This window comes from Raphanus sativus, unplaced genomic scaffold (genome assembly GCF_000801105.2).
Source record: "Raphanus sativus cultivar WK10039 unplaced genomic scaffold, ASM80110v3 Scaffold0002, whole genome shotgun sequence".
Taxonomy (NCBI): domain Eukaryota; kingdom Viridiplantae; phylum Streptophyta; class Magnoliopsida; order Brassicales; family Brassicaceae; genus Raphanus; species Raphanus sativus.
The window spans coordinates 10,482-154,660 of record NW_026615330.1 but is presented as its reverse complement, the minus strand read 5'-3'; the positions used below and the strand labels follow the sequence as shown (position 1 = coordinate 154,660).

Here is a 144,179-nt window from a genome sequence, read left to right as displayed (position 1 = left end):
GAACACACAATTGATTTTCAAGGACTATTAAATGTGATAATAAGCAATGCTAGTTCTCAATCATGCAATGCTAGTTTCTTCTATGTATGTTTGTATTATAAGTATTACTAGATTTTGACCCGCGCTTTTAAAGCGCGGGTTTATTTTTGGTAAAAAGAATTTAGTATGATAAGAATTTGTATTTTAAATTTTTAATATACATATCTCTGTAAAAAATGCATCACTATATTTGTGTGCATTGTTTAATTTCCATTATTTTATAAAGGTTACGTTTTCGGAATTGAGAAGAACTAAGATATAATCAAAATATTGTGGATTAATTTATTGGTCAAACTTATGGGTTTCGTAAGGGTTATTTAAAGGTTAAATATGTGGGTTTTGCAATTGAAATTCTTAAAAATTATAAAATCAGAGATATAATATGTTGATTAAGCTTGAGTTGATAAGTTTCATTTTCTTATTATGTTGTGTTTATCTATAAGAAATAAGAAATATGATTTGTGTGATTCCTAATAGGTTTAGGATAGTGTGAAGATATATATATGGAGATGCATTATGTTTTTGCAGAACATATATTCTGGCGTGTGTGATTACTTGTGTTTTGAGTTTTTGATATTGAATAAAAACAAGAGAAGGACTTCTTGTTATACAAGGTGTGATTCTATATTTGGTATGAGAGCTTCCATTAAAGACAAAGTGTGATCATAACCACGGGAGCAAGATCATACAGTCACCATGGGAGATTCGAAGGAGATAATAACCAATACCAAACCGGGAGCTAAAGACATCGGATCGTCTACGATAAAACTTCCTATGCTAAACTCTTCTAACTACACTGTCTGGTCTATGAGAATGTCTATTGTTCTTAAGGTGAATGACGTCTGGGAAACAATTGAACCAGGAAGCAAACATGAAAAAAAAGAACTATGTCGCCATAGCTCTAATGTGGCAATCTATTCCGGAAGCATTGACCCTGCAGATTGGAAATCTCACTACAGCTAAAGCAGTTTGGGATGCGATAAAGGCAAGACACGTGGGAGCTGAGAGAGTACGAGAAGCACGAGTGCAAACTTTGATGTCAGACTTTGACAAACTCAAGATGAAGGAAGATGATAAAATAGATGACTTCGTCGGCAAGTTAACTGAAATTTCTTCAAAGTGTTCATCACTTGGAGAGACTATTGAGGAACCAAAACTAGTGAAAAAATTCCTAAAAAGTTTACCAAGGAAAAAGTTTATTCAGATAGTTGTGACCATTGAACAGATGTTGAATCTCAATACTACGAGCTTTGAAGACATAGTGGGGAGATTGAAGGCTTATGAAGATCGGATTTCTGAAGAGGAAGAAGAAACTCATGATGACTCGAGCAAGCTTTTATATAATGAGAGCTCTGGATATAACTCAAATCGAGGACGAGGAGGACGATCAAGTTTGAGAAGCAGAGGTCGTGGTCGCGGAACATTTTCTCAACAACGAGAAGCATATAGGCAAGGGCGTGGTGGAGACATATCTCATATTACTTGCTTCAAGTGTGACAAACGTGGATATTACGCATCTGACTGCCCCGACAAAGAATTGAAACTCCAGGAAGTAGTTGAGAAGAAAGAAGATGACACACATGAGGCTGATACACTAATGATGAATGAGATAGTATACTTAAACGAACGGAAGGTGAATCCCACGGCTTTCGAAGCAGAGTCGGATGCAGTCAACGTTTGGTACCTTGATAACGGTGCTAGTAACCACATGAGTGGTAATCAAGGTTTCTTTCATGATCTAGATAAATCCATCACTGGAATGGTACGGTTTGGAGATGATTCAAAAGTTGAAATAATGGGTAAAGGTCAGTTCGTTTCATCATCAAAGGAGGTGAGAAGAAAACTCTGAAAAACGTCTACTATATACCTACCTTACGGAGCAACATAATCAGCCTTGGACAGGCCACTGAAGTAGGTTGTGAAGTACGCATAAGAGAAGACACTTTGAGTTTGCATGATCGTGAGGGACGACTGATAATCAAGACGACGAGATCAAAGAATAGATTGTACAAAGTGACACTGCAGGTTGATACACAGGTTCGATGTCTCCAAGCAAAGACAAGCGACATTGGAAGTTTGTGGCATGATCGCTTAGGACATATCAATAGCGAAACCATAAGGAGAATGGTCGACAAAGAGCTTGTAGAGGGCTTACCTACTGTTAAGCAAGCTAAGGAGACTTGTGTCTCTTGCCTTCGTGGAAAACAGTCCAGAAAGTCTTTTCCTCAAGCAACGAATTACCGAGCAAGTTCATCACTTGAGCTTGTACATGCCGATCTCTGTGGACCCATTACCCCTGCGACCTCAGGACATAAGCGTTATATCTTTGTGTTAATTGACGACTGCACACGTTATATGTGGACAGTCCTATTGAAAGAAAAGGGAGAAGCGTTTGAAAAATTCAAGACATTCAAAGGTCTTGTTGAACAAGAAACAAAGACTAAACTGGAGTGTCTCAGAACTGATAGAGGAGGTGAGTTCACCTCGCATGAGTTTGAAGTCTATTGTCAGAAGCATGGAGTGAAATGACATCTACCGCACCTTACTCACCGCAGCAGAATGGCGTAGTTGAACGACGTAATCGAACCCTTCTAGAGATGACAAGGAGTATCCTAAAACATATGGACCTACCAAACTACCTTTGGGGAGAAGCAATACGACATGCTACCTACTTGATAAACAGAGTTGCAATTAGGTCACTGGAGGGGATGACTCCATACGAAGCCTACAAAGGTAGGAAACCAAACTTATCTCACCTAAGGGTATTTGGTTGTGTATGTCATGCGAGAACATAGTCAGCAGGTAGAAAAAAGCTTGATGATAGGTCTAGGACTCTGGTTCATCTAGGAACAGAGCCGGGATCCAAAGCTTACCGACTATTTGACCCTCTAAGTAAACGTATCACTGTGAGTAGAGGTGTTGTTTTTGAAGAAGAAACGAAGTGGAAGTGGAACGAAAAGCGAGCCGGTAAAGAGATTGATAATGAACTCGACTTTAATATAAGAAAGTTGGTGGATAGTACTCTTAGTGATGAGAACAGAGTAACTGAAGTGGACAAAGAAGATGAAAGTCGAGATGAGCACGACTTTGACGAAGAGGCAGAGGAAAGTAGTGATGATGAAACCAACGAGAGCACTCAGCCACGGCGTTCAAAGCGAACATCTAACAAACCTGCGTATCTCGAAGATTATGTTCTACTTGCAGAAGTCGAAAGTGAGCTGCTGTTGATGATAATAAACGACGAACCTTGGACTTTTGAAGAAGCCAAGAAGATGAAAGTGTGGGTTGATGCGTGCAAGGATGAGATATTCTCGATAGAAAAAAATAATACTTGGGATTTGATTGAGCTTCCTGCAGGTGTTAAACCCATTGGGTTAAAATGGGTGTTTAAGATCAAACGGACTGCAGATGGAACTATCAGTAAATACAAAGCTCGGTTAGTGGCAAAAGGATATGTGCAGAGACATGGCATAGACTATGATGAAGTATTCGCTCCCGTGGCTCGTATTGAGACAATCAGGATGATCATCGCTTTGGCTGAGTCACATGGCTGGGAGATACATCATCTTGATGTCAAGACAGCGTTTCTTCACGGAGATTTGAAAGAAGACGTATACGTCACTCAACCAGAAGGCTTTGTGGTTGTTGGGCAAGAACATAAGGTTTATAAGCTAAAAAAAGCATTGTATGGCTTGCGACAAGCACCGAGAGCATGGAATATAAAGCTTAACAAGATACTTCGCGGCTTGATGTTTCAACGATGCTCGAAGGAACCATCACTCTACGTGAGACAAGGAAGAGGAGAGGTTCTTATTGTGGCAGTTTACGTTGACGATTTACTAGTTACTGGGTCATCTCTTAAGGCGATTCTTGAGTTCAAACGAGAGATGTCTAGTAAGTTTGAGATGAGTGATCTTGGGTTGTTAACTTATTACTTGGAATAGAAGTTATACAACATAGTGGTGGTATTGTTCTTAAGCAAGATGGTTATGCAAAGAAGATACTTGAAGATGCAGGAATGAGTTCGTGTAATCCAACTCATGTGCCTTTAGAGATCAATGCTCTGTTTTCTAAAGCTCCGAATGAAGATAAGATCGATGAAAGAGCTTACCGTCGCAGCATTGGATGTTTGAGATACTTGCTGCACACACGAACTGATTTGTCCTTTAGTGTTGGGGTTTTGAGTAGGTATATGCAGGAGCCAAAGACCTCACACGGAGCAGCTTTGAAGCAGGTACTTAGGTACTTGCGAGGAACGTGTTCACTCGGGCTCCATTACACACGCAGATGCGGGACTAAGCTATTAGGCTATAGCGATAGCTCCCACAACGTAGATACTGACGACGGTAAAAGCACCTCTGGACATATCTTTTACCTTGGAGAAAGCCCCATTACCTGGAGTTCAACGAAGCAAGAACTAGTGGCTTTATCATCCTGTGAAGCAGAGTTTATGGCTGCAACGGAGGCTGAAAAGCAGGCTATTTGGCTACAAGAACTCTTGAGTGAAGTTGTCGGAACGCAGAGTGAGAGGGTGGTGATCAAGGTTGATAACAAATCTGTCATTGCGCTTACAAAGAATCCTGTGTTTCATGGTAGGAGCAAACACATTCATAGAAGGTTTCACTTTATCCGAGAATGTGTTGAAAACGAACAGGTTGAAGTTGAACATATCCCTGGAGTTGATCAAAAGGCTGATATCCTTACAAAGTCACTTGGAAAGATCAAGTTCAAGGAAATGAGGAGATTGATTGGAGTGCAAGACGTGAATGAAGAGAGCTTCAAGCTTAAGGAGGAGATTGTTGATTAAGCTTGAGTTGATAAGTTTCCTTTTCTTATTAATGTTGTGTTTATCTATAAGAAATAGGAAATATGATTTGTGTGATTCCTAATAGGTTTAGGATAGTATGAAGATATATATATATATATGGAGATGCATTATGTTGTTGCAGAATATATATTCTGGCGTGTGTGATTACTTGTGTTTTGAGCTTTTGATATTGAATAAACAAGAGAAGGACTTCTTGTTATACAAGGTGTGATTCTATATAATATGTTAATTCGAATAACTAATACATTTAATAATTTAGGTTCTGCATATTTTTATTCAGCCACAAGAGCAACACTATCGTTTTCTTGCAAAACAACAATATATCCACAATCTACTTTTCTACATTTAGATATTAAGAAAGTTATATATTCCAATATATGCAAAATCTATCATTAAATATGTTCAAAAGTATGAAAGTTGTATATTTCAATATAAAGGAAGCTTTATGTTTTGATATATATATATTTATATATATATATATATATATATATACAGTATTCCAATTTTAAATCACAAACTTTTCAAAATGAAAAAAAAATTTCAAAAAAATTCCTTCAAAATAAAATTTACGTATTATAAATTGATATCTTGAATTGAGATTATATTTTAATTTGTTACAATTTAGTTAGTATGATTATTTAAAATATATTTAGTATAAAAGAAAATCTCGAAAACAAATAACAAAATCTATTTATTAAACTGATTGAGAGATGTGCACAAAAAAAAGATATTAAGTGAAAATACTGTTACCATCAAATATTTCAAGCACAAAATCTTTTGAAAATTGAAAATATTTTTAATTCAAGATAAAAATCATGTGTGATAACTAAATATATATTTCAGTTTTCTTTTTTTACAATTTAGTTAGGATGCTTATTTTAAAATATGGTTAGTATAAAAAATCTCGTAAACAAATATTTAAGACTATTATGTTAAAGATTTTATGTGAAAATACTGTAACCATCTACTATTCCTTCGAATACTGTAACCTTGCTAAATATGTGTATAACTTTTAAATAATATTTACTATATATAGATATTTAGAGGTTTTTGAGGATCTATAATATTAAATGCAGGGTTTAGAGATATGTTTTAGGGAACTTTATGATTCGAGATATGATTTTAGGTGTGCACCTTGTATTTAAATGTAAATTAAGAAAATTGACAAACATTTTTTTGTAACAATTATTGAGAAACATTAAATGGAGTAACATTATATACACGTTTTCTTATAAGAAAAATAAATATATAGTAGATGACAAAACTTTTTTGAATATTTGTAAAATATAATCTCAATGTTTCCATAGAACGTATGTAACATGTATTAAAATAAATTATTTGCTGAATGAAGGGCTAGTAAGGAGGATAAACATTTTATAGTGTAGATTAGATATGCTAGTGCTTACGCTATAGTATCTCTGCCTATAGATATATATCTAATAATATATAGATAAAAGATGACGCTTAAGAAAAAAAAGTGTAAAGATTTAATCTAATAAGATATAGATTAAAAATGTGAGGCGTGAGAGAGATAAATACGAAGTTTTCGTGGGTTTGTATAGCTAGGATTTTTTGGGTTTCAACTTTCAAGTCAACAAAATCCTTGATAATTGTAATTTTGGAGATCGATGGGTCTTATAATTGGTGGAGAAAGATAACAATGGGATTGGTTTTAAAATAGTTGATTCTTATTAGTTAACTATATAATTAGCAAAATAACTAAAAATGTTTAAAAAAGATAATGGCACTCTCTTGTAAATAATTTGAAAACTAATGGCAGAATCCTAATAGAGATTCTGCTTTAATAGTATAGACTATAAAGAACTGAAAACATCAGAAATCTTGAGAGCATGGCTCAAAAACCTCCATTGATGAAGATGGTTGCATCTTCAGTAGCACACCTCCATGGCTGCAGGCTGCAGCACCATGTCTAGGCATATTACTTAATAATAGGCCTCATACTGTGCTTTTGGGTTTTCTTATATTTTTCTGTCCGAAGATAATAAAATTTATGGACACTATCTTGTGTACAATAAATATATTCATCTAAAAAACCTATACTTAGTAGCTTATTATTCATATAATAAATTTCACTGATTTTTTTTCTTATATAATTTTGAGTGTTCTTTTCTTTTTGATATAACTGGATCAAATGCATAAATGATTGTTAATAGAAATCACTAATTTGTCAAATATCTACATATAAAAATAAAGAACTGAAAATTGTCAAAATTATTAAAATTCATATATTGTTTAAATACAGTATTACTATGTATATTAATGACATGTCAGACATGAAGAACTAATATTGAGCTAATGTTGAGAACTGAGAAACCAGAATTAATTACATGATAAGATGGAGTGAAAATCAAGAATTATCATCAATTTTTTTTAATCCTTTTCTATAGATAATAACCCATTTTATTTCGGATAATGGGAATATAAAATACTCTTTACTAACTTCCTCGTAATAATAATATAAAAATGCTAACTTGACGTGAAAAAAATAATACAAAAAGAAACAAACGTGGACGAAGCAATGAGCTCAATATGATAGAGGAGTAACTTAGGCCACCCATCATCAACCACTTCTCATCTGAATCATTTCCCAAACACAATCTACAACCCTATTTCTCTATATAAACTCCCAATAATATTCGACTTTTGAAATTCCCAAAAACAGACCCTACTTAAAGTGTAAGAAAAGTTATATACACCCACACACACGAGAATCAAGAACCCGCATGAATATAAAGACACAACATCTGTCTGCTCACCATCAAACCCTATTTTCTCCTGAGAGAGCCACAAGAAACTCATGCAATATTCTTCACCCACTAGCTAAACTCACCACCTCCATTGTTATTATTAATCTCTCTCCATTCCTCCCTCTCTCTCCATTATTCATCTCTTTTTCGCAATGAGTACCAATTCTTCTTACCATCTCACCTTCAGTGACGCTAATGACCCTCTTGTTTCACAGAGGCTGTTTCTCCTCAGAAACGTTCAAATTCTCGAGCTTCTTCTTGCCCTTTTAGCCTTTATCGCCATACATTCCTTGCGTCAGAAGAAACACTACGGTCTTCCCGTATGGCCCTTTCTAGGGATGCTTCCTTCTCTAGCTTCCGGCCTCAGAGGAAACATATACGAGTGACTAAGCGATGTTCTCCGTCGTCAAAACGGGACTTTCCGTTTCAGAGGCCCTTGGTTAAGCAGCCTCAACAGTACCATTACTTGCGACCCAAGAAACGTTGAGCATCTCCTCAAGAACCGTTTCTCTGTCTACCCTAAAGGTTCTTACTTTCGAGACAACCTCAGAGACCTTCTAGGAGAGGGTATATTCAACGCGGATGACGAGACTTGGCAGAGGCAGAGGAAGACCGCAAGCATCGAGTTTCATTCAGCGAAGTTCAGACAGCTTACAACTCACTCCTTGTATGAGCTTGTGCACAAGAGGCTCTTACCAGTTCTTGAAGCTTCGGTTAAAAGCTCTCCTCCTATTGATCTACAAGACGTGTTGTTGAGGCTAACGTTTGATAACGTATGCATGATTGCTTTTGGAGTCGATCCAGGATGTCTCGGTCCAGACCAACCCGTGATACCCTTTGCTAAAGCCTTTGAGGACGCGACCGAAGCTGCAGTTTGTAGATTCGTCATGCCTACTTGCGTATGGAAGCTCATGAAGTATCTTGATTTAGGAACAGAGAAGATGCTAAAGGAATCAATAAAAGGTGTGGATGATTTTGCTGATGAAGTTATCAGGACGAGGAAGAAAGAACTGTCTCTTGAGGGTGAATCCACAAAGAGATCTGATCTCTTGACGGTGTTTATGGGTCTGAGAGATGAGAAGGGAGGTAGCTTTTCAGACAAGTTTCTTCGTGATATCTGTGTGAACTTCATACTTGCTGGGAGAGATACTTCTTCTGTTGCTCTCAGCTGGTTCTTCTGGTTGCTAGAGAAGAATCCAGAAGTGGAAGAGAAGATCATGGTGGAGATATGTAAGATTTTTGAGGCAGAGGGATGATAATGGTAAGGGAGGGAAGATAGATTATGAGCCTGTGTTCGGACCAGAAGAGATCAAGAAGATGGATTATCTACAAGCTGCTTTGTCTGAAGCTCTTAGGTTATACCCTTCAGTTCCCGTTGATCATAAAGAGGTACCAATTTCTAACTAAATCTGTTATTTTTCCTTACTAATCTCTATTAAGTGCTTACCAAGAAAGCCAATTGTTTAAAATTGCAAACATATACTTTTCGTATTTGAAAGATTAATATTTTAAAGATGTTCACACATATTAACAAAAAAATATGTAGTCTTATCTATTAGTAATTTTAGTTTTGTTTAATTTAAGTTTATTTGCTTTCAAATAAAGCTTAACATTCAGGTTTTTAGGCTTTAATTTAATTTTAGTTTTGAAAAAAATGAATTAATTAAAAAATTTGCTTTTGAAATAAAGCTTATCATTCATGTTTTTAGAATGTAATTTAATTTTAGTTTTGAAAAAAATGAATAGATTAAAATTTTGAAATATCAATCTCTCAGATACAAAAACAAAATTCAAAAAATCGTTTTTAAATGTGGATGGACTACGGAATTGGGAAGAAAATACTAAGTACTTGATTAGTTACTGTTAATATTTTATAGTCATTGGACCACCAAAAAGCTTAAATATGCTATTATGTTTGGTTTCTTATTGGTTAGCTAATCGGTAACAAGAAATAGTATTTATGAAAATTACTGGGAAGACAACTAATTAATATGCAGGTATCTTAAAATCATTTCTTTTATGAAGAAGTGAATTACTACCTGTTTGACTTCTTGGTTACACACAAGAATGTTATGTTCTGCTGTTTCCCCATGAAACCTAACAACCAACTCATTCATATTAAATTTCTATGATGTTAAACCTATCACCTCGCGCGTGAGGTAACTATAGAGTTGCTGAAGTTTATTTATTTGTTACAATTATTATTCAGGTACAAGAAGATGATGTATTTCCTGATGGAACAATACTGAAAAAAGGAGAAAAGGTTATATATGCTATTTACGCAATGGGTCGTATGGAAGCCATTTGGGGAGAAGACTGTCGCGAGTTTAGGCCAGAGAGGTGGCTAAGAGATGGACAGTTTATGAGTGAGTCGGCATATAAATTCACGGCCTTCAATGGCGGTCCACGCCTTTGTCTAGGCAAAGATTTTGCCTATTATCAGATGAAATCTACCGCGGCTGCTATAGTTTATCGCTACAAGGTGAAGGTGGTGGAAGGTCATAAAGTGGAACCGAAGCTAGCTCTTACAATGTACATGAAACATGGCTTGATGGTCAATTTGATCAACAGGAGTTTCTCCGAGATAGATCAATACTATGCCAAGACTATTGAAGATGGTAGTAGTGTTTAATGTTTAAGATTTGTTAATTAGTTAAGATGGAGATCGTAAGAAGACTGTTTACTTATTTTTGGATCATTTGAATTTTAAAATAATGCTTATTTTTTCAATTGGTCATACGATGATGTGTTTGGTCTAAAATCCAAAAGGGTTTTTAGTGTTTGTGGAAATTAGGACGAAGGTTGTTATGGTTAGTTATATGTAGGCCATTTCATTGTTCGAATATTAGGAATACTAGTTGGTCATGGGGCTTGTAATATCATATAATAAATTTATCTTAGAATTTATCTATTTTTCTAAGTACGAATTTTATTAGGTATAGTATCATATTATAATCAAACTTTTATAACAAACTGTTCTTCTACTAACAACAAAATCGTAAAGAAACTAAACGGTTTGGTGAAAACTATCCTAACTTTATCCTGAAAAATAAAGTGATGGATGGGTATAACTTTTACATATTAGTAGACCTAGACACATATCAGTGAACGTTCATACAAAGTCAAAATATGTATCCAAATCACTTTGAAACATAACTTCGCAACAATTTTTGCATGTATCTTTATCAACGGCTATACAAGTTTCAAATTTTAAGCATAAAAAGATTGCATAAAGGTTACATTGTTTTTCTCACAACAATTTGGAATACAATTTCAACTTATAAGGTTGTTTTCTTAAACTACACGATGAATAAAATCATCTACCAACATAACCTAACTTCTTATCGCGTGCCAGAAAAATTACAACCTAAGTTTATCTCATCCTGGAATAAAAATGCATGGGTTTAGCCTTCAGGGTCCAAGATTAAAAAAAAAAGAAAATTAAATGTTACCGAAACGCTGATTTTATGTAAATTTGGTTGAATCACTGCTAAGCTGTCTTAGAAATTTACTACTAGTATCAAAGAAAACTCAATATGAGACATGGAGTCATAATAAAAGAAAGAAAGATAAGAAGACAGCATGAGAAACTCTGGCGATGTAGAAACGTGGACACAACCATAACTAATCTGTAATGCTATCAGATCGAACTTAATCTAAAACGTCGTCAAACTTTGGGATTTATTTTCAATTTCTTAACTTCAGTTGTAATTAGTTTTTTGGGATATAGTGTCTGAGATTATCAGGATATATATCAATCATATATTGGTAGACTAGTAACTAAACTTTAATTTTACATTCGAATTATAAAACTTCTATGTTTTTGTGAAGCAAAATAATAAGTTATATTACTGCCTTACAAAGAAAATTCCTATAAGGCACGATCTTGATACTTGGAAACATGTTAAGAAAATTTATATACTTACATCGCATTATCGAAAGCGTGCGAACACAAACTGTTCTAATAAATAACTAAAACAAATCAAATGAGATTAAATCCCAACTGTTCAGAATCATCAATCCTTACATAATATTTCATTTCTCGTTCGACTCAAACTTCAATGGGCAAACCGGAGAGGAAAGCCAGAGAGAAGACGTTCTCTTCTTCGTCGTCTTATCTTCTTGGCTGCTTCGGTATCTCCCGGAAGATACACTCACACAAACAAACGCTAGACGACGGCGCCGGCGGTCAAGAGAATAAGAAGAAGAAAACAAGGAGTCGTTGGTTTTCTCGAGCGACAGCATTCCGTGTGAAAAACAACTGCGAGATCACAACGACGACGATTTGTGAGACGAAGAAACATAACTCGACTATTGAAGATGATAAGCAAAACCTGTTTCGGGTGTTACGTCAAGTTACTGACCCGAAGAACATAACTGCGGTTGGACAACATGAAACTAAAGAGGTATTTATTCACTACTATTTATTCATTCCTTTTTTATTTTCTTTCCCAAAACAAAATAATTTGTTTTATTATTATTCTATATTCCTTTTTAAATACTACAATAATTTGTTTTATTATTATATTCCTGATTGTAAATAAAACTTTAAGCCACAATTAAAAAAAAAAACATCTTCTCAGTCTAAAAAAACAATTTGTCAATTTTTTTTTAAAAGAACATTGATGTTATGTTCTGTCCCAAAGAAGCTTTTTTTTTTGTTCAACGTCCCAAAGAAGCTAAAAAGTTTTCTTTTCAGCAAAGAGACACAAACCCGGAACCGTTGACTTTATCAGGATACGACATGTGTTACGGAAAGGTGTCAACTACTACAGTTGGTGTCGGGAAACTCGAACCGACTACAACCGTCGGGTCCGGATCCAAACGGGAGAAGTCTTCACGGGTCAGGAAAGCGTCGCGGGTTGACTCGGTGATTGGGATATCAATCATAATGCTAACGCTAATGATCATGTTGATGTGGGGGCGTCTGTGTGCTATTATTTGTACATGTACTTGGTGTTACTTTCTCCCTCGTCTCAAACGCACACGCACTGGTGGCGGTAAAGCTGAAGGCAAAGATGATTTGGATTTGAACTCTGCGGCTTATAAGAAAAAAATCGTTTTGGATGGGTTTTTGGTACGGCAGCAACGCCGCGTTTTGATGTGACCACCTTTTGATATCATTTATATTTTTTTGTTAATTGATTATTATTATTGATTTCCCTTAGTTGTAATCTCATTTGAATATCCATTGTGATTTACAGTAATGTCTATATGTTGTATTGTTAACAGCTTTTGAAAGTAAAACCTTTGGTTCAACTTTTACCAATCCTATGCAATAGAACAAGGACTAATCTTTTGGTTACAAGATCAGTTGATGAATACTGTTAACTACATAGCCTAATTGAGTAAAACAACATTTTCTAGCATAATATACCAACATTTTAGTTTCAGTGACCTGACTTTAAATTACTTTCTGTCCCAAAAGATCCTGAGGTAATAATGATCATCAGTGACGAAAAAGCTTTACCTCCGAACTTGAGAAACTCTATTGATGAGAGGAGATAGCAATCTTCTAAAGCCTAGTAGTGTTCCCACCAAGACCTGCAACTCTCAGCTCCCCCAACCAATCTCAGAATCTCTAATAAACCTGAACCAAGAAGACAATTCCCCCATCTTACATATTCACATTGTTTATGTTTTACGAGAGACAAAACTCACTTATGTGTGTTCTTTCTAGTTCACTGTACACAAAAAAGAAGACAGAGAGTACAAGAACAAGAGAAGTTTCTTACATCAAACTTTTGGCATTATCAGATCATGAGACAGCCTTGTATAATGCGCACAGATTTCCCCAGCACGATGATTGCCATCGCTCACGGTGATTTAACTTTGTATCAAAAGCTTGTCGTCAGACACAAATCACCTTCAAGAAGATATGTTCTCGCAACTCAAGTCTCAACACAACACACACAAGTATATAGAAAACTATCCCCCAGGGCATTTAATTCCACAACACAAACAACAGGCGACTTGAAAGCATATACCAGGAATCTAACTGTACATGGCAGCTTTGATCTGACGAAAACCCACACACAAAAATAAGTAAACTCGACCAACTACTGAATGCCCTCAAAATAGCCAACTCTTGTCAAGAACAAATGATTAAAACACAAACTGTTATGTTCTGGAGCACTATTCTACCTGGTTCTCAATCTAGTACTTGTTCCCCAACAATAATGTACTTAACAGAAAAAAGCAAGAAGTAGTTTGACAAATTAATTTAGGGAGAGGGTAGAGAGACCTCAAACTTTGAATAAATAACACTGAATCATAAATTTTAGACCGTCACTGGAGAAAGATAAGTGTTTCCACTTTTCGGATCAAAGCAAAACAAACACATACACATTTGTCAAATAACACATAGTTGAAAAACGCTACACAACTTTGAAGATATATGCACGACAAAAGCTTTCTCAAAAACCAAAGATTATAAAGCTATTGAGCAAAAGCCTAAAAGATCGCACGCATGTTCACATGTCATATACCCCCATGGCCATGACCACATAAAGACTTAAAGAGGCAATTATGCAAACCACTCTTAGACATGACACACAGCTGCATTAACATGCTTAGAAAAACAAGTTAAGAAGGCTGTTGTTTTGAACACACTGACATAAGATTAGCTGGCTGTCTCAAGCCTAGCCCCAGAAGAGAAAGATATGAGAACAAAAATTCAGTACAAAAAATAAATAAAAATATGAAGAGAACCCCGTGGTAGAGAGAGTAGTTATAGGGACGTCTACAACCATGGACCTAAAGGGACTGTACTCATTCAAACAACAATATATAGACTAAGCAGTAAGCCTCTGGTCTGAGAACTAACAAAGACCCACTACTAAAGCTTAGGAAAAGAATCATAAAAACACTATTTGACTATGAAGTATTGAACCAGTAAAAGCTTTGTGCACATTGTGATAATTACAGGACTGAGGAACGGAACTCCTAACCAATTTAAAAAAAAAACACTAATCTGTCCAGATACAATTGTCAGGAAAAAGAATACAATTTACAGAATCCTGACAAAAGTTGTTTGCCTTTTGAAGTGAAAAAGTTCTCATAGAAGAGAAAGTTGTATAACTGTTAACTGTTTGATGACAGTACTGACTTAATTTTAGAATTTAGAAACTCAAACCTAGAGGATTAATCTTGTTAATGAGGCACTAGCAGCTCCTTTTTCCATTGATATTGACAGGAGCAGACCAACGAAATTCTACCTTAACCTCAAGCTGGCCTCCAACAATTTGCGGTAGGTATGTCTGACCGAGATGGTAGCATCTGGGAAGCAGCATGACCTAAAATAGGTAATTTAAAATGGTAAGAATAAAGTATTTGAAAGTGCCGTTAGGAGTCTGTAATCAGATGCAGGTGAGATAATCTCACCTGGAGTTGTAGGCACAGCTTGCAAGTTACTGGCAGAAGAAGGCTGATAGCTCATTGCCACTGAAGGTGGCCGAAAAAAATCTGGTGAATTGCACATAAGACAATCAATAACAAGGATAACCATGACACAAACATACAAGCTGGAAAATTATATCATAGTTAACAGATGCATCTCAAAGTTCACAAGCAATCATGTAAATTAATACGGCTCAACATTAAGAGAGTATATAAGGTATCAAGTATCTACATACTGTCTGTGACTCTGGGAAAGCCTGGATGTGAATTTCTCCCCTGTATCCAAGCACCACTCTGGTTTTCTGCACTACGACCACTTGAAGACATCCGCCATGGTTCCTCATTTCTAAATCGCCGTCCATCATCACGTTGAGGTGGGAAAGAATAAGGATGAGTGTAGGAACGCTGGGATTGTGACTGAACATGGCTTGGATACGGAAAATGACTGGACGGTGCTGAAGGCAGGTTCCTAAGCATAGGTCTTTGGGATAGAGGGATGTTCAGTTGAAACCGTTGGTTCTGTGACGAAGCTTCAGGATTAAAACGTGCATCGCTGTTCCCAAATTCTAGTTGTCTGGAGGAAGTAAATGCTGAAGGCTCCCTGGAGCTACACACTCCTGCTGGAGAAAAATTAGATGATTGCTGCACGAAAAATTCAGTTTTTCCAGCCCTCTCAACATGACTTCCAGGCCCTTGGACAATTTGATCACCCTGCACATGGTGCACAGGAGTTTAACCATAAATGATAAAATAGGAAAATATACATTAGGAATTTGTGTAACATCAAACATAATAAATCAACGAACGTACAGTGAAAATGCTACCGCGATCTTGCTGCACAGATCCTGGATATGTTTGATGCGATAATGGATATGCTAGAGGAAATCCAAGTTGAAGCGGTAACTGTTGATGGCTAGCAATGGATTGTTGAATGGTTAACGATGGTGGTAAAGCTATAGATTGTGCAGGCGGTGGAGGTGGAGGTGGCGGTGAAGGTGGAGGTGAAAGGGGAGGTGGTGGTGGTGGCATCAATGGGGGCGGAGATGAAGGCGGAGGAGGTGGGGATGGAGGTGGTGGAGAAGGAGGTAGAGGAGGGGGAGATGGAGGTGATTCGTCAGGCAGGGGAGGAGAATCCTCTGGAAGAGGAGGCACCCCAGTTGACTTTTCTGCAACTGGTTCCCTAGCATCCAGTGACTGACCCTTTGTCTCATTCCCACAGAAAGCGGAAGGTGCTACATCTTTCGGCTGATCACATACATCTTCCATTTTAAGTTCACGATCTACATCCTCTAAAACTCTATGGGCTGTATCACTCAAAGTATCACGTGCTTCCAAGTCGTCTAAAGCATTGAAAGGTTCCCCAGATGATGTATTTTTCGCATCTTGTGGTATTGGAAGATTTGGAAGATCGTCATCTTCTTCATCATCTTGAAAGGTATGAGGAGAGAAAAACCCTGGCAGCTGAATAGTTGCATTGCTGCAGAAAAAATGGTAAATAAGTTCATTAACACTCGAACAACTGATCCCAAACTCATTGATAAATAGATTGACTTTGCCTGTTCTTTTGTAATCAGCAATATCTATGAGATCCAGAGAGTAAACTACTAAGAAAGACAAGCGTTTAGCATACCTGCCATACTCATCAACAAGCATCCCTTCCATTTCTCTGATAGGATCATTTACAGCACGCTCAGATCTGGAAGGACGTCGAAACCCAACAGTTGCATCATCAGCAGAAGCTCCAATATCATCTATATAGTGACGCAGAAGAGATTCAGGAAAGATTTTCCTATCAAGCCACAACTTCAAAACCTAAAAAAAAGGACGTCACTGACTCCAGCCTACGAAAAATGAAAAGATAACTTCAAAACGAGCAAATAGTAAAAGCACCTTCAGACATTTACGACGGTTATCACAAGCATCGGTCCCTGAAGGAGCCGCAGCCCCTAAAAGACGTGGCAAAGCAGCTTGCACAGTAGGAACATATGAAGCACCAGCAATACCTACACAAAATTCATAATCTCAGTAATTACTTATCTTTCTAGGTACAAATAGATTCTAATAGCAAACTTTACTAGATGTACTCTTCGAAATGCAGTCAAAAATAAATAAACAATAAAATCCAAATACTATTAGCAATTCAGTGAACTGAAGATCCGAGAACAGGTAGGCAAGAGAAAAGTTCACCTTTTTGGTTGTGCGAACACTGGGTGATAGAGTCAACAAGAAAGAACAAGTCCACTTTTCGATGCAAGTGAGGCTCACTTTCCAACTTTCTTATGAGAAGTTCCACCACCTAGGTAAGAACACAAATAAATTTCCCAGCTAAAGCAGTTTACGTAGCAAGCTAAACATCCAATAAGCTAAGCGGAGAAAAATGCAACTTAAAAGTAGCTTTCTCTGTGCAGCCTAACACTAAGTTTGTGGACAGCCTTAAGACAGAACATAAATATAAACCAACCGACCATCTTACCTCACTAGCAATCCCATACTTGGCACAATCAATTGCTAGGCGTGTTGCACGTCCGATACTTTCCTTAGTTCTCGATAAGGTCTCTATCATGCCCTCAAAAGCATCCCGAGAAACAGCAGCCTCAGTGCCACCACTAAGTGACCCTCCAACTGACTCATGCCCTGAACTACGTCTTCTCTCTTCATTATCATCAGTCTCATTTTGATTTCCTGATGAGGACTGATGCTCATGATTTGACGGAAATGAGTCTTGTTGATGTTCTTGAACTGGGACAGGCATTACGATGGCAGCTGAAGCATGCTGAACCATAATTGGGCAATGGCTCCTCATCTGAGTATCATTGATGCCTAAAAAACTAGGGTCCAATTTTCCAAAAATTGAATTTTGCGAATGTGCTAGTTTTCTTTTGGCCTGTGCAGCTGCAATTAGATCCTTCATAGATGCAGCCGAATCTGGGGTCCTCGCTCTGGTGAATGGAGCACTCTCATTTTCTCGATTTTTATCAAGCCTGCATTATAAAAACTAATTATAAGCGACAGAACAACAAAACCACACAAAAACTACGGATAGAACGTGACATACATAACAGCAGAGAAATCCTCAGAAGTGTCTCTTAAAACCCCAGCATCATTCAGACGTAACCCAGCTTTTGAAACCACTGTTGGCATATCTCCAACTGAAGCTGGTTTATGTCTCTGATTTGTAGGCTGAGATCGGGTAGAGCTTACTTTATCAGATCCTACGACTGCTTCCTTACCAGAATCACTATGAGGCTTCTTTGCCATCAAAGCACCAGAAACTTTGACAGATGGTTTGACAGGTTTATGCTGTCCAGCAACCTGCTTGTTAGGTGACACCAGCTGAGGAGACTTCATAGGAGATTGCAAGATTTGCTTTACATCCTTTGCCGGCAACTGGCTGATGGGTTTTACCATGGGTAAGATGTTTGTAGAATTCTCCACATTATCTGATAATACACGTGAAGTATCCTCACAATGTTTACGCAGAGGTACTTTCCTTAGTCCCATACTCTCTGTAGATCTAGCAGATATTTTGGCTTTGGTAGAAGTATCACGACCTACGTTAGCATTTTTAGGACCATCAGTCAATACTGGTGTTGCTTTTGGAACAACGGCTTGACTTCCATGTAATGGGGTTTTCGGATCTTCATCATCATCTTCGTCATATACACAAACAGCCCTCCTTTTTTTCAGCGACTGTGAAGCTGGAACCTTGACATTACTAACAGAAGATGCACGGTCTTTCTGTTCCAGTTGACCTTTCTCGGATTTAACACGAGACCCAGAAAAAGGAGGCGAGGTATCATGCTCCACTGTTTGTCTCCGGCGCTTTGTTGCAACTATTTTATCATATTGTAAATCACCTCCACGAGCACTTAGTCCTACAACAAGTTCACGCTTAATATCTGATACAGTGCCAGTAGAATCATTTTCACACCTGTCTTTGTCATTTTTACCTTCACACCGCGGCTTTTTAGCCGCACGTGAGCTCTCATCTACTCTTTGTGCAGGCTTCCCTGATTCACTTTCAAGCCTCCTTTTCTTGCCGGAAACCCCATCCTTAACGCCAGGTGGAATTTCTTGCTTAACTCCAGACACTTTGGACCTAGATTTCTCTGACAACAGACCTTTTGACTTTCTGAATTCTGGTTTACCACTAGTATCTCGACCATCAGGGGCATGTGAGTTATTGCTTTTGTCTCTGCGAACTGTATCTTTACCTTCTCTGTCCGAGCCACCTGCTTCCTTCTTTATTCTCTTACCGTTGGGCAGATCCTTTTGACCATTACCAAATTTCTTAGTGCAACCATCAGGTCCTTTATCAAAATCTTCTTCTTTTATTTCAGGGTCCACCTGCTCTAGTAACTCGCTACCCGAAGATGTGGCTGTGGATTCCCGAAATGGAGACGAACCCTGCTTCTTTGTTTCAACTTTTTTCTTTTCTACTTTCGGGAAGTAAGGTCCCACCTCAGAATCTAAGTTATCAGTTCCATCAGAATCAGTGACGATGTGATCTGATCCATCAACTGTCTCATCCTTTACCAAACCAGGATCCGCAGCATCCATCGGATCCTCATTACCCAAAACATCAGACTTGTGATTTTGCAACCCCTCAAATTCTGTGCTTATTTCCTTCACAGCCTGTGCAAAGTACTTAACAGTTTTACCTTGACATCTAGCCAACAGTTTGGCCTTTGACTCACTAGTGAAGGCTTGGATATCAGGTGGTGCAACAAAAGCTCTGCAATAAAGTAACGTAACTTGCTCAACGCACAACGCAAATAAAAAAAATCAACTCTAAAGACATAGTAAGCAACAAAAAAACACACAACCAAACATCAAGTAAAGGTGAAAACTTTTAATTAAGGTAAGAGAACACCTGATAACCGAGACCTAGTGCCTAATTAGCAAGAATGATATACTAACTAAAGTTGATAAATGAGAAAGGTCCAAGAGAGTTGCCTTACATTTCCTGTGTACCAAAGAACTGAACAAAGTACTTCCTGGGATCTGGAGCACGATCCCACTCTTCAGGCCGGCTGATCTGAAACTCAAAAGAACCAAATTTTTATTCATTCAAAATAATTTCACGCTCACTGTTTATCAAGATGAAACCTTTATCAACATATGTGATTCATAACTGTAGAATCTGACAACATAATCAAAAACAGTAGAATCTGACCGATTAACTAAAGAGATAGATAGTCTACCACTCTCAGTATACATAGAGATTCATGAAACCTTTTATCAACAATGAGTTTCTCACAAATTCAACAGTAAACAGATTAATTAAAGAGAACAGTAGAGCTCATCAACGAAATAGGAAACTATACAAAGCTAATAATGTCTATGGAGCTTTAGGCACTATAGAGCTCATCAATCAACAACCAAACCTTAGCAGGCCAAGCGGGGAAGCCTTTGACTTTGGCGAGGACGAGATCACCGAGAATCAGCTTCCCGTTGTCCTTGCCCTTGCTGCCCGCTCCTCTTTTACGCCCCGGAGCCATAGGAGGCGACTATTGTTGTATAAAACCCTAATTTTTTCAACACAATTGAGCAATTCAATCCCGTAAAGATACACCAATAAGAAACTCTGATTCCAATTCGCTGGTTGAGTCGTCAACAGATACAGCTATGGGTCAACAGAGAGAGATTGAGGCAGTCGCGAGACGATGAGGCTCAGGGCTGAGAGAGGTAATGTGAATGAGGGAGAAACTTGGGGATGAATTCTTTCCTTTTCTTTTTAACATAAGGAGAGATCCAATTCTCTCTTTTTTTTTTTTTTACTTTTCATTTTTCTTTATTATCTTAACTTCTTAAGCTATTATTGGTCATAGTCATACAGTACAGATCAGTATTTCATTTTTAAAATTGTAAACACTATTACTGATTTGAACAGATTTCCTTTCTACTATTGTGAACATTTATTATTGATTTAAACAAAAAAGCAAACAAAAATAATTAATAGAATTTCCATTTCTTTTTTTCTGTTGAAATTTAATATGTTTTAATCAACAAAGAAAAAAAAAGATGGTTACAATACAATATGATCCAGATGATCAACTGTAAGGACTTTCCATTTATCTTTTATAATCTTAAGCGATTGGTTATAGTCTTATAGATACATAAATTTATTTCCTTTGTAAAATTGTGAACATTATTATTGATTTCTTTTCCATTGGAGAACCAAAACTAGACAAAAAAACAATTAAATACTGTATCATATCTCGAATTTTTTAAAAACCTTTTTATAATAGTTAGATTGTCCAAGTGCGTTTTCGGTCACTTGTGTAATAACACAAGAGCTGAAAGTTTTTGGAACAGGTTCCAACGAGAGGGAAGCTGCATCGTAAATCTTGTACACCTTTGAGAGATCATTTACTTATGCCTTATTGTCGCAAAAGGTTGCAAGCCGTTCTGCAATTAAGCTTCCACCTAATATTGCTTTACAGCAGATTACAAAAGCTTTTTTGAATGCCTCGTGGAAGGGGGATACTGAAAATAGTCCCTGACATATTCCACGTATTTATCGTGTAGACTAGCTATCTCTCTGACAAGCACCTTGTCGTTCACGCGACGACGGCCACTGCTAAGTGCGTCTTGACTTGTTCTATAAGGGCATCCAATTTTGCAGTAATATGAAGCTTGAAGATATCAGCAAAAGCCTTCAATCTTTTGAAGACCGCCAAAAAACTTGGCGAGATATGAAACCATCTTCTTATGATTGTTCCACATATGGCAAAGCTCATGAAGCATTTCTTCCCCTTGCTTGTTCTTTACACATGGTAACACCTACACACACATATTAGAGAGAGAAGTTGTGTATTAGAAAGATTCAACTATCAAACATAAAAATGATATGACCTGTGAGATATTACAAAATGATATGAAGTTTTTAGTTCACCAAACACGCTATCATCCATCTTCATTTATGTAAACCTATGTGAGAATGAGGTAACTTCAAATCAGACCATAAAAAATCTTACATAAGTAAATTACTTTTGTCATCATTTATCTATAATAATATTTTGTACAATTATTGTAAGAATGAATTGGTTCAGTCAAACAAGGACCAAAATAACCCATTATTTTTTTTTGAAAAGAACTTTTGTAACTAAGTATAAACTTAGACTATTTTTAAGGCCGATACCTATGTAACTAAGAAAATTTAAATACTAAATTTCAGTTTACATATTTATTTATTTGATTATTTTAACTATTTTGATTTTAACTATCTATTTTATTTTGATGTATATGCCATTTGTATGTGTTGGCGTAGTTTATGACAATTTTATCAATATTTTTATGTTAATTTTTGAAAGACTTAGCATATATCTCAAGTTATTTTTGTAGTTTCTTTTTTTAGTTTATCTTAATTGGTATTTTAAGTTATTATAATAAATTTTCTCTTCAGATTTCTAAACATAGTAAACTATGATTTTGATTTGGCATGTTTTTCTTAGTTTTAAATTATATCTATAATATTTTAATAACATATAGCCCTTCTCATAAAAATACACAATTTTCTTTTTTCTGTTAATATTTTTATTTTTTTAAGATTACCTTTTTATATTAATTTAGGTTTTATGTTGAAATAAACAATTTTGGTAACATTGACATTTATTAGAAATAAAAAATTTAACAAAATGATTTGGCATATATTGGTGACTTTTATAGTTATAACTGTTTGAAATTCTTGCATATTTTTTTTCCGAAAAATTACCATATATTCAATTATCTTATTTATTTTTTTTACTTTTGTTTGCTTTCCTTATTTGATATTGATTTCTGTTCTATTTTGAAATAAACAAATTTTTGGAATATTGACATTTTTGCAGATATAAAACTAAAATAATGATTTGTTATATTATGATTAGTTGTATTAGATCCTATGTGTTCTTTTTTTTTTTTTTGATCCTATGTGTTTTAAATCATATTATTGAATATTTTCAATAGCATATAACGTAAAATTTAAATATCTTGCATTTATAAGTTAATTATTATATTTGTAAGATATTTCATGTTAATTTCGGAAATCTATTATATATTTCAGTTAACTTATATATTATTAATTTCATTTTTTAAGTTTATCATATTTAAATTGATTTACATTTGATTTTGAAATAAACAACTTTTTGGTAATATTGATATTTTAAAAAATAGCAAACTAAAATGCTGATTCTCATAATATGATTGATTGGTGGTTTTAAATCCTATGATTTGTGATATCTTTTTCACTTCTTATAGCTTCAATTAAAAGATTTTGTATTACATTTTTAAAATGTTATTTTTCAATGTAAAAATTATACATTTATATATATATATATATTATATTAAAAAAATATTTTGTTTATATTATTTATATGTAATTTAAATTATTATGGTTTAATTTGAATTTTAAAAAATATATAAACTGATTTGTTTGAATTATTTTTATTGGAAACCGTATTTGTATTGGATTTATATTTTATTTTGGAAATTAATAATTGGAAATTTTGATTTTTTTAAAATTGTAAACTAAAATAATGATTTAACATATTATAATTGGTGGTTTTAAATCATATTTATATGTCTTATAGTCTCAACATATTATAAGAAGAAATATTTTTTTGTTAATATTACTATTTTACTTTTCATTTTCTGTTTTACTATAACAAATACTATTTCAAGCAAGTTGTCAAATTTTAATATTTATTTTATTAGTTTAAGTTATATATATAATTTAATTTCGTTTTTTAGATATGAAATATTTTAAAAATAAATCTGTTTTTTCTATTTGAATACTTTAAATCTGTTTTTCTGTTTGTATGTTCAATTACTGTTTCTTAAGAGCTTTAGTTTCTGATATGCAGCTCGAATCCAAGTAAGCCACTGTCACCGTCACGGAACGTTTCAAGGAGCTTCAGAGCCCCTAGGTGCGCCTCTGATGGTATCATCTTCTCTTTCTTTTGCTCAGTTCGTGAACCATCTTCAAATTTAGTCACTTTCGATTAGGAGAAGGTCCAAACTTATCCAAAGCTTCGATCTTTAAGAAACAGTTTCCGTCAAGGGTTCGTGGTGAGAGTCTGAGAGTTAGAAAGATCACTGTCTTAGTAACATTCTCTTTCTAAAGTTTTGAGCTTTTTCGTTGTTTGCTCATGTCTGATTAATGGGAAAGTAATGTAATGTCTTTGTGTAGTTAGTTTCGACTTGGATAAGGTTCAAAGTTTCAACCTTTTTTCGTCTTTGGCTCGTGTCTGAATGGGAAGTGATGACTTTGTGTAGGCAATGTTCCAACGTTCCCTCGGACTAGAGTGTGGGACCCGTACAAGCGTGCGTTTAGGGATCAGCCATTACGCTTCAGAGGAAGAGATATGGGCCTCAAGTAACTTTTTCTTAGAGCAGTACGCTGAGCAAGTGAGCATGAGATAAGCCGAGAGTCTGTAGAAGGAGCCTTTGAGAAGCTACTCATGTCTAGTTTTATCAGGAGGAAGAAGACTATAAATCAATCTCAAAACAAGGTTGAAGAAGAAAGTTGAGGATAAATGGAAAAAAAAAAAAAAGTTGAGGAGTCTCCTTTGTGGCTCAAATCTCTTCTTGATTTCGTCGAGATGCCTCCGATGGAGACTCTTTCTGTTTGCGCTTATGGGTGGTTGGAGTATTAAGTAAAGCTTCTTTTGGTCCTGTCATCATGTTATTTTTCCGAATAGAACATTCCAGTTTCAGCAATACTGGTGAAGTTTATTTAAGTGTTTTTGAATAGTTCTACAGTTACTTTTTTTTTTGTAAAATATACTTTTCTATGAAAACCTCTTTTGTAAAATGTACTTTTCTTTAGATCATCAGAGCATAGAACATGCTTTCCGAGAGCATATATAGAACATGCCATTGGAAATATCTAAAAGAGGTTTTCATAATCAAAATATTCGAAAGAAATTGAGAAGGGAATTTCAGATGAGATATTCTGAGAGATTCATGAAAACTACTTTTTTTTGTTTACTGGTTTATTTTTCAAAAACAAAATTTAAAAATTTAACAAAGTTATTTAAAAATATTAATATTTCTTTTTTGTTTGAGAAATGATGCTCTCATAGTTGTTTCCATCAATGCATTCACACGTTAATATAACCAAACCCGTACTCATGTTCAAGAAGTATCAAACACCAAGTAATAATTTCAAGAAAATAATGAAGGATATATTAATTAATTTGAGAAAGAAAAACAAAATGAAGGATGACTTTTCAGAGGAACCGGCGTTTCCATGGAACACGATTGTTTTTCCTCACACAGCAGCCACATGAGTAAAGCAAGACGACGAGAAGGATAAGAAGAAGATTAAAGACGAGAAGAATCCTCCATCTTTTTCTTATCCCTTTGTAAACTCCAACCTTGCACGTCTCGCACGAGTAACACAACTGGCTCTGCGTGTTACTCCACGTTTTGCAGTCTCCAGTGATCGCTGCAGTCGACGTGGCCGGAACTGTCCAAAACGTAGCATTCTTTGCCTCGAAGCCACACTCTACTGGAGGTCGACAACATCCAAACTGAATACAAGAAAAAAAATACATATAAAATATATATACAAAGCATTAATTAACTAATTCCGGTTCAAATTTTCGATAAAAATTAACCAACCTACATAAATTAACTACAGATTATTCAAAATAACCAAAAAATCTGGTATTAATTTACAAAAATCTCCAAAAATACTCTATAATATGTAAATTACTTTTTGTTAAAAAATGTAAATTACTTTTAAGTTATATAAATAATTAACAATACTTCAGATATTTTGGATTACTAGGTCGGATTTTGCTTCGGTTTGGATTATAATTTATATATCCAGAGAGTATTAAAAACAGATTTGGATCGGAAGTTCGGATATTTGTTTCAGTTAAAAACTCTCATGCCAACTGAAAGATATGAACACATACCTTTACGTGTGTGAGGTGTTTGGCGTCAAAGTCAACGTCACGTGGACGAAACTTACAAACGGAAGAATCGGCCATGCATCGTTTAATCCCTTCCCAGTTCTTACCTTGAAGGAAATGGTCTCCGATCCAGTTTTGAAGATCACCGGTCTTGACATTCCCTATTCCCTTGTCTGAAAACGCTTTGCCGGCGGAAGCATTAGTTACAAGGAAGATGAAGATGGAGAAGATTAGGGTGAGAAGGATGGAGAGGAAGAGGAAGAAGAGGTAGAGAGTTATGATGATGTAGTTGTCGTAGAGAGCCGCGATGAGGCCTAAGGAAGAGATGAAGAAGAGGAGAGTCGCTGTCACGATGAGAGGGTTTTGAATGAAGCGTTGACATTCTGATGGGCCTGCGATGAAGAGGTATACAGAGAAACATAAGGTGGCGAGGCCGATCAATACGAGGATTGCGTTCGTTGTTATCACGGCGGCGTTGCTTAGCCGTGGCATTGTTTAATCGCCGGTTGTTTTTGGCCGAGAGAAAAGTTTTGTTTGTGGACAAAACGAATGTCTCAAACTCAAAAGTGTTATATATTAATATATATACATATCCATGTGTCTTATATACGAGGAATATTGAACTTGTTTACCAAATTATTTTAGAAAATGTGAACATTAAACTTGTCATAATCCGATAACTTATTATATATATTCCAACTTATGACCATTTAGTTATTGTTAATTTATAATATTGGTAGGGAGGGTAAAATATTCACATTTCAAAAGTACCCATAGAGTCAAAGATGTGATTGTTATTCTTAACTAGTTAAAGAGGCCCTTGAACAGAGACTCAGTTTAACATGATGAATGATATATTCAAGGTCAGTTTTGAGATTTAAAACAATATAAACATTTTAAGATGAATCTTCATTAATTTCTTTTCTAAAGATAAGACATGAATAATAGTTTTTGTAAATTTATGTCAAAAAAATATTTTAAAAGTTTAAGAGGGAATAACTGCCGTAATTAAAAGTTTAAACGGTTAATTGTGACGTGTGAATGGTTTGGTTACTAATAAAACGATCGGCACTATTAATTGGGACGTGGTTTCCACTAACTAAACATCTGAAGCTTTGGACGGTGTAGACTTAAGTTCTTTGACTTTGCCTCAATTACTTCATGACCATAACTACGCGCTTTTGTTCGAAACGGGATGATCTTGGTTTATATTTTATTAACCTTGTATGCATTTATTATATGTGTTTATATATTCATACAAATGTTATTACGTGTCTCAAATTAAAACCAAATCAGTTCATATTTGATTTGCTTATGTCATCTCCAGTTCGGTACGTGGGTAACAATTGAAACCTTTACATCCAGGAGTCTTTGGTTTGACATATCTCACAAGTTCTCCGTATTCTTGCGGCATGTTGATCCCCACCGTGTCCGCGAAGGCCAGGGTGGTTGCACCCGCTTTGATCGCTTCTTCGAAAACCTTGCATATATAATTCTTATCGAACCTGCTAAATTTAAATCACAAATTAATATTTTATAATTATATATGATATAGTAAAAAGCCCTATATATAAAATTCATCACATAGTCATTTAAATTGTTTTTATTTAAAATAGACAGCACCGTAAACGGAATGTACACGCAGTAAGGGTTTTAAGTTGGAAATTAAAACGTTGAAAATTTAATTAAGAAATTATATTTCAATTCAAAAGTAGTTAATAATTTCTATTACTAAAAATTCATTTAATATTGCAGTGGGAAATCTAATATTTTATTTTACGCAACCAGTCTTTTCTTTATAGAAAATAGTACTAAGATTTTATGTTCTTTCGATCCTGAGAACAAAATAATGGAAATGTATAGGTTTTAATATATGAACCTGCCGCCATCTTCGCAACCAAGTTCGATGTCATTGAAGCCTAAACTTTTAGCAAACCTAATGCTACTTTTTGTTATCCAGACGACCTCTTCTCTAGTCTGTTTCAGCTTATATTTCAGGTGAATGTCACTAGTAGAAGTGAATACTGAGTATCCTCGGCCTCTTTGCTACTTCGCTGACTCCAAACCGCCTTATTTCTTTGTATCATGCAATTATAATCAGTTCATTTATTGTTTTTAAAAATATTTTATCACATATTTTATATTTTGTCTCATTTTCCAAACTACTACATTAATTATATTACCATAATAATTTCACGTGTATAAATGAAATTTCTCTATTGGTGACAAGGATTAAAACCGATTAACAAAATTATTTTATTTGTTTACTAATCAGTTAGACATGACATTCAAATATACGTTACAGATCGATTGTTACGAGTATCAGATTTTTGTATTTTAAAATTAAACTATGTACGAGTATTAAAAATTTCCTAACAGTGTTTGAATTGAATTCTTTCTGATCTGGATAAATTGGTATCAACCTAAAAAATATCTAAATAATATATGTTTAAAAATATCACTAAACATTTTATAAAAATGTCAAAACCAAACTCGTACGGATGTGTAGGACAACGTCTAGTTTTTCTTAAAAGACTTAAAATCATGATTTGTAAAAGTAGCGTAAATTAAGATCTTAAGTTTTTAATTTGTAATAACACCACTGAAAAATAAATTTTTTACACAAGATCCATAAACTAATTGGGCCGGGCCTGATACAAATGGTAACACGTGTATGAGTATATCAAATAAAAACCAAATCAGTCTCATATCGGAAAATGGCCAATTAATTCCCCAAGTATTTAAAATTAACAATTTTATTCCCCAACTATTGGGTACGCAGAATAATTCCTCAACTCCTAATTGAATTAACAAAATTAAACTCATTATTAGTCCACGTTTAATAATTAACAGAGAACGTTAATCAATTGTTTTGCCCTCTTTTAAGTCATCTTCCCCAAGTCTCTTTCAAATCAAATTGTTTTGCTATCGTTTATCAAATTGTTTTACTCTATTTTAATCAAATTGAATTTAGATTTAGAGTTTCTTGTATTTTTTTCCCATCACAGAAACAAACAGGAGAGTAAGAGACGACGGGGAACAGAGAAGGGAGTGAGAGAGAGAGAGAGCAGAAATGAAGAGAAATATAGAGATGAAGAGAGACTGCAGGAGAGAGAGAGAGGGAAGAGAGAAACGAAGAAGATGAAAGAGAAAGAGAGAAGAGAGTGAGAGAGAGGGAGACAGAAACAGAAACGAAGAGGGAGAGAGACTAAGAGAGACTGCAGGAGAGAGAGAGACTGTTGGAATTGAAGAAGTGTTCAATGAGTCACGTAGAAAAAGAATGAAGAAGAAGAAGCTTGGAGCGCAAGAAACGGAGGAAAAAGAAGAAGAGTGTTTTCTTTGTATAAATATGTGTATCCTTCAGATCAATATAAAAATGTAGCATCAAAGTGTTCTCTCTTCTCTACAATAAGAAAACAAATGTGAGAGTAAAGAGAGACTGAGTGTGCTTGTGTGTTATGATAATATACACAAGTAGAAACATAGAGAGTGATTGTGAGTACAAAACAGAGACTGAACAAAAATCGTTTACAGGTTCTTTGATGGTTGCTTGATACTTATGAGGCTTTCGGAATGAAATTTTTTGTTGATTCATCAAGATTCACAAAATAACTCTCTCTAATTGTTTTCTGAATGAAATTTAGGGTTCATGTTGAAAGAGATTTGGGGAAGAAGATGACTTAAAAGAGGACAAAACAATTGATTAACGTTCTCTGTTAATTATTAAACGTAGACTAATAATGAGTTTAATTTTGTTAAGTCAATTAGTAATTGAGGAATTATTTTGCGTACCTAATAGTTGGGGAATAAAATTGTTAATTTTAAATACTTGGGGAATTAATTGGTCATTTTCCCTCTATACTATTAAAGCAGATGACTGTTTATGAATCTACCCCTAAAATTTCTACAATTAGAGAACAGCCCACTTTCTTTCCTTTTTTAATGAAAATCGTCTATTAAAAGCCCAACAGTTTCTTGGTACCAAATTTACTTCATGTTCAACGAAAATTCACAGTCCAATAAATTTTACATATTTTTACAAGGGAAAAACACCATTTAAATCCTTTTATCAAAATAAGCCAGAAAAAGCCACAACTTTTAAGCAAGGCAAACTAATCTCAAACTTTCGAAAAAATTCCAAAATAATCTCAAACTTCTGTTGACTCGGCTCTTTTAAGTATTACAAAGTCAACTGTTAATTTCTCTTAAACGTCTGTTAACTAATGAAATGATGTGTTTTACTCTGTCTTTAAAAATATTAAATTGGTTGAGTCTTGATCGTGAATCCCAAAATCGTTCATTTAAATCCCTAAATTGATCCATTGATCGCACATAAGAAGAAGGTGAAACTCTTGATGATTTGAAGAAAGTATATGGGGAGGCCGAATAAGGTTTTGCTTGAGTGAAAGAACTGAAGAGGGACACGAAGAAGGTCAAGGTGCAGGAGAAGATCGTGTGGTTGATCAATACAAATGAATATACCATTGATGGTATTTGATGATTACGACAGATGTTGCAATACAAATGCATATATAATTGATGGTTTTTTATGATCACGACAGATGTTGCAGTAAAAATGCATATATCATTGATGGGGAGATTGGTCACTGCAGAAAAGTGGATCTCATTAATCTCCATAACACGGCTTTACAAACTTGTGACCAATTATGATCATATATTTTGTTATCTAACATCCTCAATCTAGACTTTGACATCTTCATTACATGTCTTTGAATGACTTTATCCTCTTGATTAGAGAAACTTTGCTCCATCTCTCTTGCTCACACATTTAAAAAATGGCCGAGACAGATTCTCTTGCTTCCTACGTGTACATCTTCACAAGTTCACCACATACACACTCCACGAGCCTCTGAAGTTGATCCCATGGTGAAGAAGAGGATTTTTTTGGGAATTAGGGATTTGCAGTCGACGGAGAAGAAGAGAAGACCATTTTTTTATTTTTTAGAAAGAGAGCAAAATACATAGTTTTACCAATTAACAGACGTTTAAGAAAAATTAACGGTTGACTTTGTGATGTTTAAAAGAGCTGAGTTGATATAAGTTTGAGATTATTTTGGAAAATATTTGGAAGTTTGAGTTTTTTATGGCTTACTTACGAGTTGAGGTTTTATTTGGCTTATTATGATAAGTTGAGGATTTTAATGGCGTTTTTCCCATTTTTACAACGAAATGGGCTTCAAATTTCGAGTCTGTTTACATAAATTATGTTAAGAAATGTTGTCGGTAAACAAAAACGTTATATTTTCCCAAATTGAACCATTGTTAACCCATTAGACTCATTCTGTTTAAAATATATTTAGTGAAAATCATTAAAAATATTGTTTTATTTTTTTATACCGGGTTTTTCATTTAAGAAATAAACAAATTTATAAACCCATTATGCCAAATTTTCTGTAAAATATCTATACTTAAAATCATAAAAAGCCTGTTTTATTTTTTAAGTTGAGATTATACATTTAAGAACTCAACAAATTAATATATGTGATATATTTAAGAATTAAACAAACAACGGATTTGCAGCCGGGTGGGCGTTCGGGTACCCATTCGGGTTTCGATTCAGGTCTGTTCGGGTTTCGAATTTTCGGGTTCAAAGATTTCAGCTCCATTCGGGTATTTCTAAATTCTGGTTCAGATTTGGTTCAGATCTTTACGGGTTCGGGCGGGTTCGGATAATTTATTTAAATCATTTTAAAAATTTATATTCTTTAAATTTCTCAAAATGTATAAACAAAATAGTACATTACATATAAATTTGAATAGCATGTGTCAAAATACCTAAAATTAACATATAAATTAGTTTAGTTTAATTATTTGGATTGAGAATCAATCGATATTTAAAGTATTTTTGGTGTTTTGAGTATGTTATATATTTTGAATGTTTTAATATATATTAAATCTAAAGATAATTAATATGCATAGGTATATAAATCTATTTCAGATATATCTGTGTATCCGAAATACTTCGGTTCGGGTTGGATTCGGTTTCGGTTCTCTAAATACCAAAATTTTGAATCCATTCGGTTCTTTAATCAATTTCGGTTCGGATTCGATATTATTTTTTTGGATCGGATTTGGTTCGGTGCTTTACTTCGGGTTTTTTGCCGAGTCCTACCTATATGTGCAAACACAATTTTACTAATAACAAATAAATTACATTATAATTTATAAAAATAATACCATATTAGATAATAAACTATTGAAAGACATACTCACACTAATTAGAATAACAATTTATAAAAATAAAACCATATTAGATAATAAACTATTGAAACACTGAAGTACATCCTCATCTAATTAGAAATAATATTAAAATTGAAGAAATGATATTCTAATAGGTAAATACCCGATCTTTTAAAACGCGGGTCAAAATCTAGTTTTTTAATTAAAAACACTCATATTTGAGTTGCTGTTGTCATATCCTGTTCGGTAGATGGGTGACAATTGAAACCTTTTGCACCTCCCGGGCAATTGATTAATGTTTAAGCTTTTTATCTTCATATTGTTTTATTCATTACAAGTTTCAACAATACATGTATATATCAAAAGAAACTTGATATTACAGTGATACACAAACATAAAAGACATGTTCTTTTTCTTTGAAACACTAAAAGACGTGTTCACATATTCATACCGCAGACGCAGAGGAAATAGGAGGAGCCGGTACATAGCCGTTATTGTTGATTTGGTTGTCGTGAGTACCGTTTAATTTCTCTGAGGAGAAGATTTCATCACCACACGTTACTAATGCCTTCAGATCATCATCTGTGATTCTCTGAAATTATTAACATAATTGAAACCAATAATTAAGTGTGAGATCTCATAGCAAATCGTATTTAAAATTCTTATATCAAATGAAGATATATTTATATATATATATATGTAGAAAATCAAAAGAAAAACCTTTTTCTGCTTGGTTAAATCTCTGAACCGTGAGAAAACCTGGTTCAGTTTCTCATCACTGATTTCATATCCCAACTGAGAGCAGAAGTAAACACCCAAATATATTAATTAACAAATATAAACTGATCTCTTATATGATAGTGTATGATCATTGTATAACCAAAGGTACAAAATATTTAAAAAAAAGGACTAAAGATAATAAATCACAAGAAATTCACCTCTTTCAGACGACCTTTAACCGCATGACGTCCACTACATAGTTCCATAGTTTTTCAAATGAGTTAAAATGGTACTTCCCTTAGTTTAACTTGAGTAAAACCAAAAAAAATATTACTTTAAATTGAATAATTACCTAAGCTTTCCAAGAACAATGCCTGAATCTTGAGATTTTACAACTCCAACGTCTTCTGGTGATAAGATCTCATATGTACTCCGATTTTTCAATATCCCATCCTTCAAAATGGGTAAAGAATAATAAACAAATCAATATAAGTAGGTATATAATTGTTTTTTTTGTATACATATAAGTAGGTATGTATGTATATAGCCCCGAACCTGGTGAATGCCGCTTTCATGAACAAAACAATTGGCTCCAACTATAGGCTTGTGGGGCTGAACATACAAGCCGGTGTATTCTTGAACCTGCTCATGAATTCCCAACTATTAGTTAATTATTTTAAAGGCTAACTAAGGAAAGAAAACACTAGCTCCTCGACATGTCAAAGTTACCATCTTGCTAGTAGCCATAATTTGGCGTGTGTCTATTCTTGTGTAAACACCACCCATCAGGTATTCTCCTCGACATTTCAAAGCCATTACGACCTATATATACATACCAAAAAATTATTCATGTTGATGATGAATTTAATGATGATAGACCATTACGATCTTGTTGAGTTTCATGACTATTTTCAAAACCAACCTATAATAAGTAGATTAAGAGATGGATTTTTTTGTGTTAAAAAAAATGTTCCAAAGAAAATAGATTTATTCTTATCGGTTATATTATCATATGTTTTGTCTCACTTTGAAATGTGTAGTTTCTAGCATATCATACCTCTTCAAGCGGTGCATTTCCACTTCTTTCACCTATTCCATTGATTGTTACGTCCACTTGTCGTGCTCCCGCACATATACCCTATTAATATGTCCATATAGTGTGTAATTGTATATGTATTTTGATTGGTATTTGTAAATAAAATGCAGAGGGAAAATTGGAAAAGGTACGGCGATTGTGTTGGCGGTAGCAACACCAAGGTCATTGTGACAATGAGTGCTGAGGATAACATCATCAATTCCAGGAGTGTTTGCTTTGACGTATCTCAGAAGTTCTCCGTATTCTTGGGGCATGTTGATCCCCACCGTGTCCGGGCAGGCCAGGGTGGTTGCACCCGCTTTGATCGCTTCTTCAAAAACCTTGCATATATAACCCTTCTCCGACCTGTTTAATTTTAATCACATATTACTATTTTATAAATATGTATGAGATGGTTAAAAAAAATTATATAAAAGTTTATTACATAGTCAGGCAAAATCTTTAACTTTATCTTGCAACAGCTAATAACGCTTTAAAATTAGTTATGCAATGATTGTTTGAAATATTCATGTATTCCAGTAGGGCTGATCCAATATTTTTCTTAAACGTTGATGTCTAGGCCGAGTCTCAATAATTTTCTAAGGGATCAAAAACGATGATTAACCTAACTTCGGTTTTCTAAGTCAGATCTAAGATATGATTTCATTTTGCATGCCAAGCAAACCAACTTATTTCGTGGCAGGATGCAGACACATATGACCGACGAATTTACATCTTGTCACAAGTTCTCTTCTTACCATCAGGCTATCACTTGGTTCAGATAATTTTAATTTGCTGCATGCAACTAAGATTTTCTTATAAAAACATAGTACTAAAATTTTATGTTCTTTGGAACCTTTGAAAAAGATAATGGAAATGTATAGGTTTTAAGATATGAACCTGCCGCCATCTTCACAACCAAATTCGATGTCTTTGAAGCCTAAACTTTTAGCAAACTTAATACTGCGTACGACCATCTCGAGGACTTCTTCCCTAGTCATTTTCAACTTATATTTCAAGTGAATGTCACTAGTAGAAGTGAATATGAGTATCCTCGGCCTCTTTGCGTACTTCACTGACTCCCAAGCCGCTTTAATATCTCTTTCTTTGCTTCTTGCGATGACGCATATCACTGGGATATAACCTGTTTCCTCATCCACCTAGCAACATACAAGACAATCTTTTAGTGCTGAACATTTGACAATTTCTTCATCTGTGCATGCATGCTTATGAATGACAAGAATAAGGTTTCTGGTTCGTATGCCTATACATCCCTAGGGTGAAATCTAAACCATTTAAATCCACTCTCATTTGGAGAGAAAACCTCTTCCATCGGAACTTGAACCTATGATCTTTTGACACTTACTAAATAATCTAAGAGTTGTATTGTATCCCTATGTCAATTCCTCATTAGTAGAAACAACAAGGATAACTATATAGTTTTTTGAACTTTAAGTTAACTATATAGTTTGGCACCAAAACAACTATTGTGCGAGGTTCAGATAGCTTCTCTCTGACTTTCAACGTTATAACTATCTTTAATTTGAACTATGTTATTAAAACCCCTTTTTATTAAATAAAGCGATATAGTTTTCTTTTTATGAAAGAAAAAACGATATAGTTTGAAGAAGGAAATAAAGACACAACCTCATTTCCCACGGTCTTGGCGATGGTTTTGATGGTTTCAAACTCTTCCTCTGAAGACGCAGGGAAACCAACTTCCATGATGTCTACTCGGAGCTTAGCGAGCTGCCAGGCAATCTCTATCTTATGTGGTGGAGTAAGTGCTGCACCGGGAGATTGTTCTCCGTCACGGAGCGTTGTGTCGAATACACGCACGTAGTTCTTGTCGGGGAGCTTGTTCGGAATATACTCTTGCCACCGTTCCACAACGGTTTTGAGGTCAGTACCACTAGTCTCAGCCTTCTTGGACACAGAGGAGCAACATGAGATGAGCAAGGACGACTTGTTGTACGGACGGGTCAGGCGGACAGATCCAAAGGGTAAGAATGATCGGATAACCATGGTGGAACCGGTGGTAGGGATCATTCCGGAAGATGTCAGAAGTGCCGATGCCATAACTATGAAGTACGTACGTAGGAAAGAAAGAAATATTTTGATTGATTTGGAGGATAAAGATAGTGAGCAAATTGTTTTGCAATGAGATGGAGAACATGTACAATAAAATTCTTCTATATTTATAGATGGGTAGAAAATCCTTTTTAATGGATTTCTAATATATGGTTAGTGGGATTTATACAAATGATAAGTGCAGCAACTAGGCTTGTTCAATCCGGACTTTGGAATGGTTTTGGTTCGTTTTTTTCGGTTTGTGAAAATTAGCTACAATATTAAAACAATATTTGTATATCATTTTAATGAATTGTTCTTTTCAGTTTATTCAATTTATATACTAAACTATATTTATATACTATAATTTTTTAAAAAATAACATCCATTCGTTTTATTACCAGATCTAAACCACTTTCTCTATTTCAGTTCGATTTTAATTGGTTGGTTTTATCGAATTCAACATCCCTATAAAAGTATAACTCATGTAAATTCTAAAAAACGTAAGTTTAATGACATATTTCATATATAAATACAAGAACAACAATGTGATCTTCAGTTAAACAAAAAAAACAACAATGTAATCTTAATATTTTAAATAAGGGGGAGTTAGAAAGATAATACTGCTTAAAAGTGGGAGTTGAAACCCCTTTCTTGAAAAAAAAATGTAAAAGTTAGAACATGGTATTTTATTAAATCAAATATCGTACTAATTTATTAGTAACGATCACGTGGTATGCATTCCCAAGTAGGTAGCCACATGTGCTAATTTCTGCGAAAAGGCTTTTTAAGAGTAAACCAGACTTTGGGATATTTATGTAATTTGACCAGTAAATAGGTTTTCTAGTAACTAGCAAGTAAATATTAAAAAACAATATAAAATTATTATTTTTATTATTTTTAATATTAGCCGCGGATTCCATAGATGACCCGCTTAATTGCGTGGAGCGGGTGCGGATCTTATTTTTTTTACTCGCGGGTCATGTGAATCAAATTTTTGAACCCGAAAAAATAAGTCGATCCGCGGGTCGCAGAGCGAATCGGGGCGGGTTGACCCGCAAACCCAGACCTAAACCACACTCTATTGCTGAGACACATCCTGTTGTTTGTTATTTCTTACGAAATAACGCAAATATAAGTTGACACGTTTTTTTTTTGTAACTGATAAGTTGACATGTTGCTGCTGTATCTCATGTCAGTATATGTAGAACAAAAAGGTACAATCCTTATCTCTATCCAAGTATCCATCATTGGACCAATAAATTATTACTTTTTGTTGTTTTTGCATCACAATCAACTCCTACTACAAGGAGACTACCAGAGGGTTAAATTTAAGAGTACTATGTGAGTATTTGAATTAAATATGAAGGGAAGTTTTTTTAATGAGACTAATATAAAGGGAAGTTAAAAATATATGTTTTTAATATGAAGGGAAGTGAAAAACTTAATAGTGTGACAAATATAATGGATAACTTGGTTCATAGCCAATATACAAGATGCTTATATTTTGCTTAATTACTTTGGGTGGATCGTGAAGTAGTAGTCTTTTGTATGTGTTGTATCTGTGTATTTTAAATCTTTGTGCATCAGCAAAAGCTCAGCACTCATTGGTTAGATATGCTTTTTCGGTTTAGAAAATTACATTTTCCATACAAATATGCATTTTTGTAGGAAAAAAGAATTATGAGTTTGAAGCTGCTATAAATACGAGTGTAAAGATTTGTAAGATTATTTATTTCATACAATAATAAAAAATCCTAAATGGGTATTTGCTTCAATTCGTTTTGCTCTTTTGCTTTCTTCTAAGTTAATTCGCGTGTTCACAGCAATATGTGATGTGAATTGAGTTCAGTCTTGAAATGATCCAATAAAAGACAATGCACTCATACTTAAAAGAACAAACAAAAGCAAATATATATATATCATTAAAGAAATAAAATAGATATATATTAGATACATATTGTGTTGAAGTCACTGTGATCATAGACATTGTTGTGAACAACGAGAATCAATTTTGATGAACAAAAAAACAAAACGTTTTGAGACAAACACCCCACATTGTTTTATTATTATGTGAATGAATAATTTTGTAACCTTTACACCCGTATATATAGGAATTTCAAAAACACCTGATTTCTTTTTTTCTATAAAAATATATATTTATCTACAAAATATAAAATTTTCTAAATTAAAATGATATACCGTACCGCGAAAACATGTGGCCCCTGCATCCCCAATCTCTGAATGCCAACTTTGATAATAAGTTTATCTTCCTTACGCCTATGATACTCGTATTCGACTCTACGAATACTAACCTTTTACTGGTGTATAGAGATTCAAGACACATTCAGATGCAACAAACATAATCAAGATTTTTGATCTAATAGATGCCTTATGGAAAAAAAAACATGCTTTCTATAACAATAGAAGGTTCAAATACTATGAGAAGTCGAACCCTCGTAACTGATATAGCTGACCAATGTAGTCGTATGGGAAGAATCCACCAAGTTGGCGTCATGGTCAGTATAAGTGTCTGTTATGGTCAGTATAAAGCCACTGAGTTTGCATTGGCTTTGTCATGACCCGTCTTACGTGCATGGCCAATGTGATTGTTTAGGAGTTCAATTTTATTGTTTATTGCACAAAAGCAAATTTAAATTTCTCTTTCCTTAAGCCTTCTTCCGAATGACTCAGAACACTAAGATATACACAAAACTCCCGTAAGAAATGCAAGTTACAAAAAAAAATTGCAAAAGACATAACGAGCAAATAGCAAAAGGAAGAAGTTTTCTAAGATTGACAATAACATATATCCAAAAGATATCTTCTCTAGATTCATATGACCACCACTGTTCATGTTAAATTATTGTTTGAAAACAAAACAAATTTAGAAAAACAAAGAGCACGTGGAAATTTGAAACTCCAATTGGGCAGGTAGGTGAAACTTGAATCTTTGTACCTCCAGGTAGGTGACTAATTGTGCTTAATATTTCCTTGTGCATAATTCTGTTCTCCTTTGACAACCATTGTTTTCTAAAATGTTACTTTGATTAAAATGAAAAGTTTTTTTAAAAGTCTGATTAGAATGAAAAGTTATTTGATTAGAATGCATTACATCGATGAGAAACATTCAAAAATTATATAGACGATTAACACCTGGCAATTATACCCCATATGAGAATACACGTCTGAATGAGATCAATATCATTTTCTGGGGTTTAGAGATTTGAACCCCAAATTTTTTTGATGTAGAAACATTAATGAATCCTTAATTAAACCACTTGAATAAGGGGGTTTTCAAAAATGAAACGTTTTTAACTTGCACATAAAGATGTTTGTTGAAAAGTTACAAGAAAAAGTTGTTGGATACATAATTAAATATCACCTTGAACAAACAAATGGAACTTGATAATATAGTGCTATCAAAACAGAGAAGAAATATACAGAACGTTACTCCTCTCAGACAAATGGAACTTGATAATACAGTCTCTCTCCAGTGTCCTCTTCTCCGGTTAGTTTCAAAGCTATTTTAGAGTTTCTCCTCTCAGACATGAGAGAGAAAGGTGGTGTTGAGGCTCACCACTGAGGATCTCTGTTGCTTAGCTCATCTAACAACTGCAATGGCGTGCTACGGTGAATGCTTGTGTCTCTCCTTTTCGCTTGTTGATGCTGTTGCCTAGGGTTTTGAGGACAGCCCGCTGTGATGGTGTTGCGCTCCGAAAGGTGGAGCTCTCGCCTTCCTTTGTTCCGCCGTTGGTGTGGAGTCTTAATTATACTCCCTTTGTGTGTTTACTTTCCTGTTTGCATTCCTCCGAAGGAAGCTTCAGCGTTTACCCTTGATATCTTCGTTGTAAGGGAAACTTAATGTTGTCTTTTGTCCTTGTTTCGTATTAACTTCAATATTTGACTCTAACAGGTCAGCTTTGAAATTAATTTTAGTTTCTTAGGGATATTTAAAAAACTTTTTTGCAGTCCTTATATAAGAGAATGGTTTCATAGCAGATTCTGGTTCAATCATCTTGTAACCAAAACTTCATTCTAGTAATGCCATTTACATTCTTAACATGACTTTTAAAGAGTTGAGTTTAATGTGAATCCCCGTTAAGGTTGTGACCTAATTGTAGTGAATAGTGAGTGACAGATTGATAAATGATAATTGGAAATGTTATTTGGCACTAAATTAGGAAACCAGTATAAAGTTATCTTCCAAAAATGGTTCCGCGATAAATGAAAAGAATTTTAAACATCATTAATTTGGATATGAAACAAATTATATAATATATGAATGAAATCACATATAACCATTTTGCGTGATCCATCTTCAGGCCAATGTTACAAAATGGATGAAAAGAAGAATTGTCCTAGTGTTACTCTGTTTCTCCATTATATATTGATGTGGTCTTTTTGAGTTTCTTTTGTTTCCGCGTCTGCTTGATGTTACTGTTTTCGTTGTGGTTTTCATCTCCACTTGGAGATCGAGTCCAAACCTTTCGATGAACTTCTTCATCCTGAGTAAAAGAGAAAAAATTATAAGAATATCAAAATTCATCTATATCATCATATCTTTGGTTTTGCTTTTGAAACATTTATTTTAATTAAGAAAATTAAAACAGTAATAAAATAATTGATAAATATTGGTATACCATATTCCAATTATAGAAACTTCTTCTAAACAATTATAGAAACTAAAAATTAGAAGGAATGGGAGCATACCTCTTGAGGTTGTCTAGAGAGCTTGATTTGCACAGAGATCCTTGATCTGGACAAGTCCACTCCTGATGTTTGGAGTGTTTCTGACAATGTTTTTAACAACCTATATTCCAAGTATTAATTAGATCTTGATTCGAATATCCGTGCGAGTTATATTATAACATTTTAGTTTATATAACAAAATTTATCACTAAAGTTTTTTGATATACATTGATTTGAATAAGATTATTTTATTTGAAACATAAATGGATACTTCTTTCTAACAAAATCTTTTAAAGATCTTTATAAAATATATTTTTGAAAATTAATCAATTTAAATTGTTATAATCATTTATTTTCGTTCAAAAATCAAAAATAAATTTTATTTGAAATTGTAATTATATTTTATGACAATCTATATTATTAAAATAAAAATACATGTATAAAATAACCCTAAGACTTACTACTTATTTACAAGTCTCCGCCATTGAAGTATTTAATAACCCTACATTTAAGCAATTCACGTATTTTCCTATTTTATCAAATCATTTCCTAAAACCAAGCTTAGCTAAATTTTTATGTTCAACATATTTCCTAAAATGATTTAGCTAAAGTTTAAAAAATTCAAGTTTAAAAACTATTTTTAATGATATTATGTACTATTTCCCAAGTATAAAAAATCTCCACACATTTAGCTTGTAATGCCTAATTAAATATTACAAAATATATGTTTAAGCATTACTGTTATCATTATTTATTTTCAACAATAAAATCTGTCTATGCTATGGTTTAAATATTTTTGAATTGCTTGTAGAATAATATTGGTTTTTTTATAACCGAATGTTTATTTTCAATCTTTCTAAATCTTGCCTATATATATTTCAAAAATTTATAAAATATAGTTTAACCATTTTAGTTACTATTAATTATTTTCAACAAATAAATCGATCTATATTAAGACTTAAATATCATTGAATTACTTGTAGAATAATATTTAATGTTTATAATTTAATATTCCTTCTGATATATATAAATCTCGCCGTATGACCTATATCTAACCAAAATATTTTAAATATTATTACATTTTGGAAACGGTTTCGTGTTAAAAGAAATATTACTCAAACATATCAATGATTCAATATTTTTTAAAGGTTTAGTATGACATAAGGGACAATATTTTTTATAACATGTGAACTATTTAAATATTGTGTTTATAACCATTTTAATATGATAAATATTTTAAAATATTAACCAATAAACATTTAAATAATATTTATGTATATAAAAGTGAAAATAAATATCCGCACGGACGTGCAGGTCAAGTTCCAATTAAATTTTTAATTAAATAATTTTTGGAAGTAAATTTTAAAATGATCTTGAAATTTTTTTTAGAATTTTCTTAAAAATATTTATTTATATTTAAATAAAAGATAAATATATTAAAAGATATAATGATTAAGTTATGTAAAATTTTATAATTTTTCTAGAGGATTGTCCATTTAAAATATCACACACTAAAGAAAATTATGAATTCTATTTTAATAGTATACTAGATTTTGACCCGCGGTTTGAAACCACGGGATAATTTTTCGAAAACATTCTAAATTTATTTAGTTAATATTTGATAAATATATTGCATGTGTTTGAATAACCCGTAAAAACTATGTTCGTAAAAATATCAATAATAACATGTTTCATCGTATACTAAATATTAATAGTATCAAACTATTACTATTTTTATCACACACATATATATATATATATATATATATATATATATATATATGTATATCTAATTTTAATACTCTAAATATATGAATTATATTTTTATATATTTAGTGAGGGTTTTGAAGAAATTGTTTTTTTGCATTTGGATTAATATATAGCTGTATATATACAAATTAATAGATATATATCATTATTTATCACATTAATAATTAAAATATAATTATTTTATTATTAAATTTTCGTATTAATTAAATTATATTCGTTAGTTTAAAAAAAAATTAGTTAGTTAGCTCCTTAGTTTTAGGCATGATGTATATTTAATATTAATTAAGTTAAATATAACTAATTCAAAATTACAAATAATTATTTTCAAAAATAAAAAGATCAAATGATCACGTGGATTATAAATATATTAACAAAATTAGTTGATGTGATTTAACATTATTTTATTTTGTTATAATTTATTACAATTTATATATTACTTTTGGTTTATTTTGAATAGATTTTATCTTTAGTATTCACATTATACATTTAAATACACATATATTTTAAGTCTTGATATGTTTTTATTTTATATATTAACTCTTAACTTGTTTAAAATTGTTTTAAAAACTTTTTTTTAAATATATTCTGTATGTGGAATGATAATAAAAACAAAACACAAAGTTAAGTATTTTTTCAAATGTTTTTAAAACAAAAAATATTTCTTATATAAATATTTAATCAAACCGATTTTCTTTTGCACGTATGTAGGAATCGGTTGCATATCGAATAATATCTCATTATTAATAGATACTTGTTAGATTAAAAAATATTATGTGATAATAATTAATGTATTTATTTTAGTTGGACTGTTATAAATTTTTTTGTAGTCCAAAACATAGTCGATAAATATGCTCATGTTTTAATAGTATTGATTTTATAATGTTGTAAATATATATAGTGTGTTATAGAACTGAACGCATGCTTTCGACCTATGAGTTCACGATATAATTTTATGTGCATGATAACATTATAAAACTATGTTTTATATCGTTAGTTAAATTATAGAGGATGAGTAACAAATTATTAAGTGGTCTTTAGTTTTTTTCTTTTTTTGCCAAGTGGTCTTTAGTTATGCATAACAAACAGAATATTCATTTTCATTTAAAACATTAATAACTATTGATATTAAATGTTTTAAGTAGGTTCATGTGGGAGTTTCAAAAAAAAAAAAAAACTATTGATATTAAATAGTAGTGGCAGTCCTGTAAATATTTTTAAGGATTACGGGTATCTTAAAAATCAGTCTGCTGTTTTAATTGTATTGATATTCTCTTTAGTCATGTAACTTCGATTAGGGTTGAAATAAAACTCACCCTTGAGAATAAACACTTGATATACTGATAGTACCCTTATGAATAGAAAGCTCCTCTACCTCCTTCTCTTCTCTCAGATTTTCACAGTCCATTGCAGCAACATCGGGTGATGAAATTGGACAAAGCTGTGGCGATTCTGGAGAGAAGAAACTGTTCCTTTGACCCAACACAGGAAAGGAATTAGTCGTATCCATTGCCCTTTTTAGACACTGTTGATGCTCCATGTCGACCGCTTGAGCCTCTGCGAGGACTGGAACAGCTCCCTCCGGTGGCTGTTGATGGTTTCTCTTTCAGATTAGTATTAAAAAGTTTATAGATAAATTAGAAGAAAGCTTCAAGCTAAGAGTTACCTCGTGTTTGTCTACTTTCTCTTGTAAGAAGTGAATGTACTCGATAACCTGTATATGTATAAAGTAAATTTAAGATCCAAAGAACACATTCACTAATACTTATAATGCAAGAAACATTTCTGAAGACATTATTGATACCTCCAGTAAGAATGATGCCTTGTCCCGCTTTTGGTCGCTGTTAGGGATCAATTGTCTCAACGTCTGAAACCTGTTTCATATGTAACAAAGATAAATTCCCACTCTCTTTGCAATCTACAAACTAAAAGTACATATCGTATATATAAACTCACCTATCATTGATCTTGCTCCTCCTCCGTTGCTCTGTTGCAGAATGTTTTGACCTAGGTGTGTTCGGCATTTGTTTGTTACAGTGACCTTTCCCATCTACTCTGACTCTCAAATCCACTGTAAAAAAATAAAAATGTGACAACATCTTGTCAATTATATCGTTTAAGAAATTTAATTTAATCAATGTTCAATAAATCTTTAGGGGGTAATTATACATTTTATAAAAGATTAGTGTCGGACGCATAGGCACTCCGCCTAAACTAATTTATTTAAAAATTTTGTAAATTTTTTTTTGTTTATATCATATAATTTTTGCTCTTAATTAGGCACTGCTTAACCCGATTTTTAGAATGTTTAATCTAGTAAAGATTCATAGTGAATGACAAACCTCTCTGGCACTGGCTGGTGGATGTGTTGTTCCCTTTATTTGTAACAAACTCTTCATCGTCATCATCCAAATCATCCTCCTGCGAACTTCCTTTGGCAGACTTTATCATGTCCATGAAGCTTTGGCTCTGCTGCCTCTTCCTTGTATGCCCTTTCTTCTCTACAGATTCATTCCACAGAGTGAATCCATTGTTTGCAGCGTAAGAGCTGCAATTAGAAACCGAATTATCCTCCACTGCATTCCTCTCGTTACAGCTAGCTTGGGACACCTTGAACATCTGAGAGACCTTTGGTTTAGGAACTCGCTGAAGATGGTTATGATACAAGTAAGGCATATGACTGATCGTGTAAGTCCCTATGCCACCGGGAAGCACGTGCTGGTTATGAACATACGGCGACTTCAGCTGCGACGATGTCTCTGCAGTGTCCACACTGCCTCTGGTCCCTTCCTCCTTTGCACTAGCTCTTGTTCCAACACGTTCTAACGGTTGTAGAAAATCATGAGTTTTCGGATATCCACCTGCTTATTATATATACATCATCGAAGGTTAGGACGAACGTTGTCATAAAAGTATATCTTTTAAATGAAACAGAAAACATGATTAGTATGAAATAACTGAAAATAATACGTAAATGCTAAATACATACGGAAGCTCTTATGTTTTCTTTTTTTGGTGGCGTTTTACTTGTACAACTAACACACATACGACAACATTGTAGATGCAGACATAAACGATCTTTTTTTTTAGATGCAGACATAAACAATCTAATTGTGCTTTGAACAAAAAAAAAACAATCTAATTGTGCATACATGTGCTGCATGAGATTAAAACACATGAGATTTATCTACATATATAAAGCTCATGTCGTCGTATTGTACTTGCATGTCCGTACATTAGTCTCATTAAGAACAGACGCTGACAAACTTCTTTAATATATTTTAGTTGTTTATATGCTTAATTCTTTAATCAATAAAATTAAAATTGGATCCGCAATTAGTAAAAAGGTCCAAACTAATCACATGGCATACACCCCACCTTTGATAACTAACATTTCAGACACAATTACTTCAGATCTGGTCTCTAATTTATACTCCCTCCATTTTATAAAGAATGTCATTTAGACACATCTCATATAAATTAAAAAATGTCAAAATATACTAATACTCCTTATTTATTATACAATTAACCAAAAAATAATTTAACTAAATATTTATTGGTTATTTAAAAGGATAAGAAATATATTTAATATAAAAATTTGCATTGGAAATGTAGAATTAAATTTATTTTTAAAAAAAAACTAAAATGATATTTTTATGAAACAAAGGAGTATGTATCACGTGACTCAGCATTATCTAGATGTTTTTTCAGAGCTATATTTTTACATGAAAATGGTGCTTATGTAGTTATATGTACTTTTTAACAGACCATAATAATGTGTTTTTCAGACCAGATCTTCCGACACTAAACAAAAAATATAAACAAAATCAAACAAAAGTGGTTTTCAGATCTCATGTAACAAAATTGGATCTGACGGGTCATCGTCATCATCAACGTAGAGATATTTATGACGACTGATATAAAAATGGACACTTCTTTTCTATTTTAATTTCATATGTTTAATAATTAGTAGTATTTCCATTACATCTTTATTATTTACCTCTAGTAAGAAATTCAAAATTAGTAATAAAATACCTTGAGATGAAGGCATTGGATCTGGATGGACGTGTAAATTACTGCAGGATGATAAAAAATCATGCATTGGTTTTTTTCTCCCTGCAGAGAGAAGTCTTCTTAATAATCAAAAATTAAAATGAAAAAGACAATTCTCTTTTATTATTATTATTATATTTTTCTTGTGTAACTTGTGAAATAAAAACAAGAGAATCCAGAACGTAAAAGAAAAGAAGAAGAATCTGAAACATGTAGCGCCTGTAATTATTACCTTGTGCTTCGATGACACGAGACTGTGGAAGCTCCATCAACCACAGCTTTTAACTTATAATGTTAGATTAGGTGGTGGTCGAAATTCGAGAGATACTCCCTTAGATCTGTGACTTATAGCTGCAGATTTAAGATAGGACTATGCTGAAAATTTGAGCTTGAAACTATCTGAATTATGAGAGAAAATCTATCAAACTCTCAGATTGCAACGATCGATTTGCCTCTAAACTGCAAAAAATACAATCATAAGTAAAACATAATTCAGAAAAAATATGAATTTCTAACCAAGAGAATGTTAGTAAAAGACTAAGTGAAACCATGAAGTAATTAAGAGATTCAGATACGTAAGAATGTTAGTACCTTGTAGATGATCGATGAATACCATGCACAATTGTCACCTCGGAGATGAGGGACAGAGCTTTGTCACTTTCTTGGCCGATTATCTCTGTCTCTCTCTCTCTCTCTCTCTCTCTCTCTCTCTCTCTCTCTCTCTCTTTGTTTAGGAGATGAGGAGTTAGAGTTCTTTTATACAATCGTTATTACACAGTTTAAGAAGGCTAACGGTGTTATGTTACGTAAGCTAACGGCGTCATGGGAGGTTTTGTCTACTTGCGTCGTCGAAAGGGGTTTATCCATTTAGCGGCGCTAAAAGAAAAAAGAAAGTAACTCAAAATACTCGCACACTATTTTTTATTTTCTTTAAGACGAAGTTCAATTTAACGTCTGGATTAATTAGAATCCCAACTTTTCTGTTATTTGATGTTTCTACACTGATTTATTTGAACAAAATTTAGGTTCACCCATCAATACGATTTAGTTATTTGTAATTTGATATATCTTAACAAAAACTAAATAATAAAGATTTAATGAAACAAAATTATATTTTAAATAAAAAGAAATAGTAGTAATTATAAAAAATATCAAAATAGTACTCTCTCCGTTCCTGAAAATAAGATTTTCTAGATTTTATTTTTGTTCCATAAAAATTGATTTTCTATATTTTTAAGATACTTTTGTAAATTTTGAGGATCATTAATTGTGAATATTTGAACTGATTAAATTTTATTGGTAAATAGTTATTGAGAATTGTATAAAAAGATAAAATATTAAACTAAACTGCAAATATTTATTATAGTCTTAATAAACGTGAAAATTCTAAAAAATCTTATTTTCAGAAATATCAGAAAAAGACCTTTTTAATATTGATATATAGTTCAGGCTCACAAGAACGAATAAAACTTGACTTTGTTTTATTATTTGATATATAGTTCAGGCTAACAAGAACGAATAAAAAACAAAGTCTAGTTTAGACTTGTCAAAAAAAAGTATTCACCATTTTTCCCCAAAAAATTATTTACCAGTCCAAAGACTCCAAACTAGACTTTGTTTTATTATTTCAAATGTTTTATTTATATTTATTTTTGGTGATCCCGATTTAGATCCTTTAATGTTATTGCTCAGTAAGTAAAATATAAATATATTTGAATTGCTGGCAGCAGTGGTCAGTGGATGACCTCCGTGTCCTTCTAAGCCTGTAAAAGTACATTCTCACATTATCTTTTAGTCTGTACTCTGCACTCTCAGATAGGCCTGGGCACGGATCGGATATTCGGGTTTTTGAAGGTATTTGTGATTTGCTTCGAATGTTACGGATATCTGATTTTTCGATTTGCTTTGCTTCGGAAAAATACGGATATTCGGAAAAACGGATATCCGGAAAATAAATAGATATTTGCGGATATTCGCGGATACTTACGGATCTCTCATTTGTTTTGATTAATACAAATAATCTTAAAAATTTGATACAAATTTGTTTTGTAAAATATATTTTTTGCATGATATAAAAGATAAAAATTAAAAAAAGCAATGAATCTTCATATTTTGTAAATTTTTAAACTTAGTTAAAATTATAATAACACAAAACTTAAAAAAAAATTATAATTATCGTAAATATTTTCTCTTCCTTTTATGTAATACTTTTATATAAGTAATAATATGAATAGAATCTATCAAATAATATATTAGAATAATAATTATATAATTTTATACATTTAAAACTTTAAATATAATCAAAATATACATGTATTTATATATTGACGGATCGGATCGGATATTCGCTTCCCAAAATTTTAATATTTGTGATTTGCTTCGATTTTGACGGATATTGAATTTTAGTATTTGCTTTGCTTCGAAAGCTTACGGATATTCGGAATTTTCGAATCGAATAGCAACGGATAACGAATCGAATCAAATTTAACGGATAAAATGCCCAGCCCTACTCTCAGACTCTTTTTAAATTATGGATAAAATCTAAAGTACCATTCTAAATTTCTAATAATAATTGGGAGGTCACATATATACTTGAATGGGTTAATAGATAAGTAATATCATACTTCTTCTTTTATGAGAAAAAATAATATTTTACTTTCCCTTGGATAAATGGATAGGTATACAGTATACATTAAGTAGGAAAACTGGTATTTTGATAACAAAAAAAAATTCGGAGAGAGAAAGCGAAAAATCATGGTGACCATGCGCCGTCTTTATCTAAGTTACACATCGGATCCAAATTTGGATCTTTTAGAGATCCATAGAACATTTTGTGCTATCCAACCATACACTCGTGGTTATTTTTTCTTTTTGAAAACAAGCAACAAAGAAAGAAAAGATATCAAGCTATTTTATCAACCACTTGCGTGACCAATGAAACAGTATATACCTTTTTAGTTAAAATAGTGACTAATTTAGCTAGTGTGAAAAAAATCAATTAAACTGGTGACGAGTTTAGCTAGCGAAATGATAATCATATGCATAGACTTATTTTTCAATAATTTAATAAACATAACAATATATTCGCATACTTTGTGTAATGCGTATGCACATCTTTTATATATTTATATTTATATTATTGTTTAAACGCGTGGTGGCAAAGGTTGCCACAATCATGATTGTAACGAGATAGCCATACGATCTTACATTAGCTATAGTTTTAAAACACAAATAAACACGGTCCGGCGGTGGCATATATAATATACTTTCTCTCCTTCTTAATACGTCTAAATACATTTATGTTGTTTCACATAATAATATATTAGATAGACTACTAAAATAATCTGAAAAGGGAGAAAATATAAGAGCTAAATTTATGTGCATTGAGTACTTTTGGTTAGAAGTCCAGATGGATCACATGTTGATAACTTTCGAGAAATCATATGGGGAAAACTAGGTATATAATATGAAAATACACGACAATTATAAACTCTCATATACATATGAGATGTAACAGTATATGTATGTGGTTCTTTCTTTTCTCTTTTTATGCATAAGTAAATAGACTTAATAAATAAAGAAGGGGTATGGCTTTATAAGATAATTCAATAAATAATAAGTGTTGGGTCACAAGAAGAATAGTACTCTCTCTGTTTTTTAAAGATGTATGTTTTGATGTTTTCACACATATTAAGAAAACACATTAATTATATATCATTTTTAGAAATTATCAAATTCCAATGCATTTAACCAATAGTCTTTTAATAAATTCAATCAATTTTATTGAAATTTGCAATTTTTATAGAAAACATAAAAAATACATCTTTGTGAAACAATTTATTTTTCTAAAACATCTACCTTTAAAAAACAGAGGAGTATATAGAATATAGGGAAATAGGAGAAGAACACTCTCACATGCTCTCCACTTTGTCTCGTGAGTTGTTAGGTTATCTCTAAACACGCTTTCTCCATCCCTAACCTATATTAGGCCCAAATTTTTATTTAATAAATACTGACTAAAATGTATTAAATAACCACTAGCTCAATGTGCAGATTCTCTAGAATGAACTTTAAAAAAAAAACTTAAAACAAAGTTTATTAATACTCCCCCTGTTTTTAATTATAAGTAGTTTTAGAAAAAAACTTTTGTTTCAAAATATAAGTTGTTTTCACATTTCAATGCACCTTTTGTATTTATTGAATATTCTGTACCCAATAAAATAATGCATACATTTTTATGATTGGTTGGATTTGTACAATAAATACTACTTTTTAAAAATTAATAAGTTTCTTAATATTAATGCTTTTATGTAAAACACCTTACATTTAAAAACAGAAGAAGTATTGTTTAGTATGTTTGTTATGGGCCTAATGGCTATGACTGTTGTTCGCCGTGTCCGGTTAGTGTCAGATCAATATGTAGTGATATCCTTAACAGTTTATGTCCATTATGTTTTAGGCTAAGAATGATAATACACTTATGCAGACCACACTTTCATGGCAAATAAAAAGAATAAAAGATGACCGAATCAATACACGTGACTAAGGGGGATTAGTATTAGCAGTGGGCCTTCGAGTAACTCGTTACAAGAAGGCAGTGGACTTTCGAGAAGTCCATTAAGAGAAATAAACTTAAAGTCTCAGCCCACTTCAGCTGTTCAGACAAATATCTTGTCGTCTTCCTCGCAACAGAAAGCAGTCAAGACTCAACGGTCTTGTGCTCGCACGGTCAAGCCAGCTCACGTCCTCGCAGTATCAAACAAATTTGGATGCCTTGGATCGTGCGCTGTGGCTTGACCACGTCATTGTGTTGATAAGATTTGCAACTCTCTATATAAACGATGTAATAGCTTTGTAACCTTTCAAGCAAGAAATAATAAAAGTAAAGTTTTCTTCTTCGCGAAAATGCTCTGTTTCTTTCGATCTTTATGGTATCAGAGCCATGGAGGCTACTGATCATGTGTCTACGCCATCACTGAGCATAGCTCAGTGTGTAACGTTGAAGCTCTCGTCTTCTAACTACTTACTATGGAAAACGCAGTTCGAATCCTTTCTTTCAAGTCAATCTCTGCTCGGTTTCGTTACTGGTGGAACTGTTCGGCCAGCGCCGACTGTCACTGTCTGTCAAGGTGAAGAGGACATTGAGCAAGCAAACCCGGAGTTCACGAAATGGATCCGCAAGGATCAACTCATTATGGCGTGGCTCTTTGGTTCTCTATCTGAAGACGCTCTCAGATCTGTGTACGGCCTCAGCTCTGCGCAGGAAGTTTGGTTCAGCCTCGGCAAAAAGTACAATCGAGTCTCTGCTACAAGGAAGCTGGATCTCCAACGCAAACTCCAAGATATGCAAAAGAACCAAATATCTATGACGGAGTACCTAGGAGAAGTTAAAAGCGTTTGTGATCAGCTAGACTCAATAGGTTGTCCTGTGTCTGAGAATGAAATGATCTATGGAGCTTTAAACGGTTTAAGCAAGGAGTATGAGTCTATCTGCACATTTATTGAGCACTCCATGGATCTAGTTCCAGAGATGACGTTTGAAGATGCTGTTTTTAAGCTTGTAAACTTTGAGGACAAGCTTAAAGTGTACAACCAAGCCACTGAAGTTAATCCTCACATGGCTTTCAACGTTGGAAGAGGCTACTCTAACAACAGAGGTCGTGGAGGTTACTATCAGAGAGGCGGTTATCGAGGTCGTGGTAATAACTCTTACTCAACTAGAGGACGAGGGTTTCACCAACAGTTCTCTGGGAACAACTCAGGATCAGCGCCTGGAAACAACTCAGGAAGGACAACGTGTCAGATCTGCGGCAAGTTTGGCCACACTGCTATTCGCTGTTACAGTCGCTTTGATCAGGCCTTTGCTCCTCCAGACAATGTGCACAACGCTCTCACTACGATGAAGCTCTCTGATCAAGAACAGGCTGCAGGTCATGACTGGTATCCAGACTCTGCTGAATCGGCTCACATCACCAACAGCAATGCGCAGATTAGTTCATCTGAACCGTATCTTGGGAATGATCAGGTTATCGTTGGAAACGGAGACTAATTACCTATCACTCACATTGGATCGATTGCCTTACACACGCCACAAGGTATCCTTCCTCTTGATGATGTGTTAGTATGTCCCGGAATAACAAAATCTTTGTTGTCGGTTTCCAAGCTCACAGCAGATTATCCTTGTGAGATTACGTTTGACAATGAATCTATTTTTGTTAAGGACATGCAAACAAAACATGTGATCACTCAAGGCAAAAGGCATAAAGATTTGTATCGGCTGAGGGATGCAAGGTTTAAAGCTTTCTACTCAACGAGGTAGAGAGCTACAAGTGTGGAGATTTGGCATAAGAGGCTGGGCCATCCCCACAAGGACATTCTTCAGTCATTAGCCAAGAATAAGTCAATAAGTCTGAATGCAGGCAGTAGTTTGAGTATGTGTGATGCGTGTCAGTTAGGCAAGAGTTGCAGACTTCCCTTTCTTCCTTCTGAACACTTTTCTAGTAAACAGTTGGAGGGGATTCATTGTGATTTGTGGGGTCCTAGCCCAGTTGTTTCTGCTCAAGGATTTAAATACTATGTTACCTTTGTTGACAATTTCTCAAGATTTACATGGTTTTACCCTTTGAAGTTAAAATCTGATTTCTTCTCTGTATTTGTTCGGTTTCAAAAGTTGGTTGAGACACAATTGCAACACAAGATCTTACAATTTCAGTGTGATGGAGGCGGTGAGTTCATCAGCTCACAGTTTCTGTCACATCTTGCAAATCACGGCATCAAGCAACTTGTGTCTTGCCCCCATACCCCTAAACAGAACGGACTCTCAGAGAGGAAGCACCGTCATATAACCGAGCTAGGAATCACAATGATATACTGCAGTAAGGTTCCCCAAACCTTATGGGTTGAAGCTTTCTTTACAGCCACGTTTCTCAGTAACCTTCTGCCTTTATCAGTCTTGCGCAATGGTCTGAGCTCCTATGAGACACTCTTTGGTTCTGCCCCGGATTATACTTCTCTCCGGGCCTTTGGCTGCAAATGCTACCCCTACCTTAGGCCGTATATGAACAACAAGCTCGATCCTAAGTCTCTCGTCTGTGTATTTCTTGGCTACAACGAGAAATATAAAGGTTATCGATGCTATTATCCTCCAACAGGGAAAGTCTTTATCAGTCGTCATGTCCTCTTCGATGTATCACACTTCCCTTATGCTGATGTCTATAGCTCTTATCATAAAACATCTGCCTCTGCTCTGCTTCAAGCTTGGCGTATGTTCAATATTTCACCTCAGGCTACGATATTGCCTCTATCTAGTCCTGCTGACGAAGACCTCCCACCGGTTAGGTTGCAAGCAAATCCTCCCGCTGCAGCTCCCTCACCAATACAGAATGACGTTGTTTATCAGTCTCCACCTGCGTCGTCTTCCTCTGCCTCCAGTAGTGATCATTCTGATTATGACGAAGCTCCAGTTCCGGTTGAGCAACCTCAGCACAACACTCCATGACTACTTGAGCTTGTGCTGGAATTGTAAAACCGAACCCAAAATATGCTCTCTTTACGGTGAAAGACAGTTATCCACTTCCCCGAAGTCTTAAGGATGCTTTAAGTGATGAGGGTTGGAACAACACCATGGGAGAAGAAATCACACACATGGTTGAAACCGAAACCTTTGAGTTAGTCCCTCCCTCACCAGAGCAGAAGCCTTTGAGTAATGGATGGGTCTACAAAGAAAAGCTTCACGCAGATGGCACTCATCACAAGCTTCAGCTCGCTTAGTTGCTCGTGGCAATGAGCAAGAGGAAGGCATTGATTTCATTGAAACATTTAGTCCAGTGGTGCGTACTGCTACCATTAGGACAATGCTTCATGTTGATGTCACTAAGAAGTGGAAGATTCGACAACTCGATGTTCAGAACGCCTTTCTACATGGTGATCTCAAGGAGACTGTTTACATGACTCAGCCACGTGGTTTTGAGGACCCTGAGAAACCTGATCACGTTTGGAAACTGAAGAAAGCGATTTATGGCCTTCATCAAGCTCCTCGGGCGTGGTTCGATAAGTTCAACAATTTTCTTATTGCTTTTGGCTTTCAGTGCAGCTTTCCTGACCCGTCTCTGTTCGTGTATCATCATGGGTCTAGTGTCATCTATCTTCTTCTTTATGTTGATGATATGATTCTCACCGGCAATGATGAAACGGTTGTAGAAAAGCTGCTTGATGCTCTGAACAGTGAGTTTCGGATGAAGGATATGGGAGCTATGCACTATTTTTTGGGGATTCAGGTTCATCATCATGAAGGGGGCTTGTTCATGAATCAAACCAAGTATGCAACAGACTTATTGGTGTCTGCAGGAATGAAAGACTGTGCTCCGATGCCCACTCCGTTGCCTATGAAACTCGATAATCTACCAGGTCAAGATGAGTTGTTTGCAGAACCTTCCTACTTCCGCAGTCTGGCTAGTAAGCTTCAATACCTGACACTTACTAGACCAGATTTGCAGTTTGCCGTCAACTACATTTGTCAAAAGATGCATCAGCCGAGTGTTTCCTACTTCAACCTTCTCAAACGCATCCTGCGTTATGTGAAAGGAACTCTGGAGAATGGAATTGACATAAAAGCTCAGACTCATTCAACGTTTGTCTGCTACAGCGACATCGACTGGGCCGGCTGCAAGGACACTCAGAGATCTACTGGTGGCTTCTGCACGTTCTTAGGCTCAAACTTGATTTCTTGGTCTGCAAAACGACACGACACTGTCTCCAAGTCTTCTACAGAGGTGGAATACATAACAATGTCTCTTGCAGCGTCCGAGGTGGCTTGGATACAAAATCTTCTTCGTATCATGGGGTTGGAGCAGAAGATCATTCCGTTGCTGTTATGTGATAACCTCTCTGCAGTTTGTCTCAGTGCTAATCCAATGTTTCACAAACGGACGAAGCATTTTGAGATCGACTATCACTATGTCCGTGAGAGAGTTGCTATGAAGAAACTTGAGGTGAAGCATATCTCTGCTTAGCTACAGATTGCTGATGTGTTCACAAAATCTCTGGCTCAGGATCCGTTCTTCAAGCTGCGCGCCAAACTCAGTGTTTCGCTTCCTCCTACTCTGAGTTTGAGGGGGAGTATTAGCAGTGGGCCTTCGAGTAACTCGTTACAAGAAAGCAGTGGGCTTTCGAGAAGTCCATTACGAGAAATAGACTTAAAGTCTCAGTTCACTTCAGCTGTTCAGCCAAACATCTTGTCGTCTTCCTCGCAACAGAAAGCAGTCAAGACTCAACGGTCTTGTGCTCGCACGGTCAAGCCAGCTCACGTCCTCGCAGTATCAAACAAATTTGGATGCCTTGGATCGTGCGCTGTGCCTTAACCACGTCATTGTGTTGATAAGATTTGCAACTCTCTATATAAACGATGTAATAGCTTTGTAACCTTTCAAGCAAGAAATAATAAAAGTAAAGTTTTCTTCTTCACGAAAGTGCTCTGTTTCTTTCGATCTTTAATTAGGTGCGACGTTGGTTTCATGGTAGAGATGGAGCCAGGTGAGCCGGTGGGTCGATTCACGTGCCAGAAACTATTACAACATCAAGAGTCGGCGGAAGTGAGGATAATCGCAAGGGCACTTTGATTATAAGCATCACTCTTAGGTCCGTTTCAAGATAGACACAAACTAATAAGTTCCAAGTTATGTTTTGTGCGTATGCTAGTGTCAAACGTAACGGCCAATGCAGCCTCTTTTTTAATACGAGATATCCGTTAAAGTTCATGTTGCCCTTTGAGGCAGCTAATAAGAATAGCTCGAGATCAACAAACGAGCAAGGATATTAGTGCCAACGTGAAATAAACTGGCCAATCCTGGGTATCTTTGGTCACAATCCGTCTGAAACACGATGTTTTTTTGAACTCATTACAGAATGCTAGGCATCGTATTGCCCAAAATTCGAGCTAGAAATTATGAATGTACAGGCGATGAAAATCTTGTAGATTCTCTAAGAGCCATCAACATAAGATTCAAGCTTTTAGTTTTGAAAAATAATATTACACAACAAAAAGTTAGACCCAAATACTATTTTAAATAACAAACTACTTAAGGAATAATGTTGATATTAATTGGTACAAGACGGCGATCCATCTTAATCCATCTATTTCTAAATACTGGTCTTTGTAAATAATGATCACAATTAACAGAAGGGAGAATTGGAAAAATGGGACACTTTGAACTTTTATTTGTCACAATAAGACTTTTCATATTTTTGGCAATTTTGGACATATTTTACCCTTGTTTTATGAGAAAAATAGTAAATAGAGTTTTAAAAATATAAAAAAATATGAAAACTATAGAAAACATAAATATGACAATATATAAGTTTGAATTTTTTTTTAAAAAAATTCGAATCATATTTTATTTTATCTTCTGGCTACAGTTAGAATACTCATTCTGGCAGTCTACTTAGTCTATAGTTCGAAATCTAAATTTAAAACACTGATATATCTAGGCTATATATGGTAGTATAACATTTCTTCTATACCGTGGCAAAGATATAATCAGCTACGCTATAATCAAGAAAGATGGCTTTGGTGTACCTTCAGCTAGAAAACGAGATATAACCACAACTCAATCACAGAGCTCGGTTACATTACGTGTCATAATCTGTTATACCTTTTACCTTATATGACGCCTGAAGGTAGAATACAGTTCTCACCTATAATACGGTGTTCTGGGTAGGTAGTATACGTATTCTAGGCAAATCGTGAAAAATATGGAAACTTCCATTTTCGGTTACAGAAGTTTCCTAAATCTAAACTAAATCTACCCTAAATCTTTCAAAAAATATTTTCTCCTAAATCACGTTCTTCTTCTCCTCCCACGATCTTTCTTTCTCATAGTTTGCTTTCTCTCTTCTTCATCCACAAAATCATCTCTTCTCTCCATCAATACATCATACATCATGGTTCTAATCTATGTTAAATCCGGGGAATGGGTGTCTGATTTCAGTGAAGAGTGGAGTTTCGTGGTAGAGAAAGCAAGGGGTGGTCGAATGGTAACATTAGAAACTACTACTCCATTGGTGGTGGTCAAGAGGATCGTGTGTGAGGATTATGGGTTGGACCATATTGCTGTTAATGCCGAGTTCAGTTACTCGATAGTGAATCAAAGAGGAAATCCTCCAATTTTTATCACCAATGATCGCCAATCATCTAATTTTGTGGCTTATGCGAAGAGGGATTCATCTACTACCTTGTGCGTCACGTTCTCTGGTTCTGGCGTAAATAAAAACGAACGGATCAATATTGATTTGAATAAGGAGCCGTGTGATTCAAGTAATGTTGAGGATGAAGAAGTTCTGGAGATAAATGGAGCCGCGTTTGTGAAGCCGTCAAAGGAGTCTTGTGGTAGAAAGAAGGATCATGTCGCCGCTGATGGTTGTCGTGATGCTGGTTTAAGGAGTCAAAAAATTGGAGATTCTCAAAATAATGGAGATACTGAAAAGTCTGGTCGAGAGTGGAGAGGAGATTTTGTGAAGAAGAATCAACTTTTCAAGAGTAAAGAGGTTCTGAAGGCAACAATGGAAATTTTGGCGATGAAGAATAATTTCGATTACACTGTTATCAAATCCACGAGAAAATGGTGGTATTGCCGATGTAAGGATGCATTATGCAATTGGAGTGTGCGTGCAGAAGGTTTGGACGGGTCTGCATATTTCATGATCAACCGGTGTGAGGAACGACATTCATGTGCACCTTCAAAGAAAAGCAATTTCGGAAAAACAGCATCGGCAAGAACAATTGGGAGACTAATACAACATCGATACGGTGATGCCAACGATGGCCCAAAACCAAATGACATCATTGACTTTATGAGATTGGACCATAGTTGTGAGATTACTTATGGGCACGCTTGGGAAGCTCGGGAGTTTGCTATTGCAGCTGCTAGAGGTATACCAGATCGCAGTTATGCTAAAATACCATCGTATTTGCATATGCTTAAAGAAGCTAATCCTGGTACGCATACTCACTATGAAATTAATGACAAGGGGAGATTCATGTATCTATTTATGGCATTTGGGCAATCAGTTAGAGGATACTACAATGCAATGCGAAGGGTGATTGTTGTTGATGGAACTTTTCTGAAAAATAAATACAGAGGAGTTCTACTTGTTGCTACTGCTGTAGATGGTAACTCTAACTTGTATCCGATTGCATTTGGAGTTGTTGATTCAGAGAATGATGATTCATGGGGTTGGTTCTTCAGGCAGTTGAAAGTGGTTATAAAAGACTGTCAAGACTTGGCTTTTGTCTCAGATAGAAATTCATCTATTGCTAAAGCGATTGGGACTGTCTACCCGCGATCAGCACATGGAATATGCATTCATCACTTGTTGACCAATGTGGTTGCATTTTTCAAGACAAAAGGGTTCACTGCCTTGGTTGAAAAGGCTTCACGGGCATATAGGTTCACTGAATTTAAGGAACATATGACCCAAATTTTTGATATGAGTCCTGAGCTTGGAAGATATCTACAGGAGGCTGATGTGCGCAAATGGGCTCGTTCTCTGTTCCCTGGATCCAGGTACGACATTAGGACCACAAACCCTGCAGAGTCAATAAATTCAGTTTTGAGAGTACCTAGAGAATATCCGGTTATTCCTTTGCTAGATAGTATAAGAGAACTGTTGACTCGATGGTTCTATGAGCGTCGCCTGGTAAGCTCTAAGCATCTTGATCCTTTAACCGCTGAGGTAGAGAAAAAGATAGATAGGAGAATTGTGAAGGCAAAGGGGTTTAAGGTTTACAAGACTGACAACGTCAAATCGGTGGTGAAAGGAGACATATATGATTGTCATGTTGATTTGGAAAGAAGAACATGCACATGTGGGAAGTACGATATAGGAAAAATTCCTTGCCGACACGCCATTCCAGCAATTTATTCACGAGGTATGGAAGTATAAACACATTAACTTGGGACCTATTTATCTGTATATAGACTCCAATAATTCACATTTTTGTTCACACAGGTTTGGAAGTACACAGATTTACCGACGCCTTCTACAGCACTACAGCATGGAGAACCGCATATGAGGAAAGCATTAACCCAATAGCAGTTCCACAGTCTGAATGGAAGGTCCCAGCTGAGGTTAAACTTGCCAAGATTTTACCACCAGAGACAAGAAAGAGTGCTGGTCGACCAGTAAAGAGAAGGCATGAATCAGTAGAAGACAAGATAAAATCTTCTCAAGGATCAAGAAAGAATAAAAAGCACAAGTGCAGCCGTTGTGGTAACAAAGGACACAAGAGTTGTTGTCAGCCACTCCTCCAACTTTCTTCACTTCTCTCAACTCATTTGGCAGCCACTCCTCCAACTTTCTGATAATGAAGTCGATCCTGCAGTTGTTGTTGATCTGAGTCACTTGGGTTTCCTCGCCCTCCTTAAAAATCCTCTTTGGTAACTCTCGAGACATATCTATAAAACATGAAAAATTTGTGAGTTCAAAAGTATAAATATAATCACACAACTAATGAGAGCAACAACAATCATGTCTACAATGAACACATACACAATCGGATAGCAAATGTTATAAGAGATGTCCAATTTCAAAATCAATATACATTACAATCGGACAACATATATTACAATCAGAAAACATCTACTCTACTGAATTCTAATATTTCTCAGACAAATATACATTACAATCGGACAACATCTACTCTACATGAACAGGAGTTCAATCGGGCAGCAAATGGTATAAGTTATCAAGACTCGATTTTCCTCTTTTCCACTGAATTCAAAGATTTCTAAGAACAAGATACATTACAATCGGACAAGAACTAGTCTAAGATGTCAAAACCCGAATTATCCCCCTTTCCAAAACCCTAAATCGTTTTGATACAAATACAATCAAATACATATACAATCGGACAACAACTAGTCTAAGATGATTAATCAAGCAAAAAATGCCAATTTCAGTTTAAGAAAGATGAGAAATCAGGTTTACAAAAATTTAGGGTTAAATGAATCAGTAGACGAAATCGAATACCTTGTGTGAAGCAGCGTGAGATTTTGATGAATTGGAGGGAAGAACACTTCGATTTCGTTGCTTAGTGTGTGAGAACGAAGAAGAGGATGACGATAACGAGGATAGAGTGATAATGAGCCGACGAACCCGATGAATCGAAGGGTTTACTCCACACACGAGTGCATCGCCATTGATGGAGAGGAGAGCTTCGGCGGAGAAGACGAGAGTGAAAAGGTAAGCGAATACCCTAGTTATTTTTAACTTTTTTATGTGTTCTTTCGTTTTTAATGAATTAGTTTTTAATCAAATATCGATTGATAAAATGTATTATAAAAAAATCATATTAATCTATTTTTAAGGGTATTCTGGTATTTACGAAAATTAAAATCCTAGTTTCCAAAAAAATACACTAGAAATCTTAGTGTGACAAATCCTAGTTCAAAGTGTCCTAAAAATCTAATTTTCCCTTAACAGAACTATATCCTTTTCTTTTACATTTTGGATAAATTAATAAATCTAACTGTCAAGGCTTTAAATGGGTTTAGCTTTCCTTAACGTAGCTGCCCTATAAAATCCTAAATTGTACTTAGCTTACTTTATTTTATTATTAATTAGTTCTAGATAAACTAATCGAAGATTCCATCACATCCCAGCAGGTTCATGTACACACAAACAGTTGATCTAAATTATCGGAATATTAATATATTTTAAACAAGGGGAAATATTACTAGGATCTTTAACAAATTCATCCCCTCCAATTTTGGAATATAATAAAAATAAGATCTAAAACTGAAAATAATTGGAGGTGCAAGAAAGTCGATGATATTTTGAAGAACCAAAGTCAATCTCATATAAGGTTTTGATTTTATAAAAGACAATAGAATAGTGGTACTAAGCTAATACATATGTCTAACATTGTAAAAAAAAGTCCATTCGGTGTTTTCATAATTTTAAAATATGTCATAAATCTAATTAACTAAAGTATTATGCTTTTCCAGATTATAATGTATTGCAAATTTATAAATTGGTTATAGTTAAAAAACTATATACAAAATAGTGTATTTCACTGAGATGGGAGCATCGCATATGTGCTATCTGTCTTCTTTCTCTTTTTTTTTTCTACTTTTTTTGTGAAGGCAATTAGTTGTCGTAATCATTATCTGTTTTATCTTCTTCCTTACTCGTACAATTTAAGTAGTTTAATGGTCGACATGGTGTAAGCAAATTTCCTTACAACATGGACATTCTTTTCCTCACAAATCATCTTAGGATCAGTTAACAAATATATCATATGGAGTATTTTCTATTTTATTCTTCTTGCGTGTCTTGTGATGAGATATCATTTAGTGACTGATACGTCTCCAATTAATAACTACGTAAACTTAAGTTAAAAAAAAAGAAGTTAAACTCGGATTAAAGTATAACAGGAAAATAGGACTGAGACGTGGCAGTTTATTGACGTGTCTATAGACTTTTTTTTTTTTGTCAGCAACTAAACAGACTACTGTTATTGCGGATCCCACCAAATGTTTTAAAATATCTTTTTTTTTTCTTTTCAACTAAACGTATTGACTAGATAACTTTTTTTTGATATCACATAATAACATGATTCAAATATTATTCACGTTAACTAATTTTACATTTTTAAAATTTATAATAACTTTTTATAAGAAAATCTATAGAAAACTTTTGATTGATTAATATTAGATTAATTTACATTATATTAATTATATTAACATATGTATTTCATAATTATGAAAAAGTAAAAGTTAAAAATAAAAATTATTACCATATATCAGTTGAGATATATATATATATATATATATTTATGTAAAATTTAGAAACAATAAATTTGAAAAGATTATATTATATTACTTGGATATAATATAAATTTATTTTGAGATTCTTTAACAAATATTAAATTTTATCTTCAAAATATTAAGTATTAGACACTGTTTGGTTGTTTACACATTAATAAACAATATAAAATAAATTTCAAGGTACTATGAAAATAATACAAGAGATCCGGTAAACATTCATATTTTGAAAAATATGAAAATCAAAATCATGTAAACTGTAATCAAATATAATATTATTTTATTAGAATAAACTAAATTATATATGATTCGCATAACCGTGTGGGTGATTATTTTATTTTTACACACATAGTTTTATGTTTTAAATGATTAATTGTAATATTTACCATATTACTAATTGTTTAATATAACATTTTAAGACACAACAATTTTGTAGTTCACATGCAATAATTTAATTTATTTGTTTTAAATCTTCTGTGATAGCATATTTTAAATTATGTGATACAAAATTTTAAATTGAAAATTTTTATTGGTTAAGGATCAAGAACTTATGGAAAATTATTATATTAAATTTATATCACAAATAAACACGAAATTAATTAAATATTTAAAAACAATTAAGTAAAAATGAAATATACATTTATTTTAAATAATTATGAAATTACTTAATTATTTAAAAGGTTTATTTTATGAAAAAATGAAATATATATTTATATTATAAATAAAAATATATGAAATTTTTTTATTCAGATATAATTTCAGAGTAAATAAAGGAACACCTATTTGATTTATTTGTTTTAGAATAACTGAAAAATTTTAAATATTTATATAAAAATTAAATGAAACAACTTTCTAAAAGGTGATCCAAATTAAAAAACCACACTTGAACTTAATCATAACTTCTGTTTTAATAAATAGGTCGGGATACACGTGATAAACCATATAACTAACTGCTTAGACAAGTCCAATAATGGCATTTAAAGTCAATATGTCTTATTAAAAAATAGTTCTCTACAAAAAGAGTTTCAGATACTGGATTTTACAGATGTCATATTCTTATTGGTGTTAATATATTAGAAAGACTCAAATACCATTTTTTATAAAAATATTACTTTTTGTTGAAATATTATTTTTTGTTTTTACCTTAGAAACTTTGGCAGTTTCTACTAATATGGTTTGCCTTTAGAACACATGTTTAGAATTTTACATTACAAATTTTTATATATTTTGTAAATTTTCTATATTATTTATATATTTTCTAGAACACATATTTATAAATTTTCTATATAATATTTTTATTATTTACATTACAAATTTTATTATTCTGTTAATCTAAAGATTATCAACAAAATATATACTATTATTTGAGAATTGAATTTGTTTACTCGCCATATTTTTCATGATTTTAAGATGAATTATTAGTTTAACTAATACTATTTAAAATTATATATATACCATGATATTTAAGATAGTTTATAATAATAACCTATTTCTATCGATATATATATACTATTTATCTTCAAAAAATATTTATTTAGTACAAATATTTATCATGATATTTAAGATAATTGATAAATATTAACATATTCTATCGACAGATATACTATTTTTTAAATATATATTTTAAAATATACATTAACATATTCTACCGATGTATATATATACTATTACATTTAAGAATATATATATTTTAATATATATACTTATCATGATATTTAGGATATTTGATTAATAAATAGATATTAACAGTATATACCGTCAATATCATAATTACGTACGTTTATCTCATATTTATTTTATGATTTTATGACAAATATTATATCCAGTTTCTCTGATTCTTATTAGAAATATTGATCCAAATATATATTATTACAATATTAAAGTTAAAATTAAAGGTAAAGCATCACTGATAATGTGTCGTAAAATATAAATTATACACTTATGTTAAATATTTTATTTTTATTTTATTTTAAATAATCATATTTCTAACCTAAATTAATTTGATTTGTATTTTTACATGACGCACATCAAAATCACAAATAAATTTATGCTAATAATGATTTATCCGTAAAATCAAAAATGTTATCAAAAATAATATATTTAAAACCAAAATTGTAAATATTGTATAAACTAAAAATGAAAATTGACTAAAAGTATTAAAATATGTAAACATGAAAAACTAAGGTTAAAACACTAAATAATACTAATAATTTGAAAAATAATAAACATATAAATATAATCTAAGAGAATACAGTGACAATGTTTTATAATTTATTATTTTATGTTTTGTTTCACTGTTTTTAAAATCTAAAATATAGAGAATATATAATGTATATTGGTTATTGTTATTTTGTTGATGTTTTATGGGTTGTAATTTTTCATAATTATTTCAGTGCAACTTAATTTCTTTTCAGTCACAAATAAAATAATTTGATTACTATTATAGAAAATACTTTGATTCAAAATCCACATCCCATATATAGAACACAATTTAAACATTAATCACCAATATGAATATTGAAGTTTATAATTTAAATTATTAAATTATATTTGGTATCTGAGTTAATAACTTTGTTTAATAAAAATAAACATTAGAATTAAAAATTATTGTGTATATATATCTTAGTCCGGACAAGCGTTAACTAATTTATAATAACGTATATACTGATACTTAGAGGCGGACCCACTAAGACAAATGGAATGTCACATGACACACCTTAAAAATGATAAATACTAAAATGGAGGTAAAAAAAAGAAGATTCTCCAGCATTTTTGGTTTATATTGTACTTTGACACCCCTTAAAACTTGGGTTTAACTCTTGCTGACACCAAACATTTTTTTTTACATTTTTTCCATTAGATGTTTGACCCAGGTAATAATGAATCCTGGGTCCGCCACTGCTGATACTGATACAGATACTTTAAAAATTTGGAATGCCTATAACAATAGTTTATCCGGTTGTGCTTAGGACCAACCTTGAACATTACATTAAGTCATTACCGAAGTTATTGACTTGCATATATACGTATATAAAATTAACTTAGGGAACCTAGAAACCGGTAAACACAAAAGTCAGGGCACGTGAGGATAGAAGCGCCGGTCATGTGTGCCCATTCTTTGCCGTTAATTAATGTGCCACAATGACTGTCGTCTAGCATGCGCTGGACTCCAACCGAGTTTGCTGTTTACAGTTCATATGGAGAATGGTCGCTCTCTAATTCTATTGTAATCTTTTTTTTTTGCTAAACTGTAATTCTATTGTAATTTCAAGGTGGAAACCAAAATTAAAACCTGAACTATGATGTATAGTGGTCCACTCTTAGTCCCACGAGACGACTTGACTGTTTGTTAAGAACCACTGCACCTCTGCTTCTCTATTTGGTAAGGCATCTCCATCCTAACTACATAATTTACTGCAAAATGAAGTGGAAAATAGAGCTAAAAAAAAACAAAAAAATTTATAGAGTAAACATTTTTTTTGTTTTTTCATTACTCTATTTTGCAGTAAATTATGGAATGAAATTGGAGATGCTCTTAGAGAGAAAAATACATTTTTGATTCGTTCAACTCTTTGTTTTTTTTTGTTTTGCCAAGCTTTGATTTTCTCTGCTTCATTTTTATATGATGTGAGACATTTCTCCAGTCTCGTTTATCCTTCTCTAGTTTCTCTCCTTTTTTTGAATCTTTTATCTCTCTGATTATAGAAATGATATTCAATGAGTAGTTCAAAATAATAATAATAATAATATTCAATATCTACAACCAAATTTATTCCAATTTTTTTTGTTCAACTCAAACACCAAATATAATTCACTTAGAGCATTATTATAGGGAGGTTTTTAGCAAAGCTCTTAAGGAGGAAAACGCAGAGACCGAAAAGAAAGAAAATGGAAAAACCTTTATTTAAGGGCTAGTTCTTACTTTTTACCGAACAAAAAAACAAAAAACCTTTAGTTAAAGGAGAGAGAGATGACTCCAATAATGATGGTCTTAAATGGAAGTGTTTGCACACAAAGTTACAAGAATAACTTTGCAAGTGATTCTCTCCTTCACCGTGTGTTTCCCGAAGCCTGAACGTCTGGGTTATATGGCCGCATTCCCACTATGGCCAGATATCTTCAGGAAGCCCATTTCATATAGCCCGGTCATTCTTTAATCCTTTCTCATATAACTATATATTATCTTACTCTCTTTTTTTGAAACACTTTATTTAGGTCTCTTATATGCGTCGTCAACTCCCTATATGTAATACCTTCATTTTCATAAATGATTCGGCACTAATCTAAATTCAAGATAGATTGTCCGCTTTCTCTGCTCTTTATTAGTCCACGTACTTATTTTATATGTATATACAGTATATCCCATTTTGTTTGGTTAAACAGGTCTCTTCAGCTAAATCTAACTACCCGAGTTTAATATTTTAAGCCATTTTATGAAAAACAATAGTATGTAAACTGCTCTATGTGAAAATGTTAATTAAAACTGCCAGACTTCAAGAGATAATTTACATCAACAAAATTTTCAATTATTATTATTCTTTTTTTTGAAACTTGAAAATTTTCAATTATTAATAAGATTTTCTCTCCTAGTTTAAGAATTGACGGCGAGAGAGGACTGAAATTTCCACTTTAATTTTTCAGCTAACCACTTGAAAAGATTACGAATTCCAGTAAGAACTCCTTAGATAATTATAAATTTTTTTTTCTTAACAACCAATAATTAAACATGTGTATAGTGACATTAATAACCAAAAACGTCTCTTCTGAATACATACAAAAACTAACAAAAGTACCACCTGAGAAAAGCTTGTGTCGGCGTGCCGCCTACCATGATCAGTAGTAGATACATGTAAAACTTTAAAGAAAACAAAAAAAATTATCAAAGCCCGAGTAGTGATGCACCAAAATTGAAGCCTCATTGGGAAATAGAGGCTCATGTTTCATGTTAAAACACAAACACACACAAGTAGTTCTTTTAGTTATGCCTAGGAGGATGATGACCAGGGTCGCTGTAATCGGCCGTTAAACTCACCGTTTTGGTGAGCCTCTTCTTGCTCTTTCTTTTCCTTACCGTTTCTTTACTCTCTATCGCCAAACTGTTAATTTCATTTGCCTCGCCCTTCATATTTCCATACTTCAACGCCTTTCGGTTTCCGATTACATTTTCAATAGCCTAATAACAATAAATCATTCAAATTGATATATTATAACCAATATGTTAAACGGTCGATGTTCAATATATATTTCTTCATAAAACACACCTTGCTGGCAGTCTGAGTACTAGTGCTTGCTCCAAGCCCACCATTCTTCGCCGCTTGTGGAACTGTAGAGAAAATTTGATGAGCGTAATTGTAAAATTCAATAGAATAATTAAACAATGAACATTTCATAACACATGGTGAAACATACATAGCTGTTATTGTATATATATATATATATACACGCATACCTTGTCTACCAAAGTTTGCATGGGAGACTTCAGCATGTAATTGCAAGATGAAAAATACTAGAAGATAGCAAAGGGCCCTCATGGACACCATTTCGTGTTTCTTTTCCTTCTTTCCGTTGGCTTAATGTATGTTTGTTTGTGTGTGAACAATATTAAAGAGGAGACTTGTGTTGTTGAGGGGGAAGAGAGGAGAGGTTTTATAACAGAGCGACAAAAAGTCCAAGAAGAAGAAAAAGAGCTCAAGGTCAAAGCTAGTATTCCAATAACCATCATTCACTTTCTCTCTTTTTCGTTTAAATATTGAAATATGATAGTTTATAAATAGTAATCCTAATAAACAAAACAAGAAGGCAAATGCGGTTAACCGTTTTGAATCTTGATTTTGCTTGGGGATTGTCCAAATAAAAAAAATGAAAGTGCCCAGCCCAATGTTGTTCAAAGCTTTGGGTTTTGGGAATTCATGTGCTTGAAATTATATTTACTCTCCTAAAATTTCCACTGTGCCTGTAACATTCTTTTTGCCAACACTTTTTTTATAACTGTGATAGTAACACATATATTTACTTATATTATTTTCTAAGAAAAAATGTTCAAATTTTATTTATATTATTTAAACAGTTGATTATATATAACGGTAAAACAATAATGACATGATAATATATTTTATATGTGTTACAACATATTTAAAATCTAAATGTTTAAGATACCAAGTAGGTCGTATAATTTCATACAAACAGCTTGTGTATTAGTTTGAGTTTGTGACTGCACATGAATAGAAATCTTGACTAATCGAATAATATAAAACGAATAATAGATGATTAAAAAACTATACATAGGTTATAGGTAATTAATAACGATGATTAGGTTTTAAAGTTTTGTACGCATATAGTTCTAACAGACTGTAAAGTTAGTAGTATATACTAGATATACCACCTATATGCATTACTACATATATCACACATGCATACACGAACACACAATCTTAGTTTAACAAAGGTCTGTCACGAAATCCTAGAAAGTGGTATTTGCGACGTGGTATTAGTCAAAGACTCGGAAGTAGTTTTCAACTTGGAACCAGACAAAATTGGTTTTTGTACCAAACCGAAGACGTCAGAGAGAATTTGGTTTGGATCTTACAAACCAAGTTCAGAGCATTATATGTTGTAAACGACTATTGGGAAATAGGTTAAGGTCGTCAGACATATAAAGATACTGGAATACATATTATATAACTTTACTTTATTATGCAATAGCAGTAAGAAATTTTGGACAGAGTTGTAGACTTGCAGATGTACCGGAAAAGAGAATTTAAACCAGCACCGGCCAACAAATGTGTAAAATCGACCAGAGGCTCTTGGTTTTTACGCTGTCGTTTTTGGGATACTAAAAACCTCATGTGGATGTGAAGAATGAGACTTTTTATAACATATATATATTTTTAATTTTATAACATGTAAAATTCAAAATTGGGCTTTACTTTCCAAGGATCTTCACGTGATGCTTCTCGTACTTTTAATTTTTGCACTCTAAAAACATATCTTTGGAATTGAGAATAAATTTCAACTTTTTATCCCACTTTTTTTTTTCGTTACAAAATCCCACTTTCAAATTTTTTTTTGGCCAAAAAAATCCCACTTTCAATTATAATACCATCGAAAATAAAATATTTATATACATGAAAAACTCAAATCAACTTAGCGATTAAAAGTGGCCTGTTAAGTACGGCCCATTATCAACGGTCCTGAATGCTACATGAGCTTGGTTAATAGAGCTTCAATGGGTTCAAATTGGTTTAGACGAAACTTGCTACAGAGAAGCTTAGTTATTGATTAATAGAGGCTTGAACATGATTATTGCATAGATCCTTAACAAAAGTCCTTAATACACATATATGTATATATATGTATATGTATATATTATACATATATACATATATGTGTATTAAGGACTTTTAGTAAGAATCTATGCAATAATCATGCTTATTTTCTGGAAACAAGACATTGCCTCTCCGTAAGGCTACTTACATTTTGATCCATACTTTGAAAGCTGTTAAGCATCATTATCTCGTTTTTTTTTGGCGTCGCATCATTATCTCGTTTTAATGCGGTTGGTTTCTGCTTTATTTAGCATTAATTACTGTCTTTGACTTTATAGTAGTTTGTGTTTATTATCGGCATTCTTTTTTTGTTTCGCAATCTTACAATGAGTTACAAAAACGGAAAAAAAAATTAACTTTACAATATTCGCATTATTTTTGTCAAGTAGGTAGGCCACTTTGAATAATTTTTACGCAGATGGTACATCAACTTGAATCATTTTTTGCATTTTCTTTTGGTATACTTATAAAGAAATCATACCAGTCATAGGATTTTCCAAATTTACGAATAGGTGTGAGAGGTGAAATTATGTGTGGTGATAGCTAAAAACGTGTAAGTTAGCATCCACCGACCCATTTCACCGTTAAGTCCCAATGGTAATGTCATGACGCAAACATTGTAGTATACACGCATCACATATGTTGGATCCGCACATGATGATGACTTCTAAGAGCATCTCCATCAATGAACCCCTCTTGGGGTTCATATTTTTGATTTTTGATTATTAAATTGTTTTTTTTTCTTTTTGAAAAAAAAAAAAAAAAAATTGGACCAGTCGCGGACCGCCACGTGTCGTGGGGCCCGCGCTACAGTGAAGAGACGGGTTCACTGCAGTGAACTTCCAAGAAACAGGTTCAGATCTTTATATAATTTTAATATTTTTCTTTTTTCGAAAAGCGTGTGAACCTCTCCATTGAACCCTCAATGAAGATGCTCTAAGAAGTTTATAGGATCTCAAATGTTTGTAAGGAAAAGAAAAACGAAACAAAGCAAATAAAGTTAATTGACACAAAGAACATTCACGACAAATATTCAAAATAATAATCAGATTGTATATTTCAGCTGTTTTATAAGTTTATAACTATTACAATGATTTTTTCTGTATGTTATTTATTTGAAATTTTGTCTTCTTGGAAATGTTTTACAAATTCATTGTTTTACAGTATATATATATATATAAGATCGCATGGGTGAGAAAACGATTCATCATAAACGTACCAAAGGCATTCTGAAAACTAGGCATGTTTATTTATGGTAAACTCAGGGCAAATAAAGATTAAAGACTTTTAAACTCAGGGCAAATAAAGATTAAAGACATTAAAATTAAAGTCTTAAGAAACAAGAACCCAGAAAAGATATTAAAGCATGACAAAAAGATGTTGAAAACTTTAAAAAAGTGAGATTTTGTCAAAAAGTATCACTAAAGTTTTAAGTTAGTGGAGAGTTTCAAATGGTAAACACAGTTGTCTTCATGCAAGTTAATTTGTATTATCATTAAATAGCATCCAACATCTTAAGTTCAAACACTGATCTTCATATCTCTCCTATCTTTTTTTCTCTCTCTCTCTCTCTTTTGGCGATTGTTCTTATTGCATTAAAGAGAAACCATCTTCATTGTTAGACATCTAAAACCTTAAAATGGAGTTTAGTGTCCATCGCTCTCATCGCTGTTTCGATATTCTTGAAGGAAAGTCACCACAAGACGATCATGTCAACTCAACATTCCTACCAAACGCTAGCTTCCATGTCCCGTTGCAGTCCTTATCGAAACGCAACAACAACAATGGCTCTCACTTAGACCCAAACATTTACCACAACGAGTGTCTCGAAAGAAGGGCAAGAAGAATGGTCTCTAACCGAGAATCTGCAAGAAGGTCACGTATACGGACAAAGAAGCACATAGAAGAGCTGCAGCAGCAGGTCGAACAGCTGATGATACTGAATCATAACTTGTCCGAGAGAGTCATCCATTTGTTGGAAAGCAACCACCAGATGCTACAAGAGAACTCAATGCTTAGGGAGAAAGTCTCTTCCTTTCAATTGCTTATGGTGGAAATGCAAATACCCATGAGAAATGTGGATGGCAGCATCAGTTACCGGGTTGTGAATCATCTCAGAGGAGAGACGTCAAACCGGACCAACACTTTCTTTGGTAGGTAAAAAAAGAAAAGTTTCATGTTCTTGGTGTGCTAAAGCCAGTAGTAGTAGTACTATGATAGTATGATTGGCTCATATATGCAATGTGACTACTACACTAGTAATTGCTTGCATGTCTGTATATAATAGATTACAACAATGCAGTAAGTATGTATCGCATTAGTGCTGTCTCAAATTATTTCTACTCTGTTCACAAAAATATTAACGTTTTATATATATGTTTAACGTTTTTTTAAATTATAAACTCTAAATTTAACAATATATCTATGAAAATTTAAAATTTAGACTTATTTATTTAATATGTTTTTTAAAGAATTTTTTTTTATTTTAGACTCCTTTCCTATTTGATCGTTCCAAATGACTAATAACGTTAGACGGCCTTGTCTATGAAGCAAATCAACTTAACATTGTTAAGTAATGTTCCTTGCTTACATCAACAACTCTTCTCCGTCACAATATCTACATTCGAAGTTATCTCTGCAGTAGCCGAATCTTTACTCTCTTCTTCTTCATCTACTTGATCAAGGCACGAGTCTGCATAGAAACACGTGCAAGGCCACCTGAAAGTTATAGCCAATTAAACCAACAAAAACAATAGCATTGTTCCATATCTACAACACAGTCTAAAGCTTACTTGCTTGACATAATGGTTTCACCATATATTATTGTTCTCTCCTCATATACATTCACTGAGAAAGAACAAAACAACTAAACGCGTCAAAACTTTACATGAAACTCGAGCAAAACAGAACAATGAAGCAAACTAAAACTAACGGAAATACTTAGCCACAAGAAACTGCTTGAACTCAGATTCGTACCTTCTGTACTTATCATCACAATTTTTACTATCAAGATACCAAAAGAACGAAAACGATTAGGGTTTCAAGAACATTCAGCTAAAGACAGAGATCAAATCATGAATTCAGCAAAAATTACTTATAGGAGGGAGTTACAGCGAATTGAAATCGTAGTTCATCGTATTCAGCAGCCCTGAGTAACTGAGTTATGCTCATGCCGTCATGCGGAGGCGGAATCGCCGGAGACGTCGCTTGTCTTGTCGCTCGTCATGGTGTCTTGTCTAGCAATCATGAATCATCATAAAATAAAGCGATAGTTTTTGAGTAATTTAAAACTGGGCCTTATGAGGCTTTTGAGTAAAATTTATCGTATACAAGGGGCTTGTGAGGCGTATGATTAAGGCCCAGTGTACTACTCCATTTTTTTATTTCAAAATTGTAAAACATCAAAATGGAAATAGTTTTTACTCCAATATATTATTCTATTTTCTATTCCAGAAAATATATTTTTATTCCATTTTATTTACTTAATAATTGTTACTAATACTTTTTAATTTTAATTTATGTTTATAGAACTTCTATAAAATATATTTTATTAAAATTAAATATATATATATACTAAAAAGTAAAATTAATTATTAAAATTATCTTGGTTCAATAGTGAGCATTAAATATGTTTTCCCAAAAATAACAAATAAATAAATAATGAACTTATTTATCCTTGATATTTTTAAATCAAACAAGAAAATTTTGAAATAGGATATTTTTCATCTTCTGCAATTTCAATATTTGCAGGTGGAGTTTCTCTTCCAACATCAATTGGTACATCGAGTTCATGTTCATCTTCAATTATCATGTTTTATAAAATTATACATGCAGTTATGATGTCATGTAACATTTTTTTTCCAAAATCGAAAAGGTCTATATTGTGTGGGCAATGCTTCACCAGTCTTATCAGTTTTGTGATTTACCGAATTATTAAAATTACTTATTTTATATTTCTTTTATTTACATTATTTATGTTTGTTTTAGTTTTTTTTTAAATTAATTTATGCATCTTTTCTGTAAACTTATTAAATAATATCTCGTAGACTATCATATTTTTATGTTGTTGTATTAGTTTTAAATATTATTTAAGTATGGAATAAAAATATATATAAACTAAAGAAAGTTTAACTACAAAATAGAGCAGTATGTAAGACTATTCTATAAATAAGTAACACTAACCATTATTCTATTTTGGAGTTAAAAATAAAATGAAATTGGAATAGATTTTACTATAAAATCATGTTTAAAGTAAGAAATAGAATACGGTAAGAAATACCCTAAAAATATATAGAAAAAATTATAGAGTACCATTGGAGATGCCTTAAGTCATAATCATCGTCGTCACGTTACAGGGAGTAGATTACTCTACAAAACAGTAAAATACTGTAATTATCCAATATAATTCATGATGGTTAGTGGGTATGATTGGTTGCAACTGTAGATTTATATTTTTGTTGTAGAATTTATAATGTAGGATTTTGTGCTACAGTTGTAAGATTTTTAGCTGTGATTTTTTAAAGAAAGCATGATTTGTTAACATTATACATTCATATTAGAGTTACAATTTATTATATTAGTATTTTCATTAACATTAAAATAATAATATTTTTAAATTAAAATAAAATTTATAAGTTAATTAGTAATTTTAAAATTTACAATTGATATATGTATTTTTATTTATATATGTATGTGAAACTTTTTTATTATATACCATATATATGCATACATATTTTTAATAGTAGTAACATTTTTGTGGAATATATATGTAAGAAATATATTATTATATTAATGTTAGTGAAGTATATTACAATAAGCGTACATGTTTTATAGAAAAGAGAAAAGATTTCAAAAGCAGTCAAAGAGTACTCTAGAAAATAAGCTCTCCACAGCCACAAATTAAAACAAAAAGTAGACTATCTTGATTGCTTTTAGTTTAAAAAATTAGCTGTGAGATTAAAAAATTAACCAAAGCTTGATTGCTTTTAGTTTAGTGTTGAGGAGAGAATTAGAGCTATCTACAACACTCATAGCTTTCTTCAATCACCCCAAATGTTTCTAATTCTTGCATAATTAGATTTAGACATATCTTCATAACAGGTTCTGACAAAACCTAATTAATTATTTGTCATCCCTTCTAATTTTCAAGGAATTAATATACATAGATTTGCAGTTCTTAAATTATAAAATAATGTTCGCAATAAAGATTTAGTTTAAAATGTTTATATCACTAACTCAAGGAATAGCTTTAGATACGAGGTGGAAGTTTTAGAATTCTTCGTTAAAAAATTTTGATATTAAAAATAAATTATCTTTTGAAGTAAAAGGGATCTAATAAATCGGAATAAAAGGAACCTGTCCGATTACTTGTAGCTGTATGGTAAAACTATTACCATTGTCTTAATAAGTTACTAAAGGGTGAGCATGCGCGGGATTTTAAATATATATATTTAAATAGTTGATTATGTATTGGTGAGAATAGTTACTTGTATGTGATTTTTTGAGAGATGAATTTAGTTGGTTATGTATTGGTGAGAATAATTATTTGTATGTGATTTTTGATTACATAGGTAATTACGATATTGAGAAATGAATTCTTTGAAGTTGACTAAATTGTATAATATCTATGATAATATTTATTTTATTTAGGCAGTATATTTACTTTATTTTCTTTGATTTTTTTGTTATTTAATATCATGTATGTTCTTTTGCATTCTTTGTGCCTTTGCGGGATTGTTTGTGTTAGGACGTATGCCTAGACTTGGTAGCTATTTACTTTAGTTTCAGAATCCAAAATAGGATGTTGTGGTGTCCTTTTAACTTTCTTTAAGAGTATATGGATGCTTTAACGATGGTAATGTGTATGTTATTTTTATTTTTTAGATCTTATTATTTTTAAAAATATATTTTGATTATGTATTAATTATTGATTGTGTTTTTCATCATTTAAAATTTAACTTCTCCAATGTTGAATGTGATAACCATAAAATAAAAAGTTATATGTGAGATTTTCTCTTTTATTTTGTTAGTTTGTCGGGGTTTGATGAAACATGAAAATGTAATATCGTAAATAGAATTTTAAATGACTTTTTTATTTATTTTAAAATATTAGTTTTGTAGATTAAATTATGTATTTTTTCAAAAAATATATTATTTGTTAACTAAGTTTTGCACCAAACTCATGTTATATTATGTATTTTACTACGCTATTTATAATTTTATTTTGTTATATAATTTTACCTTATTCTCCAAATTATATTTTAAATATTGTTTTAATTAGTTATTAATATTTGGTGGTGGTTTATATTTTTTATGTTGTTAATGTTTTTTAAATTTGGGTTTAGTACCAAAAAAAAATGCAAATCGGATGATATTCACTTTTTGGCTTTGAACTGATGAAACATAATAGAAAATGCTGTAAATGGATTTTTCTTCTATTCGTTCTTAAGATTCTCTATTTATTCTTGAAATTTTTTATTTTGAAATTATATTATATAATTGTTACTAAATTATTATTTACTAAATTTTTCACTAAGCTGAATTGTTTTATATATTCTCACTAAGTTTTTGTTATTCTATTTAATATCAAATTAGTTTAAGTTTTTCTCAAACTTATTTTTTGAAATCCTTATTTTGATTATTTATAATTCAGTTATCTTTTTAATCATTTTTGGTCTAATCTTGAATTAGGTGATCAAACAAAACTCTTGAGATTCGCTTTTTATGTTATGTTTGTTTTTCTAAGTAGAAAAACAAATGTGACATGATGACGTGACAGCAGGAGAAGAGAATATATATATTCTTCGATATATATATAACGAATTTTAGCCATAATGTTTTCATCGAATTATAAATGATTATAAGAACTTAACTTTAAAAACTAATAAAAAGTGTGATTACACATATTTCACATGGATTTAAAAATGACAAAATAAAATAATATATATTTATTTTTATACAGTTACTAAATTTTAATGATTTAACTAAATATCTATTGTTATTTAAAAGATTAAAAAATATTTAATAAGAAATATTACAATAAAAATGTAGAATAACATATTTTCAAACATAATAAAAAAACTAAAATGATATTATTTTTGAAACAGCGAGAGAGAATATTTCTATAAATCAATACAAATTAAACATATCACAATCTACTATCGAGCCAATACATGGATACACATACGCACACACAAAGCTACACTCAGAGCCGGTCATGAGCCATGCATAGTGAAACATTTGCAACAAACTCCCAAAATTTTTGAAAAAAATTACATAGACATAAACCCCTAAATTTTTTTTTAAGCCCTCGAAATTTTTTTTTTCATAGATATTGCAATAGACCCCCAAAATCTGAGGGCCGGCCCTCGCTACACTACTGCCTACTGGCAGTGTATGTATGTATATGTGTGAGTGGATGTCAGTCTCATCTGTGTGGTATGTATAATTAGTGGAAGTACGAAAAAATGAGAGCTGTGAGATGTTGACGGGAAATGGCTGTGTGGGGGCAACGAATTACGTGACAGATGTGTTGAACGAGTTGGGACCCATAGGCTTGTAGAAGGGTTTCAATCTCAACCGACGACTGGACCTTGAGAATTGAGATCTCGACAGTGACCTTCCCACTCAATTTCAGTGATCAACAAACACGTATTGGAGTCATGGAGTGTATGTCTCAAAAATAGTATTCTATTGATATTTCCATTTTTACACATTTAAAAGATTTTCTTAGAGCTTTCATGCTTAACAAAGTACCCATAAATGTTCTATACGCTAGACCGCTAGTATCAAATTTAGGAATTTATTGAATTAAATGAAAAAAATAACTCAGTATGTACGTGGGTCTGGGTATTTTATCCAATACCCTAGCTCATATCCAAATCCGATTCAAAAAATTCAAATAAAAATAAAAAAATATCCGAACGAATATTGATTTAAGAAGATTAATAGTTCTTTTCATTTAGTAGTGAAGATTGTGAAATTACTGGCTAGTAGCAAAGAACACCTGTGTGCCAATAGCAGTATTTTTTCTTTTCAAATATATTTGTTTGGACCTAAAAATGTGGTTGTTTTCAAATAGTTCTATATCAGTTTTATTGAGGTTTAATTTTATTGTTTTTGGTACAATCTAAGTTAATTTTCTACTTCTCATATGTCATTTGTATGATTTAAGATCAAAATAACCTATAAACTTATATAAAAGATTCATTTGAATGATTGTCAGATTTAATTCATATTAGATTTTTTTGGTCAAATCGATTCAGATTTTTTGATTTAGTTTCTGTCTTGAAAGACTCATCGACATCTAGAAAGTGAAATAGAGTTATGAAAAAGTACTTTTCATGAGATATAGAGTTTTCTTAAAGAGAGAAAAATATCAAATTTTGAAATTAGTATAAATAGGTTTTTAAGATTGTATATTTTTCACATAATAAATACACAAATTCTAAACATATATTTGTTTTAACATGTTTATCCCTTTAAAATTTTTGTTTTCTTCTAAATTTATTCACGTGATTCACTAGAGTTATCATCATCGTGAAAATAACGATAAATTAGAAAGAATAGGGTTGTAATATATTATATGAATTAGTTATTACCTATATTTTTGCTGTTATTTATAAATTATAACTCATAAGTCACAACAAAACAGACAATTTAACACACGTAGTTCATTGTTATGTATTTAATAATAACAAAATAAACACTATAAATCGAAGGATCATTGCTATATTTTGCTCATATATGCGTTTTGCATCGTCAACGCCAGTAATAACAAAACTAACAGCATATGAACGATGACCAATCGATTACATGTCACTTTAGATGTACGTGCTTGCAGTTCTTGTTCTGCACCCGACATCTGCCCAACCACTTAAGTGGTCCTATTTGATCTTTCCATTAGAGTGGCGGTCAATTTCATTTCTGAAAATATTCGTACATCGTCCAAATGTTCACTGTATAAAACCATGAGATATTTCAACCTAATGTATGTTTCATATCGCATTCATAGATTCTTAATGTGAACGATGAATATGGATCTCAAATTCTCATTTTCCCAGAAGTATATCTGATAGGAATAAGTTAAAGTTTGGATTAAATAACGAGTAGTTAATATAAAATTTCGATACTATGAGATTTTCAAATTATTGATTTGTATTAACGTCTGAATTTATTTTGAAAATCTAAAACTAAAACTTTGATAATTTTTTTTGTTCTTTACAAACAACAGTTACTTAGGCTTAGCTCTAATACCTAAAAGAATAGGCAGGGTAGATGTATAAAAGATAGAATAAACAAAAATAGTTGTGACTGCCGATTGCAAGTACCAGATTTGTACACATACTCTACATTCTCATGCCAAATAGTTTAGTAATTGTAGAAGAATTCGGTGATGTGGCTGAATATGAACCACTGGACTCTTGAATCAGCAGATAAAGCGGGGTGCCGACAAGTCGACATTAATCCAATTTATGTGGAGTTATTCTTGGGTTCACCTCCTAGGTGAACCTTTAGATTCACCCACCAATAGAAACTTGTCATTTTAGATTCACTATCTTTTAATTAAAAAAATAAATAATTTGTCAAATTATATTATTTTTTCAAAATAAAAATTAAAAATAAATAAAAACAGTATATAAAAACGAATTAAAAAAAAATTAATGTTGTCAACAAAACACTAAACCCTAAACTCTAATACTAAACCCTAAATTCTAATACTAAACCCTAAACTCTAATCATACACCCTAAACCCTTGGGTAAACCATAAACCCTTGGAAAAAACACTAAACATGTTGTCAACAAAACACTAAACCCTAAACTCTAATCCTAAACCCTAAACCCTTGGGTAAACCCTAAACCCTTGGGTAAACCCTAACCCTTAGAAAAACACTAAACATTTGGATAAATTCTAAACTATAAATCTTAAACACTAAACTCCAAATCTTATAAATAAATATTTTTTAAAATAATCTTTATTGAGAACTATTGTTATTTTTATTTATTTAATCTTTTTATTTATTTTAAAAGTATAATATAATTTGGCAAGTTATTTTTTTGTTTCCTTAATTAAAAGATACTAGATTTAAAATAACAACTTTCTATTGGTTGGTGAACCCAAGAAAAATTCATTTATGTGGACATCAACTCTTCAATTTCTCAACCCTTCCGCGTGTCTTCTTATCCTCATCAAACGCCAAGATCATTCCCAATACGAAAAAAATCTTGGCCCACTATTATTAGTGTAGATTTGTTATGCAACCAACCAAAAAATATCATATATCTATTTTTTACCAGGTTACGCTAACATTATTCCACTCAAGATGAAAAGTTACTCTGGTTTAGAGTAAAACTTCAGTCTACAAATATAAATAGACGAAAACATTTACTCTAAACCATAGTAACTATTTTCATTTTGAATGGGCTAATGTTAGCATAACTGAGTGAAAACTACTTTTTACTTTACCTAAATTATTTTAAAAGTGACTTTCAGTTAGAACCTCAATTTTTACGCAAAGTAAATTACATATTTAATCATCAAATTCCAAGTTTAAACCTCACGTGGGATTGTGTATATACACGTAAGAAATGATTTATCGCATGAGTGCGATCTATATCGTACGTGGAATATGTCTCAGACGCACTACAAATTAAAATCAATTTGTCACTAGTCAACCCATTGCATTTCATGTTTACCCTACTAACATATTATACGATATCACTACGAGATTTAAGAATAAATAGAAACATTGCACCTAAGATTACACATTACTATATAGATAAATTTAATTATATATTGGTTTTTAAGATTTCTGGAAAAGTCATTGATCCTTGATTATAATCGTTTGTTTAAATACAGTATCTCATTGGTCGTTATAAGATATTAACCTCTCACAGGTCATATGTTCTCCATATATAACAAAAGAAGTCTGGAAACAATGCAGTTTGTATAATACAAAAACATAATAAAATATTCAACCTACTATGTCATAGTTGAAAAGATAATTTGTACCACTTGTTTACCAAGAGAAAGTATTACAAAAGATAGTAAAAAAAATTATCACTTGACATTTCAAGAATATATGCATATATCCCAAAAATTGCATTACAATTCTATTGAAAATTTGAGATTTGATGTGAAAATATTAGATGTACAACCACTAATTTATTAATCATTGGACCTTTGATGCGACTCTTTGTATAAAAAAAAAACAAAACCGAAATATAACCAGTCATTTCGATGCAAGAGATATTAATATATACATGCAATTTGATGGGGCCATGGTTTTGGACTCGGAGCTAACTTCTGAATACAAACAGGAAGAGATTGTAAAATACAAAATATCCGAGGGGCAAAAATCGAAAGTTGAACAGAAACTGCCTGTTCAGACATATGAAAGATATGGTGTCAGAGTTTCAGAAGCCTTTCCCATGCTTACTACTTCGCCTCTCTCTCTCTCTCTCTACACAAAAATAAGTAGGCCAAAAAATACTGATTATAGAAAATTTCTTATCCCCTCCCTTGAAAATGCAAGATATTCATGACTACTCGATGACCGGAGGAGGAAGTACAGGGAGGTTTTACGGTGGCGGAGGAGGCGGAGATCGGAGGATGAGAGCGCATCAGAACAATATACTTAACCATCACCAATCTCTCAAGTGTCCTCGTTGCAACTCTCTTAACACAAAGTTCTGTTACTACAACAACTACAATCTCTCTCAGCCTCGACACTTCTGCAAGAACTGCCGTCGTTACTGGACCAAAGGCGGCGTCCTCCGTAACGTCCCCGTCGGAGGCGGTTGCCGGAAAGCCAAACGTTCAAAGTCTAAGCAGGAGCAGCCTCCGTCCTCCTCCGCCGACAAAACAACGACTCAAGACGTCGAGGAGAAATCCACTAGCAGCGAGAGCTCTTCTCTTACCGCCTCTAACACCACTGTCCCCACCGCCGTCACCACAACCACCACCGCTACCGCCGCCGCCGTGAAGGTTGCACCTTCGGGGTTTGTAGACACCGACAAGCCTAATCTTAAACTGTACGGAAACGGGACAGAATGGTCGGGGTTGCTCGGGCAAGGTTCATCAGACGGTGGAGCTTCCTCGGAGGTAGGCGGTTTTGCGGTGGCGGCGATAGGACCGACGTCGTTTGGATACGGGGGTAGTTCAGTAAATCAACTGTGTATAGCTGATCATCTGAAGTTGGAAGGTAATACTGTACATCAGCAGTTTGGAGATCCAACGGCTCAGATTAATCCGGATATGGGATATGAACCGCTGGATTGGGGAAGTGGGGGAGGAGATCAAACACTATTTGATCTAACGAGTACCGTTGATCATGCATACTGGAGTCGAAGTCAATGGAGGTCTTCTAACCACCAAGATGATCGGAATGGTCTCTACCTTCCTTAAAACATCTCATAGCTTCTTTTTAACCCAAAATATACAGATATAAGGTAAAGTTTGATCAGATTTTTTTTTATATCTTTATGGGTTTAAAATTGGGATTTATTATATAATATATGACTGCTTGTGAATTATTTAGTAAGTATAAATTTTACCTCTTGTTTCTATGTTTTGGGAATATCCCCCGAGTGCAATTTTAGGTGGCATGTTTTTAATCTGGCTTACTCATCTTTGTATTTTTTATAAGATTATAATTTTCTGGCTTTTTTCAGTTGATATGTCTGATAAATTTATATATTGGTTGGTCATACGAAACCTTATGTTCTGCTTCTTTGATTATTACAGACTAGAATGAGTCGTTTAAGAGTGTGGTCACTGATCAGCTTCAGAGAGTAGATATTTTAGATCTTCGTTAAGATGTGATAGCTCTTGACTAAACAATATGCAAACTCGATGTCTTATTAGATGTTTTTCTTTTGTCAACAGTGGAACTGGGTCGATAGTCCTTAAACCCCATATAGGGAAACGCCTCATTCTTGGAGGCATGATGACGCCAAGGCACGGCCACTACCATGATCTTCTCGGCATGTCTTATTATATTATCCAGTTTTAATTAGAGTCGAATAAAAACAACTATATATTCCACATCACTACGCGACTTACCTTCATAGTATTAAATATTAATTCATTTATACTAAATAATTAATTAAAAAATTGCTCGAACTATCAATCTTAGGTTTGGATAATTTTTTCTTCAGTGGCGAACAGAAAGATTTGGGGAATTGTAAGGAAGAAGAACGAGAGAGCCGTGCCGTCGCGTGGTTAAAGCCACTAAACTACGAGTGACTGCGCATGGGACCTACGTGTTAGTGTCTAATCTCATGCGCTACTTGCACTCCACGTGGCTAAAATCAGGTCCCACTTCACGTGTCTTAATGTTGATGGCTGTGACATACTTTAGTCAGTGGTCGGTTTGTCGTTTTCTGACTTTTCTCCAACACCCAATCGTTGCTCGTAGAAGAAAGACTTCAAAGATCTAGAGAACGGATCTTCTGTGTTTAAGTTAAGAACACATTAAAGTGTGTATACGCCGTGTGATCTGAATAGTGTCAGCGCAAATCAATGGTGATGTTGATGAGGGGTCCATATTAGGTATGTAGGGAAACACTTGAGAGAGAGTAGGTCCAGTATAAGGCATGTGCATAAGCTGATAGAATCTCGTATAAATCAGTAAATCACAGGGAAGGTTTGGTTGGGTGGTTAGCAGAGTTTGAGATCGTCTGTGTTAGGTCTGGGCGTATTTACCCCAATCCGAACCCGAAATACCTATCTAAAATAGAACTGACAAAGTCGAAACTGGATCCGAACCACTATATAAAAATATCTGAATAGAACTTATGAGCTTAGTATTTTAGAGTATAGGTATAACTCAAACCGAACCGAAATCCAAACTAGGAACCCAAGTTATCCGAAATTAGTTAAGTATGTTAATGTTTTTATATATATTAAGATAATTTAGACATTATAATATTCTAAAGATTTTTGTAATTTATTTTGTTTGTTATTTTGAATATCTTTTAGTTAGTTTAGATAGTTTAACTCATTTTTAACTATATTTGTGAATTATTTTATATAATTTTGAAAATTTTTTTTGTCAAATTTTCAAGTTACAAAAATATATTTTTGGACAATTTCATATATTGGTTACAATCCGATTCGAACCGAATCTAGAAGAAACCAAACCGAAAATTAGTAAAAACCAAACAGATATTATGAGAACAATACTGAAAGTTCAAAAATCCGAATCAATCGAACCGAAACCGACCGGCCGAACGCCATGCCTAGTCTGTGTGTTGGCTCCGTCATGTTCACTGATCATTTCGTTAAGTTTCATGATGTCTATTGTAATTTTTCATCGATCAACTTGTTTGACTAAGTTAAAGGATCTTTGTACTCCTAATGTTTTTTTTTATTTTGGCATTTTAGTATACTAAATTTATTTTTTTATCACTCTGGAAAGGTTTCAACCCAAGTTACCCAACACAACTCTTCATAACACAGAAGATTTGACCCATCATACCACGCAATTTTCACACTCTTCCCCGATGTGGAACGAGACAATCTTCATACTTACCATGATCTTTTGTCTGAGGAGATTACGAATATACACCCGATGAGTTTTAGTCTAACTTCAGAGAAAAAAGTTATACCCACATCTATCAAAAATAAACAATGCCGATTGGTTCAGTTTTTCTATGTTATGGGATTGTAACATCAAGATTACAAGGTTTTAGCGGTAAAACAATGTGGAGCTTATGTTTTGGAGGTGAAACCGGATACTACAAATGACATCTAAGTTGCATAGTCAATTTGGAAGCATAGGACAGGAAAAAAAAAGTGTTGATGGTGTGAATTCGGTTTAACCGGAGGATGGGCATGTTACACATACATTGTAATTTAAATGTTAGTATTATACTAACATTTAGTTATTGAAAAATACAGTTTTTATAATCGCGGGGATCCCAAACACTTTCTAGGTCCAAAAACTAATCCCACGAGGTCAATAGAAATTTAGGTTTTTTTGCTACTTAAACATCCATGAGTGGTCAATACTACTCGAACCCATAACGGAAACTCCAGCAGAAGTTCTTTACTATTAGGTCAAGGTGACTTGGTTATAAAATGCAGTGTAATACTAAATTTTTTTTCTTTACCGAACCACCGTTTTTGGTGGGTTTAAGGCATTGCAATATTGCATTTGGTTATTGAAGCAAGGGCGTTTTGGAGTAAGATGGGCACTATAGCTCGTTTGAACTACACTAAGACGCCTTTCAAGGACTTCATGACAAGAGCTAGTGGGATGTCTTACTTCTTGTCCTTGTGTTTAAATTTTTGTTATTTTCCATCTCCTATGACGTTTAGCATAGGATTGATTGATACATGGTGACATAAGATTCAAGACTTTAGTTAGATTTCTAAATCGGGTTAAAATGTTGTTTTGATAATAAGTGTCTGATTTTGGACGGTTTGGTTGTATTTATTTGACAGGGCTTCGAATCCTGGATTGATAAGTTCTCATTATTTTCCCTAGTGGTCCAATCAACCTTAAGAAGACTTTAGACCGAGATGAGAGAAAACAGTAGAAAACAGTATAGATGAAAACGATGGCGTGTCCCTGGTGGGCTGAGACTAAGTTTCCTATCTGACCTCTTTTTCTTACTCTTCATCTTGCTCTTTGTCCTCTTGAACAATGGACACACACACACACACACATATATATATATATGCGATGTGTTGTTTGTTGTGTTTTCGTTGTTACTAACACCATCTTCATCTACATATGATATACACACACATATAGTCAAACATCTATAAATTAATAATGTTGAGACTACACCAAAAGCTATATTTTTTATTAATTTAAAGAGAAAGTAATTTATCGAAATACTAAATTGAACCAAAAATACAATTTAAGACTATAAAATTATATTATTTTATAGAATTTTTTAGTGTATATTAATTTATAGATTATTAATTTAAAGAGGTTATACTATATATATATATAACTAGTAAAACAATGTAGACAACAGTAATAAAATGAAATTAGCAATCGCCCATCATAGAACAGAGGAAGACCTAGAGGAATCTTGGAAGCCCAGAAGCATGAAGTCCAATCTTTAACTCTCCAAGTGACAAGTTTTGGTATTGTCCATTGGGAAACCATGCCAAGTTTTTCTTTTATTTTTTTGTTGTGTGTTTTGGCTTTTTCAAGAACAAAAATTCATAAGGGAAAAAAATAAAGAGAGGTTTATTATGAGGGAGAAGAATGATTTAAAATTTGAAAAAATATTGGGAGAGAATAAATAATTGCGGGAGGGGGTTTAACACTTTACTACATCTTATATATTAGAACAGAAGTCACAAATTGATTCATGTATGATTTTTTAAATTAGACATATTCCTAAAAAGTCATGTTACATTTATTTTCTAATCTTATCATTATTGATTTACTATAACATTTCATATATTCATAAAAAAAATCTGTTGAAAAAATCTAACAAGATCTTACCAAAAAGTTTAAATATTTTTTTTATAAAATAATACATTAACTAATTTTGTGATTAGCAATATTATATTATTATAAATTAATGTTAATTAAAATAAAATGTATGCCATATTATATAAAACTTATTATATTCTATAGTTTATTAAATTAGATATGCTATATAAACAAATATAACAAACTATATATATTAGTAAAGCAACCTAATTTCTTTTTCCAAAGTTTCTTTCACTTAAATAAATAAAAAATATCTAACAAGATCTTCCAAAAAGTTTAAATATTATTTTATAAAATAATACATTAACTAATTTCGTGATTAGCAATGTAATATAAATTTAAATTAATGTTAATTAAAATAAAATTGTATGCTATATTTTATAAAGCTTATTATAGTCTATTGTTTTATTAATTAGATATGCTATATAAAAATATAGTGAATTATATATATTAGTAAAGTAACTAATTTCTTTTTTTCAATTTTATTTCACTTAAATAAATAAATAGATATCACCCGCTGTTAAAACGATTTAAAATTTGTAAATCATGTAATATTTTTAAAAAAAGAAAAAAAATTCTTAACATAAATTATATATTATTATTTATTGTTTTTGAAACTCTCAGCAATATATTTCAAAATATAAATATATACACAATATAAATTAATAACTAACCTTTAATTTATGTGCTATTTAAAATTATGCTTTTAGAAAACTTTGAAAATTTTAATATTCATTAAAAATATTAATAACAACTCAATTTAATAAATATAGTTTTTTATTTTTATTATAACAATTTTTTTTTTAAATATGAAAAAATACCGAAAATTTCAAATACTGTTTTGATAAAATAATGCATCAATTTAGTAACAAAGATTCAAAAGTCATACAATTTTCCAAACTCAAAAATAGTTATGTAATTTTCTTAATCTCTTGACTAAATATACAATTTTAAAATAAATATTTTAAACACATAATTATAATATTCCAAATTTTACAAATGATAAAATGATGGGCTATAAAGTATAACTTTTTTAAATGCAACATGAAAAACAAAATATTTTAAAAATTAAAAATAGTATAATATTTTGAAATTTTAATTTAATAAAAAAATTGTTATATATCACTAATCATTTAAACCAAATAGTCACATGTATAAAAATGAAAATAACCACCTGCACGGTTGTGCGGTCGAGATCTAGTTCACATTATTATTGGAATAAAATGAAATAAGTTTCTTCGATTTGAAATAATTGGGAAATAAATGCTATTATAGTTAATGAACACTACTGAAAGAAATTCATTTTCTTCTTTGTTTTCATTTTAAAACTGTAAATAAGTAAATTTATGAATTCAACTTCCGTGTGTCAAAAAAGACTGCATAGCCCATGGAATGGTGGCTAAAGATATGGCTTCCATTTATGGTGGAAAATGAGTTCTCACTTCTCATTCAGTATACCTGAAAATTATGACCTATAAGGATTCTTGGAACATTCATGGGCCTGTAATGTATCATGTATGTGAACCCCATTTGTCTGATTAAGAAGTTGGGAATCGTGACGGCCAAATCCAAGCCATAATAATCTAAACTTCTAAAGTACAGCATCTTGTTTCTCTCTATCCTTTCATAAGGAGCTGTAGTCTGTACTATTTCTTTTTGTTAGTCAACATGTAGTCTTTACTTTAGATTACCCCTTTTGTACGTACTCCTATAAGTGTTACATAAGTATGCATGTAATAAATAAAAATATAGTTACATGGACAAAATAAAACAAAAAATCGTGAGACAGTTAAAAGGGACCGTCTTATTGGAGATGTGAAGTTTGACCTACAATTGATGGGTTAGAACAGTTTGGATAGTTAACGGGGTTCACCATAAAATTTTGAAGTTTCACCGGAAGTTAACTTGGACGAGCCTGGTCTAGCAGACCTGTATGGACCAGCAATTTGGTGGACTTTTTAAATATGTTATATATATATATATATATATATATATATATATATAAGCTCAAGGATTTGGAATATGACCTGCTGGTGCAATGACACAGAGAGAATGTGGTTTATTAAGTGTAATTGAAAAGTCTACAGCAGGTGAAACCAATAAGAACACAAGAAATTCGAGATTAATTATCTTTTATTAAAATTACTTAAACAATATCTTACAAAAACTTGTCTAATCCGAATTACTCAACACCACACACGGCTTGATACATATCAATTCTTAATCTACTTTTGAGTGAACCAACCCATGTTGATCACCTCTACAAATCATTTACTTCCTGAAACCCCAAAATCCCTGTTTGTGTTTCTATGAGAATACAATGTTAAAAGTTTTACGTAAACCTAGATCTAAACTTTCCTTTTATATCGCCACCAATTCTTTTCAATTGTCCAATATATCTTTTTTAAAAAAACAGCATCACTAAATCTTCCAATTTGTGATTTGAAAATCTTCTAGTTTGTTAATCACGTCCAAACAAGATCAATCAATGAAAACTCTCTACGTCATCACGTTTTAGTTCCTTCTGTCTACGTCGATGTGTTATATATTATCTCCCATGTGGAACACAATAGCAACACGCCAGCCTTCAACATTCCTGAAATATACTAGCCATACTCTAAAAAAACATGTCAAACCACACTCTCTATGTGTCATTGCACCAGCACGTCATGCTCCAAATCCTTATGCTTACATACATTGCATAACCTACTTGCAGTGTAAATGAAAAGAATTTTTCTTAGGACCCCAAATATTATGAATCTTTTATGTCCCCGTATAATAGTAAATCACTCATGGCACAATGGTTTTAGCGTAAGTCAGAGCCGTGCATACACTAGAAAATTTGAAACATTGACTTATGTTAAAATTTTATAACTACACTTTGTGTAGTACCACAATTCAACAATACCATCAATAGAAAGATATTTTTACAAATACACTTTTTATTAATATGTAAAAGACAAAATTAACCCTTGTAAGATATCACCGATTCTCTCCATGACCTTCTTCTCTCTGTATACATCGTCTCTCTCCTCCGGATCCATCGTCGTGGTCGAAAGTCATGGTCGAGTTCTGACATCTCTGTCTCACGGTGAAACCATCATTCCTGATAGATCCAGAGGCTCACGGTGAAAGCGAAATCGATTGGATTAGAAATCATGATGAAGACGATAAAGAATTTCTACAAGTCCATCCTAATTCTTCATCTTCTACTCGGAGGTTGCGTCGTTTAAGCGAACGTCGGTGTCGTCGAGCGTTGGGGCCGAGTCGAGCATATAGCCAAGCCTGGATGCCACTTCTTCAACCCTCTTGCATGTCAGTGGCTCGCCAGAGTCCTGTCCACCAGGATCAACTCTCTCGAGGTCAAAATCGAGGTCAGAATCGAGACGCTGAGTTCTTTTATGGATGCAACAATGCTACCACCAAGTCTGCAAGTGCGTAACCCTTTTATTAGTATTCAATTGTTGTGTCACTGATCTTATCAAAGTAGGAAACTTTAGATTAGGCTACTGAATCAGGCATTGACTATTAGTGTTATTTATCTGCAGATTCGAAAGCAGTGACGAGAAATGATCGATACTTGGCAATTGCCACCTGTGGTGGTTTGAACCAACAGTGAAATGGAGTGAGAGTTCTATTCACCTTTCTCTGGTTTTGTACTTTAAATCTCTGTGGATTATCTATCACATTAGAGCTCTACACGAAATCTTCGTTTTTTGCAATTTTTCTAGAGTTTTCTTGTGGAATCTACAAGTGGGAACACAGGGATTGGTCTTGCTTTCATTGCTGCTTCGAAAGGATATAAATGCCTGCCTCCATGAGTCTGGAAAGAAGGCTTCTTTTGAGGGCGTTTGGAGCCGAGCTTGTGTTAACTGAACCTGCAAAAGGCATGACTGGAGCTATTCAGAAGGCTGAAGAGATCTTTAAGAACACTCCCAACTCCTACATGCTCCAACAGTTTGACAACCCACCCAATCCCAAGGTCCGTGATGACTTTTTCCCACATTTTTTTCTCTCTAGCTGTAACATATTTTAGTGAGTGTCAACCTTTGAGTACTGCATATTTTTTTCTGTAATTAGAGTCATGTTATTGGAACCGTACATGGAGAGTTTGAGTGAGAGAATAGGAGTTATAAGTGTATTGCTCAGAAAAATATTTGGTCTCCGTCCAGTGGCCGTAAGGAAGAAGGTCGTGGCTCGATGGTGGTTCAAGCGCTGAGTGCAGCCACAGCAAGTGGTTGCTCAGCTTTGATAACTATGCCGGTAGACACAATCAAGACGAGGCTGCAGGTTTTAGACACGGAGGAGAACGGGAGGAGACGAGCAATGACAGTGATGCCGACGGTGAAGAGCTTGATGACGGAAGGAGGTGGGTTCGGGGCTTGTTACAGAGGGCTAGGACCAAGGTGGGTCTCAATGTCAATGTCTGCAACAACCATGATCACAACCTATGAGTTCTTGAAGCGTCGTTCCACAAAGAAGCAGAGATGATATAAAGTTATATAAACCATTTATAGTCTTAAGTTTCTCTGTTTCTTGTGTTGAAATGAAGAAACATAATGGCAAAAAAACATTTTTTACTCTCTAATAAACAAACATAAAATAGAGCCAAGGAACAAGGAGGCTAACTAGCGCCTAAGATAACAACCAGATCACATGAAGTCTCAACTTAATCTATATTATCTTGCATGTTAGAAACCTCTTATAAGGGTTTATAAAACCATTTATAAGAACTTATAAATCATTTATAAAATTTTATAAATATATTTATAAAAGTTTTAATCTGTATATAAGGGTTTATAAAAATATTATAAGAGTTTAATATTCTTCATAGCACAATTAATAAGACTTTATAAGAGTTTATAAAATCAGTCTATAAGGCTTTCTAAATAAATTATTAAAGTATAATTCATTTATAAAAGTATATAAAATCAGTCTATAAGGCTTTGTAAGGATTACAAATAATTTACAAATGTTTATAAATCATTTTTAAAGATTTAGAAATCATTTATAAACCTTTATCAATATTTAATATATATTTCTATAAATGATTTATAAACCCTTATATATTTATAATGGTTTATAAAACAATTAATAAGACTTTATAAGAGTTTATAAAAAGTTTATATAAGATTTTTAAGGGTTTCTAAGAGGTTTTAATGGGTTTTGAAGAGTTTATATATGGTTTATAAAAAAATTATAAAGGTTTCTAAAACCGTATAAATATTTATATAACTATTTATAAATGTTTATAAAACCATTTATGAACCATTTATAATTTTATAAGAGCTTATAAAACCTTGTATCAAATTATTTAAAAGGGTTTATAAAACTATTTACAAGAACTTATCAGTTATTTATAAGAGTTTATACATTTATTTATAAGTGTTTATAAACTAATTTATAAATATATTTATAAGCTTCTCATGTAACTCAGAGTTCTGAAACCACTCAGTAGTGAGATGAACACCAAGGCAGTAAAGACTCTTGGGCACTTCCTCAGAAGCAATCTGAGCATACTTAGCACTCTTCTCAGTAACAGAACTCATATGCCCTTCAAAAAGAGCAAGACTATGAATTAAGAGGACTATACACGACTCTCATCAAAATATTAGAGATAATTCCTTGTTCTCAACTAAAAGTTGTTATTACTAACATAATCTGAGAACATCAATGCTTCTCCATATTTCACTCTTCTATAAAAGAAACGATTGAACCAAACTACTCTCACCTTCTTCTTTCTTTATGCCACCTGTTTACATCATCATCAAATTAGCAAAAAAACATTCTTCCTCACAATCCACTCTGTTTCATTGAAAACAAAATGCTTAATGAAAGGAGTCGTTGTAGGATGTTTGCGTGGTGCGACGATCTCCTTGCCACTCGGCTTGTACATGTTGACGTTGAAGGGCATTAGTACAGTGTGAGTAAAGGTAACGACCTCGTTTTCACCCAAAGCATTGTCGCGCACAAACTGGCTCCGTAAGCATTGTCGCTCATAAACTGGTTCTTAAACATAACCTTCCTGCCCCATGTTTCTTCTCCACATCCATCGTAACTCGACCTTCTCCTCTCTCTCTCTCTCCAATCTGGTTATCTTCGAGTATCACTATGATCCTGAGCCACATTAATAACCCAATCCAAACTTTCCAGGCACCATTTCTAACAAATCGTTGACTCCTCTGTCGATACACCAAGTAAATCCAAACAGATCTCCCATTGAATAGAAGAAAAATCATACCTTTATTATCCAAGCCATCATCACTTGAAGACCCAAGATCACATGTATCTGTGTAGATCGTAGATCGTAATATCTCCCAGCCCCTATCAATCCCGATCTTTTTCATATTCCCCTGCAATCCAATCAGTTCTGATTAACCCCTCGGATCATCAGAGTTGGCTTCTCAGACGAACACGTTTGCTGAACCAACCAAACCTTCCACGAAGATGAAACAGATTGCAAAAGAGATGCAAAAACGAAGCCAAAAAGCTATGGAGGTGGTTATAATGATCGGCGGTGACGGAGGCGTTAACCTGGTGGAGACAACGACGACTTCTCCATCTCCTTTGATTAAGTTAGGGTATATTAGTCTTTTACCTATTGATATTTTAAGGGTAAAGTTGGTTAGTTACTTTTGAAAAATGGTATCATAAAAGTGGTATAATTGACAATTTCTCAATAATTTTTGTAAAATATTTATAGGCATATGGATTTTTGTAGAAAAATTATAAGGCAAATTTATATATAATATATCCATAAACAAAACGTTATGACTAAGTTTTAACTCGATTATGTATAGACTAATTAAATCACTAGAAATATATTCACCACTTATTTTCATAATTATAACTTAGATGTTCATTTCATTTTGTTTAACCATAATAATTTTTTTAATTCATTTTTATATTTTTCTAGTATTATATTTTCTCTGTTTCATAATAAGTGTCATTCTAACTTTTTTTTCTTATTACACAAAAAATATCACTTTACAATTCCAATGCAAACTTACTTTCAATTGAAAATTAATTTCAAACTGCATTAATTTTATAAATAATTTTATTTATCTCAAATACTATTGGTCAGAAGTGTATAATTAATAACAACTTACATATATTTCCGTTACTTTCTTAATATGTGTAAAAAATGTCAAAGCAACATTTATTTAGAAACAGAAAAAGTATATTTATTTGTTTATATATGTTGTGTATTTCAACTAAAAACATATATCTAAAGTTAAAAAGAAACATTTTTGTATTTTTCAATGGCATATTTAGCCTCGCTTTCAGTTTTTTTTTCTTGAGAAATCGCAACCGTTGAAAAAGAATCTCCAATTGTATCTATCACCACCATGTTACGTATATCCTTCTATTTAGTTTACTGTAGATCTGAATATCTGATTCTTAAAAAAAGAAATTGTAAACAACAAAACGACGATAGCTTATGGAGAATCAATATTCAAAAAACATTTGTTAAATGCTTGCACATCAAACCCACGATCTCCAAAATGAAAACTTGAAACGATGCCAAATATTCTATGATATTGCTGAAAGTTATAGATGCTTCTGATAGGAATAAGTAAAAGAAAACCACTACCTAAATAATATAACGTTAGTTATCAGGGTTTTGATTTGCCTTGCTTAAAATTGGATGTGTTTTAGTTTGTTTTGGATTTAATTACACCTCAGATTTTTTTTTTGAAAGCAATTACACCTCCGATTTTATATGGTTATTTCAAATAAACTGAAATAAACTGGGGTTTATTGAAATCTTGTTAGTTGTAAAGTGTGTTTGGTATATTCGAATATTTATAAAACGTTTTGCTTCATCTTGTTGTTGGGACTTTCATGCCAGCAGGAGATCATGATCTTCCCCCACTTGGATTTTGATTTTTGTCTGATAAATTAACTTTTGAAAAAAGTGGGAAACTAAATGAAATTTGTGGAGTAGCTGCACCGCATGCATATTCATTGGACCACCAAACACTATAGATGAAAGATGAGAGATGTATTTATCATCCATGGAATTCATTAAGGGCCCCTCTTTCATGAAACCACAATTCAGTTTTAGGAAGTAAAGAAATCATATTGATTATCCAAAGTTTATAGCGATATCCATTTTTCCAAATGTATATATTTAAGAACTGTTATGCACCACTATGTGATTCATCCTATGAACCGAATTCAATGCCTTCCTTTCTTGGCATATAGGGTTTTAACTCACTCTACCATCTTTTTTTTATAAGAAGTTTTTTTTGTATGCTGCCCAATTTATTCTATTATATTGTTTTTACGAATGAGATAGATTGAGAATTTATGAACTATTCGAAATGTACTTGAAGTTTGTCTGAAAATTGGTCTAGAAGGAAGAACTACGACTCAGTCTGAATTGATGGATGGGTAGTCTTTCATAGTATTTCTATAAGAGTCTTGAATGGATGCATGAAAAGCGAGATTGTCTGGAGTCTTCCTCATGGATTGGGTTCCATTGTTCCTCTTTTCTTTTTGATCCTCTACTGATCCAATGTAGTTTTTTTTCAATCTATATAGAGAGGGAGGAGGAGTTTGTTGCGACTTAAGACACGAAGAAAAAATAAAACATAGAAGAAAGATTTGAGAGGTTATTTTTATTCTTTTTTTTTTATCAACTGGTTATTTTTATTCAATGTTGACATTCTCGTGTTCTTTAATTTTGCAACTCTGTGATTCCAGTGATTTTTTAATGCTATTCAACATCCATAAATAAGGATCTCACATGGACACTTTAAAGTAGATTAACTTTTGTGTTAATCTTCTTCTTCTTCTTCTTCCTCATCTTTCCCCTCATATAATCATTTTACAAATTTATGTTTTACTTAAGTAAATTGATTGAATGTAATTGTGGGAGTTGATTTGTTAGAACCGAGTCAGTTTTTTTTTTTTTTTGAAACTAGCCGAGTCAGATTTTTGGTGCAAGTGATTGATTGCATTTATACTTGTAATGATCGGAATAAAGTTTAAGCATAACATATATTGTAAATGGTCAATTCAAATTAACAGATCACTAGTTTTAAATTTCCTATACTTGAGGGTGGTATTGAATCGTGTATTTATGAAGAATCAATACTATTAAAACATAAGGCTTTTTTGTGAGGTAACCTTCTGTTTTAACAATATTTACGGATCTTTGCCACCGGTTTTATTTTAAACCAATGTTTTTATTTATCTTATATTCAACGCTATTCTTTTTAATGCAACACCTATTTCTTTTTTTCTTTTAAAAAGTGTTTCCCTTTTGCTGTAAGTCTGTAACTAAACGCGTGTATGCAATCTAGAACATTGATTAAACATTGTGTATGCAATCAACATCGGGACAATTTCTTGAATGTGCTATTTTTTTATGAAACTTATATCATCATGTTCCATCAACACTCATGTTTCAACATTTAAGCTTTTTAGGTATAATCGATGTTGCGTTTTTTCATTCGTCAAGCTTCGAGACTTGAACTATACATTCTTTAACTGTGAACTATACATTCAATTCATTTTTATTAAAGTATCATTTAGTTAAAATCGATTGAAAGTTTATCAACACACATGCAGCTTTATTCAAAATTATACATAATGTGACACAAAAAAAGTTCAGTCATTTTATACATGTCGAAGCTATTAAATTTAATATGTGTGGAGACGAACACTCTGAACCCCCAAATACAAATATGTTTGAAATATTCATGAATAATTAATTTTTTAAAATTTACAAAGCAGACTAATTATATGGATAATCACTAAACAAAAAATATCGGGCAACTGTCCAATATATTCGGCCAGCGTATACAATTTGCAGATCTTTTGCAAATTTCAAACCAAAAATATTTATTATAAAATAAAAGGCTAATATTTAGGCAACTATTCTATATTTTCTAAAGTCCCGTAAATTTAGTATAAGAAACGTAAATTTTACTATTTTAATACTTAACAATAACGAATAATCTAAATCATAAATACCCAGCCAATCATATATTCCCATATCTTCAACGGAACAATAACATAAAATCAAAACAAGAAAGCGTGAATTTGGTAACTGAAATATCGATAATAATATACCAGAAAATCTAATGTTCAATAACTTGAATAAACTTGATTGTCAAGATAATAGATTTTCCTAAACTCATGGACTCTATTTTATAACTAAACTGAATGAGAATATTCTAAATCTGATGCCTTTACTTTTCTTATATATATTGACGATCTACACTAAAACCAGACACGCCATCGAGACTCAAAGCTTCATTTCTCATATAATGTCTTCTAAAAAAAAGATGGTGCACCTCTATGAGATTAGACCATAGAAAACAACTTAGTTTATTGAAGCCAAAGTCATATCCACCCGAAAACCATAAAATGTCGGTTTTGGTGAAACTTTAGATATCATATTTGCAAACCAAAAAGGTAAATAAGTACTGCGACATTTTTAAGTTTTCGGTTTAAGATTTTTTTTACTGAGATCATAATTTATATGTTATTCTACTGTAATTTGTTACAGGGGATCAAAATTAATTCTACTATTGAAAAGTTCTAAGTTAGTGAATCTGGAAAACATTTCCGACCAACAAAACTCAGAAACAAGATGAGTTTTGGTTTTATATGCAGGAGTTCGAATCTATTCCAACTGACAAAATTTTGGTTAATGGAAGTGGCTGGTGATTTGGAAAATAATGATGGAAGGACTAAGATTCAGGACACAAGAAGGCATAAAAAAAAATAAAAATAGGTCCCATGAGGAATGGTTTGTGATTTTTGTTGGATTAAAAATACATCTTTTGCTTTTAAATACGGGACCCCAAACTGGTGTACTCTGGTATATATCCTTCGAGTGTCTCGGGGATATCTGGTAAAATATGCAGAATGCAGGTTCATAATGGATCAGAAGACTATTGGAGGACACAAGCATCAAGATGCTTTAGCTGGATTACTGGATATCTATAAGGGTATCTCCTATTTAGTTTGGACGAGGTTCAATAGCGTACGTTATTTTGTATGCAGTTTCCATTATGTGAAGGACAAGATGTATGGTATTTTGAATATAATTTATCTATACTATTAAAGCAGAAGCATGTTTATGAATCTGACCCTAAAATTTCTAAGTAACTACAAAAATTACCTGTATTTTTTTCAGCATTATTTGCAACAAATCAAAAGTCATTATTTTGCAATTACATTAAAGAGTATTTAATATAATTCAATTCGTAGCCTTTTTGAAAATTTTGTTTCCTAAATGTTTACACCATATCTTACCAAAAAATATTTCACATTATTAATTATTTGAAAGCATTTATTAAATAAAATCTCAAAAATAAAATCAAGTTGAAATAACAAATGATTAAATCAACAAAATCATAAATAAATTATCTTAACTCCTTAAAAAATAGTTTCATTTAAAATAAAAACTAAGTCACATAACTAAATTTAATAAAATTATATAAAATGTTTTGAAGATATAAAAATATTTTATTTAAATAAAAAAAATCAGTGTAAAATAGGGTTACTTCGGTTTAAATAAATAAAATCATATCACGGGTTAGAATTATTTAGAGTCTTCTAAAATTTAGTCATATTTAAAATAACAAAATAATTCATATAAGTAAATTTAAGATAAATTTCATAAAAAGTTAAAATATATAATTAATCAAAAATCATAATTTTTATTACGTAAAATAATTTTCCAACAAAAAAATATACCCGCCCTTTTTAAGGGCGGGTCAAAATCTAGTTATAATTTATAATGAGTTAACACACTAATTTTTTTTTAGTTTGAAACGAAAATATTCACTTGGCCACATCCAAATGTGTAAACGACACAAAATGTTAAAGACTAATACAATAATCCTTGACATCCAAATTGGAAAAAGTAGTCTATGCCCGTATCTATTAAACGATCGAAGGCATTATGTTTTTTTCTAAAATTTATTTATTGTATGAATACTCAAGTTGTTCAACTTTTAAAAAACATTGTTCAACTTTGTGATGATCTTCATGTCATAGATCATATACAGTGCCGTCCCGGAAAATTCGGTGGCCTGAAGCAATACAAAAAATGTGGCCTTTAATTTTTTTTTAGTTTTGAATTTTGTTTTATAATTACTATATTCTTTTAATATGAATATATTTTGTTTTATACATGAATATGTTTGTTTCATATAGGGAAATGTATCTTACTAAAACTAAATTTTTTATTATCATTAAAAGACAAATATAATAGCTCAGTTGTGAAGCTGTTGCTGTAATATTAACCTAAATTTATAAAAAATATTTCACTAGTGTATAAAGAACCAATGAAATCATAAAAGTATTAGAAAAAAGCATTACTAATGTTTTTGAAGTATAAAGATGACTTCAATTAACTATAATAAGTTTTTTTGAACATTTTTTTTAAAAAAGTTAACTATAATAAGTTAGATAACAATTGATATCTAAAATGTAAAATGCATGGTTATAAGTTATAAACTGGTACAGATAAATTAAAATTATTCTACAAAAAAACACTAAGAAAGGATGATGATAAAGAGAAAATGATGACTAGATAGTTATCTTATACTAACCGAGTTTATGCATACAATTTAAAATTTTGTGGCCTTAAAATTGTTAAATATAAATGTGGCCTAAAGTTAAAGTTTTATGTGCCTTATGGCCGGGACGGGCCTGATCATATAAATAAATTTTAGATTATTGTGCTGTTCAATATGTTCTTAACACTATTTTTATTAAAACTTAAACATTTGGACAACAAAGATAGTTAATCTTACCATTGTAAGTATAAGAACATAAGACATACAAGATAATAGTATAGAAACCTTTTAAACAGAAAGACATCTTATTTATAGTAAAGCTTGAACGCGTCGAAAAACAAAGTTTACAGTAAAGCTGAAAAATTGAAACATTAATCATTTATTGGAGAAAGTTGAGTTATTTGGGTTAGTCACATTTGATCGTGTTTGATATCCAATCTGTATTTCGGAATACCATTGAAACGAAACTGTTGTATGTTTATTCATCTAATCATCTTACTGCATCGTGCATGAGATTTTAAAACTCATAATTCCATAACCAACAATTAGACGTGTTCGAATTAAATATTTCCATAATTATTACTTGTGCTTAAGCATACGGTTTGGAAATAAATAAGTTTCATTTATTAGAAAAGCCTACCGAAAAACATGGGATAGGACATATAAAGTACTTCTTTATTAATCATATAATATTTGCAAGAATCTATCGTCTGCAGAAGCCGCTAACAATTTATATAGTTCACTTTTTCCTACTTTAAATAAATGTTGATATTTTAGGTTTAGAAAAAAATTAAATTCCCTTCCGTAAGATATTAAATTTTATGTTTATCTACTAAAGTTAATTCGAATTCAGAATGTCCAGAAGATGGTCTATCCGTGGGTAGCCTAATAGCGCTTGAGGGATTTAAAAAAATCCAATAAGGCGAATTCGGGTTCAAATCCCACCGATCACACGGATATGAGCTATTGCTTTCAGCTCATTTGAATGCCCAGGAAAAGGTCTATCCGTAGGCTGTACCTCCACCCGAGGATTAGGCTTGTGTCATCATTGATCCGGGTTTAATCCTTTTCTTTTTCAAAAAAAAATTCAGAATGCCCATTGGCGTTGTCCAAAGGAGACATTATGTATCCAACACAGCCATATATATGCAGACCTCTTCTCAGAGAAAGATTTGGACTTGACAAAAAAGGAAATAAAGATATTATTAGAATTTGGCAAGAAATGTGGGTTAATAAGAAAACTTGTCGTATGTTTCATGTGGTCTTGTTTTCTTTTTCCTTTTGAGAAAATTCATATGGCCTTGTTTTTCCATAGACACCGTTCTCTTTCTTTTCAAAATCTCATCCCATATATCAATAATATCCCGACAAGACTTTAGTATCAAAAAAAAAAAAAAAAAAAAAAGACTTTAGTATCACTATGTAATATCGAAAAAGTTACATTCCTTTTTAAGTTTTCTTTTATAAACAGTGTGTGCTATTAGGATAGTTTTCCTTAGGGGTATTAGTCGGAATCAGATTTTTAATGATTTTTAGAATTTATAGAATCTAGTGTTATTGGTATATGAATTTTTACATTTTACCAAAATAGAAATCTATTGTTATTGGTATAATGATTTTGTAATTCTAGACAAACTCATGTGTTATTCAAAAAAATTTTGATTTTTTGATGATTCTATATATCCATTAAAGTTAGTATTATTGAGAGTTGTATTTACAACTTTTTAATTCATGAAACAAGATTTGAAGAATATTACATATATCTTTTAGATTTTGAAATCATTATATTAACTTATTTTCATAGATTTTCATAAAATACAAAACGTTTTACAACATTTCCAAATTTAACAAATCTATCAACTATTAGAATCAACAAACTCTATAGAAATCTAACTCCCACTAAAACTATCCCAACAAACTTGAAACCTATCAACTATTAGAATCAACAAACTCTATAGAAATCCCAACAAACTCTATTAGAATCAACAAACTCTATAGAAATCTCACTAAATAAACTTGTAACTAAGTAAGATCATCCTAACTAAATTTAACATATGATTTCTACGGGATTTAATCACAATTCTTCCTAACAAATAAAATAAAGTAGGTCTTATATATTTTTATTGTTCATTCCTCTTCTGGGGCTTTTTTCTTTTTTTTTCTATAAAATGAATTATATTTTTCCATTTTTTTAAGAGAACATGTATTTATTCAGTATCTTTATTATTTAATCTATCTTTTGAGATATGTCAAGTTATATCTCTGATGGTGGTATAGTCGTGATGTATACTATGACGTCAACAACGTGATCGATTCAAGCTTCAACCATGGAGTTTACATTTTCTCGCATCTCCGTACTCTGTTTTTTCTTCAAAACCGCATGCGAACCTCAACCAAACTCGATCTCCATGCTGCCATGCTATCTTCCTCATGGTGTCACACTATGATTGAATCCGGTCCATCACATTTTCCCTTTGGCTCAATCCTATGTGTTGTGTCTCAGTTCCTCTTTTCTCTTTGTGCTCTGACTTTCGTTCCTCTTTATTGCGTCCTCCAACTGGCACAAAAAAACTTAAGAGAAACAATGACTAATTTTGGTGTTTTTGCACTTTCAACCCTTCAATTTTTTTGTCTCATTTCAGTTTTGACCCCAATATTATTTAAACGTGCAAATTTCTCCTTAATTTCACTTCCAAAATTCTAAATCTGCATTTTCCCCCTATGATATGCAAATAAATATACAAATGATTTTTAAACGAATAAACAGAGAACTGAAAAAACAGAGTACATATGATTTTTAAAGCCAATAACATATAATACAATACATGTTGGTTTACAATCTATTTTCTAAAAAAGTGATTCGGCCTTATACTATTATATGTTATCTTAATGCTTCAATCACTTTGGTTAATATTTTCAAACTTCGTTTTGTAATGTGTCAATATAAAATTGAATAGTTTCGTCATTTTATACATACTATAACCACGAATGAACACAATATACACACTATACATTATGCAATTTCAAATTATAAATCTTCGCTCTGCGCACGGTGCAAATTATCACCTAATACATTAGGAAAGATCGAAATTTCGTGATAGGTTTCGTTTGGATTGGAAAATTCATTCTAAAATGAACGATCGCACTTAATTATACAAACTGCGCATATGCTATGACTAAAACGTACAAAAGCATATTATTGTTTAATAGTAGTAAAATTACATTAATGTTTTTAGAGTGAGTATAAAAAATTAATATATAGTACAGTTACACACATTTCTTGACCATTGTATCTCCTAAAAATCAGTTTCTGAAGAAACAATCTAATACGGACAGTAGAATCAGAACACTGTCATCAGTTTGAAATCCCGTGTGACCATGAGATTTTAGATGCTAAATACTAAATTGTATTTAGCATCATATGTACTTATAGACTGAATACTAAATTTGGCATTGGCTGCAATGTATTGTATTATAGGTTATTGGCTTTAAAAATCATATGTACCCTGTTCTTTTTTCAGTTCACTGTTTATTCACTTTGCAGAAAGTTGCACATATGACCTTTGAAGAACCAATGTTAGAAAGAGACACTACTACTAAAGATAATAATTTATTTCCTTTAATGGCAGTTAAAAGTTGTAATCATAAATAGTAGTAGTGTCTTTTATCTTTTTTTTTTGGATCAAAATAGTGTCTCTTTATCTCTCTTCTTATTCTATTAATTAAAAGTAAATGAAGTAGTGAATAGAAAATAGGGAAAATTGGATTTTTGGGACACTTTGAATTTTTTTTTGTCTCCTTAAGACTTTAATGAGATTCTTTAGTGAAATAGGATTTCTACTCTTGTTAATACTATTATGCCCTCAAAATTAAGTTTCATTATAAATTTATAAAATGATTTTCGAAATATAAATAGTATTTCAAAATAGTAAAAATAAAAAAATAAAATTAACATGAAAAAAGATAATTATCGGTTTAAAGTAAATAAACCGTAAACCCTTCTTACCTCGTCTTCTCCGCTTCTTCTTACCTCGTCTTCTCCGCCTCCTCTCTCCCTCTCCAATGGCGATTTTGTGTTCTTAGTTTCCCCTTCTCTTCTCCGACGAGAGTTCATCTTCCGGTAGAGTTGTCTCGTTATCTTCATCTTCCTCTTCATCTTCCTCTTCTATCTCACCGGAGAAAAACGAACTTGAAGATTTCTTCCATCAAAATCTCCGATCTCTTCAAACAGTGGGTAATCGAGTTCTCTTTTTCTTTTCTTCATCCCTAGGTTTTTAAATCCGTAATTGATTTGGAAGTGTTTGTTAAGAAGTGTTTCTCGAAAAAAAAATTGATTAGCAAGTTGATAACAGGACCTTTCAGGTCCCTATCAAATGTTGTAGTGTAAAAGATTGTCGAACCAATCCTAAGTGATTCTAAAGCAAAGGGAATGCAAGACCATGCTTAATCTAAGTGCAATCAGGTTTTCAATGATGATATGAACTAGAACTATGCTAAAGTGCAATAAAGAAACAAGCTTTCAATCAATCTTGGACAATAGGACTCATGGGGCTAGGCATTTGACTTTAAGTGATTAAGATCCAATCTAAGGATGGCAAACTTTCAATCAATAACTTCCTTAAGTCTAGAACACTGAAATAAGCAAGCTCTATGGTCAAGAAGAATGCTCATTTGCTTTAATCAACTAGACATCAAAGGTCTTTGAGCCTAAAAGATCTAAGCAATCATTAAGGATGAGTCTACTAACTATCTAAACTCCCTTAACACAATGGTCTTTGTGTAAGGTAAGTTTAGAGCAAGCTCTACTTGGTTCAGACATTTCATCAAACACCTTGTGGGTGGGAAATGTCTAGAGCTCTAGAATAAAGAGGCCAACATTAATCTAGCATTAAGAGAAGTAGACAAGCAAGGAAACAAGAGATCTAACACTAAGCACCCTTAGATCTTCACTTAATCACTCTAATCACCCTAACCCATGAATCCAAAAGGTAACTACTCACTAATAGACATGAATAACCCAAAACCCATGGATGATTGAAGGTTAATCATGCTTAGTGGTCAAGATTGATTAATAATCACAAGAGATAGAGATGAAAAGAAGCTCAAGATTAAGTCCTTCACCAAAATAGCTAATGTGATTACAATCTAAACAAGATATCCCTCAAAATTAGGTCTAAAGGGTATTTATAGAAGCCTAAAAACGAGTTGGGTCAACCCAACAATCCTGGATCAACCCAATAAAAAAAGCAGTTTTTTCGCCCGTAGCGACCTTGCTTCCCGCTACAGGTAGGTCGCTACAGAACTCTTCAACTCTTCAGGATCTGTAGCGACTTTGCAAGTCGCTATGGTGGTCGCTACGCTCACTCGGGTGGCCTCCTAGCGACGTGATCATGTCGCTACGCAGAGGTCGCTACGGACACTTAGTCATTTCTTGGGTTCTGGCTTCTCCCATCATAGTGACTTGGTAAGTCGCTACGCATGTCGCTATGATGGCTCGGGTTGCGTCTTAGCGACCAGGCGAGGTCGCTACGCTGATGTCGCTACAGGGTTGATATGCCTCCAGTAGATTGATCATAACTCCTTCAATACAGATCCAAATGACTTGAAACCACCTCCATTAGAAAGCTAACTCAATTTACTTTGTCTTCCCAAAATTTGAGCTTCAAAAGATAGTTTAAGGCCTTCATCCATGTTCATCTTTCACTCTTTTGACTCAAAACCCCTCAAATGTCTCCAAAGTCACCAACAAGCATCTCCAATATCTGATAGAGACAAATGTAATGCAATGCGACCTAAATGCACTATAAATGCATGCAAAGGAACAATATAAGGACTAGAATGAAGCTTAAAAACATGTAAATACACAAGATATCAACTCCCCCACACTAGTCCTTTACTTGTCCACAAGTAAACTTTCAAAAAACTAATGTAGAGAGGTTTGAAGGTGGGAGCACATAAGCAAAAGAAACACTTAGAGCACTCAACTTGACATCCTAAAGAAACATAGCAAATAGCATGAGCAAACTCTCTTATTATACTCTAGCTTCTCTAGGCCTATCAATACTCTTATACCTTTACACAAGATGCAATACTCATCAACCAACAAGTCTTCTTAACCAGCCCTCACATTGATTCACACACACACACACACAAGGTGAATTCTCACAAATGGGCACATGATCTCAATCATTTGGCTAGGTGATCAGATGGTCTAATATGGATGAAAAGGAGGGTTCAATGCATCATTTTAAGGTGGCAATCACTCAAGAATCAAGGAGCTTGATCATTATGCAAAATTTATCTAAGACTAGGAGCAATTCATGCATACATGGATTCATCCTCATCATTCTACCCATTCCTAAGTAATTACAAATTCTACACCCCTTTCATTCATCCCATACCCCAAAATAACAAACACTCACATCACTCACCCAATAAACAACTCTCTTTTCTTATGATTTAATCACTAAGGACCTCTTATTCACTTTTCTAAGCTCTAAAATCTTTTTATTTTCCATTCCCCGCTATCTTTTTGAATCTTTTTTTCTTTTCTTTTCTTTTTTCTTCTTTTTTTTTTTTTTTTTTCTTTTTCTAATATAGGGGGAATGTCTCAAACAATACAAACAAGAGCTTTCTTTTCTTTCTATTCTAGGTCCTTAGGGCTTTTCTTTCTCATAACACCCTATTGCTCATCTTTCTCACACTCCAAACCCAAGACATTAAACCTTTAAGAAACATACACCCACTCACCATCCTAGAAGCTAGCTCAAATGATGACCCTATGCTAGCAAGAGATGAGAACAAATCCATGTCGCTCCCAATACTCTCAAGATTTTGCACATGACAAACTATCAAAAGAGGCCTCACTCATGCAAATCAATGTAGGCTTCAAAGAATGGTAAGGGCTTTAGGGTAAGGGAGTGCCATTTGGGTTAACAAAGAGTGGTTCAATGGAAAAGATAACCCAAATGTGTATGAGATCCATGATCAAGTATGCAAATGCCCATATGCAAGAAAGATTAAGTTCATTTAACTCAAGATTCAGGTTGGAGCTGGTTTCAAGAACAATGCCAATATCAAGCAAGCAAACATGTTTCAAGAAGAGTTTTCAAGGCACGAAGCATGCAAGGCTTTCAAGAGATGCACAAGCTACTTGATATGCTTAACTAGGGTGTCAAATTCAGTGCAAACAAGTGTTCTTTACAAGGCATTATCAACAGCTGCTCCATATGCAAGTGAATGCAATCTATATGATCTAGACTCAATCCTAAGAATGCAAGTGATGCAATTACATGATTCTTTATGCATTTTTCAAAATTTTAATTTTTATGGCTTTTTTATGCATATATGAATGCACAATGCAATGCATGAGACGCACAATCAACAAAGCAAACATGATCAAATACTTGGTACCTCCCCCACACTTAAATCACACAGTCTCTGTGTGAATAAGAGAGAAGAAGATACCGAAAATATGATAAAAGCAATGGTATGTACAAAGAAGGGTTGGAGTGATACCTCAAGTGGAGAGTGAGGTGCGGTAATGGGTGTCTAGAGCTGGAACTTGGACCTGGCCTGAAACTTCTACCACACTTATTGAAAACATAAAGAAATGAAAATTGCAAATTTATATACAAGGATAACCATGGGAATTCCTCCCAAGTGAGCTTGTTTTGAGTCACTAGCTTGACTACCTTTTCTCTTGTACTAGTGAGAAGGAGGATCCTTCCCACCTTCCAGAGTGATGGTGAGGACTTGAGAGAGAAGCTCTTGAAGCTTGAGTGGATCATCTTGGAACTGTGGAGTGATGATGGCCCTTGCACTTGAGAATGGCTTAGACCTTCCCTTGTACTTGATCTTATACTCAATAGCTCCATCCTTGAGCTTCATTGGATGAAGAGTGAGGGTGTGAGGAGTCTTCTCAAGAGGTGGAGGGTGAGATTCCTTCACAATCTTCTTCTTGCCATGGGAGGCCTTTGTGGCTTCACTCACCTCCTCCTTTTGAGCACTTTCCAAGTGCTCATCACACTTCTCCTTAGGGGACTCTTCACCAAGAACCTCTTTCTCAATACCACTCAGCTCAGCCGTTGTCTTCTCAATGGAGGATGCTCCACAAGTTATTGTGCCACAATACTCAGGTTTCAACTTAGGTGATTGAAGAGGGTATGAGACAGCTTTGTTCACATTTAGGAGTGTGACTTTGTTGTTGGCAAAGTCTATGCAAGCTCCCACTGTTGTGAGGAATGGAGTGCCAAGGATCAATGGGACTATCTTCCCAGTTGCCATCTCCAAAACAGTGAGGTCTATAGGGATGGTGCATGCTCCAAGCTGCAAAGGGAAATCCTTGATGATACCAATTGGGGTTGTAGAAGAGGAATCCCCAAATTGGAGCGTAGATGTGTCTTGTAGCATGTGCTCAATCCCTAGACTCTTCATCACCTCAAGTGAGATCACATTCACACTTGCACCAGAATCCACTAGAGCATCATCAAAGTTAAGCTTTCCAAGAGAACAAGGCAAAGTGAACATCCCTTGGTGCCCTAGTTTAGGGAGGGACTTGGGTGGGATTGGTGGATCAAGCTTGAGTGTAGAGATGTCCAGGAGCTCTGCTACTTCAGCTTGGTGGTCTAGAATGTCTTTGATGAGCATCATCTGGACATGAGCAGCTTGCATGTTGTGAATCTCTGGAAGCCTTACTCCAATATCACTCAAGTCTTTTCTGAATTTGGAGACCACCTTCTTTTGAGCTTTGGTGAGGAATCTCTCTGGAAAAGGGAGCTTGTCATAGGGGGATAGCTCAACCTCAGTGTCTTCCTGCTTCACCACATTCAGCCTCTGATCAGATCTTCTCTCAACTGGTTTCTCAGCCTTGTGCTCTCTGCTCTGCTTAACCTTTGCTGCAACTATCCTGTCAGCTTCTTGCACAATCTTGGACTCAGCTGTTGCAACAACCACATGTTCAACCTGTTCAATTTCAGTTCCAAAGACCAATCTTTCAATCTCATCTACCTCTCTCTTGTAGTTGGCGACCTGAGAAGTGTCACTAGAGAGGAGAACATTGCAATGTTCTCTTGGGTTTGCCTCTGCTTTCCCTGGTAGAGTTCCCATAGGCTGCTTGGAGGATGAAGGCAAAGAAGCAACCTGGCTCTCTAAAGCTTTGACGTGAGAGGCAAGTTGCATGTACTTGTTGTTGAGGTCAGAATAAGTTCCATCAATCTTGGCATGAACAGCCTTGAACTCATCTCCAATGTCCTTAGCAAATTTCCCTTGAGCTTCTAGGATTTGTTTGAACATAGATTCCGTAGTTGAACTTGGAACTTGAGCTTGAGAAGAGCTTCCTCTAGCTTGAGTAGGCTGGTTGCTTTGATAACCACCTTGTTGGTTGTTGTAGAGGGGCTTTTGCTGGTAGTTGTTTTGATATTGAAAGTTGGGCTCTTTCCTATACCAAGTTCCATTGTTGTTGATAAAGCACACCTCTTCATGTCCTTCCAAGCCATCAATCTTCTTGATCTCAGCAACCTGCTTTTGTTGCTGTTCCCCAACTGATTTCATCTGATCCAGCTTAGCTTTGTTGGCAAGAAGTAGGTCCAACTTCTCTTCCAAAGACTTGAGCTCTTTCTTGGTCTGCTGATCATCACTTCTGTTGACTCTATCATGATCCTCACTGTATACTGAGTCACTCTTGGCCATGTTCTCTATCAGCTCCTCTGCATCCACCTCGTTTCTGCCCAAGAAGAATCCATTGCTGGCTGTATCAAGTCTGTTTCTACACTGTGGTATAGCTCCCCTGTAGAAGGTACTCAACAAGCTTTCTTTGGAGAAGCCATGGTGTGGGCAATGAGCTTGGTAGCCTTTGAACCTCTCCCATGCTTCACTGAAACTTTCTAAGTTCCTCTGCTGAAACCCAGAGATCTCATTCCTGATCTTAGCTGTCCTGGAGATGGAGAAGAACTTGTCTAGAAAGGCTTCCTTGCACTCATCCCAAGTAGTGATAGAGTCGCTTGGGAGAGACTTCTCCCACTGTCTTGCCTTGTCTCCCAGAGAGAAAGGAAAGAGCCTGAGCTTCAAAGCATCTTCTGACACTCCATTGGTCTTGGACAAACCACAGTAGCTATCAAACTTGTCCAAGTGGTCAAAAGGATCTTCAGTAGCAAGACCATGATACTTGTTGTTCTCAATGGTGTTGAGCAGTCCTGACTTGATCTCAAAGTTGTTGTTCTCTACAGCAGGTGCTCTGATTCCCAACATATGACCATGAATGTGAGGGCGATCATAGGTTCCAATAGCGCGAGCTTGGCGCTGTGGGTGTTGTGGTCGAAGGTTGGCAGCTCCTTGACCAATTCCCTCTTGGGCAGCTTCCAAGGGGATCTCTCTATCTTGATTCGGGTTCTGATGGTGAGCCATATCAAAACCCAATCTGTTGAAATGAGCCTGTTGCTCCTCTTCTCTCCTTCTTCTTATATTCTCTCTTTCCAAAGCCCGGATGTCTGATACCAGAGGAGTGAGGTTTGTAGTCCCTCTACTTCTCAAGTTCATACACCTGAAATGAAAAAGAAAGAGGAAAAAGCAGAGCCAATATCACAATAATAATAAAAATGACTTAGTCTCAAGCAAATGACTAAATCCCAATGTCAAAATCACAATAGAACTTGGCAACGGCGCCAATTTGATAACAGGACTTTTCAGGTCCCTATCAAATGTTGTAGTGTAAAAGATTGTCGAACCAATCCTAAGTGATTCTAAAGCAAAGGGAATGCAAGACCATGCTTAATCTAAGTGCAATCAGGTTTTCAATGATGATATGAACTAGAACTATGCTAAAGTGCAATAAAGAAACAAGCTTTCAATCAATCTTGGACAATAGGACTCATGGGGCTAGGCATTTGACTTTAAGTGATTAAGATCCAATCTAAGGATGGCAAACTTTCAATCAATAACTTCCTTAAGTCTAGAACACTGAAATAAGCAAGCTCTATGGTCAAGAAGAATGCTCATTTGCTTTAATCAACTAGACATCAAAGGTCTTTGAGCCTAAAAGATCTAAGCAATCATTAAGGATGAGTCTACTAACTATCTAAACTCCCTTAACACAATGGTCTTTGTGTAAGGTAAGTTTAGAGCAAGCTCTACTTGGTTCAGACATTTCATCAAACACCTTGTGGGTGGGAAATGTCTAGAGCTCTAGAATAAAGAGGCCAACATTAATCTAGCATTAAGAGAAGTAGACAAGCAAGGAAACAAGAGATCTAACACTAAGCACCCTTAGATCTTCACTTAATCACTCTAATCACCCTAACCCATGAATCCAAAAGGTAACTACTCACTAATAGACATGAATAACCCAAAACCCATGGATGATTGAAGGTTAATCATGCTTAGTGGTCAAGATTGATTAATAATCACAAGAGATAGAGATGAAAAGAAGCTCAAGATTAAGTCCTTCACCAAAATAGCTAATGTGATTACAATCTAAACAAGATATCCCTCAAAATTAGGTCTAAAGGGTATTTATAGAAGCCTAAAAACGAGTTGGGTCAACCCAACAATCCTGGATCAACCCAATAAAAAAAGCAGTTTTTTCGCCCGTAGCGACCTTGCTTCCCGCTACAGGTAGGTCGCTACAGAACTCTTCAACTCTTCAGGATCTGTAGCGACTTTGCAAGTCGCTATGGTGGTCGCTACGCTCACTCGGGTGGCCTCCTAGCGACGTGATCATGTCGCTACGCAGAGGTCGCTACGGACACTTAGTCATTTCTTGGGTTCTGGCTTCTCCCATCATAGTGACTTGGTAAGTCGCTACGCATGTCGCTATGATGGCTCGGGTTGCGTCTTAGCGACCAGGCGAGGTCGCTACGCTGATGTCGCTACAGGGTTGATATGCCTCCAGTAGATTGATCATAACTCCTTCAATACAGATCCAAATGACTTGAAACCACCTCCATTAGAAAGCTAACTCAATTTACTTTGTCTTCCCAAAATTTGAGCTTCAAAAGATAGTTTAAGGCCTTCATCCATGTTCATCTTTCACTCTTTTGACTCAAAACCCCTCAAATGTCTCCAAAGTCACCAACAAGCATCTCCAATATCTGATAGAGACAAATGTAATGCAATGCGACCTAAATGCACTATAAATGCATGCAAAGGAACAATATAAGGACTAGAATGAAGCTTAAAAACATGTAAATACACAAGATATCACAAGTCACGCATGTCGTATTTTTCGATTTGTAAATGGGTTCTACCGATTAAGGTTTATGGAAAGGGGCACATTTTGATTCAATAATCTTACACTATTTAGCCTTGGATTGTGTATGTCTTGAAGTTGATTAGTTGGTGTCCGATTGTAAAAGAAATCTTGAAGTTGATTAGTTGGTGTCCGATTGTAAAAGAAATCATATTTGGATACAAAATTGTATCATTTGATTGTAGAGACATTTGTTGTTGATTTATCGATTGAACCAAGGGACTTGTTGTTATGTTGGAAATTAGAAGTAGGTTGCCTATATATTAACCGAAAGGAAGCATGATATATATAGATCTTGATTGCTCTGTCTTTGGTTTTGGTCTTTCGTTCAACTAACTTAATTTTCATTGCTTGTAGATATGTCTCTGGAGTTACCAAAGAGGATATTTAAGGAGGGTGAGGAGCCCCAAGTGAATCAGATCAACAACAATTGCAGGATCGAGTACATCATTACAAAGTTCAAAACCTGGCTCCCGAATGAGTTGGCGGCTGTGAAGAAGGATCCTGTTTTTTCTCAGATTTTTAAGCTTCATGACAATGGTCTTGGGTACTCCGCGCGAGTGATACACAGCTTCTTGTGTAGGGAGCTGGTGACTTACAAGCAAAAGGAGCTTTGGTTTGTCTTTGCGAGAAGAGCACTTCGTTTTTCTTTACAAGAATTCCACGCAGTAACCGGATTTGAGTGCAACACTGGTATCTCTCTTACCGAGTTTGATGATTGGGAAGATGATGATGGTTTCTGGAGCAGGGTGTTGAGGACCAAAGATACAACAATTACACTCTTCAACTTGTGGAATAAGCACAAGTTATCGGTCAACAAGTGGAAGAATGCTGATCGGATTCGACTTATCTACTTGGCACTCATTCTTTGCGTGGTTTTAGCAAGAGATGAGAAGGCTATTATCCCCTTCAAATACATCAAGCTGGTCATGGATCTTGAGAAGCTTCGAAGGTATCCTTGGGGTGTTGATGCGTATGACCACCTCTGCAAGTCAATAGCCAAAACGCGTGACACACTGAAGGATAAGACTAGTAGTTATGTACTAGATGGTTTCTCCTACGCCTTACAGATTTGGGCTATGGAAGCTGTACCAAAGATTGGGAAGCTATGTGGAAAAAGATTGGACAAACAATTCAGTAATGGTCCTAGATGCATCAACTGGAGGGGAGCTGCAAAGGTGTCATATGATGAGATCATTCGTTTGGAGGAAATTATTACACCTGAGGTAATAATCTCTATTTACGCTTACTCCCTCCATCCTTGAGCAGAGATTTTATGATCTAAATAACTTCCCCTTTTTTGTGCAGGATGTCATGTATCCATACATCTCATGGGAAGGGAATATGGTTGTAATCGTAAGTGATATATTTCGCCGAGATGATGAAGTGGAGGATGATAGAGTGAAGGTCCTGATGGAGTTGATAAGGAAGAACCATGACTTCAGTAATCATATATGGGAATATGAAGAAATTGCAGAGGTTTCTTTAGATCTTGAAGCTGAAGCACCCACTCCAGTTGCAGCAACTGAGGTTGATCAAGATTTTCAGACACCACAAGGGTCAAGTAATGTGGGCGTTACAGCAAAGAAGGGCAAGAAGAGGCTCCCTGATCGTGGAATGGAAAAAAGGAAGCATAAGGTTCTCTCAAGCCGATCAAACCAAGCCCCTTTTACTGAAGAGATGAAGGCTTTTATGACACAATTGTTTGAGCAAAGTTTCAGTGGAATGGAACAAAGGCTACAAAAACAGATGACTGAGACATTTGAGAAAATGCAGTCAGAGCTGAAAGAATCTTGTAAGGCTGCAAGCGAGGAAGTTGAGCATGGAGCGCCTTCACCAAGCAAGCCATCTACTAGAGAGCCTTCACCAAGCAAGCCATCTACTAGCGAGCCATCTTTGAGGAGGTCCAAACGCGGGGTAAAGAAACACTAGTCTTCAACACTCTCTTATATGTTAATTTGTCTTCTTTATTAGCTGGTTTGCGTGTCTCTTAGTCTTACTCATGTATGATATCGGCTAGAATTTTGTTCTGTTTTATAAGGTCTCGGTTTGGTAGTATCCTTTGTGTGTAAGTGTCCTTTGTTTGTAAGCGTCCTTTTCTAAGACTTTATGTAGTGGTTGTGAACTTGTGTCATGTTATTCATGTAATGATAATGTATTTTGGTGTTTGATATATTGGAACCGTGTATTTTTTCATGCTTTATGTTTTATATTGTGATTTAAATTGAGAATTCAACGTTACATAACAGGAATCATCCCCGACTCGAGTTGATCTAAATTTCAGTGAAGCCGAGGATATTTTCGAAGGGATAGGTACGCAAGGTGTTGAACGATTATCACAGGCCTCTCATGTACCCAACTTTGATCCTTCTCAGAACAGTAAGGAAGAAGACTGGTGGACTCCAATGACTTCAGCCCGAGTTTCAAAAAAGAAACCAGCGAAAGGAAATACAGCTCCACCGCCGGCAGAGTGGGAGAGATGGACTAAAGCAAAAGGTAAAGGACTTCATCTTAGTGATACACCATTGCCTCAAGATGGTTCTCCGGAGTCGTCACTTTATCATTTCGGCGAAGATTCATGGAATCGATTCACGGCATGGTCTTTGAATCCTAAACCTTTACCAATTGGTCCATCAATCTTAAACTTGTCGGTAGCTACAAGGATGGTATGTCTTGGACAATGGCTTGGGAATGAGGTAATTTTTTCATTTACTCATTTCATTAGTGTATTTGTCGAACACATCTACGTAGCTGCATATGTTTATTTCGTTGTCAATATTCAGGAAATGGATGCTTTCATGTTCATATGGCGAGTGAACACCACTTTGGAGCGTTGGGCCCCAAGACGTGTTGCGTTCATGAACGCTATGTTTTGCTTACAAATAAATGCTGCATACAACAATTTCTCGGTTGACAGAAGAGGCTATGACTTGCCTGATTTTCTTCTTGGATATGGTAGAGGTGAGCTTCCATCTCACGGGCGGAATGATCAAGTTTGGGGTGTTGATGTAGATCGTCTCTACTTTCCTCTATTTGTGAATGGTAATCCTTCTTTCTTCTGCAACTTGTCATTTTTCATTTCTTCATTTACAAATTTTCTAATGTCCAACGTAGGTAATCACTGGATTGCTGTCTGCATCAACATCATTGAGAAAAGGGTGCAAGTCTTTGATTGCAGTCGAGGAAGGAATAGGCAACACGTTGAGAAGTTTGCTGCTTTGATTCCAAGGATAGTGAAGGCTGTGGCACCACCTCAAAGCAAGAAACAACTACTTCTTCAGCCATATTCTATCGTAGAGGTACCTATGAAGGCACGATTGAATAAGTCTTGTTGTGATTGCGGGGTGTACGCACTGAAACACTTGGAATGCCACCTCCTTGGTCTCGACCTCAGTCTAGTGGATGACGAAAACATCCAGGGTTGCAGACAGAAGATTGCTGTGGACTTATGGGAGGCTACACACGATCCCATTTATGCAGAGGCTATGAAACAATATGTCCCCTCACCTTGGGAGAGGTCTGGGTCCTATGATCTCGAAGACTAGTTAAATGTCAATGTATTGGTTTTTCATTCAAAAGTTTAGATTATGTTGTTTTTAGGGAATATATGACAACAGTTGCTTTGGATTTTCTATGCATTATGTGACAATTGTTGGTTTGGAGATTTGGTTTTAATTGATTTTGTGTTAATCCTTACTTTTTGTACTAGAATAATAATCAAACCCTAAACAACCCCTAAACCCTAAACCCTAAACAACCCCTAAACCATAACCAAACTCTAAACAAACCCTAATCAACCTCTAAATCATAATGAAACCCTAAACAACCCCTAAATCATAAGCAAATAACTTGCTTTGTCCTACTTGTCTTTGATCCAATCGTTTTTTTTCCGATGTTAATGATGAAGGACAAGACCCACTTGTTCAAATGGACTGATGAGTCGGTTGTCGAGGAAATTGAAGACTTCCAAGACCTGTTCGATGTGCTGCTCGTTGACAATTCCGAGTTTCAGAAATCGTTGACAGCTTCTGAGACAATGCTGAAGCACCATGAGAGTAGAATTGAAGAGGTGGAAGCTGCACTTGCACGATCTGAAGAGAAGACAGTTGAATGCATTAACGAATTGAAGATCATAAAAGCTTTGTTCGTGTGTTGTTTGGTGATTGTATTCATGTTCCTTACCTATCCATGATGGTCCTGTGATGCTCAATTAGATGTTCGTTTTAAGTGTAAGACTATGTTGCTTCTTGTTTCTTGGTGATTATCATGTTGTGGAACCATTAATCTTTGCAAAAGCTAAAGTGTCTTCAACATATATCGATATGTCTCAAGATTTTTCGGAAATCAAATACTGAAATAAAACCAAATTGTTAAGTAAGCACTTAAACAGAAGAACAACTTTTTTCATGACAACTAGATGGGTAAATCGCAAGTTCCTCTCTTGTGTCCTTCAGTACCACAACGGCTGCACTTGTGCTTTTTATTCTTTCTTGATCCTTGAGAAGATTTTATCTTGTCTTCAACACCTTCATACCTTCTCTTAACTGGTCGACCAGCACTCTTTCTTGACTCCGGTGGTAAAACCTTGGCAAGATTTACTGCATCTGGTACAATCCAATCAGACTGTGGAACTGCTATTGGATTTATGCTTTCAGCATATGCAGTTCTCCACGTTGAAGTGTTGTACAAGTCATCTGTAAATCTGTGTACTTCCATTCATGTGTCAAAAAATCAGTGACTGATTGGAGCTTATTGTCTTAAAGAAAACCAAAAAAAAAATTTAAAACTTCCTTACCTTGTGAATAAATCGCAGGAATGGCGTGTCGACAAGGTATTTTTCCTATATTGAACTTCCCACATGTGCATGTTCTTCTTTCCAAGTCAACATTACAATCATATATGTCTCCTTTCACATGCGACCTGAAGTTGTCAACCTTGTACACCTGAAATCCTTTTGCTTTCACTATTCTCCTATCAATCTTTTTCTCCACCTTAATCGTTAAAGGATCAAGATGCTTCGAGCTCAACTCGCGACGCTCGTAGAACCATCGAGTCATCAGTTCTCTTATACTATCAAGCAAAGGAATAACTGGATATTCTCTAGGTGTTCTCAGAACAGAATTTATCGACTCTGCAGCATTTGTGGTCCTGATGTCATACCTGTCTCCAGGGAAAATAGAACGAGCCCATTTTCGCACATCAGCCTCCCGTAGATATCTTCCAAGCTCAGGACTGATATCAAAAATTTCAGTGATCCGAGCCTGAAATTCAGGGTACCTATATGTTCGCGAAGCCTTCTCAACCAAGGCAGTCAACCCTTTTGTCTTGAAATTTGCTACCACATTGGTCAACAAGTGGTGAATGCAAATTCCATGTTTTGATTGAGGGTAGACAGTCCCAATACCTTTAGCAATTGACGCATTTCTATCTGAGATAAAAGCCAAGTCTTTACTATCAGGTATGACAACTTTCAGCTGTCTGAGGAACCACTCCCATGAATCTTCATTCTCTGAATCTACCACTCCAAATCCAATCGGATACAAATTAGAGTTACCATCCACAGCAGTAGCAACAAGTAGAACTCCTCTATATTTATTTTTCAGAAAAGTTCCATCAACAACAATCACCCTTCGCATTGCATTGTAGAATCCTCTTACTGATTGTCCAAAGGACAAAAAAAGATACTTGAATCTCCCTTGCTCATCGGTTTCATAGTCAGTATGTGTACCATGATTAGCTTCTTTAATCATATGCAAATATTTTGGTATTTTAGCGTAACTGTGATCTGGTATACCTCTTGCAGCATCAACTGCAAATTCGCGAGCTTCCCAAGCGTGCCAATAGGTAATCTCAATACCATGCTCCATCCGCATAAATTTGATGATGTCATTTGCCTTTGGACCATCGTTAGCATCATCAAATTGATGTTGAATCAGACTCCCAATTGTTCTTGCCGATGCGGTTTTTCCAAATTTGGTTTTACTCGAAGGGGCACAAGAATGTCTTCCCTCACACTTATTGATCATGAAATATGTAGACCCTTCCATACTTTCTGCCCGAACACTCCAGTTGCACAATGCATCCTTACATCGAATATACCACCACTTCCTCGTCGACTTGACAACAATGTAATCAAAATTATTCTTCATCGCAAAAACTTCCATTGTTGCCTTCAGAACCCTTTTACTTCTGAAAATCTGTTCCTTCTTCACGAAATCACCTCGCCAAGGTGGACCATCCTTTTCACTATCTCCCTTTTTTCACAATCTTCATCAGCAGGGACATGATCCTTTCTTCTATCCTCTCCACGGACAGCCTCCTGTGACCTTCTGACAAATTGTGCTCGATTTATTTCAGGAACTTCCTCATCCACAACATTACTTGAATCACACGGCTCCTTATTCAAATCGAAATTGACTCTTTCCTTTTCCTTAAACCCGGAGAATGTGACACACAAGGTATTAGACGAACTCTTCTTGACATAGCCCAGAAAATTAGATACTTGTCTATCATTGCTGATAAGAATGGGAGGATTCCCTGTTTGATTCACCATCTCATAACTGAACTCGACATTACCATCATTATGTTCCAATCCGTAATCATCACACACCATGATCTTGAGCTCCTCCAATTGAGTAGTAGGTTGTACTGTTACCATTCGACCTCGCCTTTTCTTGTCTACCACGAAACTCCACTCGTCACTGCAACTAGACATCCAATCACCGGATTTAACATATATTAGAACCATGGTGTTGGTAGAGAAAAGAGATGGAGAAGAGATGAAGAAAAAATGAAGAAGAGAAGAAGAACGATGAGAAAAGAGATGGGAAATCGTGGGAGGTGGGAGGAAATATCTTGTGAGATATTTAGGGAATATTCAGTTTAGATTTAGGAAACTTCTGAAATCGAAAATGGAAGTTTCCATATTTTTTCCGATTTGGTAAAACATGTATCATATCCTAGGCATAGCACTGTAGAGTATGAATGAAACATTTTATTCCTTCAGTGCCACATAAAGTAAAAGGCAGAACAAGTTATGACACACAATATAGGTAAGGTATACGGATGAGTAAAGGCTATATCACGTAATAAAGCTGAAGGTATACTGATGACTTATTTCTTGATTTTAACGTATGCAATTCTATCTTTGTTAGACTATAGAAGAAAGTGTAGTTTAGGTTATATATCTCGGATATACCTTTGTCAAATCTTAGTTTCCGTTTTATGGATTATTTATAATGCCAGAATACATATTCTAACCACAGCTATATATAAAAATAAAATATGATTCCATGTTTTAAAAAAAAATATTTATACATATATATGGACATACTTATGATTCCAATAGATTTCATATTTTTGTACATTTTTAATATCAAGTTTACTATTTTTTCTATAAAACAAGGGTAAAAATGGTCCAGAATTGCCAAAAAAATGAAAAGTACTAAATGGACAAAGAAAAATTCAAAGTGTCCCAAAAATCCAATTTTCCCTAGAAAATAAAAGCATTATTCTATAAATGGGATAATGTTTTTATTTTTTGTTCACTACTCAATTTCGCACTCTATTTACTCTATAACTGGAGTAAATTTTGGAGTGAAAATGAAGATGCCTTTAACTGCAATTAAAAGTTTTAGTCATAAATACTAGTAGTGTCTCTATATCTCTCTCTTCTTATTCTATTATATAAGAGCACCTCTATATCTATAATCTGTGCGACAGAGTACAAGAAAACCCATTGTTCTTATATCAGTGAGTAGAATCTTCAAGTGTATTTTGGTTCTGATCAAACGCTCTATTCAATTCTCCTAATTATAAATCGTTTTCAATCTCTTTGCTTTACTCTTTCTTTCTGATGATAAAAATTTACTTTCTTGTTAATTTCACTTAAGTAAACAATGAATTAAAGAGTCTTTCTTCTGATTGACAAAAAAAAGAATCTTTCTTCCTTGAATAGTTCTCTAGCTAGGGTTTCAATTAGGTTTTATATCTATAAATACATATATAAAATAAGAAATCAAGAAGAATAGCCAGAGATGGTGAGAACACCATGTTGCAAAGAAGAAGGAATAAGAAAAGGAGCTTGGACTCCTGAAGAAGATGAAAGGCTTATTGCTTATGTTCAACTACATGGTGAAAGCGGATGGCGTACTCTCCCGGAGAAAGCTGGTATTTTAGTTTCTTTATTTGTTAGGAAGTCAATGTAATTAATTAATAGTTCCTTTTCTCTTAATTATATATGTATTTAACTATTTATCAACTATGTGTGTACAATATGTATATAGGATTGAAGAGATGTGGTAAGAGTTGTAGACTTAGATGGGCTAATTATCTAAAACCCGACATCAAAAGAGGAGAGTTTACTCCTGAAGAAGACGACACTATAATCAAGCTTCATGCTCTTATGGGTAACAAGTAAGAATAGTATTTCTTAGAAAAGGAAAAGACAAGCAAGCATAGTTTCCTTATTTATTAGTTCGTATTAAAGAATTGGTAATTTATAATTATATATGTAATTTTTAGGAAACTAAAACAAAACAAAAAATTTAAGGAACTTAGAGTTAGTGGTGTTTTTATTTATTGATATCGCATTATCTCATTATCAGGAAATCCCGTCAACATCAACAAAGAGTTATCAGAATTTTCAAAATGTACTTGAAAATCAAACATGAACTGATGTACCTATCTTCACATAAATCAAAATCAATGAGAAAGTAACTCGTTGAACAAAAAAAACAATAAGCACAAATAATTAGTTTGCCTAGTAGTAGTAAAGTGGTCGAGGCGATAAATACCACCACCCGGATTCAATTTATTCTGGGAAAAACTATTTACCATACTTGAACTTCTTCCAAAAAGATGAAACCACCTTTTTTTACTAACGAAAAGAAAAAAAAAAAGTTAACCCAAAAGAACATAAGCGGATTATTTGGTAAAGTGAACTTTGTAAGAACAAGATCCAAGATTATTGTTTTAAAATAGTTCACTAGATGCCCCATGGGAACTTTATAATGAGAGAAGTAGCTGCAATCCTCAAAACATGATTTTAAAACATTTTTTTGTAAAGTGAACTTTATAATTTATAAGAACAAGATCCAACTTTATTGTTTTCGCATAATCTCATCAAGGTTTTCTTTTTATTGTTTGTCTCTGCAATTCCAACGATAAACATTTCTTGTTTAAACTCTTTCTCAAAAAAAAAAACACATTTCTTATATTATTGTTGTAAAAGGTGGGCCGGAATAGCAACTAGCTTGCCGGGACGAACCGACAACGAGATAAAAAATTACTGGAACACAAATCTCAAGAAGCGCTTGACACAAAAAGGTCTTGATCCAACCACTCACAAACCGATTGATCCAGCTGATCAAACCGGTTTCGAGCCAAAAAAACCATAAACTCGGTTCATCCGGCTCCGCAAGATTTCTGAACTGCATAGCAAGGAAATACGCGGGAGCTTCAAACCGGGACCTACTAACTGGAATCATCATCAGAAACTCCTCAAACATCGCCGAGGGTTCACTGAACTCTGTCGAGGTCGATTCTCCGACTGAAAATTCGACCTTCACATTGCTAAACAAAGAGGCGGCAAGATCAAGTGCTCTCACATCGTTTCTGACCAACAATATGTCGTCATCTTCCGGTCTTTCCGACAATTGTTCTTTCGCCGACAATCTCGACCTATTCTTTAGCAACGAAGAGATCTCGGATATGTATATGAATGTTGATAATGTTGGCATTATGGAAGAGTTAAAGGATATTTTAAACTACGGCGGTGCTGATGCCGGAGATGTTGAAAATTCACCGGAGTTTCTTGATTCTTGGAACGAAGAAGATGATTTGGACTTGGAGAATTATTATTGGGTTCGTTAGATTCCAAGACTGGTGTCTTTTGTCTGACAAGTGACGAGTCGGAGTCGTTGGTTTTTTCTTTAATTGATGTCTTGCTGAATCGTCACGTGGGGGAAATAACGAGTGTGTTGTAATAAAAATAAATAATAAAATAAATGTTTAGTTGAAAGATAAATAAAATAAGGGTTTCTTTTTTCACATTTCATATAGAAACATGAAAACAGTTCTCTGTAGAAAATTAAAAAAAAACCTGCTTTTCAATACGGCATGTAATTAATCTGCTTTTCTGCTTATAAATGAATGGCATGATGTAATTCTTCACAAATTTAAGGTTAGTTTCTAGGCTTCAAATATTTTTTGAAATATAAAATTGCTTCAAATAATACATAAATGACTATCATGATTTGGAATTTAACAATAATGTCACTTGTAGACAAAAAAACACTAATGTCACTTATGTACTTCAGTTTTCGGCTATGTACAAATGTAGTCGGCTACTTACAAAATAATTGACTACATAATGTATTCGGCTACATAATCTTTCCATAATTGTAATATTATAATAAATGATCAGCGTTATAAAAAAAGAAGATGACATATTCTTGTTTAAATGTTGCAATGTAAATAGTTTTTGTTTCCATTGTTCCTCTTTACTTTTTGATCCTCTACTGATCCAATGTAGTTTTTTTTTTCAATCTAGATAGAGAGGGAGGAGGAGTTTGTTTCGACTTAAGACACGAAGAAAAAATAAAACATAGAAGAAAGATTTGAGGGGTTATTTTTATTCAATGTTGACATTCTCGTGTTCTTTAATTTTGTAACTCTCTGGTTCCAGTGATTTTTATGCTATTCAACATCCATAAATAAGGATCTCACATCGACATTTTAAACTAGATTAACTTTTGCGTTAATCTTCTTCTTTTTCTTCCTCATCTTTCCCCTCGTATAATCATTTTACAAATTTATGTTTTACTTAAGTAAACCGATCGAATGTAATTGTGAGAGTTGATTTGTTAGAACCGAGTCAGATTTTTGGCGCAAGTGATTGAATGCATTTACACTTATAATGATCGGACTAAAGTTTAAGCATAACATATATCGTAAATGGTCAATTCCAATTAACAGATCACTAGTTTTAAATTTCCTATACTTAGAGGATGGTATTGAATTGTGTATTTATAAAGAATTATAATTTATAATGAGTTAACACACTAAAAGTTTTTATTTTGAAACGAAAATATTCACTTGGCCACATACAAATGTGTAAACGACACAAAGTGTTGAAGACTAATATTAATACAATAACCCTTGACATCCAAATTGGAAAAAGTAGTATATGCCCGTGTCTATTAAACGATCGAAAGCATTATGTTTTTTTAAAAACTTATTTGTTGTATGAATACTCAAGTTGTTCAACTTTTAAAAAACATTGTTCAACTTTGTGATGATCTTCATGTCATAGATCATATAAATAAATTTTAGATTATTGTGCTGTTCAATATGTTTTTAACACTACTGTCATTAAAACTTAAACATTTGGACAACAAAGATGGTTAATCTTACCATTGTAAGTATAAGAACATACTAGATTTTGATCCGCGCTTCGAAAGCGCGGGTTTTTCTTTAGATTAAAGTTTACAAATTAATATTTTGGAATTGATGTACATTATTATGTTACAAATTCATTATATAAAAAATGAGTTTGTTTAAAATTATATAATGAATTAGTTTATACTAAATTTTGTATGCACACTTTTATATGACTCTTTTTAGATCTGAACATGTTACTGTGGTTTGGTTCCAGGTCGAAGGCAAAGTGCATGTTTATTTTTATGCGACCCACAGTCTCTTTTTGATTCCGGGTCCTACCCGAGATCCAATCGGGTATCCAAATTAAGTGTTTGAAATGTTTTGTGTATATTAGGTATATTTAGATATTTCAGATATGTATTTGGTATTTCGAATGTGTTTTCAGTATTATAATTTTTTTAAGTTTACTGATAAATTTCAAAAAAAATTAAAAAAAAATATTTTTTTGGGTATTAGGAAATGTTTATAGGTATTTTTGGTTCTTCAAGTCAGATTTACGGTAAATTTTTTTTTAATATAAATATTTTCAGGTATTTGTTTGTGTTTTCGAATATTTTTTGTGTTTCAGTATTTTTGAGTTTTCGGGTATTTCGAATTTTTTTTAGAGTTCTAAAAATCTCAAACCAATTTGGACCTGTTATGTACCCAAAAAATTAAGTATTTTATTGGTACTTGAATTATAGACCCGGTCCCAAATGAATCGACCCGAATCCAACCAGAAAAATTTAAATATCTAATTATGTCCAAATTTTTAGGATCCGAAAAGTCTAGACTTGAAAGGAACCAATCCGAACCTGACCAAAAGACCTGTTTCCCAAACCTAATCTTTCCTATTATATTTTGTGTGCATTATATAAGAGTATAGTTGTTGAGCTCGTGAGTTTTAAAATTTATTTGTTAGATTTTGCATATTTAATATTACAGATTTGTAAATTGTTTTAATAATTTTTAAGTTTATATTAAATAACAAAAAATTTTATTTTAAATTATTTTATAAAGTAATTTAACGTAAAATATATGATTTTTCTTTTTTTTACATTTGGTTTGCTAAAATGTTTATATTAGGTTTGATTTACTTAATATTTGGAATATAACGTAAGATGACATAGTATCATATGATGTATAGTATATACTAACTTATAAATGAGTTTCTAAATATTATTAAAACTAATAAACTTAGTGGATTTAAATAGCATATCTTCAGTATATTATTTTTTGTTTAAAATATTTAGTACAATATATGATACATTTTGGTTTCTAAAGTTAAAGTGAAAATATAAGAATATTAAATTTTTGATTTGTTTTAAATTTAGCTGCAATTAAAAATTAGGTGGCTTAAACGAATATATAGTTTTGGTGTAATGTTTTAGTAAACAAAATTATTTTGTATAATAAATAAAAGTATTGATCATAACTAAGGTATTGTTAGAGAAATATAAAATAAATTATAAGGTATAGTTTTTTTTTGTTTACCGGTGTATAATAAATAATAGGATTGACTAAACCACAAAACAGTTTGATTTCTTGGTATAAAGATATTATCATTTTATTAAATTGTGAAACTTATTTAAATATATATATTTTACATATATATTTATTAAAAATTTGATTTATTTGTTATAAAATTGGTAACTTAGATAAGATATTTATATAAATTTATGACCGGATTTTGAATGTATACATTTAACACATGTTTATTTTGATATATAAATATTATATCTTATTAGAGTTGTGAAAATCTAGGATAGTTATAACAATTTAAATAATCAAATATCATTTTAAAACCTCAAGCTGTTATTCATATATTTGAAATTATCAAATTACAACCAGCACCAAATAAATAAATTACGAAATTTATTAATATCACTGATTAAAAATGAGTAATATGTTAACGCATGGGATAAAAAACAAATATTTCTAATATACTAATGTACGATATACTAAAATATAATATATTATTGTACTATTATACATTTGGCCTGGGACTCTAGAAAATTATTTGATTTGGAGTGATTCATTTGAAAACCACTAAACTGACCAATATATTTGAAAAAGAATAGAAAATTACAATAACTACATGAATGCAAAAGCTACATACCTATATCGACATATATATACAAAATTTCTTTGCAAATAGTATTTGGTAAGTATCGAAAGGGATATATTTTTGTAATAGACCAGATATGTCACAAACTTTCTAAAAGATAAACAAATATCTATTAGTTACCTAAATATAAGAAAAAGATATTGATAAGATAATTTAGCAAAAAAAGTAAGAAAAAAAGATACTGATAAGATTCGTGTGTTACCAATGTTTTTGTATATAATATTTTTTAATGAATTGGTCTAATACATTTTCATACAATTAATGAAAGGGTGCAGCAACCTTTTTTAAGTAGATTTTTTTAGAATGTTTCTCTTTTAATAGTATATAGATATAAGACATACAAGATCATAGTATAGAAACCTTTTAAACAGAAAGACATCGAATTTATAGCAAAACTTGAATGCATCAAAACAAAGTTTACAGTAAAGTCGAAAAATTGAAACATAAATCATTCATGGGAGAAAGTCTAGTTATTTGGGTTAGTCACATTTGATCGTGACTTTGATATCCAATCTGTATTTCGGAATATCATTGAAACTAAATCCGTTGTATATCTGTGTGATATGTTTATTCATCTAATCATCTTACTGCTCGTGCATGAGATTTTAAAACTCTTAATTCCATAACCAACCATTAGACGTGTTCGAATTAAATATTTCCATAATTATTACTTGTGCTTAAGCATACGGTTTGGAAATAAATAAGTTTTATTTATTAGAAAAGCCTACTGAAAAACATCGGATTGTAAAAAAAAATGGACATATAAATACTTTATTAATCATATAATATTGCAAGAATCTATTGTCTGCCGAAGCAGCTAAACTTTAAATAAAAATGTTGATATTTCACTTTTTCATTAAACTTTAAATGAATATTGATATTTTAGGTTTAAAAAAGAAATTAAAATCCCTTCTGTCAGATATACAATTTTATCTACATTCATTAAATTTATTTCGAATTCAGAATGCCCATTGGCTTAATCCAGAGGAGACATTATGTATCCAACACAACCATAATTTGCAAGCCTGAAATATTTTATAATGAAAAATTTTACTAGTAATTTAAAAAATATTTGCTAATTTTATTAAAAAAGTAAAATTGTATTTAAATTATTGTTGCATTTAAATTATTTCTTTTAAATTTGACCTGAATCTGTGGTCAAACCGGTTAATCCGGTGATCCAATAATTCAATTTAGGCTTTTTAAAATATCCATATTTTTAAAGATTACTAAAATCCAAGGTTAACCGATTAAACCGATGGATGACCTGATATGTAATCCAATTTGATTAAAATTTTTATAGTTTCATAATTTATCACTTTTGAATCCAAATTTTAAAGTTTATTGTTTTGTAATTTTATGAAATTTTGATGTTTCTAAAAAGTTTGATAGAGAAAATTATAGATATAAAATAATTAAAAATTTTAAATATGTCTTGACCATATTACTAATTGGTTTATATTATAATCGGTTTAAGTTTTGTGTTAACAATTAGTGTTAAGCATTTTTATTTAGATAACATATACTTTGAACATTTTACATAATTATTTTGTTATTATATTTATTTTACAATCCATAGTGTTTATATATATTTTTATGTAATGGTTATTATTGAATGATTGTGCTACTTAAATAAATGATATAACCATATTTGGATATATATATATATATAATAATCAGTTAATTTAATTTATTTATTATTGATCTAAATATTTTTGTAATATTTAAACACGTACATATAAGTTATATTTATTTTCATTGTTTTCTAAATTATTGGAATTCTTCAATTATTTAATTTATTTAAATAATTTGAAAGAAAATTGTTAAAAAGATGAGACCTAATATTTTATATTGTTTCAATACAAGATTAATTATAGTGCTGTTTGGAAACATGAATAGTAGTATAAGAAAATAGTATTTTGCTTATAAATATTGATAGTAGTATAAAGAAGTGAATATTAGTGATTTAAACTAGATTTAACTATAAAATAGAAAAATGTATTTAGTTAAAAAATTACAAAGCAAAAATTAGATCCAACATAGTGTTTCTGCTTTAATAAAATAGATGCAGACCTTTTGTCACGGAAGATTTGGACTTTTGTTGACAAAAAAGGAAATAAAACTATTATTAGAAGTTGGCCAAAAATGTGGGTTGATAAGAAAACTTGTATGTTTCATGTGGTCTTGTTTTTTCTTACCTTTTTTCTTTCTGAGAAATTTTATGTGGTCTTGTTTTTCCAATAACACGGTCCTTTTTCTTTTCTTTTCAAAATCTCATCCCATATATCAATAATATCCCGACAAGACTATTATGTAATGTCCGTCCCGCAATGCATTTGTCTTTTTTAATTGCTTGTAAAATTTAAAAATCAAAATCAAATGAAACTTAAGATATTTATACCTTACTTCTAATCAATATACGTTTTGTTATTTTTGTCATGTTCCTAGTGAAATTTCTCTATATATAAAAGTAGTAAAATTTAAAAATCAAAATCAAATGAAACTTAAGATATTTATACCTTACTTCAAATCAATATACGTCTCGTTATTTTTGTCATGTTCCTACTTCCAAAAGAAAAATATGTAAAAATAGTGAATAAGTTTAAATTGTTAAAATGAAGATAAAGTAAGTATACATGTTTCCTCACTTAACTTTTTCTCATCAAATTATATTCTGCACAATTTTCTTCCTTACTTAACATTTCAGGTATTTTGCAAAATAATTTAAATGAATAATTCATATTTGTCATTCACCTCGATATATTTCGAGACGGACTATTCGGATCTAGTAGACATGACTACGAATCCGATGGATTGATCAACATTTGCGATGAAGTTTGAGGTGTTTTATAGACTATAAGAAGATTTCAAAAATGTGAATTTATATTCTTTGGAATAGAAATAGTCGGGAGAATATTTTAGCGAGAGAACTAAGAATGAGAAGCTATATTTTTTTCAATATAGATCAAACATAGAGATACGGAGGTGCTCTCCAGAAAATCTTCGTCTAGCCAACACTTGATTTAGTTTAAAAGGACAGATGACAAAAACAATTACTAAAGTTTATATAAATTTTTAAAACATCAAAATTCTATATAGTAATAATTTGTGGATAAATTTATTTTTTGTTACTTAGACGACTGTTATATAAGATTGCTTCTATAGATACTCAAACCATTTTGTAACTCTTAAAAAAAATGTACTGGACTTTGTGATCAAGTGATAAAGAAGCGAGTATGGGGTACCAACATATTTTAAATTTGATATGTTTGTTATGAGAACCTAAATCAAATTGTTTCTACATATACATATAGATATGAACTTTTGCTTTTTATGAGTTTGTATATCCAGAAAAAAGATTTATATGTGAATTGCAACTCTCTTAAGATTAGTCTGGATAGGTGTTTAGAATACCTCTGATTAAAAAAACTCTTAAAATAAATTAAATGGCAAAAAATAAATAGTTAACTTAACGGCTAAATATACATTAGAAAGATCGAAAATTCATGATATGTTTCGGTTGGATCGGAAAATTCATCCTGAAATGGACGACCGCACTTAATTATATAAACTGCGCATATGCTATGATTAAAACGTACTAAAGCATATTATTGTTTAATAGTACTAAAATTACATCAACGTTTTTAGAATGAGAACATGGATTTAATATAGAGTACAGTTGCACACAGTTCTCGATCATTGTATCTCCTAAAAATCAGTTTCTGAAGAAACAATCTAATACGGACAGTAGAATTGGAACACTGTCATCAGTTTGCAATCTTAGTGAGTGTGCTCTACGTAAAATAAAATTAAAAAAACGTGTATCTTCTTCTAAGAAAAATTTACATCTTGGGTCACTTTTGCACTTTATAATAGCATCATGGGTTACTTTGTTCTACATAGACACTTTTTCTTAACTATTTACTTACTTTCGTTAGATTTCCAACTAAAACATAACTACGGTGGTCCCCATTCAATTTCTTTTCTTTTCTTCTTATTTACCATTAAAAATATTAAATTAACAGTTTTTCTTGGACTCTATTTTTTTCCACCATTGATTCAAAATTTGAAACTCTCAACCATCTCCACGACCATAGCAAGTCCTAGATTCTCTATGTCCGATGACTTCTATGCGTTTTTTTAATCTCGTCCCCCTCTCTTATTTGCTTAAAAACCAAGACGCCGATTCCCTTTGTAAAGCTCCGGGTTCCCTCACCGCCAGTTCTACACTGTGAAATCCTTCTCTTAAAGCTCTTATATGCTTTGTCTCTCTGTTCTTCTTACGAACAACGTTCCACAAATCAGAAAACAAAAAAAAAGTCAAAATTTTAAATACACAATCGTGAATTAGGATTGAAATCTACGAGATATGGACAAAATACATCAAAAACAAGCAGAGAATGTAAAAAATCGTGAAAGTAGGCGAGAGGCAGTGATTAGAATTTCTGGTCAACAGTAGCCAAGGAGGAAGACGAGGTTATTTTCGTAATTTAACATCATTAATGAAATGTGTACAACAATATCGAACACATCCAGTTGTACACCCAATCTCGTGTACAACTATACATATGTCACCATTTCCTTATACAAAAAAATATTTCAAACACGATTAGTTTTATTTACAATCAACGGTCATTGCTGCTACTTCACGTTACATACCAGAAAATATCAAAAAAGTATCTTAGTGTCATACACTAGTGATAAGTCGCTGACATTTAAAATAAATTCAATCCAAGATACTTTTGCATTACTAGCTCATTCCTCCTATATCAACAAACACAACATGTACATGTCAAAATATTCTTCTAGTATTATGTACAGATCACATATGTACACATTCCTAGTTGTACATATACATGATTGTACACATGTGCACAATCCAAGAAGTAAGAAACTTGGTTTATCCATGATAACAATATGTAAAATATTCGATAACAAAACGATTAGGTGCTTGTACACGGTGATATTGGTGTACATATGGATACAAAAAGGTGTACACACCAATTAGTAAACACACACTATACTGCATCCCGCATCGCTGCATCTAGGAGGTAAAATTCAACACAATATTTACATTTCAAAACATTCAATTACATTTTTGTGCACACCATCACAACTAGCTACACAATACCATAATATAATAGTGTACGAATTTCATTATAATGTACATGTGTACACCAACTTCATATTGTACGTCTTGTGGGCAGCCACCATTTTTAATTTCATCTTCTTCACTAACCTAATTTTTTTTTAAAGTTTTCTTTTTTGAAGGCAACTTTTGTTCAAGTTTCATCGGATTTCATCAAAAACTCAAACGAAATGTATCATTAGAACGATGAAACTTATATTGAACTTGATTTTTAGCCAAAAATCACCAAAATTGAAGCTTTTTCATCATTTTTAAAAAAATTAAGCTTTTTCTGGGTAATTGACCACCAAGTTGACCAAAAGGGAGCAATTGTTTGCTGAAAACTCGGATTCGCCATGGGTTGATAATTGGTTGCAATGGGAGTTCTTGAGGATTTGCATGACTACTGATTTTTGGGTTTACAAAATCAATTGTGAAAAGATGCAGAAAAAATCTGAGAAAGAGAAAGAGAAAGAGAAATGAAAAAGAAAGAGAAATGAAAAAGAAAGAGAAAGAAAAAGAGAGATGAAAGAGAAGTAGGTCCTACTAATTATGATGTAGTTTTGTTTTGGTTAGGAAGTAATGAAAAAAATTAAAGAAAGTGTGTTGGTAGTATAAAGTGATCTAAAATGATATTAGAATTCATAAAGTGACCTATCATGTAAATCTCTCTTCTTCTAAAGATAATATTTTATTCTATTAGTCTCTCTTTTCTTTTACTCATAAATAGCAGTAGTAGTGTCTCTTTCTTTCTCTCTTCTTATTCTATTATGAGTTTTTCTTGAATTCAACTACGGGGTCAATCTACAGGTTACAAGTTCACCTTCCAATAATATTAGGATGAACTTAAAAGTTTACCACCCAATAAAATTTAGTTATTTTATATTCAAAATCTTTTAAAAATGAAACAAAACAATAAAAAAATTTAAAATAAATAAAAGATTATAGTAACTACCAAATGTTTTTTTAATAATATTAACACCGTCAGTAAAATAGTAAACTCTAAACAATTGGATAATCCTAAATCCTAAACCATTAGATAAACCCTAAACCTTTGGGTGAATCATAAACCCTAAATCGATTTAGTGTTTTTGAGATTTAATGTTTAACATTTATGATTTAGGATTTAAGATTTACCAAAGGGTTTAAGGTTTACCCAAAGGTTTAGGGTTTATTCAAAGGTTTAGTATTTTACTGACGGTGTTAACAATATTAAAAAATCATTTTTTGTAATTACTACTATTGTTATTTATTTTTAAAATATAATATAACTTGAAAATATTTTTATTATTTTATTTCATTTTTAAAAGATTTCGAATCTGAACTGAGTATATATAATTGGTTGGTGAACCTACATATTCATCATAAGAGGTAAACTCAAGAAAAAATCTTCGATTATATAAGAGCACCTCTATATCTATAATCTGTGCGACAGAGTACAAGAACACCCATTGTTCTTGTTTTAGAAATCCCGTTATAAATGATAACACGTTCACGTGTTCCTTGTCATAAGAGTGAATCAGTGAGTAGTATCTTCAAAGTGTCTTTTGGTTCAGATCAACGCTCTATTCAATTCTCTTAATTAGAAATCTTTTTCAATCTCTTTGCTTTCTTGTCTCTTTCTGTTTGATGATAAAAATCTATTTTCTTGTTAATTTCACTTAAGTAAACAATGAATTAAAGAGTCTTTCTTCCTTGAATAGTTCTCTAGCTAGGGTTTCATTTAGGTTTTATATCTATAAATACATATATAAAATAAGAAATCAAGAAGAATAACCAGAGATGGTGAGAACACCATGTTGCAAAGAAGAAGGAATAAGAAAAGGAGCTTGGACTCATGAAGAAGATGAAAGGCTTATTGCTTATGTTCAACTACATGGTTAAAGCGGATGGCGTACTCTCCCGCAGAAAGCTGGTATTTTATAATTTCTTTATTGATTAGGAATTCAGTATAATTAATTAACAGTTCCTTTTCTCTTAATTATATATGTATTTATTAACTATGTGTGTACAATATGTATATAGGATTGAAGAGATGTGGTAAGAGTTGTAGACTTAGATGGGCTAATTATCTAAAACCCGACATCAAAAGAGGAGAGTTTACTCCTGAAGACGACGACACTATAATCAAGCTTCATGTTCTTATGGGTGGGTGGGTAACAAGTTAGAATAGTATTTCCCAGAAAAGAGAAAAACAAGTAAGACTAGTTTCCTTATTAATTACTTCGTATTACAGAATTGGTAATTTATAATTATATATGTAATTTTTTAAGAAACTAAAAGAAAACAAAACAAAACAATTTTTTTTAAAGAAACTTAGAGCTAGTGGTCTTTTTTATTAATGTCGCATTGATTATTGTAAAATAATACTATAGTACTAGGTGATTTTTCTGCGCCCATACACGGATCTAGATATTTTAAAAAATATATGTTATAATAATTAATTAAATTTTTACTTTCAATTTAAATAAATATATGTATATTTTTTGTTGTATTAGATATGTGATTTTTTATGTGTAACATCTACTCGGTTTAATTATCCCTTAAGTATATACGATTGCATCTCTTTCTTTGAATTCAATAATAATAATTTGTTTTTTTGTCAGTAACATAAACAGACTTATATAGATTCTGCAAATTAAACTGGTAGTTCAGCATTCATATAGACAACAAACGACTTTTTTTTCTTCCACTGCATGCGAGACTATCCGCCCTTGGTTTTGTTTCTCAAAATATATTAATATATAAATATATTTTAGTGAGATTTTGTATTACATTTTTCTGAGAATCAAATTACATTATATATAGTCTCTTTAATGAAATTACATTACATATAAATATTATTAAAATTTGTACTTAGCATATCTCTACTATTTTAAAGAAATTAAATTATACAGAAAAACAATTCATCTCTTATACTAAAATAGTAAAATCCAAAACTCACAACCATTTTGTGACTCTTAAAATAAACTACAAGATCACAAATAGACAACTCATTGACCACAAAATTAGTCGAGCGATTTAATTAAAGGTTCATAAATTCTTTTACACCAGAAGGTATAAAGTTTAAATCCTATAAAATACAAATTATGCATATTATATATGAAGAAAAAATGTTGTAAGAGAATCTCAGCATGGTGCAAGAAATATCGTCAAGACCTCATAAAACATAAAAATGATATATTGAGACGTTAATTCTTATAGACATGTAGAATTGTTAGTTGTAAAATAATCCATTAAATATTTTTCATAAATTGTCATAGAATAATTATCTAGACGTTAAAAAATGTGACGGCTACACAAAAATTATATTTAGGACAAATCCAATTTTCATACTAGATTTAGGTTGGATAGGATATTCCTTTCTAAAAATGGATGACCTTAATTACTTAATCATTTAACTACACATATGTACAAGTTAAAATTAAAGATACAAATTATAAGCTTTTAAATAAGAGAAATTTCCTTCGATACTCTTTTTAGTTTATTTTCACAAAAGTAGCCTCCTAGTGAGTAAAATGACCAAAATAGATTTTATTGAAAGTTAAATATGCATTTATAACCATTGGATTAATTAATCTAAGAATTAGGATTTTGAGTTAAGGGGTGAGGTTTTAGAAATGTGTTCAAATTTATAAAAATAAAAAATAAATATTAAAACAAAAAGAGTCATTTTGGTCATTTTATTTAGGGCTATTTGAGAGAATTGCCCTTTAAATAATCAAATCATCCAATTGAAGGGGGTTTTAGTTGGAGTTTGATTTTGTAGAGAGTTTGTTGATTTCTAAAACTGAAAAAATTAAATTTGCAAAGAATTTGAGAGAATTTTGTATCTTGTGAAAGTTTATGACAATAAATTGTTATTAGAATCTAAGAGATATATTTAGTATTTTCAAAATTTTGTTCAATGAGTTAAATAGATAAAAATATATTTTTCAATAGCATTCACTTTAATATATTTATAAAATCATCAAAATATAAATTTTTTGAATAACAAAAAATTTCATATAGAATTATAAAATCATCAAATCAGTAACACCACCTAAATCTTATTCTATGATTTACACTAACACCATTATAAATCTAACTCCCACTAATTTACCCTAACACCTAAATCTTATTCTATGAATCTTATGGTATGACTAAACCCTATGTACTAACATCTTCGTGGTTTAGTACTAGTACACTTTATTAATATTTTTTTTAGAAAAGATATATACCAATAGCATAGTTGCACAACTTTCTTGATGATTGTATTTCCTAAAAATCAGGTCAGAACTCAGAACAGTGTGAGCCGTATGCAATCCCGTGTGACCACGAGATTTAATCTGACAGATGCTTGAAGCATCCAATGATAACATTACACCTGGCATTGCACTACGATGATGCTGTGGCTATGAACAAAGGAAAATAAAAACGTGCAATCTCAACTATTTTTAAAGATAACATTCTATTTCCTTTTTTTGTCAATTAATAAATTTCATTCTCTCTCATGTAATTTCTACTATATAACAAGAGCATCTCTATATACTATTTTATAACCTGTCCGAGAGAGAGAGAGAGAGAGAGAGAGAGAGAGTAAAAGAACACCCATTGCTCGAATTTAAGAAATCTCATCTATAATGATAACTCCTCGTCAAAAGAGTGTCTCAGTGAGTACAATCTTCAGGTGTCTTTTGGTTTTGATCAAACGTTCTATTGATGAGTTCTTTTTTCTTGCTCTTTTCTAATGATAAAATCTCTTTTCTGGTTAATTTCACTTAAGTAAAAAATTAAAGAGTCTTTCTTTCTTTCATAGGTCTCTAGCTAGAGTTTCTATTAGGTTTTATATTAATAAATAAATAAAGTCAAAAGACTCAAGAAGAAGAACTAGATATGGTGAGAACACCATGTTGCAAAGAAGAAGGAATAAAGAAAGGAGCTTGGACTCCTGAAGAAGATCAAAAGCTTATTGCTTATGTTCAACTACATGGTGAAGGTGGATGGCGTACTCTCCCAGAGAAAGCTGGTAACTCTTTTTATCGTTTAATCATTATTAGGAATTTAATATAATTAATTAACAGCTCTTTTTCTCACACATATATGTACTTATTTATTAAGATCATTTCCAATGGCACTCTATAATTTCCTCTATATTTTACATTAAAATAGAGTAACTCTATTATAGAGTTGGATTTGCTCCAATGGTTCACTTTATAATAGAGTTACTCTATAAATAGAGTGAATTATAGAATTATGTTGCTTTTCCACTCCAAATATAGAGTGAAAATCAACATAACTCTATAATTCACTCTATTTATAGAGTAACTTTATTATAGAGTGAACCATTGGAGCAAATCCAACTCTATAATAGAGTTACTCTATTTTTGTGTAAAATATAGAGGAGATTATAGAGTGCCATTGGAGATGCCCACAATGTGTATATAATATGCATATAGGATTGAAGAGATGCGGGAAGAGTTGTAGACTGAGATGGGCTAATTATCTAAGACCCGACATCAAGAGAGGAGAGTTTACTCCTGAAGAAGACGACACTATTATCAAGCTTCATGCTCTTATGGGTAACAAGTAAGGATATTTTCCTTATTTATTCCCTTCTGTATTAGATAGTTAGCAATTTAGTACTACAATCTTTAAGAAATTTAATGGTGTTTTTTCTTCTTCTAAATGTCACAGTGACTACATATTGTAAAGTAAGTATATAAAAGATATAGATAAAATTCTAATTATAATGTTTTGGAATAAAATATATAACTGGAGTTCAATTCATATTTTCTCTATTTTCTTGTTGTTGATTGTTAAAGGTGGGCCGCAATTGCAAGTAGTTTGGCGGGACGAACGGACAACGATATTAAAAATTATTGGAACACAAACCTCAAGAAGCGTTTAAAACGAAAAGGTATTGATCCAATCACTCATAAACCGATCAATCCAACCGGTTTTCAACCAATAAACCATAAACTCGGTTCATCCGGTTCTGCAAGGCTTCTTAACCGGGTCGCAAGGAAATACGCGGGAGACTTAAACCGGGAACTACTTACCGGAATCATCATCAGAAACTCCACAATTATCGCTGATGGTTCACGAAACTCCTGTGAGGTTCACTCCCCGACCACCACATTGCTCAACAAAACGGCAGCAATATCAAATGCTGTCACATTGAATATGTTCAATAATACCTCGACATCTTCCAGCTGTTCTTTCTCCAGTGACCTTGACGTATTGTTTAGCAACGAAGAGATGGATAATGTTGCCCTTATGGGAGAGTTAAAGAGTATTCTTAGTTACGGCAGTGCTGACGCGGGAGATAATTCGCCGGAGTTTAACGTAACTGACGAGATGGACTTTCTTGATTCTTGGAATGAAGAAGACGATTTGGAGAAGTTTGTGAGTTCATTAGATTCCAAGACTGGTTTATTTATGAGTTTATCTGAAGAATGACGAGCCAAAAACGCAACCAATGACATGTTGGTTTAGGTGTTGTAATAAAACTAAAAATAAAACCAATTATACGTTGGTCAGGCGTTGTAATAAAACTACAAATAAATGTGTTTCTCGTGATTACTCGAATTTGTTTCATTTTATAAACTGATTAAAGTATACGAAAAACAATTGTAAACCATTAAAAATCTTCTTAAAGACTAAAAACACATGAACTTTTGAACTCTATAAAAAGATATGCTTTTCAGGACGGCATGCGACTAAGAAAATAGTACAAAAGAATCTGAGATGAGTTGAGTTCTTTTTTTTTCCCGTCAATGGATTTGAATTATTAAAATGGGCCGAGCCCAAACGGACCAAAGTCCGGATACAACACAACCATACAAAAGCCCACAGAAATACCGGGCTAGCTACAAAAAAGCCCGCAGGCCAAACGAATTACAACGGCCCAAAGGCCCACAACGCTACCCATCACCACGGTCCGGCACGTGCACCGACAAGAAAGCAGGAAGCAAAACGCGTGGATAGATCTGCGTCGTTGTCTCGACACGCGCTGCTCTGCCTCGACCGCCTCAAAACAGACGCCGGAGACGACAACCGGAACCCTAGTTTCACCGGGACTCAATAACCCACAGAATCCCCGGCTAAACCCGATCTACTTCTCGAACCGCACGGCCCAGCCGGATGGGAAAGTTGGTTCGACTCGTGGAGATCTCTGCTCCATTCTTGCATAAAGTCGACACCGCATCAACTTAATCCCTTCCGTCTCACCGCCGCCGAAGCAAACACCATCACCATTCTCGCATACTTGTTCTTCACCGCCTTGTCTTCACGCCGGGGTTTCAGACTCGTCTCGAGAATCTCCACCGACTTTGCACTCTTTCACACTCTAGACATGCGAACCGAGAACCGAGAATCCATACAAACTTCCCTTGAAAGTCGTCACCTCGCCGCAGAGCTTCCTCATCAAACAGGATCTCCTCCGCTGTGACCCCACCCCACCTTGACGGCAAACTCGCCGAACTTTAGCCAAAACCATATTTAGAAACCTTACCCCAACGAAACCCGGGGAACTTAAACGGCAGAGCGGAGCTAAGCTAGCCTCCGTTCTCCAAGATCAAGAGCCGGCGAAGGCAAATCTAAGGGAGATTTCCTTTCCGGAAGCAAAAGCCGGCGACGGTGGACCTGAACAAGCTTCCACCTCCCGGAGAAACCATCACTAACCATGCAAGCCTTCCACTCTCCACCGGAACTTTCAGACGACAGCGTTTTTGCTCCAACAACCGCGCCACCGTAAGAGATGGAGGCGGAACCAGAACTCCAACAAGGCTGTCGTTAACCGGACGGCCAAGAGGGAAAAGAGGAGAACCGAATACGCCTGGAAAGCTTGGCTCCAACGTCGGCACGGACGCTCACGCGCCGGCTAAATGCCGGAGACCAAAAGAAGATCTACCTTTTTCTCTCTCTCTCTCTCTAGCTCAATCAATGTATTATTCCTCTATTATTAGGTGAGGGTTAAAAATCATGAGATGAGTTGAGTTCTCGTTCTGTTTAAATAATTATATATTTAATTTAAGATCATCTCCAGTCTCAGTCCACAATTTAATGCAAAATAGAGTAGGATTGAAAATGCTTTAACTATCCAAGATAATTTATTTTATAATTTTATAAAAAAACAATCTATTTAAAAAAAAATTCAGAGATCCTCTTGTACATTTTTTAATATGTTTATTCATCTTCTTCCCTTTCAAAAAAACATTGTTTCCAAATATAAATCATATGAAACAGACAGAAAAATATATTTATTTTATTTTGGGTATGCAATAAATTTTAAACCAAAACCACATTCTACTATGTACATGATCTATTTAATTAATCATTAAAAATTATTCTAGGCTCATTTAATTATTATTTACAATAAGAAACATCGGTTCTGATGAAATTGTTATTTATTTATAGTTCCAGTATTTTACAAATTAGGGCTTCTTTATTATTGTAAAATTTTTGGTAATAGTTATTAACAAAAAGTTAACTTTTATAACAAATAGATATTTATGTGTCGTTATAAAATATTATACATATTTACATGTTTCTACTTTTGTTCTTTTGTTTGGTTTATTCGGTTAAATCGGTTATAAACTAAACGGTATCTAAATTATACGGTTTTTGTAAAATCATATACATTCGGTTTATATGGTATATATTAAAAAAGCTGACCATTTTGTCTATTTTGGTTGGTTCGGTTCAGTTAGGTACAGTTCGGTTTTACCATATTGAACAGCCCTAACTCATTCATTCCAGTAGCATGTATATGAGAGCTATCGAATATAAATAAATCAAGATACTAAATGAATGATATGATGCAACTCTAGACAATGCTTCAAAGTAATACATAGATGATTTGGAACTTAACAATAATGTCACGTATTAAATATCAACTAGATTCTGACCCGCCCTTTAGAGGGCGGGTATATTTTTTATTTTAATTTAATTCTCATATTTGTGTTTTTTTGTGATGATATTTGTATTTTTTTTGTAATCATATTTGTGTGTAAATCTTAATCAAGATATATTTTATTAAATAATAGCAATTTTAAAAAATTAATATGGTATACGTTCGGTTAGGGTTTGGTTGCCGGTCGAATCCGCAAATCTGCGGGTTTCAATTTTGTTTTGGTCAAAAGTATGACCCGCACAACCCGCATACAAATAATTTGTACCGACACCCGTCCTATTTAATTTTGCGATTATCTGCAAGTTATAATTTTTTAAAAAATAATTTTTAATTTAACTATTATAAAAAATATAAAAATATATTTATAATAAAATTTATATAATTTTTTAAAATTTTATTTGTTCTTTTTAAATTACCATATTTTTAAAACAGTGTTTACTTTTATTTTTATTTTTATTTTTATCTATTTTTCGGGTTAGCGGGTACCCGCAATGCTAAATTACCAACCCGCTCCCACCCCGAATTAAATACTCATAACCCACATCCAAAATCGATTTTTTAAAAATTATATTAAATTAAATTATTATTATTAAACACAAATATAAAAATTAAATATCTCTAAAAAATTAAAACAAAAATATATACCAGCTCTTCTAAAAGACAAATCAAAATATAGTTTATTCTATTAAAATAAAAACGTAACCTATTGATAAATATTATGTTCAACTATCTATTTCATTTATTTAAGGGACTATTTTATCAGACCTGGTCTATATACTCAAACGGTTCTTAAAATGTTATATCTGAAAACAAATATCAAATCCAACCCGCCCCAATCCGCCCAGAAGACCGAACAATTTTTTTTAAATGTGAAAAACAATTTTTGATATATTATGTTAATATATATATATATATATTGTAAGTATATTAATTTATAATTTTATTTAAGTATATTAATTTCATTTTTAACATTTTAGATTTTTTTAAAACTGTTTTATAAATTTAATTTATTATTTATGCCAAATTCTTGTGTAATTATTAAGGAATCTTATTCTTTACATCAATCCATATTCTTTTATAGTTAAAATGCATATTTTTTTTATTTTAGAAACCTATTTTGTTATTTTTAAATAATTTTATTTCTATAAACTGCAAGTTTACATATTTTTTATATTTTGTACTTTATTACATCTATACATTTATTGTTTGAATTTTTGATTATACAAAAGTAATTTTAATTTTACTGGGCTTGTGAAGTTGATTTATATTATTGGATTCCAATATAAAATGTATTGGTTAAATGGACCAGTGAAAAATTATTTATTATTTAAATAGAATATGAAGCTGGATTTCGTTAAACCCCAAAAAAAATATCTTATTTATAACATAATTGGTCAGTTTATATTTCTTTTTATTATGATGTTCGTATTTAAAAAAAAAAAGAAAAATAAAACGCCAAAGCATTAAAAATCCACTTGGTTTCTTTTAATTTAAGTTATTTAACCATGGGTATTCCATGTTTTCATGTTCTTCTTCTTCTCTCTCTCTCCCTATAAACCCGTTCTTTCTTTTATTTTTTTCTGTTTTTCTATCATTTATTAACCGAATGGCCCCCTCTCCCCTATTATCGTGGTGATATTCCTTATTTATTTAATTTTATTGCAGTTACTATATAAAAAAGTATGTATATATTTGTATAATGCAGTTATAAAATTTAAAAGATGGACATAACTTACTATCAATTGGACATGTTGAAGAATTAATAGAATAGATAACTACTATTAAAAAATATTGGGCTACCTAAAAAGAAATAAAATCATGAAGAAGTTGTAAAAAATCAAATCAAATCAAAAGATTGGCTGGTCTATGTGCTCCAGCTCATCTCCATGTGATATTTATACTTACAGCTCATGAATATAAAACGTGGTTGACGTTAAAAAACTATACTTTCTCCGTTTCGAATTAAATGTCGTTTTACAGAAAATATTTTGTTTCAAAATAAATGTCGTTTTATAATTTCAATGTAAAATTTATTGATTTTTTATTCTAAGCTATTTTTTTATTAGGTGAAATCTGGTTAGGTGTATTGATAATAATATTTTTATCTAGTAAATATATAAACTTAAATTTTTTATTAATCTGTGTGTTAAAAATATAGAACGACAACTAAAATAAAATCGAAGGAGTAGTTTTTTTTCTCGGCCAAAACGTTAAAAATCTAAAAAGACTTCACAACACTCGTGGGCGTATGCTTGTCTAATTAACGTTGGACTAACGTTGAACTTGGTGGATATTTCAAATTAACAAAGAACCATACATACATGTGCTGAAACTAATATTATTATTTAAACGGAGTATAAGTAGATATATTCCTCTAAAAAAGAAAAGTAGATGTTCCTCTAATGATATTAATTTAACCAATAAAACTGCCACATTATCAAAAGAAAGTTCTGATTCAACTTTCTTCCGTAAAATAATTATAGTCTCTGTAATACTTGGATATCTAATTCTCACTGCGAGTTACGAGTACCGGATCTTTCTGACGCAGATGGACAAATCTCCAAAAGAGTAATCGGTTGAGTCTCGGTCTGTCTGACATTCTCGGGTTATCAAAAAAAAAAACTTTTACTAATGCTTGTTGATTTTTTTCTTTGTTCGTAACCTAATAGGTTAGTATAGTTTCCCCCCAACAACGAAACGTAAACCTAAAAGTGTTTTTTTTCTTTTGGGTCCAGGTGAACCTGTAATGTGAAAACATGGACATTATGGGATAATAACTTTTGTGGGATGATAACTTTTACTTGTTGATTTTTTTCTTTGTTTGTAACCAATAGGTAGTTTCCCCTTCAACGCCGAAACATAAACCCAAAAGTGTTTTTCTTGGGGTCATGTGAACTTATAGGTTTTATCAATGTATTCTCTTATTTCATACTTAATATTTTATATATAAAAATTTGTCAAGTTATATTATTTTTAAAAAAATAATAGTAGTTGCAAAAAAATTAATATTGTTAACATTGTCAGCAAAACACTAAACCGTAAACCCTAAATCATAAACATTAAATCCTAAACACTTAATCTTAAACACTAAACTATAAACTTTTGGTAAACCATAACACTAAATTTATAGGATTTACCCAAATTTTTAGAGTTTATGATTTAGAGTTTACTGTTTAGGATTTAGAATTTACTGTTTAGGATTTAGTATTTTAAAAGTTTAGTGTTTAGTGTTATGATTTGGGTTTAGGATTTAGGGTACCTAAACACTAAACACTAAACCCTAAATCATACCCATAAACTCTTGGGTTCACTCTAAACCCTTAGACAAATCTTGAACTCTTGGGTTTATGATATACCAAAAGATTTAGAATTCAATGTTTAGAATTTAGTGTTTACTGTTTTGCTGACAGCCTTAACAATATTTTTTAAAAGATGTTTTTCTTTGGCTACTACTACTATTTTCTATTTATTTTTATTTTAAAAACCTAATATAATTTGGCAATTTTTTATTATTTTGTTTCATTTTTTAAAAAATACTAAATATGAAATCAGAGAATATTATTGGTTGGTGAGAACCCAAGAAAAATTCAACCTAGAAATAGGGGTGTCAAAATGAGTTAACTCTCTCAACTCAACTCACCTTATAGTGAGTTCGGATCTTTCATGAGTTAGCTCAACTCATTTATTATATGAGTTTCAATATATAAACTCGAACTCGGATTATCTAGATCATGAGTTAAATGAACTAACTCATGATCTAATATAAAAAGTAATAATTATAAAATAAAAAATATTAAAACAACTTCTATATTTTTATTCGAAATTTAAATATTAAAAAAATCAAAGCATTAATATTAAATATTAAATAAAACCAACACCTAAATAAATTAAATTTAAACTAAATCAATGATCTACATAGAAGATATTGATAACAGGATAGTTTCTATTTCTTTATTCAAAAAATTTATAGATTTTAATTTCTATATTAATCTTTTATGTTTTACATTTTAATTTTAGAAGATAAATATGATTAATCTAGAAATTATGTTTTAAGAAGATTTGTTTTTTGTCATTCACATGGACGCAGAGCTACTAGTTTGGTGTGCAGAGTCTATATGAGTCTGTATGTTTGATGATAAAAAAAATTTGTTTTTACAATTTAATTTTGGAAGATAAATATGAAAAATATAGAAATTATATTTTTCATAAGAAAATATATATAAGTTATCCATATATATAATTGTAAGTATAGAAATGAACAAGCTCATAAGCCAGTTCATATTCATTATAAATCGTTCATATAATTTGTGATCTAATTTAAGTTATCATTAAATTCATTTATTAAGTGAATCCAAAATAGAGATCATTTTTATGAGAAATCGAACTCAAGTGCACGTTTTTGAGATCCTTACCTAGAAAACATTGAAGTGCACGTTTTTGGAAAGTCTGATAAGCTACCTAATTTGGATGGCGGTATATATATTTGTTTTGACGTTTTGGTCTCTTTTTTGTTTTCTCTTACAATTTTGGCTGGGTCCCGTCCTCTCTCTCAATGAATTTCAAGCCAACAAAAAAACATTTTGCTAAATTTTAATTTATTTCCGAAAAGGTTGTAATTCTCGGAGAATAATGAAATTATTTCTCAAACGAAAAAACTTAAAAAGAAATTCCAATTACAGACCTTGAGAAAAAGATTCCAGAACAAATGAGAGCATCTTTTTCTTTGCCAAAAACGGTAGAAAGTACGGATAGTAACAATGCAGCTTTATTAGGACCGGCACATGTGGGCAAATATACCCCACTGCCGGCCACCGCAACTATTGACTAAAAATGATAAATAAGAAATTAATGCAAATATAAGATACAAAAAATATATAACTTGAGAAAAAGAGAGTATACTATCAAAATTTCAATAAAGCATCCTAACTTCCGATTACCAAAGAAAAGAGAGTATATTCTTATGTGGTTTGTGCCATGGACGATGCGCGCATATGTAAGACAGATTGGTTGTTACTATGACCAATTGAAGTTTTAATTTGCACTCATCACAACTGTACTTGGAGAAAAACATTAGAACTTTAAAATATTAGAATATATAGAGATGGACACATGACACGATATACTGAAGTTTTTAGAACCTTAATGTATCTATATGTCCCCATCCGCATCTCTGATGCCATAACACATTGGCAAGTTTTTCTTTCAACATAACCGATCTCATCCAACACCACTGCTCCACAAAAACGATTCTTAAAGACAAGTAGCTCTACACCTCTTTCACAATAGTTAGAGTACCTCTTGTAATCCCTCGACGGCCAATTTGTCCTTTCTAAAGTTATTAAAGTCGTAAAGATTAATTAATAGCATCCTCGTCAACTGTTGCGGTTTGGTTACTCTCTGGTCACCATACTTGTCATTTGGATCTCAAAATCCGGTTTACTATCAGTCTATCACCATACTTATCATTTGGATCCACCAACAAAATCCTTTCAGAGCATTCTATTAAGTTACATAGGATTCCAACCTAAAACATTGGTGGAAATTGGAATGGATTTACTGTACTAATTAATATCCTTTCTAATAGGAATGTACAAAAAAAATGAACCAAACCAAACTGAATTGACTCAGTCGAATTCAAACCGAAATCATCAAGCGGAATCCAAATCAAATCAAACCAAACTATAGTATATGTCCCA

General features: G+C 32.8%; 13 protein-coding genes, 1 long non-coding RNA gene, 1 other non-coding gene and 2 pseudogenes across 24 annotated transcripts; 10 read left to right on the top strand and 7 right to left on the bottom strand.

Annotated features, from left to right (window-relative positions):
- Positions 1-7,517: 7,517 nt before the first annotated feature.
- On the top strand, positions 7,518-10,500 carry LOC130500630 (cytochrome P450 86B1-like; annotated as a pseudogene).
- Positions 10,501-11,587: 1,087 nt separating this feature from the next.
- Positions 11,588-12,894, top strand: LOC130500627 (uncharacterized protein At5g23160-like). Its single transcript, XM_056995552.1, has 2 exons — positions 11,588-12,041; positions 12,323-12,894. Exons 1-2 carry the CDS (start codon positions 11,697-11,699, stop codon positions 12,740-12,742), a joined length of 765 nt encoding a protein of 254 aa, XP_056851532.1. The 5' UTR covers positions 11,588-11,696; the 3' UTR covers positions 12,743-12,894.
- On the bottom strand, positions 12,895-20,764 carry LOC108812374 (ENHANCER OF AG-4 protein 2). 5 transcript variants are annotated; one of them, XM_056995551.1, is made up of 14 exons: positions 20,421-20,764; positions 19,995-20,071; positions 18,984-19,768; positions 18,089-18,908; positions 17,507-18,014; positions 17,221-17,329; positions 16,924-17,036; positions 16,664-16,845; positions 15,844-16,510; positions 15,270-15,744; positions 15,019-15,099; positions 14,771-14,930; positions 13,371-13,653; positions 12,895-13,225 (listed from the first exon to the last, which is right to left on the bottom strand). In XM_056995551.1, exons 1-12 carry the CDS (start codon positions 20,532-20,534, stop codon positions 14,860-14,862), a joined length of 4,002 nt encoding a protein of 1,333 aa, XP_056851531.1. In that variant the 5' UTR covers positions 20,535-20,764; the 3' UTR covers positions 12,895-13,225; positions 13,371-13,653; positions 14,771-14,859. The 5 variants fall into 5 exon arrangements, with proteins under 5 accessions (XP_056851531.1, XP_056851527.1, XP_056851528.1 ...); XM_056995547.1 differs by having other exon boundaries at positions 18,089-19,768; positions 20,421-20,763; XM_056995548.1 differs by having other exon boundaries at positions 13,371-13,501; positions 18,089-19,768; positions 20,421-20,763.
- A 4,483-nt stretch (positions 20,765-25,247) lies between these two features.
- Positions 25,248-26,464, bottom strand: LOC108811220 (tetraspanin-12-like). The gene is made up of 2 exons (XM_018583264.2): positions 25,941-26,464; positions 25,248-25,550 (listed from the first exon to the last, which is right to left on the bottom strand). The coding sequence occupies exons 1-2, from the start codon at positions 26,427-26,429 to the stop codon at positions 25,248-25,250; spliced, it is 792 nt and encodes a 263-aa protein (XP_018438766.1). The 5' UTR covers positions 26,430-26,464.
- Positions 26,465-32,430: 5,966 nt separating this feature from the next.
- LOC108813467 (methylthioalkylmalate synthase 1, chloroplastic) lies at positions 32,431-36,156 on the bottom strand. The gene is made up of 10 exons (XM_018586032.2): positions 35,581-36,156; positions 34,834-35,093; positions 34,086-34,299; positions 33,916-33,996; positions 33,588-33,680; positions 33,414-33,500; positions 33,211-33,311; positions 33,077-33,110; positions 32,859-32,933; positions 32,431-32,730 (listed from the first exon to the last, which is right to left on the bottom strand). The coding sequence occupies exons 1-10, from the start codon at positions 36,010-36,012 to the stop codon at positions 32,584-32,586; spliced, it is 1,524 nt and encodes a 507-aa protein (XP_018441534.1). The 5' UTR covers positions 36,013-36,156; the 3' UTR covers positions 32,431-32,583.
- Positions 36,157-40,217: 4,061 nt separating this feature from the next.
- On the bottom strand, positions 40,218-47,242 carry LOC108811134 (transcription factor BIM1). 3 transcript variants are annotated; one of them, XM_018583181.2, is made up of 10 exons: positions 47,107-47,242; positions 46,748-46,974; positions 46,498-46,578; positions 44,805-45,323; positions 44,419-44,533; positions 44,267-44,336; positions 44,129-44,176; positions 43,779-44,050; positions 40,717-40,816; positions 40,218-40,511 (listed from the first exon to the last, which is right to left on the bottom strand). In XM_018583181.2, exons 2-10 carry the CDS (start codon positions 46,782-46,784, stop codon positions 40,371-40,373), a joined length of 1,383 nt encoding a protein of 460 aa, XP_018438683.2. In that variant the 5' UTR covers positions 46,785-46,974; positions 47,107-47,242; the 3' UTR covers positions 40,218-40,370. The 3 variants fall into 3 exon arrangements, with proteins under 3 accessions (XP_018438683.2, XP_018438684.2, XP_018438685.2); XM_018583182.2 differs by having other exon boundaries at positions 46,748-46,969; positions 47,107-47,221; XM_018583183.2 differs by lacking the exon at positions 46,498-46,578 and having other exon boundaries at positions 40,219-40,511.
- A 10,211-nt stretch (positions 47,243-57,453) lies between these two features.
- Positions 57,454-59,873, top strand: LOC130500631 (uncharacterized). Its single transcript, XM_056995557.1, has 2 exons — positions 57,454-59,440; positions 59,521-59,873. The coding sequence occupies exons 1-2, from the start codon at positions 57,454-57,456 to the stop codon at positions 59,871-59,873; spliced, it is 2,340 nt and encodes a 779-aa protein (XP_056851537.1).
- A 7,438-nt stretch (positions 59,874-67,311) lies between these two features.
- LOC130500629 (protein GOLVEN 11-like) lies at positions 67,312-67,928 on the bottom strand. The gene is made up of 3 exons (XM_056995554.1): positions 67,786-67,928; positions 67,598-67,659; positions 67,312-67,509 (listed from the first exon to the last, which is right to left on the bottom strand). The coding sequence occupies exons 1-3, from the start codon at positions 67,874-67,876 to the stop codon at positions 67,312-67,314; spliced, it is 351 nt and encodes a 116-aa protein (XP_056851534.1). The 5' UTR covers positions 67,877-67,928.
- A 3,282-nt stretch (positions 67,929-71,210) lies between these two features.
- LOC108811131 (basic leucine zipper 43-like) lies at positions 71,211-72,020 on the top strand. The gene has a single exon (XM_018583179.2). The coding sequence runs from the start codon at positions 71,301-71,303 to the stop codon at positions 71,820-71,822; it is 522 nt and encodes a 173-aa protein (XP_018438681.2). The 5' UTR covers positions 71,211-71,300; the 3' UTR covers positions 71,823-72,020.
- Positions 72,021-72,208: 188 nt separating this feature from the next.
- On the bottom strand, positions 72,209-72,908 carry LOC108810494 (uncharacterized). 3 transcript variants are annotated; one of them, XM_018582607.2, is made up of 4 exons: positions 72,773-72,908; positions 72,594-72,664; positions 72,454-72,508; positions 72,209-72,379 (listed from the first exon to the last, which is right to left on the bottom strand). In XM_018582607.2, exons 1-4 carry the CDS (start codon positions 72,793-72,795, stop codon positions 72,253-72,255), a joined length of 276 nt encoding a protein of 91 aa, XP_018438109.1. In that variant the 5' UTR covers positions 72,796-72,908; the 3' UTR covers positions 72,209-72,252. The 3 variants fall into 3 exon arrangements, with proteins under 3 accessions (XP_018438109.1, XP_018438108.1, XP_018438110.1); XM_018582606.2 differs by having other exon boundaries at positions 72,756-72,902; XM_018582608.2 differs by having other exon boundaries at positions 72,602-72,895.
- Positions 72,909-80,948: 8,040 nt separating this feature from the next.
- On the top strand, positions 80,949-83,610 carry LOC108834912 (dof zinc finger protein DOF5.4). The gene is made up of 2 exons (XM_018608226.2): positions 80,949-82,111; positions 82,548-83,610. The coding sequence occupies exon 1, from the start codon at positions 81,189-81,191 to the stop codon at positions 82,065-82,067; it is 879 nt and encodes a 292-aa protein (XP_018463728.1). The 5' UTR covers positions 80,949-81,188; the 3' UTR covers positions 82,068-82,111; positions 82,548-83,610.
- Positions 83,611-89,102: 5,492 nt separating this feature from the next.
- LOC108831729 (uncharacterized) lies at positions 89,103-90,733 on the top strand. 2 transcript variants are annotated; one of them, XR_001946416.2, is made up of 4 exons: positions 89,104-89,555; positions 89,670-89,746; positions 89,853-90,103; positions 90,202-90,733. It is a non-coding gene; the product is annotated as an uncharacterized LOC108831729 (long non-coding RNA). The 2 variants fall into 2 exon arrangements; XR_008939234.1 differs by having other exon boundaries at positions 89,103-89,555; positions 89,670-90,103.
- A 17,753-nt stretch (positions 90,734-108,486) lies between these two features.
- Positions 108,487-108,593, top strand: LOC130500632 (small nucleolar RNA R71). The gene has a single exon (XR_008939235.1). It is a non-coding gene; the product is annotated as a small nucleolar RNA R71 (small nucleolar RNA).
- Positions 108,594-111,269: 2,676 nt separating this feature from the next.
- On the top strand, positions 111,270-114,455 carry LOC108807848 (uncharacterized). Its single transcript, XM_018580090.1, has 5 exons — positions 111,270-112,136; positions 112,219-112,827; positions 113,160-113,606; positions 113,694-113,952; positions 114,025-114,455. The coding sequence occupies exons 1-5, from the start codon at positions 111,270-111,272 to the stop codon at positions 114,453-114,455; spliced, it is 2,613 nt and encodes an 870-aa protein (XP_018435592.1).
- An 868-nt stretch (positions 114,456-115,323) lies between these two features.
- LOC108807847 (uncharacterized) lies at positions 115,324-117,074 on the bottom strand. The gene is made up of 2 exons (XM_056995556.1): positions 115,706-117,074; positions 115,324-115,619 (listed from the first exon to the last, which is right to left on the bottom strand). Exons 1-2 carry the CDS (start codon positions 117,072-117,074, stop codon positions 115,324-115,326), a joined length of 1,665 nt encoding a protein of 554 aa, XP_056851536.1.
- Positions 117,075-118,640: 1,566 nt separating this feature from the next.
- Positions 118,641-120,909, top strand: LOC108810825 (transcription factor MYB34-like; annotated as a pseudogene).
- Positions 120,910-134,128: 13,219 nt separating this feature from the next.
- LOC108810826 (transcription factor MYB34) lies at positions 134,129-136,151 on the top strand. Its single transcript, XM_056995553.1, has 3 exons — positions 134,129-134,595; positions 135,026-135,155; positions 135,392-136,151. The coding sequence occupies exons 1-3, from the start codon at positions 134,463-134,465 to the stop codon at positions 136,026-136,028; spliced, it is 900 nt and encodes a 299-aa protein (XP_056851533.1). The 5' UTR covers positions 134,129-134,462; the 3' UTR covers positions 136,029-136,151.
- Positions 136,152-144,179: the final 8,028 nt, after the last annotated feature.

What these genes read in the sequence shown, in the direction of transcription:
- LOC108807847 (XM_056995556.1), bottom strand. Translation starts at nt 117,074, where the DNA reads ATGGAAGTTTTTGCGATGAAGAATAATTTTGATTACATTGTTGTCAAG. An exon ending in TCCTGCGATTTATTCACAAG is followed by an intron (nt 115,620 to 115,705) that starts GTAAGGAAGTTT and finishes CATGAATGGAAG; the next exon opens with TACACAGATTTACAGATGAC.
- LOC108811220 (XM_018583264.2), bottom strand. Translation starts at nt 26,429, where the DNA reads ATGCCACGGCTAAGCAACGCCGCCGTGATAACAACGAACGCAATCCTC. An exon ending in AACACCTCACACACGTAAAG is followed by an intron (nt 25,551 to 25,940) that starts GTATGTGTTCAT and finishes TCTTGTATTCAG; the next exon opens with TTTGGATGTTGTCGACCTCC.
- LOC130500629 (XM_056995554.1), bottom strand. Translation starts at nt 67,876, where the DNA reads ATGGTGTCCATGAGGGCCCTTTGCTATCTTCTAGTATTTTTCATCTTG. An exon ending in TGCAAACTTTGGTAGACAAG is followed by an intron (nt 67,660 to 67,785) that starts GTATGCGTGTAT and finishes TTTTCTCTACAG; the next exon opens with TTCCACAAGCGGCGAAGAAT. An exon ending in GTACTCAGACTGCCAGCAAG is followed by an intron (nt 67,510 to 67,597) that starts GTGTGTTTTATG and finishes TATTGTTATTAG; the next exon opens with GCTATTGAAAATGTAATCGG.
- LOC108811131 (XM_018583179.2), top strand. Translation starts at nt 71,301, where the DNA reads ATGGAGTTTAGTGTCCATCGCTCTCATCGCTGTTTCGATATTCTTGAA.
- LOC108811134 (XM_018583181.2), bottom strand. Translation starts at nt 46,784, where the DNA reads ATGGAGCTTCCACAGTCTCGTGTCATCGAAGCACAAG. An exon ending in AGGAGCAAGATCAATGATAG is followed by an intron (nt 44,337 to 44,418) that starts GTGAGTTTATAT and finishes CATATGAAACAG; the next exon opens with GTTTCAGACGTTGAGACAAT. An exon ending in AGGCATCATTCTTACTGGAG is followed by an intron (nt 44,177 to 44,266) that starts GTATCAATAATG and finishes ATACATATACAG; the next exon opens with GTTATCGAGTACATTCACTT.
- LOC130500627 (XM_056995552.1), top strand. Translation starts at nt 11,697, where the DNA reads ATGGGCAAACCGGAGAGGAAAGCCAGAGAGAAGACGTTCTCTTCTTCG. An exon ending in GACAACATGAAACTAAAGAG is followed by an intron (nt 12,042 to 12,322) that starts GTATTTATTCAC and finishes GAAGCTAAAAAG; the next exon opens with TTTTCTTTTCAGCAAAGAGA.
- LOC108834912 (XM_018608226.2), top strand. Translation starts at nt 81,189, where the DNA reads ATGCAAGATATTCATGACTACTCGATGACCGGAGGAGGAAGTACAGGG.
- LOC108812374 (XM_056995547.1), bottom strand. Translation starts at nt 20,534, where the DNA reads ATGGCTCCGGGGCGTAAAAGAGGAGCGGGCAGCAAGGGCAAGGACAAC. An exon ending in ATCGCGGTAGCATTTTCACT is followed by an intron (nt 15,745 to 15,843) that starts GTACGTTCGTTG and finishes CACCATGTGCAG; the next exon opens with GGTGATCAAATTGTCCAAGG. An exon ending in CTTTCCCAGAGTCACAGACA is followed by an intron (nt 15,100 to 15,269) that starts GTATGTAGATAC and finishes GCAATTCACCAG; the next exon opens with ATTTTTTTCGGCCACCTTCA.
- LOC108813467 (XM_018586032.2), bottom strand. Translation starts at nt 36,012, where the DNA reads ATGGCATCGGCACTTCTGACATCTTCCGGAATGATCCCTACCACCGGT. An exon ending in GGTTGTGAAGATGGCGGCAG is followed by an intron (nt 34,300 to 34,833) that starts GTTCATATCTTA and finishes AAAATTAAACAG; the next exon opens with GTCGGAGAAGGGTTATATAT. An exon ending in ATTGTTCTTGGAAAGCTTAG is followed by an intron (nt 33,111 to 33,210) that starts GTAATTATTCAA and finishes GGAACTATGTAG; the next exon opens with TGGACGTCATGCGGTTAAAG.
- LOC130500631 (XM_056995557.1), top strand. Translation starts at nt 57,454, where the DNA reads ATGGTTCTAATCTATGTTAAATCCGGGGAATGGGTGTCTGATTTCAGT. An exon ending in TCCAGCAATTTATTCACGAG is followed by an intron (nt 59,441 to 59,520) that starts GTATGGAAGTAT and finishes TTGTTCACACAG; the next exon opens with GTTTGGAAGTACACAGATTT.
- LOC108810494 (XM_018582606.2), bottom strand. Translation starts at nt 72,832, where the DNA reads ATGAGCATAACTCAGTTACTCAGGGCTGCTGAATACGATGAACTACGA. An exon ending in GCTGTAACTCCCTCCTATAA is followed by an intron (nt 72,665 to 72,755) that starts GTAATTTTTGCT and finishes GTATCTTGATAG; the next exon opens with TAAAAATTGTGATGATAAGT. An exon ending in GAAACCATTATGTCAAGCAA is followed by an intron (nt 72,380 to 72,453) that starts GTAAGCTTTAGA and finishes TATAACTTTCAG; the next exon opens with GTGGCCTTGCACGTGTTTCT.
- LOC108810826 (XM_056995553.1), top strand. Translation starts at nt 134,463, where the DNA reads ATGGTGAGAACACCATGTTGCAAAGAAGAAGGAATAAAGAAAGGAGCT. An exon ending in TACTCTCCCAGAGAAAGCTG is followed by an intron (nt 134,596 to 135,025) that starts GTAACTCTTTTT and finishes ATATGCATATAG; the next exon opens with GATTGAAGAGATGCGGGAAG. An exon ending in CATGCTCTTATGGGTAACAA is followed by an intron (nt 135,156 to 135,391) that starts GTAAGGATATTT and finishes TGATTGTTAAAG; the next exon opens with GTGGGCCGCAATTGCAAGTA.
- LOC108807848 (XM_018580090.1), top strand. Translation starts at nt 111,270, where the DNA reads ATGTCTCTGGAGTTACCAAAGAGGATATTTAAGGAGGGTGAGGAGCCC. An exon ending in AGGAAATTATTACACCTGAG is followed by an intron (nt 112,137 to 112,218) that starts GTAATAATCTCT and finishes TTTTTTGTGCAG; the next exon opens with GATGTCATGTATCCATACAT. An exon ending in TGAGGAGGTCCAAACGCGGG is followed by an intron (nt 112,828 to 113,159) that starts GTAAAGAAACAC and finishes GTTACATAACAG; the next exon opens with GAATCATCCCCGACTCGAGT.